The sequence below is a fragment of the Pelophylax lessonae genome (assembly GCF_965119305.1).
Source record: "Pelophylax lessonae genome assembly, chromosome: 4".
NCBI classification, from domain to species: Eukaryota; Metazoa; Chordata; class Amphibia; order Anura; family Ranidae; genus Pelophylax; species Pelophylax lessonae.
In genome coordinates, this window is record NC_138771.1 from 656,828,845 (window position 1) to 656,973,023 (window position 144,179).

General features: G+C 45.2%; 1 protein-coding gene across 1 annotated transcript; it reads left to right on the plus strand.

Moving 5' to 3' along the window:
* Positions 1-1,630: 1,630 nt before the first annotated feature.
* EPO (erythropoietin) lies at positions 1,631-104,358 on the plus strand. The gene is made up of 5 exons (XM_082252806.1): positions 1,631-2,116; positions 65,012-65,133; positions 85,045-85,119; positions 90,170-90,334; positions 104,016-104,358. The coding sequence occupies exons 1-5, from the start codon at positions 2,104-2,106 to the stop codon at positions 104,157-104,159; spliced, it is 519 nt and encodes a 172-aa protein (XP_082108932.1). The 5' UTR covers positions 1,631-2,103; the 3' UTR covers positions 104,160-104,358.
* The last annotated feature ends 39,821 nt before the right edge of the window (positions 104,359-144,179 follow it).

The following is a 144,179-nucleotide window of genomic DNA, read 5'->3' on the forward strand; positions in this document are numbered from 1 at the left end:
TGAAAGGACTGCATGGACCTTGAAGAAGGGGAAATACCCTGAAAGTGCTGCTTGGAGCTTGAAGAAGGGACCATACCCTGAAAGCACTGCTTGGACCTTAAAGCAGGGAATATACCCTGAAGGTACTGATTGGACCTTGAAAAAGGGGACATACCCTGAAAGTACAGCTTTGACCTTGAAGAAGGGAACATACCCTAAAAGTACTGATTGGACATTGAAGAAGGGGACAAACCCTGAAAGTACTGCTTGGACATTGAAGAAGAGGCCAATCCCTGAAATTACTCCATGGACTTTGAAGAAGTGGACATGCCCAGAAAGTATTGCATGGACCTTGAAGAAGGGGACATATCCTTAAAATGCAGCTTGGACCTTGAAGGGGAAATACCCTGAATGTACTGCTTGAACCTTGAAGTAGGAGACATACCTTGAAAGTACAGCTTGGACCTTGAAGAAGGGAACATACCCTGAAAGTACTGCCTGGACCTTCAAGAAGGGGGCATACCCTGAAAGTACTGCCTGGACCTTCAAGAAGGGGGCATACCCTGAAGGTACTGCTTGGAACTCGAAGAAGGTGACATATACTGAAAGTACTGCTTGGACATTGAAGAAGGAGACATATACTGAAAGTACTGCTTGGACCTTGAAGAAGGGGCCTTACCCTCAAAGTACTGTTTGGACCTTGAAGAAGGGGACATATCCTTAAAATGCAGCTTGGACCCTGAAGGGGAAATACCCTGAATGTACTGCTTGAACCTTGAAGTAGGAGACATACCTTGAAAGTACAGCTTGGACCTTAAAGAAGGGAACATACCCTGAAAGTACTGCCTGGACCTTCAAGAAGGGGGCATACCCTGAAGGTACTGCTTGGAACTCGAAGAAGGGGACATATCCCGAAAGTAGTGCTTGGACCTTGAAGAAAGGGACATACCCTAAAAGTATTGATTGGACCTTTAAGAAGGGGACATACCCTGAAACTACTGCTTGGACTTTAAAGAAGGGGACATACCCTGAATATGATGAAAAATTTTAATTTTTGTTTTTTCACATACCCTGAATATACTGCATGGGCCTTATAGAGTGGGACATACTCTGAATGTACTGATTGGACTCTAAAGAAGGGGATATACCTGAAACTTATCCTGAAAAATTGTATACCTTGAAAGTACTGCATGGACCTTAAAGAAGAGGACATACCCTGAAAGTACTGCTTGGACCTTGAAGAAGAGGACATATCTTTCAAAGTAATGCTTGGACTATGAAGAAATGAACTTACCCTGAAAGTACTGCTTGGACCTTGAAGAAGGGGACATACCCTGAAAGTACTGCTTGGACCTTGAAGAAGGGGACATACCTTTGAAAGTAATGCTTGGACTATGAAGAAATGGACTTACCCTGAAAGTATCGCTTGGACCTTGAAGAAGGGGACATGCCCGGAAAACTTATCCTGAAAAATTGTATGTTAGTGCAAATAAAAAAGTATCATGGATAGTACTCAATTATTTCTGAACTGGACCCAACTTTTATTGCAAAACAATGGAAAAATACGATGACTTGGAAAACGTCAATATAAAACTTTTATGGAGTTTATCAATAAGTAGGTTCCGTCTGGCCATACATTGCATCATGTACGTGTTTATATAGAGTCCCGAGTCTCCTGGGGATGCTGACGTGATGTGATCTGCATTGTCTGCTTCCTCCGGTATGGCTAAATCTTCTTTCCTCAGGAAATCCTCCCGTACAGACATATATGAATTGGAAAGGGATCCTAAATCACAGTGCTCTGCACCTTTCTCCCAGTTCCAACTGCTGGTGAAATATTAACTGTGACTGTCTGTCCTCCACGCTGCATTCCCAACTCCAGAGCCAAGGACCTGCACCTTCACTGATCGCCTCCGGCAACCTCGTCCACCGTTCCATAGCCTGTGGCTTGGAATTAAAAAATCTGCACCTTCTGGATTGTGCAATTGCCTTCTTGCTTTGTGGAATACTTTGCTGGATTTAAAGGGATTCTGCTCTTCTCTTCTGGCTTCTTTTCTGGATTGAGAGCAAAGCTCCGACTAATGCAATGGAAAATGCGGGTGCCTCACATTTGAAGATTTGGATATGGGTGTGACTGGTAGGTAATTATTAGTGTGTTTGTACACGGCGCTGACACCTGGACCAATATATATCGGCTGTCATAATCCTCCCAGCCCTGGATCAAGTGATCTGCAGCCTCTTCCAAGTACAGCTCTATATATAGAGGGTTCATTTACTCCTGCATGGGTCTACAGCAAATTTATTTACTTTATTTTTAATGCTGTGATTTAGAGGGGGGTGATGTGAGCACAGCTAATGTGAAGGTGACCCCCCGTAAAACTGTCTGACCCGTAAAACCAATCCTTGCACCCCTATATCAGCTGGAGATCACTGACACTGGTATGAGAGGGAAAGTTGTCTGTGCACGGAGATGTACCGACACCGACCACATTCACTGTCGGTGAACGCTCCCCAGTATCGGTGTGTAGTGTGATGGTGATTGGTGCATACTTGGTTTTATTACACAGTGCAGTGTGATTGTGATTGGTGCAAACCCCGTGGTATACTGTGCAGCGTGATGGTGATCAGCAGAGACTCAATATTATTATACTACGTTGTGATTGGTGTATTATTATCCAAAACCAAGCCTTTTCAGGCACTTTTTGTTTACAAGTAAAAATCTGTATTTTTTTTCTAGAAATTTACTTAGAAACCTTCAAACTTTATTTAGAATTACTTAGAACCTCCAAACACTATATATATATATATATATATATATATATATATATATATATATATATATATAAAAATATATATTTATATGTATGTGTGTGTATATATATATATATATATATATATATATATATATATTTACCAGAGATCATAGAGAATCAAACGCCGATTGTTGCAATTTTTTTTATGTCACACTGTATTTGAGCAGCAGTTTTTTAATACACTTTATTACATTTTAACCAGGTGAAGACCAGGCATTTTCTGCCACTTTTTGTTTAGATGTGAAAATATTTTTATTTTTTTGCTAAAAAGCTAGTTAGAACCTCCAAACACTATATATATATATATTTTTGCTAGAGAAATTACTTAGAAACCCTCAAAAGTTATATATATATATATTTATTTTTTGCTAGAAAAATTACTTAGAAACCCTCAAACATTATTTATTTTTCAATAGAAAATTACTTAGAACCCCCAATCAATCAATCAATCAATCAATCAATCAATATATATATAGAGAGAGAGAGATATCTATATAGATATATATATATTTATATATCTATATCTATATCTATATCTATCTATATATATCTATCTATCTATCTATATATATATATTTTACCAGAGATCATAGAGAATAAAATGGGGATTGTTGCAATTTTTTTTATATCACACGGTATTTGAGCAGCAGCTTTTTAATACACTTTAATGAATTTTAACCAGTTGAAGTCCAGGCATTTTCTGGTACTTTTTGTTTAGATGTGAAAATCTTTTTCTGTTTGCTAGAAAATTAGTTTCTAGCATTATTAGCATTATATATACATATAAAATATATAGATATATATATATATATATCTATATATATATATATATATATAGATATATATATTTTTTTTATCAGAGATCCAAGAGAATAAAATGGCGATTGTTGCAATTTTTTTTTTTTTGTCACACTGTATTTGAGCAGCAGTTTTTTAAAATGCACTTTAATGACTTTTAACCAGTTGAAGTTTAAGCATTTTCTGGCACTTTTTGTTTAGATGTAAAAATCTTTTTATTTTTTGCTAAAAAGCTAGTTAGAACCCCCAAACACTATATATATTTTTGCTAGAGAAATTTCTTAGAAACCCTCAAACGTTATATATTTTTTTTGATATAAAAAATACTTAAAAACCCTCAGGCTGGGTTCACACTGGTGCGAATTGGATGCGGATTTCCCCGCATCCAATTCGCATGTCAGGAGATTGTGAACGGCTCTGAATAAAGCCGGATCACACAACTTTGGGACGGCTGCGGAGCGGTAGAATTATTGCTCTCGCTCTAACGTTGGCGGCGATACCTCACCTGTGTGGTGAAAACACCGTTTACATATGCGTGCATGCATTATGTACGCGTTCGCTTCTGCGCGAGAGCACGGAGGGATGAGGGCGCTTTACTTTTTATTGTTTTTCTTATTTTTTTATTTTATTTTTTTACACTGTCCTTTTAATTATTGTTTTTTAAATCGCTTTTGTTCCTATTACAAGGAATGTAAACATCTTTTGTAATAGAAATAGTCTCATCCATATCCACTTGCAAGCCGCAACGTATATATATATATATATATATATATATGTATTGTGGTCAGCAAGGGGTTATAAAGCAGTGCGATACCGAGCAGTAAGAGGTCCCGGTTTGCAGGTATAGAGTTAAAGCTTTTGCAGAGTCAGGAAACACGCTGTGCAGTGAAAATGGAATTTGCAGCTGGAAGGATCAGCTGGATAGGGGAAATCGCTTCCTCGGCTGCCTTTACCTTGAACTGCCAGCAGAAGATTCACATGTAGAGCTGATAGTAAAGTCAGAGGGAAGCAAGAAATCTGGGTTCGTAACTTGTGAAGTCACTAGCAGGAGGAAGGAGGTCCTGGTTCATCTATATAGATCTTTATATCACTAGAGGGGTCACCAGCAGGAGGAAGGAGGTCCTGATTCCTCTATATAGATCTTTATATCACTAGAGGGGTCACCAGCAGGAGGAAGGAGGTCCTGATTCCTCTATATAGATCTTTATATCACTAGAGGGGTCACCAGCAGAAGGAAGGGGGTCCTGATTCCTCTATATAGATCTTTATATCACTAGAGGGGTCACCAGCTGGAGGAAGGAGGTCCTGATTCATCTATATAGATCTTTATATCACTATAGGGATCATCATCAGGAGGAAGGAGGTCCTGATTCCTCTATATAGATCATTATATCACTAGAGGGGTCACCAGCAGGAGGAAGGAGGTCCTGATTCCTCTATATAGATCTTTATATCACTAGAGGGGTCACCAGCAGGAGGAAGGAGGTCCTGATTCCTCTATATAGATCTTTATATCACTAGAGGGGTCACCAGCAGGAGGAAGGAGGTCCTGATTCCTCTATATAGATCTTTATATCACTAGAGGGGTCACCAGTAGGGGGAAGGAGGTCCTGATTCCTCCATATAGATCTTTATATCACTAGAGGGGTCACCAGCAGGAGGAAGGAGGTCCTGATTCCTCTATATAGATCTTTATATCACTAGAGGGGTCACCAGTAGGGGGAAGGAGGTCCTGATTCCTCTATATAGATCTTTATATCACTAGAGGGATCACCAGCTGGAGGAAGGAGGTCCTGATTCCTCTATATAGATCTTTATATCACTAGAGGGATCACCAGCAGGAGGAAAGAGGTCCTGATTCCTCTATATAGATCTTTATATCACTATAGGGATCACCAGCAGGAGGAAGGAGGTCCTGATTCCTCTATATAGATCTTTATATCACTAGAGGGGTCACCAGTAGGGGGAAGGAGGTCCTGATTCCTCTATATAGATCTTTTATGAGACCACAATTAAAATACTGTATGCAGTTCTGGAAATCTCACTTACAAAAAGATATTGAGAAGATAGAAAAAGTGCAGAAAAGAGTAACAGAAATGATGAAAGGTCTGAGGGATAAAATAGACTCCAGGAATTTTAATATGTACAGTCTGGAGTAAGGAATGGAATAGGGGGACATGACTGAAACCTTCAAATACATGAAGGGGGTTGAATATGGTTCAGGAAAGCAGGATTTTCAATATAATACTAAGATCAAGAACACGGGGACATGACCTCAAATTAGAAGGGAGAAAGTTCAAAATTAACATTAGATAGTATTAATTTACTGAAAGAGTAGTTAATGTCTGGAATAGACTTTCAGAAGAGGTAGTCAATAGTAAGTGGATTCATAGATAGTGGAAACCTAGATCTATACTCAGATAAAAAAGTCATATATAAAATGAATAAGAAATGGGTCAGACTTGATGGACATGGTCTTTTATTGCTGTCATTTTTCTCTGTTTTTATGTTTCTATGCAAAGAGGGTCAATCTCTTAATCAGCCCATACATTAGTCTTTCTTTTTTTTGTTCAACCAATGGGTTTGTAGGCAGGTTGGAAATCTATGTATAGTTAAGCCTAGTACACACGCAACGATTATCGGCCGACCGATCGTCCGTCTTTTGTCCAGAGTTGTGTTTTGTTGGTTGGAATGTGCCTAGACTGCACACGAATTTTCTCGCCAGACAAAATTCTACTTCAGAAGCGATGTCATGTGTTGGGTTGCTTTCTTTGTGTTCTTTCTTCACTGAGCATGCCCAGTCTTGCTCATTAGATTTTTCCCTGTCGAAATCTGTACTGACTGACGGAAAATCGGCCGTGTTTTGACGGCGGACAAAAATTTTATAGCCTGCACACCAGATTTTTTTCGGCCGAAATGTCGGAGTCGGTTGTCGGAAGCATCATACTAACAAGCCGAAAATCGGCAGATCGGTCGTCGGACGAAAATTCCCTGACAATTTTCGACGCGTGTGTACCAGGCTTTAGTTGTCCCACCACCGGTCCAGGCTGGGAACAGGGTTAAACATGCTTGACTTAGTTCCAAGGCCTTTGGTTTTGGTGGGCTCACCTGTTCTATAAAAAAGGGAACAGCTGGAGAATGGGATGTGGGTTTTGGTGGATCGTAGACTCACCTGTGAGAGCAAGTGTGGCGCTTAAGAAATCGGGGATTACAGACAGCATCCAAGTAATGGACTTTGCCATTATGGACTCTCGCCTCACGGAGGTATACCTGGGCCACTACTTTATCTTAGTTAGGTTTAGGGACAAGATGTTATTCGTTTTGTATTGCCAAGCTGCATTTTAACAGTAAAAGTTACATTAACTGCTATGAGCCTGGCCTGAAGTTATTCAAAGGGGTGCATGTTGGTTCTGGCATATTCCAAAGAACCATGGTCTGTAAAGCACAAATGGGGTATGAAGTAACACTACTACAAAAAGGTTAAGGTGAAGCTCAACCCAAAAGGGGAAGCTCTTCTTGTTTGCACCCTCTACTGCCACATTTGGCGCTATTCGAGTTTTGACGGGTACTGGCTCCCAGGGCCGCTGATAGGGGGGGACCACAAGCCCTCTTGTAGGGGGCCCGAGCACACAGGGGGGCCCACACAGAGAGGGGGATTAGTGATGGACAACAGATACAGAAATCTTCCCCCAGCACCTGAATCTGATCTCTGTCCCTCTCCCTGCTATCATCTTGTATCTATTGAGAAAGAGACAGTTGTCCCTCACTATTCCCCCTCCCTTGTGTGGGCCCCTCTCCCAGCCAGCACTTATCTCTGCTCAGGAGTTTATTTGTAACTTTGTTTCTCTCTCTCTGTCTCTCTGATCACTGAGCTCCAACTGCCCAGTCTGTATATTTTTCTCATCTCATCTTTTTTATTTAACATCGTTTTTTTTTAGATTATGAGAGTTATGTTATATTTGTGACTGATAACAGTGATTTTGTTGTAATTTTAGCTAAATATATCTTTAATATTTTCTTGGGGGGGCCCTGCCAGGTAGTCTGTACGGGGCCCCGCGATTTCTAACAGCAGCCCTGCCGGCTCCCACTTCCAGGTAAGATCGCCAATCAGCGATCTACAACAATTCTGACCCCCTCCCCTTGCTGCCTTCTTGGACACACAGAGGTCAATTCCGAAAGCCCAGTTTGAGTCGTGCATGTGCAGTTTTCCTTTCTTACAATGCTGCGCTTGCACCTGAAGCCGATTGACGAATCGGTTTGGAGTGCTGACATCGTGGGATCCCTGGACAGGTAAGTGTCCTTATAATAAAAGTCAGCAGCTACACTACTTGTAGCTGCTAACTTTTAATTTTTTTTGCAGGCTGGAGCTCCTCTTGAATTTGGTAAGAGAAGGAAGAGGAGAGTAGCTGCTACTGGTAACAAAGTGAAGGAATAAGCTACAGGTAACCAGTTGTTAGGTATGGTGCCTGGTAATGGTAAGGTGACAGATCCTCTGGAAGTGAAGGAGTTCTTCTTCTCTAGTGGTTGGTATCCAGTGGCAACCGGAATCAGATCCTGCGTTTACAAGGATCTATGGCCCGGCCTCGAGATACGGGAAAGGAAGAGTTAAGTTAGAGCACACAATGGGGTCCATGCTTGGTGCTCGGCGGGACCCCATTCTGTGAGAGTGGGACTGAGAGTGAGGTGTCGGAGGTGCGCTGGACTAGTGGAGTGGGCGCAGGCTCAGCGCGTCCCTCTTACTGCAAACATGCAAGTTACAGTTTGCAGTGACTGGGGACAAGTCACCTTTCAGAGGAACTCTGCACTTTATTACTGCTCACAGTGAAGGCTCATCCTTAAGTTGGAGGATTGCCTTAATATTTGATTCTTCCCAAGACTGCAGTCTCCGCCTGGTACTGTGCATTGATGGATATGCCCCATGCAAGAGGTACCCCCGCGTGGACAGGAGCAGATGACCCCCGCCCACAGGTTGAAAACAGAAAGTGACCCGATTCCCCCCCATCAACACATCGGGGGTGGATGGGGGAATCGTTCCCTCTGAGCTATTATGTTCTGACAGCAGGGAGCCTGTGGTGCTGGCTATAGCTGGCGGTGCTGATCATAGAGACATCAGGCTGGTTGTACAGAAGTCGATCTACTGAGATCTGCTGCTCAACTGGCCAGGAAAGTGGGAATGAGCATGCATTCCCCCTCTCCTGAACCATACCAGGCCACATGCCCAAAACATAGGAGGGGTACTTTGCTGGGGGGACCCCACTGTCAAAGCACCTTGTTAAAAAGGACAAGGGCCTCTTCCCTACAACCCTGGCCCAGTGGTTGTGGAGGCCTGTGTGTGGTGGGCCTTATTGGAATGTGGAAGCCCCCTTTCCAATAATAAGTTGCCGCCAAACTACTGGTGTTTCCCATGTGAATGAGCAAGGGGTACACGGTACCCATACTCAGTCACAAAAAAAATGTAAATAAGAAATAAAGACAGACATGTTTTTTGCCAATATCTTCAATAAAAAAAATCGAATGATGTAAATCAGGGGTCTCCAAACTTTCTGAACAAAGGGCCAGTTTACGAGAGCGGTTTGGTTGATATTTTGAGACCAGGTTAGTGATGTAGCTGGGGGAAGAGTTGTGGATGACTTTGTAAGCTATTGTTAGTATTTTGAATTTTATTTGTTGGATGAGCGTAAGCCAGTAGAGAGAATAGAAGAGAGGGGTGGCAGACACTGAGAGGTTGATAAGGTGGATGAGTCTGCAGCAGTGTTCACGATGGACTGAAGGGGGATAGCCTATGTAAAGGTAATCCAATGACAACAGAGTTGCAGTAGTTGAGGCAAGATATGACCAGGGAGTGGATTAGAAGCTTTGTGGTGTCACTGATTAAAAAGGGGCATATTCTGGAGATGTTGCGGAGGATGAGGCGGCATGATTTGGACAGGGATTAGATGTGGGTCTGAAAGGACAGTTCGGAGTCCAGGGTTAACCCTTGCACCTAGCCACCTGGCTTGTGGGGACGAACTGATAGTTGTGCCATTGATCTTGACAGAGAAGTCAGGGGAAGAGGCACGTGTAGGAGGAAATACTATGAGCTTGGTTTTGGATAGATTGAGTTTGAGGAAGTGGTGTGTCATCCAGACTGATATGCCTGTTAGTAAATCAGTGATACATGAAGAAACTGAAGGGGTGAGCTGAGGGGTAGAGAGATAGATTTGGGTGTCATCGTCAGCGTAGAAATTATATTGAAAGCCATGGAAAGTTATCAGCTGACCCAGGGAGGAGGTGTAGATCGAGAATAGGAGAGGTCCAAGGACAGAACCTTGGGGGACCCCCAACAGTAAGAGGAATTGGAGTGGAGGAAGTAGAGTTCTAAGCAGGGCCGGATTAAGAGCATCATGGGCTTGGTGCTGAGGATTTTGAAGGGCCTTAAGGGCCGTGCCTTGGCATGCACCCAGAGGAGGAAGGGTGCAGCCATGCATGCCTAATTCCACATGGGATGCTGTCTCTGAAGCCCATAAACACATCCATGCATCGGCAACTGTCCCTCCTTGTCCGGCCTTCGTGCTGTGTGGGGAGGTTCTGAGGGAGCTGCTTGGGGAAGCGAGCATAGAAGCCAGACTTCTGTGTTTACAAGTGACAGAAGAGCGGTAACAGTGAATATGGCCAACCTGGGGCCTATATAAAGGTAGGGGCCTGGAGCTGCAGCTCCAATAGCCCCTACGTTAATCTGGCCCTGGTTCTAAGTGACACTGAAGGTGCAGTGAGAAAGATAAGATTCTAACTAATAGAGAGTACAATAACGGAGACCAAGGGGATAGAGTTTTTTTAGGTGGAGGAGGTGGTCAACTAGATCAAAGGCAGTGGAGTGGTCCAAGAGTAAGAGTACAGTATAGTGACTGTTGGTGAGTAAAAAAAATGGCTTGAAGTCAATGGGAGTAAAGAATGCCCCATTATTGATATTAGTAAAAGGCATATTGCCCTATTGTTGGTATTAGGGGAAGGAATAGTGTCCCTTCATTGAAAAGAATAGTGCTCCATTGTTGGTATCAGTGGGAGAAATAGTACCCCATTATTGGTGTCAGTGGGAGGAATAGTGCCCCATCATTGGTGGTAGTGAGAGGAATAGTGCCCCATTATTGGTATCAGTGGGAAGAATAGTGCCCCATCATTGGTGTTAGTGGGAAGAATAGTGCCCCATTATTGGTGTTAGTGAGAGAAATAGTGCCCCATCATTGGTATCAGTGGGAGGAACAGTGCCCCATCATTGGTGTCAGTGGGAGGAATAGTGCCTCATCATTATTATCAGTGGGAGGAACAGTGCTCCATCATTGGTGTCAGTTGGAGGAATAGTGCCTCATCATTATTATCAGTGGGAGGAATAGTGTCCCATCATTGGTGTCAGTGGGAGAAATAGTGCCCCATCATTGGTATCAGTGGGGGGAATAGTGCCCCATCATTGGTGTCAGTGGGAGGAATAGTGTCCCATCATTGGTATCAGTGGGAGGAATAGTGCCCAATCATTGTTGTCAGTGGGAGGAATAGTGCCCCCCATCATTGGTGTCAGTGACAGTGAGAGGAATAGTGCCCCATCATTGGTGGTAGTGAGAGGAATAGTGCCCCATTATTGGTATCAGTGGGAAGAATAGTGCCCCATCATTGGTGTTAGTAAGAAGAATAGTGCCCCATCATTGGTGTTAGTGAGAGCAATAGTGCCCCATCATTGGTGTTAGTGGGAAGAATAGTACCCCGTCATTGGTATCAGTGGGAAGAATAGTGCCCCATCATTGGTGTTAGTGGGAAGAATAGTGCCCCATCATTGGTGTTAGTGAGAGCAATAGTACCCCATCATTGGTATCAGTGGGAGGAATAGTGCCCCATCATTGGTGTCAGTGGGAGGAATATTACCCCATCATTGGTGCCAGTGGGAGGAATAGTGCCCCATCATTGGTGTCAGTGGGAGGAATAGTGCCCCATCATTGGTGTCAGTTGGAGGAATAGTGCCCCATTATTGGTGTCAGTGGAAGGAATAGTGCCCCATCATTGGTGTCAGTAAAAGGAATAGTGCCCCCTCATTGGTGTCAGTGGAAGGAATAGTTACATAGTTACATAGTTACATAGTTAGTGAGGTTGAAAAAAGACATCAGTCCATCCAGTTCAACCTATGATGTGTGTGTGTGTCTAATAGTTTTTTGAAACTATCAATGCTCCCTGCTGATACGACTACTTGTGGAAGAGAATTCCACATCCTTACCGCCCTTACAGTGAAGAACCCCTTACGCATTTTAAGGTTAAACCGCCTTTCCTCTAGTTTTAGTGAGTGGCCACGTGTCTTGTTGTATTTCCTTACTCTGAATAGTTTGTTCCTTATGCTAGGGTCGCCAGTACAGTATTTGTACATTGATATCATATCCCCCCCTCAAACGTCTCTTCTCTAGAGAGAATAGGTTCAGTGCTTGTAGTCTTTCCTCATAGCTGATGTCCTCCATTCCCCTAATTATTTTTGTTGCCCTTCTCTGGACTCTTTCCAATTCCAGCACATCCTTCCTGAGGACCGGTGCCCAGAACTGGACAGCATACTCCAGATGTGGCCGGACCAGAGTCTTGTAGAGCGGGAGAATACTCTCTTTATTTCTGGAGTGAATCCCCTTTTTTATACATCCCAATATTCTGTTGGCTTTGCTTGCAGCTGCTTGGCATTGCATGCCACTGCCAAGCCTGTTGTCTACCAGTACCCCCAAGTCTTTTTCCATCCTAGACTCCCCCAGAGGTTCCCCCCCTAGTGAGTAGCTTGCTTTCTGGTTTCTGGCCCCCAAGTACATTACTTTACATTTATCAACATTAAACCTCATCTGCCATGTAGTTGCCCACCCCGTTATTTTGTTTAGGTCCGCTTGTAAGGTTTCCACATCCTGTATAGAAGATATTGGCATGCTTAGTTTAGTATCGTCCGCAAATACTGAGATCGTACTCGATATCCCCTCCTCTAGATCATTTATGAATAAATTAAACAGGATTGGCCCCAGGACAGAACCCTGGGGGACCCCACTTTCCACCCCCGCCCAATCCGAGTACTCCCCATTAATCACCACCCTCTGGACTCTCCCCTGGAGCCAGTTCTCTATCCAGGTACTCACCTTATGGTCCATACCTACCTTCCTTAGTTTGTACAGTAAGCGTTTGTGGGGAACGGTGTCAAAGGCCTTTGCAAAGTCCAGATACACCACATCCACTGGCTTACCTTTATCTAGATGGCAGCTCACTTCATCGTAGAAGGTTAATAGATTGGTTTGGCAAGAACGATTTTTCATAAATCCATGCTGATTACTACTAATTATATTGCTTTCATTACTAAAGTCTTGTATGTGGTCCCTTAACATCCCCTCCAAAATCTTGCAGACTACAGATGTTAGGCTGACAGGTCTATAGTTACCCGGGATACACCTCGGCCCCTTTTTAAATATTGGTACTACGTTGGCCTTTTTCCAATCTGCTGGCACCATACCTGTCTGTAAACTATCCTTAAAGATCAAGAATAATGGTCTGGCAATCACCTGGCTGAGCTCTTTAAGAACCCTCGGGTGCAAGCCATCCGGTCCCTGTGATTTATTTATGTTACGTTTCTCAAGTTTAGTTCTAAGTCTGTCTTCTGTTAGCCATGGCGGCACTTCCTGAGGTGTGTTGTTTAGATTGGCCTTACAAGCTGGGTTCGTGTAGCCCCCCGATTCTTTTGTGAAGACTGAAGAGAAGAAATGATTTAACACTTCCGCCTTTTCCCTGTCCTCAGTGGCCATATTTCCTTTGTCATCTTTTATGGGGCCAATGTGTTCTGACCTCGCTTTCTTACTGTTTATATACTTAAAGAACTTCTTGGGGTTCTTTTTACTCTCTTCCGCTATATGTCTCTCGTGTTCTATTTTAGCCGCCCTGATTTCATCTTTACATTTCTTATTACACTCTTTGTAATGCTTAAATGCTGCCAATGACCCCTCAGCCTTGTATGTTTTGAAAGCCTTTCCTTTAGCACTAATATGCATTTTTATGTGGGAGTTTAGCCACCCAGGGTTTAATTTTGCTCTTTTAAATTTATTTCCCTTTGGAATGCACTGGTCAATCCCCTTGTTAAGTATGCTCTTGAAGCACTCACATTTTTCCTCCGTGTTCTTTGTTCCCAGGGTTCTATCCCAATTGATATTTTCTAGCAGCGAGCGCAGTTTTGGGAAATTGGCTCTTTTGAAATTCAGCGTCCTTAAATTCAGCGTCCCTCTGCTTCCTATTACTATAATTAATACTGAAACTTATTGACCTATGGTCACTGTTTCCTAAGTTCTCCCGTATTTCTATATCCGTGAGCAGGTCTGTATTGTTGGTAATCAGTAGGTCAAGTACCGCATTGTTTCTTGTCGGTGCATTCACCATCTGACCCATGAAATTGTCCTGCAAGATATTTAGGAACTGCCTAGCCTTGGCCGAATGCGCGGTTCCATCTGCCCAGTCTATATCTGGATAATTAAAGTCCCCCATTATAATGACATTTCCCATCCTTGCTGCCAATCCTATCTGTAACATGAGGTCCGCCACCCCCTCCTCCCTCAGGTTGGGGGGCCTATAGCATACGCCCAATATTACCTTCCCCACTGTGCCTTCCCTTTGAAGCTCTACCCATAGGGATTCTGCCTCGTCCTTAGCTCCATTATTAATATCATCCCTCATATTTACCTGCACACTGTTCTTAATATACAGACATACCCCTCCCCCTTTTTTACCCTCTCTATCTCTGCGATAAAGGGAATATCCCTGAATGGTCGCCATCCAGTCATGAGAGCTGTCAAACCAAGTCTCAGTTATCCCCACAAAATCTAAGTCCTCCTCCAACAACAGCAGCTCTAACCCTCCCATCTTGTTGGCCAGGCTTCTGGCATTGGTATACAAACCTCTTAATTTTGAGCGGCTACATATATCCTCATTTGATGTTTTTAGGTTGCCCTCCTGATTTTTCCCCATACCCATCCTGGGTATAGGAGCTCCGTACACCCTACCGCTAGTGCCCCCATTTCTGCCCTCTGCAACTTGCTTTCCACTGGCTAATTCTACATCTGTACCCTCCCCCCCATTCCCTAGTTTAAAAGCCCCTCTAGCTTTTTGGCCATCCTCGCACTTAGTACGGCTGCACTCTCCCCATTTAGGTGCAATCCGTCCCTACAAAAGAGCCGGTGACCAGTTCTCCAGGAACCCGAAACCCTCCTTACTACACCAGCTCCTCAGCCACTCGTTAACTTCCCTAATCTCCCGCTGCCTCTCTGGTGTGGCTCGAGGTACAGGTAGTATTTCGGAAAATACTACCTTGGAGGTCCTAGTCCTCAACTTAGCGCCTAAGTCCCTGAAATCGTTTAGGACTCTCCGTCTTCCTCTGCCTATGTCATTGGTACCCACGTGTACCATGACAGCTGGGTCTTCCCCAGCCCCACCCAATAATCTGTCCACCCGATCCGCGTTGTGCCGAACCCGAGCGCCCGGCAAACAACAGACTGTTCGGCACACACGGTCTTTGTCACAGATTACACTGTCTGTCCTTCTAATAATTGAGTCCCCTACCACCAGCACCTGTCTTTCCTTTCCCTTTCTCCCAGCCTCACTGGAGGAGTTCTTCCCCTGGCAGCTAGGGGCGTCACTCTGCTCCAGCAATGCTGGTCCCTGACTGGTTTCCCCAACATCACACAACGGGGCGTATCTATTGGGGTGCTCCAGTCCAGGATCAGCCTCCTTGCCTTTTTGCCCTCTACCCTTCCTAACTGTCACATGTCTACTCTGCTCTGATGCCTGCACCTCCGATACTCCGCCCACCTCTGTGCAGACCCCTGCCTGCACCTGACTGGTACGATCCTGGCTCTCCTCCGTTATGGACATTCGTCTCAGTGTTGCCAGCTGCTGACACCAATAGTGTCCCATCATTGGTGTCAGTGGGAGGAATAGTGTCCCATCATTGGTGTCAGTGGGAGGAATAGTGCCCCATCATTGGTGTCAGTGGGAGGAATAGTGCCCCATCATTGGTGTCAGTAAGAGGAATAGTGCCCCCTCATTGGTGTCAGTGGAAGGAATAGTGTCCCATCATTGGTGTCAGTGGGAGGAATAGTGTCCCATCATTGATATTAGTGGGAGGAATAGTGCCCCATCATTCGTGTCAGTGGGAGGAATAGTGCCCCATCATTGATATTAGTGGGAGGAATAGTGTCCCATCATTGGTGTCAGTGGAAAGAATAGTGCCCTTTCATTGATATGTGGTCAGTGAGGTCTAGGAAATCCAATGGTGTTTGCTATAGAATGTGGGAGGGGGGCATTTCATTTGTGGGATGTTTTTTCTGTTAGGTCCCCCTTTAAATTCATAACAAACTGTTTTTTTTTTAAAAAAAACAAAAAACAGTTTTTGGCTACTATGATGTGGGGCTGAAAGGAGAGGTCAGAGTCTAGGATTACACCGAGCACGCTGGCATGATGGAAGGGAAGGATGTTTGTGCAATCGATTTTAATGAAAATGTTGGAGGATGGAGCACGGGGGGGGGGGGGGGGGGCGTTTACAATATGAACTCAGTTTTTGAAAGAGTGAGTTTTAGGAAGTGGTGTGAGATCCATAGTGATATGTCAGTTAGTAAATTTGTGATATGTAAGGAAACTGAAGAGGGGAGTTGAGGAGTTTAGAGATAGGTTGGGTAGATGGGAAGACATACTCCTATCTCTATATTCTCACTCCGCCATGTGCCTTTGGCTCCTTCCACCTTGTACCTGCCCATCTTTCCTTTTTCATTATTCTCCACTCTCCCTTTGTCTCCCCTGAGCAAATGAGAAGTCTAGAGAGCTTCAAATGAGAATGCTGTGATTTTAGATATCCAAGGATGGCACGTGTGGACCTTTCCGCATTGCTGAGTAATTGTTTCTAAACTTAGGCTCATTTAGCTTCCTTCCCCTGACCCCTGCACCCTGTCCCAGCTGCACTGCACGATTCCACCAGGTCTACACGGTGCTGTGCACATCACACATTCCTAGAACTGGGCTGCCCAGGATGCTGTCACTTCCAAGGGACAGTGAAAAGGAATGAGCGTGACTTCTCACCCAACATGTTACATTTTCTATGCAATCACTTTGTACAGTAGGGCTTTCCATCTGCAATCAGGAAGGTTATCTATTGGTGCTGATAGTTCTAGTACCTGAAAAGGTGGGTGAAATAGCAATAGAAATGGGTGAAATCAGTAAAGTAATCTACTAATTATATCCGGTAAATTCTGCTGCTACACAGAAGTCACACCTTCTGCTCAGTTTACCTTAATCTCATATCTCTGCAATCCATGCATTTACTGCATGGGGGAACTGCATGCTAGATTTATTGTGCTGTTACTCATGTGGGGTTAGCGTCTACGTCACATACAGAAGGATGACATCTTTACACCTGCTAGTGACGTTTGGAAGTCTGTCCCGGCACTGACTTGAGACACTTTGAGAGATACAGCATTGAGCAGGGCTGTCTTAATGCATGGGCACCCCTGGGCACTGGCTAGGGGCATCAGGTGCATGGGGGCCTCATGATAGTCTTGCATTACATCATACTTGCCAACAGTCCTGGAAGTGCTGGGCCAGTCATGTCTTTTTACTAAGCTGTCCCACGGAGGATCCAAGAACCTTTACTGTGCCCTCCTGAGCTCAGTATCGTGCCCTCCTGACCCCCTGTACTGTGCCTTTCTGCCTCCACACCTGTACTGCTCCCTTCTGCCCCCAGCCCTGTACTGTGCCCTTTGCCTCCTCCCTGTACTGTGCCCTTCTGCCTCCACACCTGTACTGTGCCCTTCTGCCTCCACACCTGTGATGTTCCCTTCTGCCCCCAGCCCTGTACTGTGCCCTTCTGCCTCCACACCTGTGATGTTCCCTTCTGAACCCAGCCCTGTACTGTGCCCTTCTGCCTCCACCCTGTACTGTGCCTTTCTGCCTCCACACCTGTGATGTTCCCTTCTGCCCCCAGCCCTGTACTGTGCCCTTTGCCTCCACCCTGTACTGTGCCCTTCTGCCTCCACACCTGTGATGTTCCCTTCTGCCCCCAGCCCTCTACTGTGCCCTTCTGCCTCCACACCTGTACTGTGCCCGCCCTTCTGCCTCCACACCTGTGATGTTCCCTTCTGCCCCCAGCCCTGTACTGTGCCCTTCTGCCTCCACACCTGTGATGTTCCCTTCTGCCCCCAGCCCTGTACTGTGCCCTTCTGCCTCCACCCTGTACTGTGCCCTTATGCCTCCACCTCTGTAGTGTGCCCTCCTGACCCCCCTGTACTATGCCCTTCTGCCTCCACCCCTGTTCTCTGCCCTGTACTGTGCCCTTCTACCTCCACCCTGTACTGTGCCCTTCTGCCTCCACCCCTGTACTGTGCCCTTTTGCCTCCACCCCTGTACTGTGCCCTCCTGACCCCCCTGTACAATGCACGTCTGCCTCCATCACTGCACTTTGCCCTTCTGCCTCCTCCCCTTTATTGTGCCCTTCTGCCTCCACCCCTGTACTGTGCCCTCCTGACCCCCCTGTACTGTGCTCTTCTGCGTCCACCCCTGTACTGCACCCTTCTGCCTCCACCTCTGGACTATGCCCTTTGATTAGTCTTTGATTTATGGAATGTTTTCCTATTGTTTAACCAGTTGAAGACCAGGCATTTTCTGGCACGTTTTGTTTACAAAAAACCTGTTTTGTTTTTTATTTTTGCTAGAAAACTAGTTAGAACCCCCAAACTTTATATATATATATTTTTAAAGCAGAGGCCCTAGAGAATAAAATGACCCCCCTGTACTGTGCCCTTCTGCCTCTACCCCTGTATTGTGCCCTCCTAACCCCCTTGTACCGTGCCCTTCTGCCTCCACCCCTGTACTGTGCCCTTCTGCCTCCACCTCTGTACTGTGCCCTTCTGCCTCCACCCCTGTACTGTGCCCTTCTGCCTCCACCTCTTTACTGTGCCCTTCTGCTTCCACCCCTGTACTGTTCCCTCCTGACCCCCCTTTACTGTGTCCTTCTGCCTCCACCCCTGTACTGTGCCCTTCTGCCTCCACCCCTGTACTGTGCCCTTCTTCCTCCACCCCTGTACCGTGCCCTTCTGCCTCCACTCTGTACTGAGCCCTTCTGCCTCCACCCCTGTACTGCACCCTTCTGCTTCAACCCCTGTACTGTGCCCTTCTGCCTTCAACCCCTGTACTGTGCCCTTCTGCCTCCACTCCTCTACTGTACCCTTCTGACTCCAACCCTGTCCTGCGCTCTTCTGCTTCCACCCCTGTACTGTACCCTTCTGACTCCAACCCTGTCCTGCGCTCTTCTGCTTCCACCCCTGTACTGTGCCCTTCTGCCTCCACTCTTATACTGTGCCCTTTGACTTGTCTTTGATTTATGGAATGCTATCCTATTGTTTAACTAGTTGAAGACCAGGCATTTTTAGGCACTTTTTGTTTACATGTGAACATCGATTGGTTTATTTTGCTAGAAAATTAGTTAGAACCCCAAAACTTGATATATTTCTTTTTAAAGCAGAGGCCCTAGAGAATAATTTAGTGGGTTTTGCAATTTTGTATGTCACGCCATATTTTCACGGCAGGTTTTCAAAAGCAGTTTTGTGGGGAAAAAATACACTTTTTAAATTTTAACGCAAAAAAACACAATGCTTAACCCAATTATTTTGTAAAATAGAAAAAATGATATCATGCCGAGTAAATAGATACCAAACATGTGCACCTCCACAACGGTAACAAACAATGTACATTTTACTATCTATAGGCAAAGCTTTAAAAGCCTTTACAAGTTACCACTTTAGATGTACAGAGGAGAGCTAGTGCTAGAATTACTGCCCACGATCTGGCATTCTCAGTGATACCTCACATGTGTGGGATGATCACGGTTTGCCTGGGTTCGGGAATGACGCACATGTTTGCCGCGCAAGCACCGGGGGGCGGGAGCACTTTCAATTTTTGTGTTAATTATTCATTTATATTATAATTTTTTTTTTTTACACTGTTGCTTTAATTTCTTTTATCACTTTTATTGCTGGCACAATGAATGTAAACATCTCTTGTGACAGTAAGAGGCAGTGACAGCTACTCTATAAGACCCCAAATCCCTCCTTTCAAAGCATTCAAAACACCAAGATCAGCTTTAAGATTCCAGTAATCTGAAGTGACGTTATGACGTTACTTCCGGGTTACTATATCCGAGACCCGATCAAAGCCAATTCCGGCTTTGTTCAGGTTTCTGGCCAGCTGGGGGACGTGCTGGCTGGTTGTTCGGGTCTCTTGTTGCACTTTTCCACTGCAAGTACCGGCTCGGCTCTACTCGGCCCTACTTGGCTCTGCTTGGCCCGGTTTGCTTTTCCACTGCTGGTACCGCATGGTACGGCGTTGGAACGGTTCGGTACAGTACGGTATGGTTTGCTTTTCCACTAAAGTAGTACTAAAGTTAAGTGGGTGGCATAACAACGGGGTGGGTGGGATTCTCTGACCAATCAGTGGCTAGTAGTGACTGCATGCAAAGCATTGTGGGATATGGTACCGGGTATGGTACCTCTTGGAACCACAATCGAGTAGGTACTGTTTTTGAGAGCCATACCGTTCGGTTCCATGCAGTGGAAAATTGCCACTGTACCGTACCGTACCAAACCGAACCTTTCCTACACCATACCATGCGCTACCAGCAGTGGAAAAGCACAAAAGCGAGCCAAACCGTTCGGTTCCATGGAGTGGAAAAGCGCCATTGGTGGGACGTGAGGGCCTGGACAAGCAGCGGAAGGTGGCGGGAGTGGGGGGACATACAGTCCCTGGGCCACAGTTTGAAGACCATTGATCTAAGGGGATGTGGGATATTCTATCATTTTGATGGTGGGGGGCTCTTGACATCTGATGTAAGGGGGTGGGGGTGCTCTGGATGTCTAGTCCTACAGATACAACTGGCCCTTTGAGGGCAACGATAATGCTGATGCGGCCTGCAATTTAATTGAGTTTGATGCCCCTGCTTTACGTGAACTTCATAGCCTGATGTGTGTCCTACTCTTTAATTTGACGTGCAAATTAAAAATACCATCTCAAAATATTTTTGCCCTCTTCACAACCTCAGATCTTGCACCCTTCTTTGTTATTGTTTTTACATTTACCGACTGATACCTAAATTCTAGGGGTCTTTGGCTGGCCACATGACGAGTAGGGTCATCCTTCTCCTCTTCTTTTGTCTTCTTCTCTCCTCTAGCACTTGGCAGACCTGAATACTGCACAGAGTGGCACCAATATTGTCAGGTGAGTGCCATTATCTGCATAATTCTCCCGTGAGTCCAGGCTGAGGTCAATGGGTGTGTTTATGGGAGGAAGTGGGCTAAATGAAACTGGGAATCATGAAACCCCACAAAGGTTGGCACTGACCTTTTTTAAACTGAAACAAAGGGGGGTGTGAGCGTGTATCCTCACGTGAACGCGCCTAGGATTTAAGTGAGATATTAAATTAAATATCAAATATAGTGTAATTATACAAACTGAAAATATATAGGTTTCCTTTGAGAAGCTAGTCAAAACAACAGGGAGTTGTGTACATAGTGAATATAAAGGGAGACAGCGCTCAAAAATGTGAAAGTGTCTAAATTTACACCATCAAAAATACATAATAAATATACATACCATATGAAATTCTAACAGAATTATATTGGGAATTGAATTAAATTTAAAAAAAATGGCCATATGAAAAGCGAACCCCCAACTGGTTCTTCAAAGTACCAAGTGCTGAAGTGTCCGTGCTAAACAAAATTGTGACAGAAAAAATATTACAATAAAAGTGCTAGTGCAATTGTAATTAAATAATTCCAAAGTGCTACGTGCTCAGTGCAAGGGATTGACCACATGCAGGATCAAACACTGGGAGGATCCGTAACCGAGTTGTGCACCCACTTACCAGACGGCCCCTTGGGGTCTAGCTCAGGTAAGTAGTCTTTGGAATGGTATCCAGTCTTCCCACAAGCTGTTCCTTATGCAGATCCTACTTGGATGTATACAAAACTGTCCCACTACTCTGGAGGAGCTGAATAATGTGTCCACTGTCTGACCTCTCGGTGGGTATGGTGGTCTCATAGGGGGCACAAGGAGGTAGGGAGACTCATGGTGTAGTATGCATAAACTTGTTTAATTCAAAAATAGTAGTAACTTACATGTCAGTTTAGAAAAATCAGCTTTCAACCCAGGAAGTGCTGCATTCGCCGGTATGCGTTCCAACGGCCAGAAGTGACGTGTGCGAAGTGGGCGACCTGACCGGTTTCGTCATTAAACGTATGACGTCACGTCATCAGGGATGACATGACAGGGACGGGGATGGACATGACGAGTAGGGTCATCCTTCTCCTCTTCTTTTGTCTTCTTCTCTCCTCTAGCACTAGGCAGACCTGAATACTGCTCAGAGTGGCACCCATATTGTCACGTGAGTGCCATTATCTGCATAATTCTCCCGTGAGTCCAGCCTGAGGTGATGGCGCAACTCCAATGGGTGTGTTTATGGGAGGAAGTGGGCTAAATGAAACTGGAAATCATGAAACCCCACAAAGGTTGGCACTGACCTTTTTTTTTAAATCAACATTTCTGGTGCAACAAAATTTTAAATTAATTTAAAAATGTTTAAAATTATAAAATTTAGAGTTGGGCGCGGGAAGAAATGTTCTGCTTTTGAAGGCACAGAAGAGCTTCAGGCCCAAACTCATCTCAAAGGTATTGTTTGAGAATTCTGTCTTAGATCTTGTTTCGGTGGCTCCAGACCTCCTCCAGTTCGTTTTCCGGCATCAATTTAAGGAGACACCATGTGAAAATGTCAAAGTTCTCAACAGTGTTGCTGAACGAACAATTTCCTGATCTTCGAGTGTATACTGAGTGGTTCAATATCTCGCTCTTACTAGCTGACCTGGTGTTAAGATGATACAATAAATCAGAATGTCCCGTCCATTTTATCTTCTCTCCAGCTTCATCCTTCAGGAATTCCTTAAAAACCATGGCTGCGTTTACTGGCACCCTCACCCAGCCCGCGTCGTGTGTTTACACAGTGGCAGCCCTGAGGCACCGCGCCAGAGGATGTAAAGTCCTTGAGGATTAAAAATAGCAGTCTGGCTATTTATGAGCTACACTTGTTAAGTGCCCTTGGGTGGATGCCATCTGGCCAAAGGCCAACTGCTGATTATACAATACAATTCAAAATATTGGAAGCATAATGAGAAAAAAAAAACACTCTATTAATAACAAGTGCTCTTGCAGTCGTCTTATTGAAGACAATTTGAGAGCCTTTACCCTTGTGTGGTAATTTGGGTTATGATATGATGACTTTCATAGCCTAGATAAGCCTAAGAATAGACGAAAGTAGATGTAAACTCGAACCTAATGACAATTAGTTTGCTCTTTGCACTGAGTAAGATAAATAATCACCATGCATTCTTTTTTATTTCAAATACTTGTGTTCACTTGTTTTTCTCTACAAATCAGGAATCTTCTACCTATATTTATTAACTTTCTTATACCAATGGTCTACTTTAGTGGTCTTCAAACTGTGGCCCGGGGGCCAGATGCAATCCTGTGCTTGCCTTTATCCGACCCTGGGACACTTTTGCTCTCACTGACTCCAACAATGGGGCACTGTTCCTCCCACTGACACCAATGATGGGGCACTGTTCCTCCCACTGACACCAATGATGGGGCACTGTTCCTCCCACTGATACCAATGATGGGGCACTGTTCCTACCACTCATAACAATGATGGGGCACTATTCCTCCCACTGATACCAATGATGGGGCACTATTCTCCCCACTGATACCAATGATGGGGCACTATTCCTCCCACTGATACCAATGATGGGGCACTATTCTCCCCACTGTTACCAATGATGGGGCACTATTCCTCCCACTGACACCAATGATGGGGCACTGTTCCTCCCACTTACACCTCCCACTCATACCAATGATAGGGCACTATTCCTCACAGTTACACCAATGATGGGGCAATATTCCTCCCACTGACACCAATGATGGGGCACTATTCCTCCCACTGACCCCATCAATGGGTCACTATTCCTCTGACTGACACCAATGATGGGTCAATTTCCTTCTCATTGACACCAATGATGGGACACTATTCTTCCCACTGTCACCAATTAAGGGGGCACTATTCCTTGCATTGACATGAAAGATGGGGCACTGTTCCTCCCCCTTATATCAATGATGGTACACTATTCCTTCCACTAACACCAATGATGGGGCACTATTCCTCCCACTGATACCAATGATGGGGCACTATTCCCCCCACTGATACCAATGATGGGGCACTATTCCCCCCACTGATACCAATGATGGGACACTATTCCTCCCACTGATACCAATGATGGGGCACTATTCCCCCCACTGATACCAATGATGGGACACTATTCCTCCCACTGATACCAATGATGGGGCACTATTCCTCCCACTGAAACCAATGATGGTTCCTTATTCCTCCCACTGACACCAATGATAGTCACTATTCCTCCCACTGATACCAATGATGGGGCACTATTCCTCCCACTGATACTAATGATGGGACACTATTCCTCCCACTGATACCAATGATGGGACACTATTCCTCCCACTGATACCAATGATGGGGCACTATTCCTCCCACTGATGCCAATGATGGGACACTATTCCTCCCACTGATACCAGTGATGGGTCACTATTCCTCGCCCTAATGCCAAAGATGCACTGTTTACTCGCACTGATACTAGGACAACTTCTACTTCCAATGGCCACAGTCCGCCCTCCTAAAGTCTGGACAGTAAACTGGCCTGCAGGGACCCAGGAGAAGCAAATCTCCAACTTACAAGCTGATTTTTGTAATACTAGATTTATATTGAGGTACCTCTGTACGCATGGAACAACTGATCTGTTTATGTACTTTTTTCTCACGCTGCCCGCTCTCTTTCTCTGATTTACAAAGTGCAATATCTCTCTGGCGGCTCTTTACACCTAATTAAAGGGGAAGTGGTTACAGCTTTCCCACCTGCTATATATTAAAGCACCTGTGGTTTGCTGATTGATGTGTGGTAGGAGAAATTTTATTTTAAAGAGAAGACATTGTTCCAGTCTTAATTTACGGTAAATAACTCAAGGCGGCAGAACGGAAAAATTAAGTACTGAAAACTGTAATATTAAAGGTTTGATTCAGAGCACAGCATGTCATGCCTAGAGCACCGCTTCATGGATGAGTACCTCTGCAGTAGATGAAAAATCAAATGTTCAAAGAGGGTGACAACCTTGAGAGAAGTCTGGGTATTGAGTAGGGTGTCATTGGGATAGGTGTGGAGGGTAGAAGGAGTAGAAAGGTCCCTATGTGAGAGCATGGACAGATGACAAGTATTTCTTATTGAGATGTCAGATGTCTATTAGACCCCCAATGTCTCCCCTAACCTCTACTGCAGCTAATCAAGCACAGATCATGCTTAATTAGCTACATTCTTGGCGACAATAGCCATGGAATGACAGCTCTGAAACCGGAAGTGCCAAAATTGTCACTTTGGGGACCAATAGTTACAGAGAAGATCTGGGAATGGATCTAACTATTGGAAATGGATCTAACTATTGGGAAGAAATGTTTTTATAGCTCAAGTAGTGTATGGGGTAACCTTCTTATAGCAGAGAAGAAACACTAGGATGCATTACCATGAGTCCAATAAACCAAACTTCATCAGATATGTCAGGGGCTCACTCTGGTAAGCTTCCTTCCTTTCACAAGATGCAGCTCCTCCAGAGAGACGAAAGAAATCTCTTAATCAAGACAAAAAAAAACATCTAAGTTCAGCATTAAAACATTTATTGTATGATAAAAACTAATTAGCAACTCCCATAAAGTAAGCTTGTGAAGGCATATAGAGCCAAAGAACATCCAAGGAACCCTGTAGCAGAAGCTTCCAGTCAAGATACTTGACAAAGAGGCCGTAACACCTTGAAATGCGTAGCCACACCCATGGGCGTCTGCAGAACTTTTCTCAGTGGGGGGCATCATTTTTAGGTCACCCATGCTCCGCCCCTTTTCGCCCCATAGATCCCCCTTTAGAGCAGGCCAGGGTCCCCCATAGATCCCCCTTTAGAGCAGGGTCACCATAGATTACCCTCTTAGAGCAGGCCAGGAAATTTCCAGGCGGGGCACTTGCCCCCCCTTGGGGACACCCATGGCCACACCTCTAGGATGTCTCCCGAAGTCTGACATCATCCATTGGGGTCCTTGGAGTTTCCTCCCAACCAGGAAGTGCTCTACCCGGCCGGCTGCAGTGCTGCACAATCCCTGGACTGCATGCCTCTGCTACAGGGTTCCTTAGATGTCCTGATTTTTTATGCTCTTCATTCCTTCACAAACTTACTTTATGTGAGTTGCCAATTTTTTTTTATCATACAATAAATGTTTTAATGTTGAACTTAGATGGTGCCCTCCTCTGTGTGTGTTTTAATGGCTTACTATTGGGCTAGTTATTCCCGGGCTCCCCAGAGTAACGGGAGATCCTGAGAACCACTGGGGTTTTGGGGGGAAGGTGGGGTTGCGGCCCTCCTCAGTACTGTAAAAGTGATTGGGCGGCTCTGCGGGATAACTTTTACTGAACATGCCATGATCTTGTGTTAACCACTTCTAGCCAAGGACGTTTTAAAACGACTGTTTTGTGAAGTGAAGTGGTGGTGAAGTGGTAATGCATTCCCTAGATGTTTTTTTGTTTACATGGATATCCGAAAAGAAATTCTATGAAACTAGTCTATCCAGTTACTGCTAACTTTTAACGCTTTTTTTGAATATCAAAAGTTGAAAAAATGTGGAAATGTCAATGAGATAGAATGTGTGACCCAAGGAGAACTTGTTTTGAAGATCGTTCAAAATGGGAACCATAATTTTACATGGAGCTCAGTGGCTAAGCGACTAGCACTTCCACCTAGCAGCACTGGTGGTTGTCAATTCGAATCAATACCAGGTTTCCTACTGGTACTCCGGTTTCCTACCACACTCCCAAGACATATCACAATAAAACAACCAATAATTCTCCTGCGCTTAGGTGCTGTGCCTAAGGGAAAGGCTATGTTGATGGCGTCTAGGTTCTTGCTGCCCTCTCAGGACCATGGGCATCCATATAACTAAAAAACAAAAAAAACAAGAGAAGGGCGCACCGACCTTGTGAAATATCATAAAACCATTTATTAACCACTTCCCGCAAACCGACGTAGCCCAATGTCGGCTGCAAGAAGTGGTTGTACCGGGGTAATGCCTGCAGCTAGAGGCATCATCCTGGTACCATTTTTTAGAGTTGGCGGTCGGCTTTCAGTTGGTAATGGCCGATGTGGGAGCCGCTCGGTCGATACCCCAGCGAGCTGGAGGGGATGCCCCCAACCCCCTCCCGCTGCCTTCCGCGGCTCTGCCCGGGTCTCCCATGGCACCGCCACCGGCTGGTTGGAGTCCCGAACAAAGCCAGATGGGGCTTCGATCGGGTTTCTGATGATGTAACCCGGAAGCGGCATTCATGACGTAATGTCCGAGTTACTCGGTGGCTAAAGGCGCCAAATTTAAAAAAGTGAATGTATTCAAAAATGCAGTTTTTGGCATTTTGAATACATGGAAGTGCAGTGGAGAGGGTTGGGGTCTTTTAGACCCCCGATCCCTCCATAAAGAGTACCTGTCACTGCCTATTACTGTCACAAGGGATGTTTACATTGCTTGTGACAGCAATAATACCCCGTTCACACTGGGGCGACGCTACTTGCCGGGGCGACCTCACAGGTCGCAGTGTGCAGCTCGCACCGCGACCTCGGAGCGGCCGGAACGGACTTCATAACACTGAAGTCAATGCAGGTCGCTCCGGCTCGCCCCAAAGAAGCTCCGGACCCTTTTTCTAAGTCGGAGCGACTTGTGTCGCTCCTATTAGAACGGGTCCACAGCTTCTCTATGGCAGGCGACCTACGGCGACCTGTCAGGTGACCAGGTCGCCTGACAGGTCGCCCCAGTGTGAACCGGCTCTAAAAGTGATCGGATTTTTATTTATTTTCTTTAAAAAAAAAAAACCTGTACTGAAATTAAAAAGTTAAATAAAATAAATAGGAAAAACATTTTTTAAAGCGCCCCTGTCGTCGTGAGCTTGCGCGCGAAAGAAAACGCATACGGAAGTCGCGCCCGCAAATGAAAGCACTGTTCAAACCACACATGTGAGGTATCTCCGCGATTGCCAGAGCGAGAGCAATAATTAAAAAAAAAAAAATGAGCTACTCTGTAACTCTATACTGGTAACCGTTAAAAATTCTTAAAGGGTCGCCTATGGAGATTTTTATTGACCGTAATTTGTCATCATTCCATGGGTGTGCGCAATTTTAAACCGTAACATGTTAGGTATCTATTTACTCGGCGTGACATCATCTTTCACAATATACAAAAAAAATGGGCTAACTTTACTGTTTAGTTTTTTTTAAATGCTGTGAAATTTATTTTTTCCAAAAATATGGCGTTGGAAAGACATTGGAAAGACATTGAAAGACAGCTGCGCAAATACCGCGTGACAAAAGATATTGCAACGACTGCCATTTTATTCTCCAGAGTCTTTGCTAAAAAAAAAAAATAATATATATATAATGTTTGGGGGTTCTAAGTAACTTTCTAGCAAAAAAATACTGATTTTAACTTGTAAACAACATGTGTCAGAAATGGGTTTGGTCCAGAAGTGGTTAAAGAGTATAAAAGAGTATCATACATCATACTCACAAGCGCATGTTGTAAAATACATGTAAAAAAATCCTAATGCAGTCAGGTGGCCTCCAGGACAAGAATTGTTTCAGTACTTCGGACGGGCTGGATGGCGTCCGTACTGGTAGGGCTGATGAAGAAGGTTTTACCTTGAAACGCATCAGCCCTACCAGTACAAAAAAAATATAACTCATATATTTTATATAGATGTGTTACACACAGAGTGATATATTTCAAGCATTTCTTTCTTTTATTTTTATGATTATGGCTTACAGCTAGTGACACCCCAACATTCAGTATTTCAGAAAATTTGAACATTACATAAGACCAATAAAAAAAAGGATTTTTAATACAGAAATGTTGTCTTAGTGAAAAGTCTGTCTATGTACAGTATAGGATGCACTCAATACTTGGCCGGGCCTCCTTTTGCATGAATTACTGCATCAATGCTGCTCAGCATGGAGGCGATCAGCCTGTGGCACTGCTGAGGTGTTATGGAAGCCCAGGTTGCTTTGATAGCGGCCTTCAGCTCGTCTGCATTTTTGGGTCTGGTGTCTCTCATCTTCCTCTTGACAATACCCCACAGATTCTCATCTGCTGGTGTTGGTCCACTGTGTTTTATCAAGCCCAAAGTCAGCGCAGACCTCTACCAGGAAATCCTAGAGCACTTCATGCTTCTCTGCTGATCAGCTTTATGGAGATGATGATTTCATTTTCCAGCAGGACTTGGCACCGCCCACACTGCCAAAACTACCAATACCTGGTCACATGATCATGGTATCACTGTGCTTGATTGGCCAGCAAACTCGCCTGACCTAAACCCCATAGAGAATCTGTGGGGTATTGTCAACAGGAAGATGAGAGACACCAGACGAGCTGTAGGCCACTATTAAATATGAGTTTCACTTTTTGAATTGAATTACTGAAATAAATGAACCTTTTGATGATATTCTAATTTTATGAGATGCAGCTGTATACTGTATGTAAAGTGCTACGTAAATATAAGTACCTGCAATAATAATTTAGGGTGCATTTACACCTGCAAATGTACCCATTCTCCATGGATGTGAGAACTCCAGTGGGCTGTCATGTGTGGGGCTCACGCAGCGATCAGCTCTGGACGCAGACTGCCTACGTCTAGGGCCAATCACTGCTTGAGAGATTACAAGTGAGTGGCCGCGATTAGATGTGAGCGCTGCCAGCTTCCCATAGCTTTGTATGGAGCTACCTCCCATAGATTCTTGTGGGAACCACCCTGCCGGGGTTCTCACATCTAATCTGAGGGCAGGTGCATTCGCAGGTGTGAATGCACCACAAAGCTGGCCATAAATGGCTAGTTTTTTTTTCCATTCAGACAGCTGGCCAGATTTCCCTATCCACACATTTGAGGTGGATGGGGAAATCCACCCACTGTACCTTGAATTCTATTCTGACTCTAATTGCTGTAATAGTGACTTATCCCTTGCTGAGACGTATTTCTGGCCTGTATAAGCAGATGCAATCACTGCGGACAATCGTTATCAGATAGCTGAACCCACCAGGCACTGTTTCTTTCCATCCACGTAGGTTTTATTGCAAGCAGTAGGTATAGCAGACAACAAAATGTGGCAGATGATTGAAAGATGGTATCTGCAGGTCAAAACATGGTAATGTGGTCCAGGATGCGAGCAGAGTGTATAAAGGTCTAGGGTCTAGACAAACGTGGCCATCTCTATTCCCATAAGCATAAAGAAGCAGGAACAGGAAATACATCATAAATGGGAGGGGAAAGGAGGGAACACAGAAGAGAAGGGCAGAAAGGCAAGGGCAACAACCGAAATAACCACAAGATGGCAGTATAATGGCCACTTAGACCAGGGGTCCTCAAACTACGGCCCGCGGGCCGCATGCTGCCCGCCAGGGTCCTGAACCCGGCCCGCTGGCTGGGATCGGCATAGGGCTGACTGTCAGTCACTCACTGAAGCTGTAATATGCTTCAAAAAGGGTGGACCTGGGGCGCAGAGAACTGCGCCCTAGCCCACCCATTTGTGTGACAATAGCAAATGAAAATTCGCTATTGTCACATGGATCCTCCTCCTGGCCAATCAGATTGGCCAAAAGGCGAACCCATGCCATTGGCCGAGGAGGAGGCAGGAGGACTCAAGGAGACGCGGGGAGACGCGGGGAGACGCGGGGGACTGAGGAGAAGCCACCCTCCACTGCAGGTAAGTGGACTGGTCTCTCCAGCAGTCTCTGCACGCTGGTCGCTTTGCATTGAAAGGGGACACGCTGTGGTCACTCTGGCATTGAAAGGGGGCACGCTGTGGTTGCTTTGCATTGAAAGGGGGCACGCTGTGGTCACTCTGGCATTGAAAGGGGGCACGCTGTGGTCACTCTGGCATTAAAAGGGGGGCACGCTGTGGTCACTCTGGCATTGAAAGTGGGCACGCTGTGGTAACTCTGGCATTGAAAGGGGGGCACGCTGTGGTAACTCTGGCATTGAAAGGGGGGCACGCTGTGGTAACTCTGGCATTGAAAGGGGGGCACGCTGTGGTCACTCTGGCATTGAAAGGGGGGCAAGCTGCGTCACTCTGGCATTGAAAGGGGGCACGCTGTGGTCACTCTGGCATTGAAAGGGGGCACGCTGTGGTCACTCTGGCATTGAAAGGGGGGCACGCTGTGGTCACTCTGGCATTGAAAGGGGGGCACGCTGCGTCACTCTGGCATTGAAAGGGGGCACGCTGTGGTCACTCTGGCATTGAAAGGGGGCACGCTGTGGTTATATATATATATATATATATATATATATATATATAAAACAATAAATATTGTATTGTTTTTTTGTGCATTACAAATAAAATATGCGCATTGGAATTTGTTCATATTTTTTTTCAATCTATAGTCTGGCCCCCAACAGTGTCTGAGGGACCGTGAACTGGCCCCCTGTTTAAAAAGTTTGAGGACCCCTTACTTAGATACTACTTAGACATTACCATAACTATGCATTATATTATATCTTACAGATTAGTGTAACAGAACATATTCTAACAGTGGGACTCCCCCACCATCGGAATATACTGCAACCTATTAGTGGTATGCTTCGATCGAACGCTGTTTTTCCAACAGGACCATTCGACAGAAGACGACCCCTAATGACCAGCTCCTGTTGAACAAAGAGTGCTACACATGGATTGAAACTTGACCGGTTCCTACTGAACTGGCTGAATTTCGATCAATTTATGGCAAGCTTTAGATTCATTCCAGGCATTCTCTTCTTTACAGTAGGGGACCCGCCAGCAGCAGTCTGGTCACCTCTGGTAATGACGCTGGTCAGCTAACAAACGTGTTCACTGCTCCTATTTCTGTATCCTTTCCTGGCCTGTAAGTGCTGTGTCATGGAGCATTATCCTACTGAAGAAGCTGTCTGCCAGCATTCACACAGCTGCCATGAAACAATGCTTCTTATCAGCATGGATATTTAAATAACCCGTGACATTTAATCATGGGAAAAAACTTTGGTCGAGTAACAGATCCCAGCTTTGTTTCATTTTTTTGGCAACCACCCAACCCTTAGTTGTCCGTGTGAATTTGTGTTACAACGCTCTTGTAAATATATAGGTGGACAACAAAATCATGTAAAGATCTAGCAATATACAGTATCTCACACCCCTCACATTTTTGGATATTTTTTATTCTATCTTTTCATGTGACAACACTGAAGAAATGACACTTTGCTACAATGTAAAGTAGTGAGTGTACAGCTTGTATAACAGTGTAAATTTGCTGTCCCCTCAAAATAACTCAACACACAGCCATTAATGTCTAAACCGCTGGCAACAAAAGTGAGTACACCCCTAAGTGACAATGTCCAACTTGGGCCTAATTTGCCATTTTCCCTCCCTGGTGTCATGTGACTCGTTAGTGTTACAAGTTCTCAGGTGTGAATGGGGAGCAGGTGTGTTAAATTTGGTGTTATCGCTCTCACTCTCTCATTCTGGTCACTGGAAGTTCAACATGGCACCTCATGGCAAAGAACTCTCTGAGGATCTGAAAAAAGTAATGTTGCTCTACATAAAGATGGCCTAGGCTATAAGAAGATTGCCAAGGCCCTGAAACTGAGCTGCAGCATGGTGGCCAAGACCATACAGTGGTTTAACGGGGGACAGTTTCCACTCAGAACAGGCCTCGCCATGGTCGACCAAAGCAGTTGAGTGCACATGCTCAGCGTCATATCCAGAGGTTGTCTTTGGGATATAGATGTATGAGTGCTGCCAGCATTGCTGCAGAGGTTGAAGGGGTGGGGGGGGGTCACCCTGTCAGTGCTCAGACCATACGCCGCACACTGCATCAAATTGGTCTGCATGGCTGTCGTCCCAGAAGGAAGCCTCTTCTAAAGATGATGCACAAGAAAAACAGTTTGCTAAAGACAAGCAGTCTAAGGACATGGATTACTGGAACCATGTCCTGTGGTCTGATGAGACCAAGATAAACTTATTTGGTTCAGCTGGTGTGAAGCCTGTGTGGCGGCAACCAGGTGAGGAGTACAAAGACAAGTGTGTCTTGCCTACAATCAAGCATGGTGGTGGGACTGTCATGGTCTGGGGCTGCATGAGTGCTGCCGGCACTGGGGAGCTACAGCTCATTGAGGGGACCATGAATGCCAACATGTACTGTGACATACTGAAGCAGAGCATGATCCCCTCCCTTCAGAGACTGGGTAGCAGGGCAGTATTCCAACATAACGACCCCAAACACACCTCCAAGATGACCACTGCCTTGCTAAAGAAGCTGAGGGTAAAGGTGATGGACTGGCCAAGCATGTCTCCAGACCTAAACCCTATTGAGCATCTGTGGGGCATCCTCAAATGGAAGGTGGAGGAGCGCAAAGTCTCTAACATTCACCAGCTCTGTGATTTTGTCATGGAGGAGTGGAAGAGGACTCCAGTGGCAACCTGTGAAGCTCTGGTGAACTTCATTCACAAGAGGGTTAAGGCAGTGCTGGAAAATAATGGCGGCCACACAAAATATTGCCACTTTGGGCCCAATTTGGACATTTTCACTCAGGGGTGTACTCACTTTTGTTGCCAGCGGTTTAGACATTAATGGCTGTCTGTTGAGTTATTTTGAGGGGACAGCAAATTTACACTGTTATACAAGCTGTACACTCACTACTTTACATTGTAGCAAAGTGTCATTTCTTCAGTGTTGTCACATGAAAAGATAGAATAAAATATTTACAAAAATGTGAGGGGTGTACTCACTTTTGTGAGATACTGTATAAAAATAATATTTTTTTTCCATAGAGTGGGGGTTGAGTACAAACCCCTCACACTCTGTTTGATCTGACATCGGTCACCTGGACAGAAAATGAGGGAAAGTCTTCCTGGTGATGGGAAAGAGAGCAACATAGCTATTAACTGTCCCTAATTTCAAGGGACTTTTCCTGATTTGGAACAAAGTCCCCCTGTCCCTCCTTTCTGTTCATTAGTCCCTCATTTTGGTCTGATCTATATAGTTTTATTTAAAACACATTTTTATCTTTCAAAAAGTGTTTCCCAGTGCTAAACCTTGCATCCCATTTCTAAATTGCTGTGTTTGTAAATTGCAAATTGCAAAAGCCAGTATAAAGGAATAGTGGTAAAAAAAAGCACTTGTGGGTTTAACTTATCTTTTTTTTTGTATAATTCGCCCTTAACCACTTTACCACCGGAGGATTTTGCTGTCTTACGTCCAGGCCACTTTTTGCGATTCGGCGCTGTGCGACTTTAACTGACAATTGCGCGGTCATGCAACGCCGTACCCAAACAAAATTTACATCCTTTTTTTCCCACAAACAGAGCTTTCGTTTGGTGGTATTTGATCACCTGTGCGATATTCATTTTTTGCGATATTAATAAAAAAATGTGTCAATTTTCAAAAAATAACAATATTTTTCTACTTTGACAGTTAAAAAATATCCAATATATTAAATTTTTGTCATATATTTAGGCCAAAATGTATTTAGCTACATGTCTTTGACAAAAAAATTCTCAATGAGCGTATTTTTAACCGCTTTAAGACCGGAAGATTTTACCCCCTTCCTGACCAGGCTATATTTTGCGATTCGGCACTGCGTTACTTTAACAGAAAATTGCGCGGTCGTGCAATGCTGTACCCAAATTAAATTTATTTCCTTTTTTTCCCCACAAACAGAGATTTCTTTTAGTGGTATTTGATCACCTGTGCGATTTTTAATTTTTGCGCTATAAACAAAAAAAGAGCAACAATTTTGAAAAAATAACAATATTTTTCACATTTTTTTATATGAAATTCCCCCCAAAAAAATGTAAAAATCAAAATCTTTTATCATTTTAGGCCAATTTATTTTCTGCTACATATTTTTGGTAAAAAAAAAATCGCAATAAGCGTATTTTGATTGGTTTGCGCAAAAGTTATTACAGCTACTAACTACGGGAAATTTATGTCATTTTTATTGTTTTTTTAATGAGTAATGGCGGCGATCTTCGATTTTTTTTTTTGCAGGACTGCGACATTGCGGCAGACAGATCGGACCCCTGACTGACATTTTTGACACTTTTGGGGGTACCAGTGACATTACTGCAGTAATCAGTGCTATACATATGCACTGTTACTGTAAAAATGACACTGGCAGGGAAGGGGTTAATTTTTATTGGAGAGGGAGGGGTTAATGTATGCCTGGTGCTTACTGACGTGTGTGGGGGGAGGGGACTGAGTGACACAGGGACAGATCGCATGTTCAGCTATGCTGAATCATGTGATCTGTCCCTGTCTGTCACTTAGGAGATACACAAGTGGGCGGATCTCAACACTCGATCCCCGACGATCGGGGAAGAGCGGCGGTGATCACCGCCTCTCCTCCCCTGGCCCGACTCCCGCTGTGACTGAAAACAGCGGGAGCGAGCCTCCGGTGGCGCGCGCGCGCCGCCCACAAGGGGAGGAGTCCAGCGACGTAGGTCTACGTCGCTGGACGGGAACGAGCCACTTTGCCGCAGTACACTCAATGTGACCGGTCGGCAAGTGGTTAAGAGGGCGTGGCAAGAGGGATGTCCTATGCCTACATACGTTTGCTAATAGGTGTCCCTGATTTTCATTTAAGAACGTTGGGAGGTGTGGAGCAATAAAATTATGGGGAAGAAGTTGGATCTGGGCTGGAAGTCTAGAGCAGCCTTTCTCAACCCTTTCAACACAGAGGAACCCTTGAAATAAATTTCTGGTCTCGGGGAACCCCTGCTAAAAATTAAAAATCTATAACTCATGATACATTAGTGTGACAGTCAGTGGTAAGAATGCTCCTTACTCTTGTCACCATTGGGAATAATTACCCCCTTACAGATAGATAAAAGAAACAATGGTGTCATCGGGAACTTATCTGAGAGGCAGAAATTGCCCATTGCTCAAGGAACCCTTAGCAACCTCAGGAAGAACCTTAAGGTTCTACAGAACCCTGGTTGAGAGTTATCATATTGGTGAGGGAAGGTATTTGGACACAGCGTATGGATTTCTGGGCTGGCACCATCTCAACGCCAGAGGATCTCTGCAGTTCCTTGGTTTTTAAAGCCTCGTACACACGCAACGAATTTCCGCTGACCGGTCGTCCGTTTTTTGTCCAGAGTGGTGTCTGTTGGTTGGAATGTGCTCTAGACTGCACACGAATTTTCCCGTATGGCAGAATTCTACTTCAGAAGTGATGTCATGTGTTGGTTTGCTTTCTATGTGTTCTTTCATCTCTGAGCATGCCCAGTCTTGCTCATAAGATTTTTCCCCTATCGAAATCTGTACTAATGAGACGAAAATCGGACGTGTTTTGAAGGTTGACAAAAATTATATAGCCTGCACACCAGGATTTTTTCGGCCGAAAGGTAGGATTCGGTTGTTGGAAGCACCATACTAACAAGCCGAAAATCGGCAGATCGGTCGTCGGACGAAATTTCCCGGCTGAATTTCTACTCGTGTGTACGGGGCTTAACCAAGCAGACCAAAGATTAATTGTCCAGGTGTAACTTTTTTCCAATTCGCATTAGGTTAAAGGATGGATCCAATGTGTTTTAGGAGCCTCACAATTGACCCCTTTCATTAAGACTATTAAAAAAATATATAAAAAAAACATATATACACTATATTACCAAAAGTATTGGGACGCCTGCCTTTACATGCACATGAACTTTATTGGCATCCCAGTCTTAGTTCGTAGGGTTCAATGTTGACTTGTCCCACTCTTCGCAGCGATAACAGCTTTAAATCTTCTGGGAAGGCTGTCCACAAGGTTTAGGAGTGTGTCTATGGGAATGTTTGACCATCCTTCCAGAAGCGCATTTGTGAGGTCAGGCACTGATGTTGGAGGAGGCCTGGCTCGCATTCTCCGATCTAATTCATCCTAAAGGCATTCTATCGGGTTGAGGTCAGGACCCTGTGCAGGCCAGTCAAGTTCCTCCACCCCAAACATGCTGATTCATGTCTTTATGGACCTTGCTTTGCGCACTGGTGCGCAGTCATGCTGAAACGGGAAGGGGCCATTCCCAATATGTCCCCCCAAAGTTGGGATCATGACATTTTTATAAAGTGTCTTGGTATGTTGACACCTTAAAAGTTCCCATCACTTGAACTATGGGGCCAAGCCCAACTCCTGAAAACAACTCCACACCATACTTCCCCCTCCACAAAATTGTTTGGACCAGTGCACATAGCAAGATTCATAAAGACATGGATGAGTGAGTTTGGGGTGGAGGAACTTGACTGGCCTGCACAGAGTCCTGACCTCAACCCAATAGAACAACTTTGGGATGAATTAGAGCGGAGACTGCAAGCCAGGCCTTCTCTCCAACATCAGTGTCTGACCTCACAAATGCTCTTCTGGAAGAATGGTCAAACATTCCCATAAACACACTCCTAAACCTTGTGGACAGACTTCCCTCCCTCTCCCAGTCATGTCTCCAAATATCACCCAAACCGTTCTCTCTGCTTCGGCCCAAGACCTACTGCTCTTTAGCTCTCTTGTCTCCTATTCCCATGCTTGATTTCAGGACTTCTTCAGAACCTCCCCCATCTACTGGAACTCTCTATCCAAATTCTGCTGGGCTATGTCCTACTCTGTCCACCCTTAACCACTTGCCGACCTCCTCCTGTATATTTACTGCGGCACGCAGCCGCTAACAGGCAAAGTGACGTCGCTTGCTGAAGAGCCTGTAGGGGGCGAGCGCGCGTTGCCGCCGGCGCTCTCCCGCCCCCGCTCGTTCCCTGCCTAGCCAGCGCGTGTGACCGGCGGCTCCGATGTCCGCCGGCCACTCGCAATCTCCCTCAGGAGAGGGAGAAAGACGGACGGCTGATGTAACCACAGCCGTCTGTCATTCTCCCTGAAGTAATGACAGAGGCTATGCGATCCTGCTATATAGGATCACATGTCTCTGTGATTACTTCACTAGCCACGCCCCGTAACAATTTTATAATCAACGTTTATAAACAACGTTATAATCATGCCCCTAGGGACACACTTAACCCCTTGATCACCAATAAAGTTAACCCCTTCCCTGCCAATGTCATTTTTACAGTAACAGAGCATATTTATAGCACTGATTACTGTAGTAATGTCACTGGTACCCCCAAAAGTGTCAAAAATGTCAGTCAAGGGTCCGATCTGTCCACAATGTGGCAGTCCTGCAAAAAAATTGCAAATCGCCGCCATTACTAGTTAAAAAAAAAAAAAACAACAAAAATTACATAAATCTTTCCCGTAGTTAGTAAACGCAATAACTTTTGCGCAAACCTATCAAAATACGCTTATTGTGATGTTTTTTTTACCAAACATAGGTAGCAGAAAACAAATTGGCCTAAAATGATAAAAAATTTTGATTTTTACATTTTTGGGGGGGGGGGGGGATTTCATATAAAAAAATGTGAAAAATATTGTTATTTTTTCAAAATTTACGCTCTTTTTTTGTTTATAGCGCGTGATCAAAAAATCGCACAGGTGATCAAATACCACCATAAGAAAGCTCTGTTTGTGGGAAAAAAAGGACGTAAATTTAGTTTGGGTAGGGCGTCGCACGACCGCGCAATTGTCAGTTAAAGTCGCACAGTGCCGAATCGCAAAAAGTGGCCTGGACGTAAGACAGAAAAATCCTCCGGTGGTAAAGTGGTTAAACCTCATATGCCATGTAGTTGCCCACTCTGTTATTTTGTTCAGGTCATTCAGTAAGATCTCCATATCTTGATGAGAAGTTATTGCCCTGCCTATTTTTGTGTGTGTTTTTGAGCACTGGCCTTGGATATAAGTGGTCCCGCCATAAATTCCAGCTTTGAGAAGCTCATGACGTGTCGTTTTTTTCCTCATACTGAGTGACGGAATTGCTGATTCAGTTCTGTTTTGGAGTTTGTCCCTTCATGGAATTTAGCAGTTATCTCTTGAAGCCTCTGTTCCCGTCAGTGAGAATTTACTTGCAATCACTCTCCCTTTTTGTAGATATAGCTGATGCTGTCATCATTTGTGAGAATCTTGCCCTCCTATAAACTTTCCAACATTCTCGTTTTCTTGCAGGACCAACAATTTATATAGTCAGTATAAGAAGATTTGTGACAGTGAATAGGCTTAGTGCTTCATCACTTGCTCAAGTCTTGGCAAAAACAAGGGAGAAATTACAATTAAAAAAGCCTGGATGATTATCTGTACTGTACCAAGGTATTATAACTTATACTGGCCATATTTGGATCAAAATTTGTTCGGTTCAACAGGAACGGGCCAAATTTTGAACCATGTATGATCCTAAACCACAAGGTTTACGAGTGTGTCTACGGCAGTGATGGCGAACCTTGGCACCCCAGATGTTTTGGAACTACAGTTCTCATGATGCTCATGCACTCTGCAGTGTAGCTGAGCATCATGGGAAATGTAGTTCCAAAACATGTGGGGTGCCAAGGTTCGCCATCACTGGTCTATGAGAATGTTTGACCATTCTTCCATAAGCGCATGTGTGAGGTCAGGCACTGATGTTGAACAAGAAGGCCTGACTTTTAGTCTCCACTCAAATTCATCCCAAAGGTGTTCTATTGGGTTGAGGTCAGAACTCTGTGCAGGACAGTCAAGTCCCCCCCCCCCACCCCCAAACTCACTCATTCATGCCTTTATGGACCTTGCTTTGTGCACTGGTGCGAGGTCATGTTGGAACAGGAAGGGGCCAACCCCAAACTGTTCCAGTTGGGAGCATGAAATTGTCTAAAATGTCTTGGCATGCTGACGCCTTAATAGTTCCATTCACTGGAACTAAGGGGCCAAGCCCAACCCCTGAAAAACAACACCACACCATAATCCTCCCTCTACCAAATAATTTGTACCAGTGCACAAAGCAAGGCCCATAAAGGCACGGATCAGTGAGTTTGGGGTGGAGGAACTTGACTGGCCTGCACAGAGTCCTGACCTCAACCCGATAGAACACCTTTGGGATGAATTAGAGCGGAGACTGCAAGCCAGGCCTTCCCGCCCAACATGCCTCACAAATGGGATTTTTAAAGAATGTTTAAACATTCCCATAGACACACTCCTAAACCTTTTGAAAAGCCTTCCGAGAAGAGTTGTAGCTGGTAAAGCTGCAAAGGGTTGGCCAACTCAATATTGAACCCTACAGACTAAGACTGGGCTGCCATTGAAGTTCATGTGCGTGTTAAAGCAGGCTTCCCAATACTTTTGACAATCTAGTGTATTTTCCAAGTACCCTCAATAAAGTGCAGCAACTCTATTTAGGTGTGGACATTCCTTTCTTTGGTGATATAAAGGTTAATGGCCAGGAATGTCAGGAGGAGGCCTCTGGCATGGAGTGGGCGCAAGATGGTTGAGGGTTACAGCCTCAGCAGAAGGATCTCTGTTACATAGTTACATAGTTAGTGAGGTTGAAAAAAGACATCAGTCCATCCAGTTCAACCTATGATGTGTATGTGTGTGTGTTTGCTTTTAACCGTACATTGTATACCCCTGTATGTTGTGGTCTCTAAGGTGCCCATCTAATAGTTTTTTGAAACTATCAATGCTCCCTGCTGATACCACTGCTTGTGGAAGAGAATTCCACATCCTTACTGCTCTTACAGTGAAGAACCCCTTACGCACTTTAAGGTTAAACCGCCTTTCCTCTAGTTTTAGTGAGTGGCCACGTGTCTTGTTGTATTCCCTTCCTCTGAATAGTTTGTTCCTTATGCTAGGGTCGCCAGTACAGTATTTGTACATTGATATCATATCCCCCCCTCAATCGTCTCTTCTCCAGAGAGAATTGGTTCAGTGCTTGTAGTCTTTCCTCATAGCTGATGTCCTCCATTCCCCTAATTATTTTTGTTGCCCTTCTCTGGACTTTTTCCAGTTCCAGCACATCCTTCCTGAGGACCGGTGCCCAGAACTGGACAGCATACTCCAGATGTGGCCGGACCAGAGTCTTGTAGAGTGGGAGAATAATCTCTTTATTTCTGGAGTGAATCCCCCTTTTTATACATCCCAGTATTCTGTTGGCTTTGCTTGCAGCGGCTTGGCATTGCATGCCACTGCCAAGCCTGTTGTCTACCAGTACCCCCAGGTCCTTTTCCATCCTAGACTCACCCAGAGGTTCCCCCCTAGTGAGTAGCTTGCTTTCTGGTTTCTGGCCCCCAAGTGCATTACTTTACATTTTTCAACATTAAACCTCATCTGCCATGTAGTTGCCCACCCCGTTATTTTGTTCAGGTCCGCTTGTAAGGTTTCCACATCCTGCATAGAAGATATTGGCAAGCCTAGTTTAGTATCATCTGCAAATACTGAGATTGTACTCGATATCCCCTCCTCTAGATCATTTATGAATAAATTAAACAGGATTGGTCCCAGGACAGAACCCTGGGGGACCCCACTTTCCACACCCGCCCAATCCGAGTACTCCCCATTAATCATCACCCTCTGGACTCTCCCCTGGAGCCAGTTCTCTATCCAATTACTCACCTTATGGTCCATACCTACCTTCCTTAGTTTGTACAGTAAGCGTTTGTGGGGAACGGCGTCAAAGGCCTTTGCAAAGTCCAGATACACCACATCCACAGGCTTACCTTTATCTAAGTGGCAGCTCACTTCATCGTAGAAGGTTAATAGATTGGTTTGGCAAGAACGATTTTTCATGAATCCATGCTGATTACTACTAATAATACAGTTTTCATTACTAAAGTCTTGTATGTGGTCCCTTAACATCCCTTCCAAAATCTTGCAGACTACAGATGTTAGGCTGACCGGCCTATAGTTACCCAGGATACATCTCGGCCCCTTTTTAAATATTGGTACCACGTTGGCTTTTTTCCAATCAGCTGGCACCATACCCATTTGTAAACTATCCTTAAAGATCAAGAATAACGGTCTGGCAATCACCTGGCTGAGCTCTTTAAGAACCCTCGGGTGCAAGCCATCCGGTCCCGGTGATTTATTTATGTTAAGTTTCTCTAGTTTAGTTCTAAGTCTATCTTCTGTTAGCCATGGCGGCACTTCCTGAGGTGTGTTGTTTAGTTCGGCCTTACAAGCTAGGTTCGTGTAACCCCCCGATTCTTTTGTGAAGACTGAAGAGAAGAAATTATTTAACACTTCCGCCTTTTCTCTGTCCTCAGTGGCCATATTTCCTTTGTCGTCTTTTATGAGGCCAATGTGTTCTGGCCTCGCTTTCTTACTGTTTATATACTTAAAGAATTTCTTGGGGTTCTTTTTACTCTCCTCCGCTATATGTCTCTCGTGTTCTATTTTAGCCGCCCTGATTTCATCTTTACATTTCTTATTACACTCTTTGTAATGCTTAAATGCTGCCAATGAACCATCAGTCTTGTTTTTTTGAAGGCCTTTTCTTTAGCACTAATATACATTTTTATGTTGGAGTTTAGCCACCCAGGGTTTAGTTTTGCTCTTTTAAATGTATTTCCCTTTGGAATGCACTGGCCAATCCCCTTAAGTATGCTCTTGAAGCACTCCCATTTTTCCTCCGTGTTCTTTGTTCCCAGGGTTCTATCCCATTTGATATTTTCTAGCTGCGTGCGCAGTTTTGGGAAATTGGCTCTTTTGAAATTCAGTGTCCTTATATTACCCTTGTGTTTCCTATTACTGTAATTAATACTGAAACTTATTGACCTATGGTCACTGTTTCCTAAGTTGTCCCGTACTTCTATATCCGTGAGCAGGTCTGTATTGTTGGTAATCAGTAGGTCAAGTACCGCATTGTTTCTTGTCGGTGCATTCACCATCTGACCCATGAAATTGTCCTGCAAAACATTTAGGAACTGCCTAGCCTTGGCTGAGTGTGCCGTTCCTTCTGCCCAGTCTATATCAGGATAATTAAAGTCCCCCATTATAATGACATTTTCCATCCTTGCTGCCAATCCTATCTGTAAAATGAGATCCTCCTCCCCCTCCTCCCTCTGGTTGGGGGGCCTATAGAATACGCCCAATATTACCTTCCCCACCGTGCCTTCCCTTTGTAGCTCTACCCATAGGGATTCTGCCTCGTCCATAGCTCCATTATTAATATCATCCCTCATATTTACCTGTATACTGTTCTTAATATACAGACATACCCCTCTCCCTTTTTTACCTTCTCTATCTCTGCGATAAAGGGAATACTCCTGAATGGTCGCCATCCAGTCATGAGAGCTGTCAAACCAAGTCTCAGTTATCCCCACAAAATCTAAGTCCTCCTCAAACATCAGTAGCTCCAGCTCTCCCATCTTGTTGGCCAGGCTTCTGGCATTGGTATACAAACCTCTTAATTTTGACCAGTTACATATATCCTCATTTGATGTTTTTAGGCTGCTCTCTTGATTTTTCCCTATACCCACCCTGGGTTTAGGAGCTCCGAACACCCTACCGCTAATGCCCCCATTTCTGCCCTCTGAATCTTGCTTTCCACTGGCTAATTCTACATCTGTACCCTCCCCCTGTCACCTAGTTTAAAAGCCCCTCTAACTTTGTGGCCATACTCTCACCCAGTACGGCTGCACCCTCCCCATTTAGGTGCAATCCGTCCCTACCAAAGAGCCGGGGGCCGACTGAGAAGTCGGCCCAGTTCTCCAGGAACCCGAAACCCTCCTTACTACACCAGCTCCTCAGTCACTTGTTAACTTCCCTAATCTCCCGCTGCCTCTCTGGTGTGGCTCGAGGTACAGGTAGTATTTCGGAAAATACTACCTTGGAGGTCCTACTCCTCAACTTAGCTCCTAAGTCCCTGAAATCGTTTAGGACTCTCCATCTTCCTCTGCCTATGTCATTGGTACCCACGTGTACCATGACAGCTGGGTCTTCCCAAGCCCCACCCAATCATCTGTCCACCCGATCCACGATGTGCCGAACCCGAGCCCCCAGCAAACAACAGACTGTTCGGCACACACGGTCTTTGGGACAGATTACACTGTCTGTCCTTCTAATAATTGAGTCCCCTACCACCAGCACCTGTCTTTCCTTTCCCTTTCCCTTTCTCCCGGCCTCACTGAAGGAGTTCTTCCCCTGGCAGCTAGGGGCGTTGCTCTGCTCCAGCAATGCTGGTCCCTGACTGGTTTCCCCCACATCACACAACGGGGCGTATCTATTGGGGTGCTCCAGCCCAGGATCAGCCTCCTTGCCTTGTCCCCTTCTACCCCTCCTAACTGTCACCCCTCTACTCTGCTCTGATGCCTGCACCTCCAATACTCCGCCCACCTCTGTGCAGACCCCTGCCTGCACCTGACTGGTACGATCCTGGCTCTCCTCCGGTATGGACATTCGTCTCAGTGTTGCCAGCCGCTTCCCTAGATTCAGGACCTGAGCTTCCAGGGAAACAACTTGCTTACATTTTGCGCATTTGTATTCGCCCTCGATCACATGACCGAGGAACGCATACATATCACAAGATGTACACCGAGTCGCATCTCCACACCCGCCGGGCATTGTACCTACTAATCTAATCTAATGGGGGTTCAGTAATTTAAGTCTATCCTATGTGGCTATTTCCTGGCTTCCTAACTCTACCTTCTCACCCTCTGGTACTCCGCTACCCTCACTTGACACTCAGTTGCACAACACTCACAATCTCACAGCCCGGTCAGTCGCACAACACTCCCAGTCGCACCACCCGGTCAGTCGCACAACACTCACAGTCGCACCACACTCACAGTCGCACAGCCCGGTCAGTCGCACCACACTGCCAGTCCTGCCTGTTCTAACAGGAGAGGAGTGGGGCAGGGACTTGTGCTTTAGACACCAATTTCCAGCCGTTTGCAAGCCCCTCTTACATTCTAATTAGTGTTTTCTGATGACAGGGAGGCCGGGGAGTTTCCTCTCTGTCAGAATACAATGACACAATGGGGAAGTTTCCTCTCACCGTATGTGTGGATGGGGAAATCGGTTCATTTATGTATTTTGCCTATGCAGAGCAGAGCTACAGGTTCTTTTTAATGAGGCAGACACATAGCTCACAGAGGGCTATAGACTCCCCCCGTGATAACACTGATTGGCCTAGTTCTGTCAAATGAGTTAGTCACATGTTCTTCTATATGTAGTACTGGGTATTCCCTGGGAGGCATTGGTGTGAATTACGTAGATCATTTATACTTCTGGAGATAAGGAGGTTTGGGCAAACCTGTTACTCTGTTCTGCACTGGCAAACTTTGATCCAGGTAATCAATCTTTTTTTTTTTTCGTTTTTCAATATAGCTTAATGTTATTTTTTTATTGTAAATTCATTGTGGGGATTTGTTTTTTTTTCTTTTGAACACTGGTCTTCTTTAATGTTGATGTCTTTTCACTTGGGTGTAGTTTCGTGGTTATCTTCTATTGTTCATTCTATTCTATTTCACTTAGTATAGACTTTTTTTTTTTTTTTTAAAGGATTTGTCTATATAGTTTAGAATGTAGATATCACGTGGAAATTTGAGATTTTCTTTTATTTTTGCAGTAGTTTTTCTTGGTCCTTGGCTTCTTGCATGCATCCTTGCCCTCCTTGTTTGGTCTGACTGTTACTTGAGTCCACTGGCTGGTTTGTTTTTAGATCGTATAGGCTGACAAACATGCATCTCTCATTGACTTTGTAAGTGTTTAGGTCAACCTTTCTCAACCTTTTCAACACGTAAGAACCCTTGAAATAACTTTCCAGTCTCAGGGAACTCCTGCTAACAGTTACTCTATTTACAACTCATGAAACATCAGTGTGATGGTCATTGGGAAAATGTTCCTCACACTTGTGGTCATTGAGAAGAATTACCCCGCTAGAGATAGCTAAAAAGATCAATGATGTCAGAGGGAACTTATCTGAGAGGCAGAAATTGCTCACTGCTCAAGGAATCCCTAGAAACCTCTGGAGGAACCCTGGTTGACACACTCTGGTTTAGGCTATAATATCCATTTGGATTTTGTGTCCTTTACGTAAAAACTGTTGGCTTTTGATACACATGGTGCATCATCATATATGTTCTGTTTCTTTTGCCCATGAAGAAGAGACACTAGAAACATACACTCGAAACAGAATACATACACTATATTACAAAAAGTTTTGGGACGCCTGCCTTTACACGCACATGAACATTTAATGGCATCCCAGTCTTAGTCCGTAGGGTTCAATATTGAGTTGGCCCACCCTTTGCAGCTATAACAGCTTCAACTCTTCTATAGACAAGGTTTAGAAGTGTGTCTATAGGAATGTACCCCCTTGCCCCTAAGTACACCACTGATGTAGACAATGAACCTCACGAATAAAGACATCACTACTCCACTCTACTCTGCTTGGGCTCCTACTCAGGTAGGGAAGCAGGGTGGTACAGTAACGCATTAAGGGGTGAGATAAGAAGCACGGAGGAGCGCAGCTATGAGGAAAGATTAGAGGAACTGAATTTATTCTCTCTTGAGAAGAGGAGATTAGGGGGGATATGATCACCATGTATAAATATATAAGGGGTCCATATAGTGAACTTGATCTTGAGTTATTCACTTTAAGGTCATCACAGAGGACAAAAGGGCACTCTTTACGATTGCCCCCTTGCCCCCTGGCCTAGTCCTCCCCTGGGAACCGGCCTCTGCTCAGACACAGTTTACACCATCCATGCTGGGGAGGGAGGCCTGCGCTCTGTCCTTGTCTTCATCCTGCACTCAGTAGGTCAGCAGCGGGGACTTTTTACTTCTCTTCACCGGGAATCCTTTAGGCATGTCTGTGGCAGAAGTGGTCCAGCCTTTTTACAGGACATCAGAGCGGCCAAGGGGGCAATTGCCCCCCTGCCCCCTGGCCCAGTCCTCCCCTGTTTACTCTCCACCTCAAGTTCAATGGCAGGAAAAAGAAAGGCAGTCACACTCCAAACTGATAAGTAATGATTGAAGATTGAATGAATGGTTCAGGGCAAGACAGTCCATCTGAGTTCTGTTCTTTGACATGTTTCACTCACAAGGAGCTTATTTGTGCAGTCAACGACTCTACCAATAAGCTCACTGTCCTAAACTAAAACTGGTAGTCAGTTTGATGAGGTTCAGGACAAAATGGGGACAGATCTGCCACGGTTGTCTCCATCCCTGAATCTGTATTGCGAAAAAGAAGGGGGTATGGGACTTTAATTGAGTCCAACCAGACATATAGATTTATGTAAATTGTCATAAAAAATCCTCAAAAAAAAGGGGAACCTATAGAGAGCTGACATATAATCAGATGTACACTTATATAATATACCATATTTATTACCAATTCATAAATCACATATACATTTAATAAAGATAAGAATAAATACACTTGCAACATATCCAATAAAAATGCATAAAAATATAGTGGATTACATATGACACCATATTCTCTATAGGTACATAGTCTAGAAATAAACAGGACTTAAATAAAATATCTGAGTAGATGTAGGCTCGACGCGTTTCATGGACCCCCATCCATTCATCAGGAGCTTAGAATTGGATAAGGTGTCTGAATTAGTGTCATGTATCCAAACATATTCCAGCTTCTGATGAGGTTCACCTTGGCAAGCTTGTATTTGTGATTTAGTTAATTCAATGTTATAATCTTTTTTTTATGGGATTTTTCCATTATTTCGTCCACCTCCTGTAGATACCATTTGAAGTGGTTGCTTGTTGAGTTTTATTTGTCTGCATGAACTATTACACAGCAGTATTCCCCGCGTTGGATAGCTGAGGCTATAATTATCCCAAAAGAGGATATGGCAGCAGTCTCATTATACATTCTTTACTAAATATGTTAGTGTAAATATGTGAGGCGGATGCTGTGATCTTCCTTACTTGCGCCCGCATGAAAGATCAGAAGTTGTCACATGGATTGTCATAAATCTTTTTTCACATTTGTCTGTTGAGCATGATACTGCATTTCTTAAAGTGAAACCATAATATATTTTCACAACTTGAGTCATCATTTTACTATTTTACATTTAATGTAATATTTGAATATGAATTTAATATTTTTACCTGCTTTTTGTTTCATAGTTTCTTAATTTAATTTCATGTACAAATAAAAATACACTCCCTCTAGTGCCCTGGTGCCCAACCTGTGGCCCAGGGGCCGCATGTGGCCCTTTACCATTTATTGTGTGGCTGTCAGGGTCAGGGGTGAGACTTAGAGACCAGTAGGTTTGGCAGTAGAGAGGCAACCAGCAGGATAAGGACACAAGCAGGTCACTCTGGCCAATGACGCGGTCTCATCCGAGCTGCAGGGGTCTAAGCACCAACTGGGCTTTACCAGAGCTCCTGATAATGGAGATGGGTTTTACTGCATGTTAGTATCAGGTCACGGTCTTCAGGATCGCCCCACCAGGAGGTGAGCAAGCTGGGGTCCAGTAACAGATATAGCAGGTAGGCAGGGGCTGACTGGCAACTTTCGGCCCAGGGGGCAAGCACAATCAAGAGGCCCCCTCCTACTCTCCTTCTTTCTGGCCTCCTTGTGACCTCCATTCCAGGCTGAAGCTCTGCTCCAGGTACTCTCTACCCACCGGCCGAATCTGGGTTTCCAACCTGGCCAGCAGGGGGTAGCTGGGGGAAGCTGGGACAACTCAGTTGGGGCTGGCTAGGGGAGAGTTTCCAGTGGGGCATGGACTTGGCTTCTGCTCAGACACAGTTTACACCATCCGTGCCTTGGGCTGCGCTCTGTTTTTGTCTTCATCCTGCACTCAATAGGTCAGCAGTGGGGACTTTTTACTTCTCTTCACCAGGAATCATTTAGGCATGTCTGTGGCAGAAGCAGTGCAGCGCCTTTTTACAGGGCATCAGAGTGGCCCAGGGGGCAATTGCCCCCCTGGCCCAGTCCTCCACTGCAGGTATGGATCAAGCAGAAGTGTAGTCAGTAAACAGCAAGTGGTTGCAGGTTGCTATACAATACCTAAACTCACCAGCAACTTTATTAGGCACACCTTGCTAATACTAGGTTGGACCCCCTTTTGCCTTCATTCTTCGTGGCATAGATTCAACAAGGTATAGTAAACATTCCTCAGAGATTTTGGTTCATAGTGACATGATAGCATTACACAATTGCTGCAGATTTGTCGGCTGCACATCCATGATGACAATCTCCTGTTCCACCATAACCCAAAGGTGCTCTATTGGATGAGATGTGGTGAGTGTGGAGGCCATTGGAGGACAGTGACCGGATCTGGTGAGTGTGGAGGCCATTGGAGGACAGTGACCGGATCTGGTGAGTGTGGAGGCCATTGGAGGACAGTGACCTCATTGTCATGTTGAAGAAACCAGTGGTGAGATGATTGGAGCTTTGTGACATGGTGCATTATCCTGCTGGAAGGAACCATCAGAAGATGGGGACACTGTAGTCATAAAGGGATAGACATGGCCAGCCACAATACTCAGGTAGGCCGTGGCTTTTAAACGGTGCTCAATTGGTACTAAGGGGCCCAAAACCTGCCAAGAAAGTATCCCCCACACCATTACACCACCAGCCTGAACCTTTGATACAAAGCAGATAGGATCCATGCTTTCATTTTATTTACACCAAATTCTGACCCTACCATCTGAATGTAGCAGTTGAAAATCGAGACTCATCAGACCAGGCCAAAGTTTTTCCAAACTTCTATTGTCCAATTTTGGTGATCCTGTGTGAATTGTAGCCTCGGTTTCCTGTTCTTAGCTGACAGGAGTGGCACCTGGAGTGGTCCTCTGCTGCTGTAGTCCATCTCCATTCAGAGATGAAATTCTGCATAACTTGCTTGTACCGAATAGGTATTTGAGTTACTGTTGCCTTTCTATCATCTGGAACCAGTCTGCCCATTCTGCTCTGACCTCAACAAGGCATTTTCCTCCACACAACTGCCCCTCACTGGATATTTTCTCTTTTTCCCACCATTCTCTGTAAACCCGACAGATGGTTGTGTGTGAAAATCCCAGTAGTTCAGCAGTTTTTTAAATACCCAGACCAGCCCGTCTGGCACCAACAACCATGCCACGTTCAAAGTCACTTAAATCCCCTTTCTTCCCCATTCTGATGCTCGGTCTAAACTTCAGCAAGTCGTCTACACCACATCTAGATGTCTAAATGCATGGAGTTGCTGCCATTGGCTATTTAGCAATTTGTGTTACCAAGCAATTGAACAGGTGTACCCAATAAAGTGACCGGTGAGTGTATAGCTACAGGGGTGAGCAAGGGTTTGTTTAAAAAGGAGTTGTACTGGGGGGGGGGGGGTCGGGGGTTAGGTCTGCTTTTGGTTAGTAAAAATGTTACTTAACAAAACTGGCGTGAATTTTTTATGACTTTGTCAAATTAAATAAATATTGATGGGTTATGTTGACCTGAAGATCAGCTTTACAAACATGCAGAACTGCAAGCAAAATTTTGTAGCAAAATTGTGTAAAATACAACAAAAACGCCATTATTAATGGATCTCATAAATATAAATGAATATGAAAGCTACATTGTGTAGAGGGATTCCGGGAAACGCTCTGAGGACTATTGCCATGGATTTTGCTTCGTCCTTTCCTATAGGTACCATGTTTAACCATTAATAGCCCCACGCTGCATCCCAATAATTCCTAGAAAGCCTTACAGTTCAGAGGTTCCTGAAGGAAGATAAGACAAGCCGGAATGAACTCTGGTGTCTATGAACTGAGATGCTCTTTATTGATGATGAAATCTAAAGGTTCAATGATCTTCTTTTTTTTACTGACGGTGATCAGTGCACCCTGTGTATATTAATTAAAGGTCACACCATGAAGGCAAAGTACAACCATAGGTGACCTGAAGTACAGCTCAGACTCTACCGGTAGCAAAACTCTGCTTGCTTTGCATTGTCTTAAAGTTAGGAAGAGAGGTAAAGAAATGATAGTTTTTCTCCTATTTCTTTATATTTCCGCAGAATCTTGGCAGCCTGCCAGCCTTCTAATGTAAACGCACAGCATGTGTTTTTGAGCCAAGTATATGCAATAAGGCATGCTTGTCATGGAGGACACTGGACATCATTTTCAGTGGCACCCAAGAGATAGTCACATTTCTTTCACGCATACTCGGACTGGCACAACAGAGAACTTTGTGTTTTTGATGGTGCATGAATTGGAGCTGATCTGGGGTGTGAAGGTGAAGGAATTGGGGTGATCTGGGGTGTGAAGGTGAAGGAATTGGGGTGATCTGGGGTGTGAAGGCGAAGGAATTGGGGTGATCTGGGGTGTGAAGGTGAAGGAATTGGGGTGATCTGGGGTGTGAAGGTGCAGGAATTGAGGCTGATATGAGCTGTGAAAGTGCACAAAGTGGAGTTGTTCTAAGGTGTGGAGGTTTAGCAATTGAAACTGATCTTTGGTGCCAATGTGCAGAAATTGAGGTTGATCGGAGGTGTGAAAATGAAGGAATTGGGGTAATCAGAGTTGTGAAGATAAATTAATTGGGGTGATCTGAGCTATGAAGATGAAGGAATCAGGGTGATCTGAGATGTGATGGTGCAGGAACTCAGGGGATCTAAGGTGTAAAGATGCAGGAATTGGGGTGATCTGAGGTGTGAAGATGAAAGAATTGGGGTGATCTGAGGTGTGAAGATGAAAGAATTGGGGTGATCTGAGGTGTGAAGATGAAAGAATTGGGGTGATCTGAGGTGTGAAGATGAAAGAATTGGGATGGTCTGAGGTGTGAAGGTGCACAGAGTGGAGTTGCTTAAAGGTGTGCAGATGAAGGAATTAGGGTGATCTGGGGTGTGAAGGTGCATAAATTGGGACTGATCTTTGGTGTCAATGTGCAGAAATTGAGGTTGATCTGAGGTGTGAAGATGAAGGATTTGGGGTGATCTAGGATGGAAGATGCAGAAACTGGGACTAATCTTTGGCGTCAATGTGCAGAAATTGAGGTTGATCTGAGGTGTAAAGATGAAGGAATTGGGGTGATCTGAGGTGTGAAGATGAAATAATTGGGGTGATCTGATGTGCAAAGGTGCCGGAATTGGGGTAACCTGAGGTGTGAAGGTGCAGAAATTGAGGCTGATCTGAGGTGTAAAGGTGCAGGAATTATTATTATTATTATTATATAGTATTTATATAGTGCCAACAGTTTACGCAGGGCTTTACAACTTGAGGGTAGACAGTACAAATACAATACACTTTAATACAGGAGGAAAAGAGATGTGTTTTCAGAGATCGTCTGAAAGTAGACAAAGTAGGAGATAGTCGGATCAGATTGGGGCAGAGGATGGGAGAAGCTCGGGAGAAGTTCTGGAGGCGAGCATGGGAAGTGGTTACAAGGGAGCTAGAGAGCAGGAGGTCCTGGGGGGAACGAAGAGAACGAGTTGGTTGGTATTTTGAGACCAGATTAGTGATGTAGCTGGGCGCCAAGTTATGGATGACTTTGTAAGTTATGGTTAGTAACTTGAATTGAATTTGTTGGTTGAGTGGCAGCCAATGGAGGGATTTGCAAAGAAGGGTAGCAGACACGGAGCGGTGGATGAGCCTGGCAGCAGCATTTATGATGGACTGAAGGGGGGAGGAGCCTTTTTAAAGGTAGGCCAATGAGAAGGGAGTTGCAGTAATCGAGACGAGAGATGACCAGGGAGTGGATTAGAAGCTTTGTGGTATCATTGGTTAGAAAGGGACGTATCTTGGAGTTGTTGCGGAGTTTGAGGCGGCAAGCTTTGAACAGTGAATGGATGTGTGACCGAAAGGATAGTTCAGAGTCCAGGATTATACCTAGGACCTTGGCATGGGGGGACGGGTTGATAGTTATGCCGTTGACGTTGACAGAGAAATCAGGAGAAGAGGAACGTGGGGGAGGAAATATCATGAGCTCAGGTTTGGATAGGTTGAGTTTGAGGAAGTGATGTGACATCCAGGCTGATATGTCTGTTAGTAAGCTGGTGATGCGTGAGGAGACTGATGGAATGAGCTGAGGAGTGCAGAGATAGATTTGGGTGTCATCAGCGTAGAGATGATATTGAAAGTCATGGGAGGCAATCAGCTGACCCAGGGAGGGGGTGTAGACTGAGAAAGGACAGAACCTTGGGGGACCCCGACAGAGAAAGGAAGAGGAGAGGAGGAAGTAGAGTTGTAGTAGAGTTTTTTTATTATTAAACTTTATTTTGAAAAGTGTTAACCTCGTCCCTAAGCTCTTAATGCAAGCTAACAAAGAACCTGTCTCTTGAAGAGTGCTACTGTACAGAATAAATCCTCTGAACATTCCTGTCTGGGGTGACAGTGCGTGTTACAGATGATTATTCTAAAGTCATAATAGGTATTTCTAAAATTAAGAGTTTCCTCCCGCTCTGGAAATAAATAAATAAATAACGTGGAGGTGGTGGCAGTAAAAGGGTTAATTGCTTAATTAGCCCGGTGACAATCGCTCTCAGCCTGCTGGCATTTAGATTGTGGTCCCACAAGCTGGAAAATCTTTGTGCCGGGTGCAGCTGAGAGTGGCATTGTTACGCAAGTGACAGCAGGGTGTGAGATTGGCTGGTCCTTTGTCACGAGTTAGTGAGAAGGGCAGGGATCTGATACCCACTATCATAACATATTGTGAGGCTAATCTGAGGTATGAAGATGCAGGAAATGGGGTGATCTGAGAGGTGAAGGAATTGGAATTGGAGTAGGAATTGGAGCTCATCTGAGGTGTGAAGCTGCAGGAATTGGGGTGATTTGTGGTAAAAAAAAGTGCAGGAATTGGGGTGATCTGACAGGTGAAGTTGAAGGAATTGGAACTGATCACAAGGTGTAAAGGTGCAGGAATTGGGGTAATCTAATGTGTAAAGGTGCAGGAATTGGGGTAGCCTGAGATGTAGAGGTGCAGAAATTGAGGCTGATCGGAGGTGTAAAGGTGCAGGAATTGAGGCTAATGTAAGGTATAGTGGGGTGATCTGAGAGGTGAAGGTGACAAATTGGGGTTGATCTGAGGTATAAGTATGCAGGAATTGGAGCTGATCTGAGGTGTGAAAGTGCAGGCATTGGGGTGATCTGAGGGGAGAAGGTGCATGAATTGGGGGGATCTGAGGTGTGAAGGTGCAGGAATTGGGGTGATCTGAGGTGTGAAAGTGCAGGCATTGGGGTGATCTGAGGGGAGAAGGTGCATGAATTGGGGGGATCTGAGGTGTGAAGGTGCAGGAATTGGGGTGATCTGAGGTGTGAAAGTGCAGGCATTGGGGTGATCTGAGGGGAGAAGGTGCATGAATTGGGGTGATCTGAGGGGAGAAGGTGCATGAATTGGGGTGATCTGAGGTGAAAAGGAGTAGGAATTGGAGCTCATCTGAGGTGTGAAGCTCTAGGAATTGGGGTGATTTGTGGTGTAAAAGTGCAGCAATTAGGGTGATCTGACAGGTGAAGGTGAAGGAACTGAAGCTGATCTAAGGTGTGAAGATACAGGAATTGGGGTGATCTGAGATGCGAAGGTAAAGGAATTTGGGTGATCTGAGTTGTGAAGGTACAGGAATTGGGGTGATCTGAGGTGTGAAGGTAAAGGAATTGGGGTGATCTGAGGTGAGAAGGTATAGGAATTGGGGTGATCTGACATGTAAAGATGATGGAATTGGGGTGATCTGGGGTGAGAAGGTAAAGGAATTGGGGTGATCTGAGGTGAGAAGGTATAGGAATTGGGGTGATCTGACATGTAAAGATGATGGAATTGGGGTGATCTGAGGTGAGAAGGTGCAGGAATTGGGGTGATCTGAGGTGTGAAGGTGCAGGAATTGGGGTGATCTGAGGTGAGAAGGTGCATGAATTGGGGTGATCTGAGGTGAGAAGGTGCATGAATTGGGGTGATCTGAGGTGAGAAGGTGCAGGAATTGGAGCTCATCTGAGGTGTGAAGCTCTAGGAATTGGGGTGATTTGTGGTGTAAAAGTGCAGCAATTAGGGTGATCTGACAGGTGAAGGTGAAGGAACTGAAGCTGATCTAAGGTGTGAAGATACAGGAATTGGGGTGATCTGAGATGCGAAGGTAAAGGAATTAGGGTGATCTGAGGTGTGAAGGTACAGGAATTGGGGTGATCTGAGGTGTGATGGTGCAGGAATCGGGGTGATCTGAGGTGTGAAGGTACAGGAATTGGGGTGATCTGAGGTGTGAAGGTACAGGAATTGGGGTGATCTGAGGTGTGAAGGTACAGGAATTGGGGTGATCTGAGGTGTGAAGGTACAGGAATTGGGGTGATCTGAGGTGTGAAGGTAAAGGAATTGGGGTGATCTGAGGTGTGAAGGTACATGATTTGGGGAGATCTGAGGTTTGAAGGTACAGGAATTGGGGTGATCTGAGGTATAAAGGTGTAGGAATTGGGGTGATCTGAGGTGTGAAGGTACAGGAATTGGGGTGATCTGAGGTGAGAAGGTATAGGAATTGGGGTGATCTGAGGTGTGAAGGTACAGGAATTGGGGTGATCTGAGGTGAGAAGGTATAGGAATTGGGGTGATCTGACATGTAAAGATGATGGAATTGGGGTGATCTGGGGTGAAAAGGTAAAGGAATTGGGGTGATCTGAGGTCTACAACATGGTGGTCACTGGTATGCTGGTTGTTCAATCTTTGTAAATTGTGGGAAAGGTTACTGATCCCCAATTCTAAGCTGTCAGGAAATCAGCTGAAACCAATCTTTAAAATCTTTAAGAATGAATTAGTTCACATTACAAGCAGCCAGATAGGTCAGAAAAATGCACATATTTCTACCCCAATCAGCGCTAGTTTAAAAAGAAGTAGTGTTACTGTTGAATAAAATTTTATTTTCCCGTTTGTCCCATTTAAAATGGCACTAAGGCCGCGTAGCGGGAACTTGTGTTTCCACTTGCATGTCCCGCATAGGGCAGCTGATTTACTTTAATGGGCTGCCCTATGCATGATTGTCGCCCAGCCAGGGACCAAATTTTGGCCTTGAGCCAGAAGCGATTTTACAGTCGTGGTTTTCTGTGATTTTCTTGCATTTGTCACGCGACAATCGCAGCAAGTTCGTGCCTCATTCCAAATCACCCATACAGTATGTAAACCGGGCCTAGAATTTGATTCTGGTGTAAAGCATTAAAAAGGTTTTTTTTTATAAATTAAATATATAGACTTTTTTATTAGTTATTGAACAAAATGAATAAAAAAGGAAACAATTTAAATATTAATGGTTAGATAAACAGACTAAATAAAAAATAAAAAAAAATCAACAGGAAGATAATAGTTAAGGTGAGAAGGGGAAGAAGGACATAATTAGGGCTGATTAGGGTCAACTAAGGGTTAATAAGGAGCTACATAGAAGCAGATTTTAGTCAGGTCACTTTACCATCAAACGCAGAAGGAAGCTCATTCCTTTGATCTGCAGATAAATGAAACAATGTGACTTTGTATCTCTATTGTCTGAGCAGTGTTTATAAACAATGTTACTTTATCTCTATTTCTATTTGTGCGAAAAAATGATATAAATTTAGTTTGGGTACAGCGTTGCATGACTGCACATCGCCAGTTAAAGCAGTACAGTGTCGCATAGCAAAAAAATGGCCAGGTCATGAAGTGGGTAAAACCTTCCTGAGATGAAGTGGTTAATGTTACTTTGTATCTCTCTATCTCCCGTCTGATCAATGTTTACAAACAATGTTACTTTGTATCTCTCTATTTCCCGTCTGATCAATGTTTATAAACAATGTTACTTTGTATCTCTCTATTTCCCGTCTGATCAATGTTTATAAACAATGTTACTTTGTATCTCTCTATCTCCTGTCTGTTTAATGTTTATAAACAATGTTACTTTGTATCTCTCTATCTCCTGTCTGTTTAATGTTTATAAACAATGTTACTTTGTATCTCTCTATTTCCCGTCTGATCAATGTTTATAAACAATGTTACTTTGTATCTCTCTATTTCCCGTCTGATCAATGTTTATAAACAATATTACTTTGTATCTCTCTATCTCCCGTCTGTTTAATGTTTATAAACAATGTTACTTTGTATCTCTCTATCTCCTGTCTGATCAATGTTTATAAACAATGTTACTTTGTATCTCTCTGTCTCCTCTCTGATCAATGTTTATACACAATGTTACTTTGTATCTCTCTATCTCCCGTCTGATCAATCTTTATAAACAATGTTACTTTGTATCTCTCTATCTCCCGTCTGATCAATGTTTATAAACAATGTTACTTTGTATCCTTCTATCTCCTGTCTGATCAATGTTTATAAACAATGTTACTTTGTATCTCTCTACCTCCCGTCTGATCAATGTTTATAAACAATGTTACTTTGTATCTCTCTATCTCCCATCTGATCAATGTTTATAAACAATGTTACTTTGTATCTCTCTATCTCCCGTCTGATCAATGTTTATAAACAATGTTACTTTGTATCTCTCTGTCTCCCGTCTGATCAATGTTTATAAACAATGTTGCTTTGTATATCTCTATCTCCCGTCTGATCAATGTTTATAAACAACGTTACTTTGTATCTCTCTATATCTATAGCATATCTGCTTGAAGCATGTTGACAGCTTTGGAAATACTGAGAGATAAAGCTAGTTTGTGAACTGCTAATACAGCCCAGGAAACACTGTAAGGGCCCGTGCTGACTGGTTTTTTTTTCATAAAAGGGATTTGCATTCCTATACAAGTCTATGAGAGTACAAAACCATGACAAATGTAGGCCAGAAGGAGTTTAACTGCACGCCACAAGAAGGTCAAAAGTAGGTGAGAAGAAGGTCAGCTTTACATCAGAAGGTCAGCTGCATGTCAGATGGTGGTCAATTGCATGTCAGAAGGAGGTCAACTGCACATCAGAAGGTAACCTGTAGATCAGAATCTGGTCACTTGCATGTCAGAGAGAGGTCAACTGGACATCAGAAGGTCACTTGCATGTCAGAAGCAGGTCAACTGCATGTCAGAAGAAGGTTAACTTCACATTGGAAGGTCACCAGCAGGTCAGAATGTGATCCATTGCATGTCAGAAGGAACTGCTGGTCAGCAGAAGATCAAAAGTCGGTCAGAAGAATGTCTATTGCACATCAAAAGGAGGTCAACCACAGGTCAGATGGTTGTCAACTGCAAGTCAAATAAAGGTCAACTGTACATCAGAAGAAGGTCAACTGCATGTCAAATATGCATGTCAATGACTTCTGAATGATCTCAGAAGCACCTCAAACTAATGACATGAACACAAACCTAAAGCCCATCCACACAGGCCCTTACACTACAGATGTCAGAAAGTCCATTTATTGTTCTCTAATTCTAAATCATAATTCTGGCGTTCATGGCAGGAGTGAGTATTGCCTTATGGTTTTGAGAAGTGGGATTATCTTCTCTATGAATAGTGTAGGACCCACTGAAAATGGGGTACTTTGATGTAGTGGTGGGCTTAAGCACAATATGGCCATATGGTGGGACTAAGGCTCCGTTCACATGTCAGCGTTTGGATCGCGGGCAGAACCGCCGCGGTTCCGCCCGCGATCCAGAGATTTATTGCAAATCGCGGGACGCCTAGCGTTGCCCGCTGATTTGCAATAGCCCCCCAAACGCCGAGCGATGTTGCCGCGATTTCCGCCTACCGAATCGCGGCAACATCGCGCAAACAAAATCGCGGGACGCAATACGCTCCAAAGAAGCTCTTGTACTTCTTTGGAGCGTATTGCATCCCGCGATTTTGTTTGCGCGATGTTGCCGCGATTCGGCAGGTGGAAATCGCGGCAACATCGCTCGGCGTTTGGGGGGCTATTGCAAATCAACGGGCAACGCTAGGCGTCCCGCGATTTGCAATAATCTCAGGGATCGCGGGCGGAACCGCGGCGGTTCTGCCCGCGATCCAAACGCTGACATGTGAATGCAGCCTAAATCCCCATATTTACTTCATAAGAACAGGTGTTTTTAAATAGCCTTGCAAGATTTGAAAACAACTTTTTTCTGTGTTTGTGTTTATATTGTTCAATTTGTATATATATATATTGGTCTTTTAGCAGCACCAACCTGAGAATTGTGCATTTTAGGGTGTGCCCCCAATATCTTTTTTCGTTTTGAGACAAAGATAAATCTGACTCTCACAATCTCCGGTACTTTTCCGGTACTCATCTACCATTGATACGTTTACTTCCACCGCAATTTTGTCTGGTAGGTTGTTCCAGGATCATCTCATCAGCTTATGTTGCCTTCTGTTGTCTTTGTAGACACACGTGGCCGTTTTCCCCTTCCCTCCCATTATTATTACTATTAATAACCCCCCCCCCCTTTTTTTTTTTTTTTTTTTTTTTTTAGGGTTTCTTGTTTTTTTCTTCTCTCTTTCGCTCCCCTCCACTTTTGCTGATCCTGATTCTACTCTTTCTGCTGATCTGTTATGATACTAAGTTTTAGAAGTGCTCTTTTTATTGAATTATTTGTGTTGGCATCACGTCCCTCATACATAGCTAATTGCTTTGTTTTTTAACCTACTTTTAAGATCCATGTTTTTGTACATTGTATGATCTTGACTGTATTACAGGATTGAGGGCTGTTTCCTATTTCGTATGTATATGGACTTATTGTTCTTGATACTTGCATTTTTACCATGCATTACCCACATATTCTGGCACTGATATGATAAGACCTCTCTGACCCGTTCTTCTTTACTGACATGTTATTGCATTAGTTGATATGTCTTATTGTGCATGCAACTTCAATAACAAGATTAAACTTAAAACTCCTTAAAAATGCCACCTTTTGTGGCAAAAGAACTTTAAAAAATTTGCTGATCCAATTTTTATGTGCAATAAGGTGAAATGTGTTTTCTTGCTCACTGAATTCTCCCAACACACTGACCGAGCTGTCACCAACAGCTCTCTGTCAAGCCTTTCAATCGGGGACCAGGGGGATGGCACCCGATCATCTGACCATCAATGATGGTTGTTATTCAGACACTAAATGCAGCATCAAAATATTTATTGTATGAGAAAAACAAAAAGATAACTCACATGAAGTAAGTTTGTGAAGGCATGAAGAGCATAAGAAACCAGGACATCCGGGGAACTCTGTAGCTGGGGCATGCAGCCCAGGGATTGTGCAGCACTGCTGGCATCTAGGGCAGACACTAGGGGATGTCCTCAGGGCATGTCCCTTTAAGGCTAGTACATTCGGCCCGCGTGCACGGCAACTGGTCCAACAGAAGGCTCATGACCAAAAAAGGTCTGCCGACCGGCTCCCTATAGGTGCTCTCAGCCAATAGCTGAAAGTGCTGACCAGAGTGTTCTGGCGGGGGGGGGGGGGGGGGGGGGCAACCCTTCTGTCATAACACAATAGCTCAGCAGGGGAGATCACTGTACTAACATTGCATAGTCAGTACAGCAGCTCTGACCTGAGCTGTCAGTTTTTTTTTTCATTCAGCCTAAAATAAAACTAGTAGTGTGTACCAGGCTAAACATCAAAAGTAATGGATAATTCAGAGTTTCGCCTTTAACCACTTTCCGCTTGCCATATTGTAAAATGACGGCTGGCAGGATGTACTTTCGTTCTGGGACAATGTCATATGATGGTGACCCAGAACCAACGTTCTTGCGCACCACAGGGGCACGTAGCACGGTGCTCGCGCCCGTGCAGTGTTCCTAGGACACGACGCGACCCTGATCTCAGTACAGAGCCGATGACGCGGCTCTTTACCCGTGTGAGCGGCTGTGTCCAATAACAGCCGGTCACATATAAACAAGGAAGTGCCGTTTATCGTCTCTCCTTGGCCCACACTGACAGAGTGTGTTGCGAAGAGAGCCAATCAGTGGCATCTTCTCACAGGCGAGACCTGTAAAAATAATCAGTGCCCTGATTACAGTACAGCATTAGCAGTGCCCATCAGTGACACCAATAAGTGCCCATCAGTGACACCAGTCAGTGCCCATCAGTGACACCAATCAGTGCCCATTAGTGATGCCAGTCAGTGCTGCCTTTCAGTGCCCATCCGTACCTTCTAACCAGTGCTGCCCATCTGTGCCCATCAGTGCCACCTATATGTGTTGCCTATCATTGCCCACCAGTGCTGCCTATTAATGCCCATCAGTGCCACCTATCAGTGCCCATCAGCGCGGCCTATCAGTGCTCATCATTGCTGCATATCAGTGCCACCTATCAGTGCCCATTAGTGTGGCATATTAGTGCCGCCTCATCAGTGCCACCTAATCAGTGCCCTCAGTGCCACCTATCAGTGCCCATCAGCACGGCCTATCAGTGCTCATCATTGCTGCATATCAGTGCCACCTATCAGTGCCCATCAGTGTGGCATATTAATGCCGCCTCATCAGTGCCACCTAATCAGTGCCCAACAGTGCCGCCTCATCAGCGCACATCAATGAAGGAGAAAAATTACTTATTTACAAAATTTACTGACAGAAATTAAGAAACTTTTTTTCCCAAAATCTTCAGGTTTTTTTTTTTGTTTTTTAAGCAAAAAATAAAAAACCCAGCAGTGATTTAATACCACTAAAAGAAAAGCTCTATTTGTGTGATAAAATTATAAAAATGTAATTTGGATACAGTGTTGCATGACCGCGCAATTTTCATTCAAAGTGTGACAGTGCTGAAAGCTGAAAATTAGGCTGGGCAAGAAAGGGGTAAAAGTCCCCAGTAGGCAAGTGGTTAAAAATTATGCTGCCTTGGGGGAAGTTAATTTTCGATCCCCCTCCCTCTACTGAAAGTAATGAATGATTCCTGGTTTGATCCTTATAAATGATGCCACCTTTAGAAAATTCCTTTCTTCAGGCGCTCCCTCTGTTGAAAGTAATAGGTCATTCTGTGTTTTATCTGAATATATATAATGCTACCATAAGAAAAGTGCTTTTTCCAGCCCCTCCCTCCATTAAAGTAGACAAACTTTTTTTTTTTTCATTTTTGATAGAGTAAGGGAGGGTTATAACCCGATGAGATTTTTTTTCACAATCTGTGTCCTATTGGGGAGATTTCCCTTCACTTCCTGTCCCATAGCCAAACCCTCAGGTCTCCAGAACTAGTGTCCCCATTGGAATATTTTCCTTCTAATACTTTTCTGGGGACAACTCAAAATGCGAGATTTCCTTTTACTTTCACTTTCAATGATATTGGTAAACAGGACAACTAGAGAGGGGGAATCTTTCTAACGAAGACAGCAATAAAATTTGACAGATGTTCTAATCCGTCTCCACTCTATCCAAAAAAAAGTTTTGCCTTTAGTTATACTTTAAAAGTAATTGATAATTCATGGTTTGATCTATATGAATTATGACAACTTTGGGGAAGCCCTTTCTCCAGCACCTCCTTCCATTAAAAGTAGTGGATAATTCCTGGTTTGGTCTTTATGAATTATGCTTCCTTGGGGGAAGATCTTTCTCCATCCCCTCCCTCTATTAAAAAGTGATGGATAATTCCTGGTATGATCTTCGTAAATGATGTCACCTTTGGTGAAGTCCTTTCTTCAGGCCTTTCCTCCATTAAAAGTAATGGACCATTCTGTGTTTGATCTTTATAATTATGTTACCACAAGGGAAGTGCTTTCTCCAGCCCCTCCCTGTACGTAACAGATGATTCCTGGTTTGAGCTTTATAAATGATGCTTCCTTGGGGATAGTCCTTTCTCAAGCCTCTCCCTCCATTAAAAGTAAAACATGATTCCTGGTTGGATCTATATGAATTATGACAACTTTGGGGAAGTCCTTTCTACAGCACCTCCCTCCATTAAAAGTAGTGGATGATTCCTGGTTTGGTCTTTATGAATTATGCTTCCTTGGGGGAAGATCTTTCTCCATCCCCTCCCTTTATTGAAAGTGATGGATGATTCCTGGTATGATCTTTGGAGATTATACCACCTTTGGCGAAGTCCTTTCTTCAGGCCCTCCCTCCATTGAAAGCAATGGATCATTCCATGTTTGATCTGTATAAATTATGTTACCATAAGCAAAGTGCTTCCGCATGCCCCTCTCTGCATGTAACACATGATTCCTGGTTTGAGCTTTATAAATGATGCTTCCTTGGGGATAGTCCTTTCTCCAGCCTCTCCCTCCATTAAAAATAAAACATGATTCCTGGTTAGATGTATATGAATGACAACTTTGGGGAAGTCCTTTCTCCAGCACCTCCCTTCATTAAAAGTACTGGATGATTCCTGGTTTGGTCTTTATGAATTATGCTTCCTTGGGGGAAGATCTTTCTCCATCCCCTCCCTCTATTAAAAGTGATGGATGATTCCTGGTATGATCTTCGTAAATGATGTCACCTTTGACTAAGTCCTTTCTTCAGGCCTTTTCTCCATTGAAAGCAATGGATCATTCCATGTTTGATCTGTATAAATTATGTTACCATAAGGGAAGTGTTTTCTCCAGCCCCTCCCTGTACGTAACACATGATTCCTGGTTTGATCTTTATAAATTATGCTTCCTTGGGAATAGTCCTTTATCAAGCCTCTCCCTCCATGAAAACTAAAACATGATTCCTGGTTAGATCTATATGAATTATGACAACTTTGGGGAAGTCCTTTCTCCAGCACCTCCCTCTATTAAAAATAAGGGACGGTTCATGGTTTGGCCTTTAAAAATAATGCTCCCTTGGAGGAAGTTCCTTCCTCAGCCCTTTCCCTATTTGAAAGTAACTGATGATTCCTGGTTTGGTCTTTACAGTATGAATTATGACGCCTAAGGGGACGTTATTTCTCTAGCACCTCCCTCCATTTAAGGTAATAAATGATTCCTGGTTTGATCTTTAAAAATTATGCTTCCTTGGGGGAAGTCCTTTCTCCAGCCAGCCTAACTCTCCATTTAAAGTACCGGATGATCCCTGGTTTGGTCTTTACTGTATGAACCATGATGCCTTGGGGGAAATTCTTCCTTGGGGGAAGTCCTTGCTTTAGCCAGCCTCAATCTCCATTTAAAGTACCAGATGATCCCTGGTTTGGTCTTTACTGTATGAACCATGATGCCTTGGGGGAAATTCTTCCTTGGGGGAAGTCCTTTCTTCAGCCAGCCTCACTCTCCATTTAAAGTACCAGATGATCCCTGGTTTGGTCTTTACTGTACGAACTATAATACCTTGGGGAAAGTTCTTCCTTCAGCCCACTATCTATGGATAATATATAAAGGTATTATTGCTGGAGAGTAAGTTAATCACAAGCACCACATCCCTAAATAGTATTCAAGAACAGACAGATAGGATAATGGGACTTTTAAGGTGCTGATAATTGTTCAAAGATGGAGAAAAAGTAATTTTTTGTATAAAAAATATCAAACATAATTTTATTAAAGACAGTGATACAAACATGAATTCTTTTAAAACATATAAAAGAAAGGAGAAAGCACTTGGTTATGTCTGCTCAACATGTTTCACCATCTTGAAATGGCTTCTTCAGGATACTGATGAACATCTTTCACAAGTGAACATTCTCAAGAAACTGAACATTGGCCCATATATGAAGGAAGCCGTAGATGGATAGTGCCCCTGGGTGGAAGGGGAAATAGAGTCGCCCGCTAAGCATGCGTCACACCATAGAGGAGGAACGAGCCAAGCCACAGGGGAAAGAATCCTTTCTACAATCTCCCTTCCCTGGACGGTTTGGCGATATAGAAGGGAGATTGTGGAAAGGATTCTTTGCCTGGGACCTGGTGCCTTTGGATGAGTTCCTTCCTAGGAGTTTAACCCTATCTTGACCATAATATACACATTTGGCTTGCAAAAGATAGCTAAGGACAAGTAGAATCTCATTTGAGCTGATCTCCAGTCCAATTGGGATGACATCCAGAAAATAATACATTACTTGCACGTCCTTTGGGCATCTAATGCTGTCCCTCTAATTTATATTTCTGAATTTAAGGTATAATCTTTCCCCTGTGGCTTGGCTCGTTCCTCCTCCATGGTGTGACGCATGCTTAGCGGGCGACTCTATTTCCCCTTCCATCCAGGGGCACTATCCATCTACGGCATCCTCCATATATGGGCCAAAGTTCAGTTTCTTGAGAATGTTCACTTGTGAAAGATGTTCGTCAGTCTCCTGAAGAAGCCATTTCAAGATGGTGAAACATGTTGAGCAGACATAACCAAGTGCTTTCTCCTATCTTTTATATGTTTTAAAAGAATTCATGTTTGTATCACCGTCTTTAATAAAATTATGTTTGATATTTTTTATACAAAAAATGACTTTTTCTCCATCTTTGAACAATTATCAGCACCTTAAAAGTCCCATTATCCTATCTGTCTGTTCTTGAATATCTATGGATAATAAATTTTTACATCATGTTTGGTGTTTATCAACTGATAAAAAGGTCTTTCAACTTAATTGACTGGATATTAGGATGTAATTGTAACTGTTATACACGGGACATCTCCAGGGTAACTCCCATGCTGTCTATGTTCTGTCTTCCAGGTTTACTTATCCTGCTACAAATGTTGCTGGTTAATGTGAAGCTTGTTACTCCTCAACCGGTCTGCGACAGAAAAGTTCTGGACAGTTATATCAGAACTGCTGTGGATGAGGATAAAGTGATGGTGAGTTACCGGCAAGGTAATGTGAAAATGACAGCATTAGAACGTTTTAGCTTTCTTTTCAGATACATTTTAAAGTAGATCGAAACCAATCAGCAAATTGCATGTAAGCGTTAAAGAGACACCTTGCCCGTACAGCGTTCCCCTGCCGTCACAAGCTGGTGTGAAGGAGCATGTGACCTTCTCCCTGTGACAGTGCTTGAGCCTAGCAGCCAATCCCTAGGCCCGAGCATGGTCACATGATGGAGAGAGTGACGTCACCGCTCCCCCTGGTCACTGACATTGGTGATTTCAGTGCCCTTTGTGATGGAGGAGCAAGGAGAGGAATATAAGGTGGGCAAGGTGACAATTGGGTTGATTTACTAAAGGCAAACAGATTGTGCACTTCTCCAAAACTTAGTAAATGAGGTAAAGCTTCACTTTGCAAACAGTACCCAATCACATGCAGGGAAATAAAAACATCTTGCACATGATTGGATGATGGAAGTCAGTAGAGCTTCTGCTCATCTACTAAACTCTGGACCAACTGCTCATGCCTTTAGTAAGTCATCTCTATGTCTCTTTAACATGCTAAAGTGTATCTAAAGCCAAAGCTTTTTTTTTTTGTTCTGGATGAAATGGGAAAGGAATAGAACCTCTGTCAGGTTTTCATTGCAAATTTCTGAAATTGATATGCAAGACTGAAATGTTAGAAATAGAATTTTATTCTAAAGACAATTGGTTACAAAACCCAAATCATTTAGTGGCTTAGCTCAACCTCCTTCATCAGGGCTGGAATGTAACATGGAAGATAACAAATAACAAAAAGAGATATTTTTGTGCACATTGAAAGCTATGATACTAAAGAGGAAAACAAGTAACTCTTGTCGACCCCGTAATGCAAATGTGCAGCAGCCTTAAAGGGGCTGTAAACCAAGGGCATGAAATATGAACAAAGCATATCTCTCTATAGCGGGGGTCAACAAGCCACGGTTCTGCCTCCCCTAACCTCCGCCGCTCTTTTATTAACTGCAGAGGGGAGAGTGGGAGGTAGGAGCTGGATGGAGGGCGGGAGCTGCTCAGTGATTGCTTGCTAGGTGGTCCTAGCAACCAATCACTAGCTTGCTAATATGAACTCTGGCAGCTCCCACTCCCGCCTTCCACCCAGCACTAAGCTGTCTCCTGATCTCTGCTCTGATGAACACATGCTGGCAGGTAAGTGCTACCTACACAGCGTTGTGTGTATGTGGAGGGGGGGGGAGTGTGGGAGTACACTGTTAGGGGGCAGAGGACACTACACAGGGGGAGTGATGTGAAGGGGCAGTGGACACTGAGTTTTGGGAGTACAAAACTCTACTTTGGGGGGAGGGGGGCAGAGGACACTGCTATGGGGGGCAGAGGACACTACAGTGGGGGTGATGTGAAGTGGTCAGAGGACAAGAGGACACAGCATTGGGGACATAGGACACTACTGTGGGGGGAGGAGGGCAGAGGACACTTATAGTTACATAGTTACATAGTTAGTGAGGTTGAAAAAAGACATCAGTCCATCCAGTTCAACCTATGATGCGTGTGTGTGTGTTTGCTTTTAACCGTACATTGTATACCCCTGTATGTTGTGGTCTTTAAGGTGTCCATCTAATAGTTTTTTGAAACTATCAATGCTCCCTGCTGATACGACTGCTTGTGGAAGAGAATTCCACATCCTTACCGCTCTTACAGTGAAGAACCCCTTACGCACTTTAAGGTTAAACCGCCTTTCCTCTAGTTTTAGTGAGTGGCCACGTGTCTTGTTGTATTTCCTTACTCTGAATAGTTTGTTCCTTATGCTAGGGTCACCAGTACAGTATTTGTACATTGATATCATATCCCCCCTCAATCGTCTTTTCTCCAGAGAGAAAAGGTTCAGTGCTTGTAGTCTTTCCTCATAGCTGATGTCCTCCATTCCCCTAATTATTTTTGTTGCCCTTCTCTGGACTTTCTCCAGTTCCAGCACATCCTTCCTGAGGACCGGTGCCCAGAACTGGACAGCATACTCCAGATGTGGCCGGACCAGAGTCTTGTAGAGTGGAAGAATAATCTCTTTATTTCTGGAGTGAATCCCCTTTTTTATACATCCCAGTATTCTGTTGGCTTTGCTTGCGGCGGCTTGGCATTGCATGCCACTGCCAAGCCTGTTGTCTACCAGTACCCCCAGATCCTTTTCCATCCTAGACTCACCCAGAGGTTCCCCCCCTAGTGAGTAGCTTGCTTTCTGGTTTCTGGCCCCCAAGTGCATTACTTTACATTTATCAACATTAAACCTCATCTGCCATGTAGTTGCCCACCCCGTTATTTTGTTCAGGTCCGCTTGCAAGGTTTCCACATCCTGCATAGAAGATATTGGCATGCCTAGTTTAGTATCATCTGCAAATACTGAGATTGTACTAGATATCCCCTCCTCTAGATCATTTATGAACAAATTAAACAGGATTGGTCCCAGGACCGAACCCTGGGGGACCCCACTTTCCACACCCGCCCAATCCGAGTACTCCCCATTAATCATCACCCTCTGGACTCTCCCCTGGAGCCAGTTCTCTATCCAGGTACTCACCTTATGGTCCATACCTACCTTCCTTAGTTTGTACAGTAATCGTTTGTGGGGAACAGTGTCAAAGGCCTTTGCAAAGTCCAGATACACCACATCCACTGGCTTACCTTTATCTAGGTGGCTGCTCACTTCATCGTAGAAGGTTAATAGATTGGTTTGGCAAGAACGATTTTTCATAAATCCATGCTGATTACTACTTATAATACCGTTTTCATTACTAAAGTCTTGTATGTGGTCCCTTAACATCCCCTCCAAAATTTTGCAGCCTACAGATGTTAGGCTGACCGGCCTATAGTTACCCGGGATATATCTCGGCCCCTTTTTAAATATTGGTACCACGTTGGCTTTTTTCCAATCAGCTGGCACCATACCCGTCTGTAAACTATCTTTAAAGATCAAGAATAATGGTCTGGCAATCACCTGGCTGAGCTCATTAAGAACCCTCGGGTGCAAGCCATCCGGTCCCGGGGATTTATTTATGTTAAGTTTCTCTAGTTTAGCTCTAAGTCTATCCTCTGTTAGCCATGGCGGCACTTCCTGAGGTGTGTTGTTTAGTTCGGCCTTACAAGCTGGGTTCGTGTAGCCCCCCGATTCTTTTGTGAAGACTGAAGAGAAGAAATGATTTTTTTTTTTTTCAAGAAAAATAGCTTTTATTTAAGAAAAAAAGGTGCATACAAAGTACAAACGGTATTGATTGCAACTCAATCGAGAGACAAAGAACAAGGCAAAAATTTCCGTCAAATGATGGTACAGTGAATGCAAAATTACCACAGAGCATAAAACAATACTTCCTAGTCCAAGACACCTCATCAGTACTACAGCAAGGAGCTAAGTGGTAAACCCGAGAACAGGAGTAGGTCAAAAGCCAGGGTACAAAGAAGGAAGAGAAAACGGGAGAAAAGACTACAGGGGGAGAGGGGGGAGGGGGCAGGAAAGGGAGGGGGGGGGGAAGAGGAAAGGAAAGAGAGGGGGGAGCTTCACCAAGGACAGTAACCTGCCATCATACAGTCACATACAGTTATACTTCAAACAACCTCTGCATAACCAATTGCGGGGGGGCCAAGGCCGGATCATCCAGCCAAGGCTGCCAGATTGAATAAAACTTTTTCAGCGCTTTTCTATGTTGATAAGTCAACTTTTCTCGAATTAAGGTAACCTGGGCAATCCATTGTGCCACCGAAGGGACCCTGGAGGAAATCCAGTGTCTGGCTATCAGCTTGCGTGCAATATAGAGAAGCCTTAGAACTGCCACATGAGCGCTGGGAGTCAGGGTCTCCACCTCCACAGCCCCCAACAGACAAATCAGCGGGTCACGAAGCAGCTGAAAGGCATACACTCTGGATATCGTGGCTATTATTGTAGACCAGTATCTAAGAAGTTTTGGGCATCGCCACAGCATGTGTATCAACGTTCCTTGGTCATGGCCACATTTTGGACACAGAGGGGAGGGTCTACAACCCCAACGGTGAAGTTGAACTGGCGTTCTATATGCCCTGTGAAAAAGCATAAGGTGGGAAACCTTGTGAGAGGCTGAGACCGAAACCATAGGGATGGAGGAGAGGCAGAGCTCCCACCGCTCACCATCAATTGGGCCCAGGTCCTCCTCCCAAGCCGCTCGGGCGGGAAGAGTGGCCGGATCCTGGAGCGAACTCAGCAGGGCAACATATACATCAGAGATCATACCCTTCCTATCGCTAGCCTGAAATACCTCCGTCAGAAGTCTATTGGGTGTGAGCCGCAAAGGTACCAGCCGGGCCTGAGCAGCAATGGCATGTCTAAGTTGAAGAAATCTATAGAAGTATTGACGGGGCACCCCAAATTCCTCCTGTAAATCCTGAAAGGATTTCAAAACATCACCTCGAAACAGTTGGGTCATATAACAAACCCCCGCTCCCTTCCACGCCTCCGCCCCCTCCAGGGGCAGAAGTTCTCTGTAATTCCGATTATCCCAGATGGGGGTCTCAGGTAGGAAGCCCCCAACCCGGAGCATCGTCTTGACACTGCGCCACACCAATCGAAGCAGAGCCACCGTAGGCAGTCCCGCCGGAAGGTGCGAAAATCCAGCCTCCAGGTGGACCAGAACAGGAGCAGGGGACCCCTCCGGAGTCAACATAGCCCCAATGGGATCAAGCGGGTCCGGTTCCCCCCAGCCCCCCATGTGCTGAACCTGGGAGGCTAGGAAATACACCCGGGGGTTCGGCACCGCCAACCCGCCCCCATCCTTTGCCATCTGGAGAGTGGACAGGCGGATTCTGGCCACCTTCCTGCACCAGATCAACTCCCGAAATTGAGATTCTATCCTGTGGAACCACCGCTTGGGGATCCACACAGGGGTATTGTGAAAAACATATAGAAGTTGGGGCGCCCAAACCATTTTGATAAGATTAATGTGGCCAGCAACAGAGAGCGGCAGTTTACACCAGCTAGTGCATTTAGTACGAAGCTTCCGCAGCCGAGGCACTAGATTCAGAGTCAAATAATCTGATGGTATCGGATTCACCACTATGCCCAGATATTTGAACCTATCCACTACGCGCACAGAGGATGCACACGGAGGAAGCGGGGCGGGCAGGGGGTCTAAGGGCATCAGCACGGATTTGTCCCAATTAATGGAGAATCCCGAAAGCGAGCCAAAGTAATCGATAAGGGCCATAACCGAGCGCAGGGAACCCTGAGTATCGCCTAAGTAGAGAAGGGTGTCATCAGCATATAGGGAGATTACATCCGCACGCGACGCCCGCCGAAATCCCACAATCTCCGGGGATGCACGTACCCGCGCAGCAAGAGGTTCCAGTGCCATTGCGAAAAGCAGCGGAGACAGCGGGCACCCTTGGCGGGTGCCCCGGTAGAGACTAAAAGGTTCCGACAATTCCCCATTAAACCGCAATCTAGCCGTGGGGCCCGAATATAATAATTGTACCCATTTAAGGAAAGATTCTCCCACCCCAAAGCGACGCAACACCGCCCATAAGTACGGCCACTCCACGCTATCGAATGCCTTAGCGGCATCAAGTGAGAAAATCGCTCTATTTCCTGGATTATCGACTGGCAACTAGAGATTTAGAAAAAGACGACGAAGATTCAAAGCTGTCGATCGTGCCGGAATAAATCCCGATTGGTCTCGGTGTATCACCTTATGGATAAGCAACGAGAGCCGGGACGCCAAGACCTTAGCCAAGATCTTGACGTCGGACGTGAGAAGCGAGATAGGTCGGTAGGAGTCAGGCGAGGTCGGATCCTTGTCCGGCTTCAGGATGAGCACCACAACGGCCTCTGTCATAGACGTCGGCAACCTACCTTCCCGGAGGGCAGAGTTATACACCAGGAGTAATTTAGGCACTAGCTGCTCCGCATATCTACTGTATACCTCCGACGGGATCCCATCGGCGCCCGGAGATTTACCTTTGGGAACAGTACCCAAAGCTGTGTATATCTCGCCCTCCGTCAATGGAGCACACAAGGAGGCTGCGTCCGCTGCTGAAAATGACGGAAGGGCACAGCTATCCAGAAAAGTTTCTATTTCCTGTGAGCCTGCCGTGACCTTAGAGGAATAGAGGTTTCTGTAAAACTCGCTCAGTACTCTCCCAATATCAGTGTTAGCATGCCACTGCCGTCCCTGAGGATCAGTGAGCACAGGGATGAAGGTGGTAGGCTGCTGAGCTCTAACCATCATCGCTAACATGTGGCCAGTAGTTTCACCCTCGTCAAAGTACCGCTGCTGTAAGAAGAACCTTTTATTTTCCGCTCTCTGGAGCGAAACCGTGCCCGCAAGGGATTGGGCTGCCAACCAGGACCTTTGAGAGGCCTCGGTGGGATCAGCTATATAGGCAGCCTCCGCTCTCACAACCTCAACCGCAACCGCCTCTTCCCAGGCTTTAGTCCTAGTTTTAATCCCATTAATGACTTCAATAATATATCCCCTCATATATGCTTTGGCAGCATCCCACACAATTCTAATGTCAATTGAATGGAGGTTTTGGCTAAAGAAGGAGGTCAGTAAGGCCGGAAAGGGGTCAGGACTGGGGAAGAGCGTCAACCAAAAAGCGTTTAGCTTCCACAATGGTCTACCCCGACTCTCAGGAAGAGAGAGCCGGACCCACAGTGGTGAGTGGTCAGAGACCAACCTCGGCCCATAGCCAGCCGAGGACACCAAAGGGAGGAGACGACTGTTCCCCAGACCCATATCAATCCGCGAAAGGCCCACATAAGCAGCCGAGAAACATGAAAACTGTCTCTCTGTTGGATTAGACATCCTCCAGACGTCCGCCAGTCCGAGTTCCCCCACCAGCCGGGCAAACGGGTAGGCCCCCCAGGCGGTGAGGGACCCCCGGAGCGTGGAGCAAATCTATCAAGAGCAACATCAAGAACAGTGTTAAAATCACCAAGGAGCAAAATAGGTACATCTGGAAATTTTAGCACCTGGTCAAGCACCAGCCTGATCACTCTAGCCGAATAGGGCGGCGGGACATAGACCGCGGCAATCACACAGGTCAGACTCGCCACCCGACTCAGCAGAATAACAAAGCGGCCCTCCGGGTCCAGGATGGACTGTAGACAAGTAAATTGCAAACCCTTCCTAACCAATATGCTAACACCTCTAGAGTAGGTAAAAAAAACAGAGTGGTATTGAAGACTAAACATGCTGGGTGCCAAGTTGAACCTGTCCGCAGGTCCAGCATGAGTCTCCTGCAGGCACACAATATCGGCTTGTAGCCTTTTAACATTCCTAAGAACAGCCGTACGTTTAACAGGGTTGTGAAGGCCCCTGACATTCCAGGAGAGTATACAGAATGTATCAGCCATAGGGGATCAGAGGCAAGAAGGCGATAGGAGTGAGGGCAGTGGGGGGTGCCCGCCACAGTCCAAACGTCCAGCCAACAGTAGGGTGAGCACACAGCATCAGAGGAGGAATCAGAGTCCACAGGGAGGATGCAGCGCAGGCAGGCAGCACAAAAAAAAAGAGAAGTTCCAATAAATTCCAGGTCCAGCTCGGAGCAAAGGGAAATAGAGCTGAGGTTGCAACGTAGATGGGCAGGTGTCCTTGTCCGGTAAGTCTGGTGAAGACTAGAGTAAGGAGCAAGCATAGGGATCCAAGGGGGGAAACACAGTAACCATGGGGTAAGGCAAGAGAAACAGACCTGGGGGCGTCCAACATGGACAAATAGGGGGAGTCCAGTGAGGGATCACAGCTGACAATGCAATCTCCTCTAGAACCTCGAACATTCCCAAAAACATTAGAGAACAAAACCGTAGTCATGGGATAGGCGCATCCGCCTGTTCAGGAGAGTGAAGAAAATCTGTCGCTCACTCAGACCATCCGGCAACAGTCCCCCACCGGCACATATGGGGAGGGGGGCGATAGGCAGCACCGTGCATAAAGACTCACAATCACGGAGCCCCCTGCCTAGGAGAGGGGGGGGGCGCCCTTAATGCCCTGCCGTTTGCATCCAGCCATTGGGCCGCAGCTGCTGGTTTAGCAAAGAACAGAACTTCGCCACCCGCCACCACCCTGAGCCTAGAAGGGTACAACATGGCATATTGTAGATTGAGATCTCTGAGCCTTCTCTTGACATCCTGGAACTTGGCCCGTTGTTTCTGCACCTTCGCAGAATAATCCGGGAACAGGGAGATTTTTGCGTTGTCCATGGCCAGTTTCATGGTCCTGGCCTTTGACAGGATAGTGTCTCTGTCCTTGTAGTTAAGTAGTTTGAAAATGAAGGTGCGCGGCGGGGCCCCAGGCGGGAGCGGACGCATGGGAACCCTGTGAGCCCTCTCCACGGAAAACATCGGGGTAAAAGCATCCTGTCCAAAGGTGGAAAGGAGCCAGTCCTCAATGAAGGCGACCGGATTCTTCCCTTCTGCCCGCTCCGGAATACCTATTGCCCGCACATTACTCCGCCGCATTCTGTTCTCCAGGTCGTCTAGCCTGGCAGCCTGCTGAGCAGATAATACAGCCGTTTGTTTCACTTCTCTTTGCAGGGGAGTAATTTCATCCTCCAGGGAGCTGACCCGACCCTCCACCGCCGAAGTCCTCTCCCTCAGCTTTTGCATATCGTGGCGCACAAAAGAGAGTTCCGCCTTCACCCCCTTCAGCTCAGCCGTCAGTGCAGTAATAGAAGAGCTGCAAGTATTCCCCGCCGCCATGATATCCCGGAGCGTGGGTTCAGGATCAGGGGAGGAAGAGGATGCCAAACGGGCCGGGTCTGAGCAGGCCTGATCCCACTCATGCAGCTGGTCCGAGATAGCACCCAGGGGTACTGTGTCATCCGCCTCCGTGGGTGAAGCAGGGGAGACTCCCGGTAATGCAGCAGGGGTGGAGGAGCGATCCCTGGAAGCCGGTCTATTAAAGAGCTTCTGGGCGGCTTCCAGGTAGGTATCCTTATGCTGCGCTCTCTGACCAGCGGCGCCATCTTTGGTCTGGCCGGCCGCGGGGCCCTTCCCCTCCTTATTCCGCTTCTGCATGCCGGATGGACAGCGGAGCAACTCACCGGAGACACACCGCCGGTCTGCGAAGGCACCGGTACCGTCCGGGGAGGAAGCAGCCGAAGATCCGAGCGAGGGCAGGAAAAGATAGCAGGATTCTCGGCGGAGCTAGCGAGGCACACGTCCGCTCACATGCAAGGTCCGGCCACGCCCCCTCGAGAAGAAATTATTTAACACTTCCGCCTTTTCTTTATCCTCAGTGGCCATATTTCCTTTATCATCTTTTATGGGGCCAATGTGTTCTGGCCTCGCTTTCTTACTGTTTATATACTTAAAGAACTTCTTGGGGTTCTTTTTACTCTCCTCCGCTATATGTCTCTCGTGTTCTATTTTAGCCGCCCTGATTTCATCTTTACATTTCTTATTACACTCTTTGTAATGCTTAAATGCTGCCAATGACCCCTCAGTCTTGTATTTTTTGAAGGCCTTCTCTTTAGCACTAATATACATTTTTATGTTGGAGTTTAGCCACCCAGGGTTTAGTTTTGCTCTTTTAAATTTATTTCCCTTTGGAATGCACTGGCCAATCCCCTAATGTTTAGTATGCTCTTGAAGCACTCCCATTTTTCCTCCGTGTTCTTTGTTCCCAGGGTTCTATCCCATTTGATATTTTCTAGCAGCAAGCGCAGTTTAGGGAAATTGGCTCTTTTGAAATTCAGTGTTCTTATATTACCCCTCTGCTTCCTATTACTGTAATTAATACTGAAACTTATTGACCTATGGTCACTGTTTCCTAAGTTGTCCCGTATTTCTATATCCGTGATCAGGTCTGTATTGTTGGTAATCAGTAGGTCAAGTACCGCATTGTTTCTTGTCGGTGCATTCACCATCTGACCCATAAAATTGTCCTGCAAAACATTTAGGAACTGCCTAGCCTTGGCTGAATGCGCGGTTCCTTCTGCCCAGTCTATATCTGGATAATTAAAGTCCCCCATTATAATGACATTTCCCATCCTTGCTGCCAATCCTATCTGTAAAAGGAGGTCCGCCTCACCCTCCTCCCTCTGGTTGGGGGGCCTATAGCATACGCCCAATATTACCTTCCCCGCCGTGCCATCCCTTTGAAGTTCTACCCATAGGGATTCTGCCTCATCCATAGCTCCATTATTAATATCATCCCTCATATTTACCTGTATGCTGTTCTTAATATACAGACATACCCCTCCCCCCTTTTTACCTTCTCTATCTCTGCGATAAAGGGAATACCCCTGAATGGTCGCCATCCAGTCATGAGAGCTGTCAAACCAAGTCTCAGTTATCCCCACAAAATCTAAGTCCTCCTCCAACAACAGCAGCTCCAGATCTCCCATCTTGTTGGCCAGGCTTCTGGCATTGGTATACAAACCTCGTAATTTTGATCGGTTACATTTATCCTCATTTGATGTTTTTAGGCTGCTTGATTTTTCCCCATACCCACCCTGGGTTTAGGAGCTCCGAACACCCTACCGCTAATGCCCCCATTTCTGCCCTCTGAAACTTGCTTTCCACTGTCTAATTCTACATCTGTACCCTCCCCCCCATTCCCTAGTTTAAAAGCCCCTCTAACTTTTTGGCCATCCTTGCACCCAGTACGGCTGCACCCACCGTACTGCTATGGGGGGCAGAGAACACTACAGTGGGAGTGATGTAAAGAAGTCAGAGGACACGAGGACACATCATTGGGGGGTACAGGACGCTACTGTGGGGAGAGGGGGGCAGAGGACATTGCTATGGGGGGCAGAGGACCCCACAGTGGGGGTGATGTGAAGGGGTCATAGGACAAGAGGACTCAGCATTGGGGGGGGGGTACAGGACACTACTGTGGGGTACGGGGCAGAGAACACTGCTATGGGGGGCAAAGGATACTACAGTGGAAGTGATATGAAGGGGCAGAGGAAAATAGGACACAGCATTGGGGGGTACAGGACACTACTGTGGGGGGAGGGGGGCAGAGGACACTGCAGTGGAAGTGATATGAAGGGGCAGAGGAAAATAGGACACAGCATTGGGGGGTACAGGACACTACTGTGGGGGGAGGGGGGCAGAGGACACTGCAGTGGAAGTGATATGAAGGGGCAGAGGAAAATAGGACACAGAATAGGGGGGTACAGGACACTACTGTGGGGGAGGAGGGCAGAGGACACTGCTATGTTGGGCAGAGGACAATGCAGTGGGGGTGATGTGAAGGGGGTCAGAGGACAAGAGGACACAGCATTAGGGGGTACAGGACACTACTGTGGGGGGAGGGGGGCAGAGGACACTGCTATGGGGGGCAGAGGACACTACAGTGGGGGTGATGTGAAGGGGTCAGAGAACAAGAGGACACAGCATTGGGGGGTACAGGACACTACTGTGGGTGGAGGGGGGTAGAGGACACTACAGTGGGGGTAATGTGAAGGGGTCAGAGGAAAAGAGGACACAGCATTTGGGGGTACAGGACACTTCTATGGGGGGCATAGGACACTACAGTGGGGGTGATGTGAAGGGACCAGGGGACACAGCATTGGGGTGTACAGAAAAATACTATGGAGGGAGAGGGGCAGAGGACACTGTTATGGGGGGGGGGGGGGGGCAGAGGACACTACAGTAGGGGTGATGTGAAAGGGAAGATAACAAGGGCAAGAAGAATGTGTGTGTATGTGGGGGGGGGGGAGGGGGGTACACTGTTGGGGGGGGGGGCAGAGGACTCTACAAAAGGGGGGGTGATCTGAAAGGGGCAGTGGACACTGTGTTTTGGGGGGTGCAGAACACTACTGTGGGGGGGGGGCAGAGGACACCACAGTGGGGGTGATGTGAAGAGATCAGAGGACTAGAGGACACAGCATTGGGGGGTACAGGACACTACTGTGTGGGGAGGGGGGCAGAGGACACTGCTATGGGGTAGCAGGGAACACTACAGTGGGGGGTGATGTGAAGGGGCAGAGAACAAGGGGACACAGCATTGGGGGATACAGAACACTACTGCGGGACGAGGGGGGCAGAGGACACTAAAGCGGGGGGAGGGTGATGTGAAGGGGGCAGAGGACACTAGTTTGATGCTGTCTTTTTTTTGGAAGCTTTTTTTTTTTTTTTTTAGGGTGCATTGTACTAGTGTGCAGTCTGTAATTTCATCTCTCCGCCCCCTTTTTCCTGACGGCTCAGACATGTGTTATAAATTCTGCACTTTGATTGGATGTAGAGAGGGCCGCAGATAGACAGGTACAACTTATTCAGGAAGATTGGTTTCATCTCTGTATCACCTGAGGCCAGTCACTTCACTGGGTATATGGAAGGGTTTACAACCACTTTAAGACTCACGTGCCGCACATATGCGCCCGGCAGGCAGCAGGAGACATTACAGATCCTGAATGAAGTTATGATAATTGTACTTTTATTATTATAGAGATAAAGCTATTATAATGAAATTGTCAATGAAAGTAATGGGGTTCATAACAAGAATATAATACATAATATATGAAATGGAATAAAAGTAACAATAGAAGAGTAGATAATATACACTATATTGTCAAAAGTATTGGGACGCCTGCCTTTACACACACATGAACATTTAATGGCATCCCAGTCTTAGTCCGTAGGGTTCAATATTGAGTTGGCCCACCCTTTGCAGCTATAACAGCTTCAACTCTTCTGGTAAAGGCAGGCGTCCCAATACTTTTGACAATATAGTGTATATGACATCAGATACAGGATGGAGTAGAGTGGGTGTGGCTATGCATTTTGAGGTGACAGGCTTGAGAAAGAAGTTTTGCAACCTCGAAATGTACAGCCACACCCACTCCAAACCCTCTGGCATCTGTCATTGGTCAAATTTGCATGCTGTCATTCTGGCTGCTGAGCCGATGTATCCTCCGGTTTTGAGCTCATGCATCGCCTATCCAGTGCTGGGAAAAGGTCATCTAGAGCCCAGGGCAAACATTCCGAACTGACCCCCCCCCCCCCCCAAGAAGTATGAGCATTATATGTCAGTAAAAAATCCCTCCCCCCAAAAAAAAAAAAATATTGAGCACTAATTTGCATGCTTACCCCTAAAGATAAATTCCCCCAATAGAAATCCACCTCCCTGCCGAAATCCCTCCTCCCAGCACAAATCTTTGCCCCCATCCCCCAAATCCCCCTAGAACAAATGCCCCTCCCCAAAAAAGTCATCCCTCCTAGCACAAATCCTCTACCCCTCAAATTGCCCCTCCAAGTACGCATCCCCCCTCCCATTCCAAATCCCCCCTCTTTGCACAAATCCACCTCCTAAATTTCCCTTCCTAGCACAAATCCCCCCACCAATCAAAAACCTTCCCCTCCGAGCACAATTTCCCCCCCCCCCCTTCACCATGTCACCTCTTCTAGCACAAATCCTCTACCCTCAAATTTCCCCTCCAAGTACCCATCCTCACCCTCCCATTCCAAATCCCCCCTCCTTGCACAAATCTACCTCCTAAATTTCTCCTCCTAGCACAAATCCCCCCACCAAACAAAACCTTCCCCTCCGAGCACAATCCCCCCCCCCCCCCCTTCACCATGTCACCTCTTCTAGCACAAATCCTCTATCAAGTACCCATCCTCACCCTCCCATTCCAAATCCTCCCTCCTTGCAGAAATCCTCCTCCTAAATTTCCCCTCCTAGCACAAATCCCCCCTACTAAACAAAATCTTTCCCTCCGAGAACAATTCTCCCCCCCTTCACCATGTCACCTCTTCTAGCACAAATCCTCTACCCCTCAAATTTCCCCTCCAAGTACCCATCCTCACCCTCCCATTCCATATCCCCCCTCCTTGCACAAATCCACCTCCTCAATTTCTCCTCCTAGCACAGATCCCCCCACCAAACAAAACCTTCCCCTCCGAGCACAATTCTCCCCCCCCCCCCCCCCACCATGTCACCTCTTCTAGCACAAACCCCCTAAATCCCTGTCCTAGCACAAATCCACTTTCCCCATCCCCCCAATGCAAATCCCTCCCACCTCACATGAAGCCAAATTGCCCAGGGCAGCTGTCCCTCCTGCCCACCCCTTGTCCTGGCCCTGCTCCTATCACTGGCGGTGTCGCTACCACCTGCTTCAGGTGACCAGGTCCTCATGGATGACGGCTTTTTAAGCTTGATATGCGCTTTTATATCTACTTTATGTGAAAGGCTAATTTTGCATTTTTTTTTTACTAATAAATGATTTAATCTGCTGCACTTAGAAGCGCCCTCTTCTGTCTCCTTTACATTACTACAGATATTCCTTCTTTCTGCTGGGGGAGCTGCACTAAGTCCTTTGAAGCCAGCTGCTATACCTTATTTGGCATCTATTTATTGCACTTTTATTTTTATATATTTATTGCACTTAGTCACTTTTTGTTTCTGTATGCACTAACCCATTACTTTGTCTGGCTACAGCTCTGCTCAGTAGAATTTATTTGTTTGTTTTCTATTGTGTTGAGCCTCAAGTTCGAGTGGAACGTAAATTCAACTCGAACATTGGGCGTTTGTGTGTTGGCTGAACACACGAACAAATGGGGCGCTCAGTGGGAAGTTTGCTCGCCGATGAGCGCCCATAATGCACTGCGCTGGTGCAGTGAATAAATTACTGATTGTCTGATGATTTGCCAAAGCATGCACATGACCTGTATGCTTTGGCCAATCACAGCGGTGCAATGTCGGTGATTGGCCATAGGAAGGGTTCCTTTAGCCAATCTTGGTTCAGGGGCTAAGTCCACGCCCCACACTATATAAAGCTGTTGCTTACATGGCAGCCGTGTATAGTGTGTTAGGCGAGATTGGAGTGAGATTAGGGAGGTAGTGCATTGTATCCAGTAATAGACCAGGCAGTGTAGTGTGTATATATATATATATATATACATATATATATATATATATATATATATATATATATATATATATGTATATATGTATCAGTTATTGCAGGATATATATCAAGCAGTGCAGTGTAGTGTAGGGCTGATTCTTATGTCATTTATACTTGCTTGTGGCTGTAATGTATTGTTGGCTCCCAGCAATACAGATAAAAAAACCTGAAAAAAACGGCTTGTACAAAAGTGTAAAAAAGTGTACAAAAAAAAAAGAAATACAAAAGCCAGTTTTTGACAAGTCCTTTATTAAAAAATAAAAAAATAGTGTCCCCCAATGTAAATCCATCGTCAATCCCGTCGCCTGCCGCCTGCCGCACCCTAAAAATAGAAAAAAAAGAAATCGCTCCCGCCTCTTCAGATGCCTTCCGGCATAATGAGCTGCTGGAGCTGTGACAGACCTTTTATAGGACGTCAGTAATTTATTCACTGCACCTGAGCAGTGCATTATGGGGCGCTCGTGACGTCAGATTCCTATAAAAGAGCTGTCACAACTCAATTACACGGGTGGCATCTGAAGAGGCAGGAGCTTCTTTTTTTTTTCTATTTTTCGAGTGCGGCGGGCGACGTGATTGATGATGGATTTACATCGGGGGGACACTATTTTTTTATTTTTTAAAAAAGGACTTGTCAAAAACTGGCTTTTGTCTTTATTTTTTGTACACTTTTTTGGTGAATGGGTAGGGGTACGATGTACCCGATATCCATTCACATAGGGAGGGGGACCGGGATCTGGGGGCCCCCTGCTTAAACAGTCCACAGATTATGCGACTTTATTGCTTTCTAGCAGGGGTGGAAGGGAAGAAAATCGCTTGATCGCTCAACTGTGTTGATGGGGGAATCCCTCCCGCAGCGCTATTGTGTTCTGCTGGTGGGGAGCCTTTCCGGCCGGCATAACATGTTGATTACGGCTAGCGGCTATAGAATCCGGCAAGTTGGTTGTACCCGGTATTGATCGACTGATATTGTTTTTTTAACGCCGATACCGATATTTTGGTCATCGGATATCAGTATCGGCCGATATTGACCTATATTTTCCGACATTAAAATTATTTTTTTTTTTTAATGTCTACAAGTACTGTGGTGGAGGGATCTGGGGGTCTAAAAGTTTGGCTGTTTTGAATGCTGTACGTTTTTTGAATTCAGCGCTGAGTACCCGGAAGTTATGTCATGTCATGACATCACTTCCAGGTACTCGGCGCCGAATTTAAAAAAATGGAGACTCGGTCAGAGCCGAACGCGGTTATGATCATGTTTTCTCTTCGGCGGCCCTGCAGGTAGGATGCCTGGGTCTCCCTGTGGGACGGGAGACCCGGGAGAGGCTGCAGGAGGGGGGGAAACGTCCCCTCCTGCTCCTTGGAAATGACAGCCAAGCGACTTCTCAGCCGCATCTGTTGTCATTACAAGACAGCCGACCGTCGGCTATGGACACCGGTACCGGGGTGATGCCTCTAGCTGCAGGCATCACCCCGGTACAAGCACTTTCCCGAAATATCGGCAATATCGGTAAATCCAAAGGCTGATTCCGATATATCGGGGAAAGTGCATATCGGCCCCGATATATCGGTGTTGCTGATAATTGGTCGATCACACTAGTAATCGGGTTGATATGGAGCGACTGGGGTACGGCCAGCCTGCCCATAGTTGGATCTCATTTCGGCCGGTCCCTGATGAACCAGCAAAGATTCGATCCATCTACGGCTGGCTTTAATAGTCATAGTTAAAACCTCTGTGACAGCAGGAGCGGCGGCTGCCAGTATGCAGCTGTTCCTGTGTAAAATGACACTTGCAGTTAGTCTGCAAGTGCCGCTGAGTATTACAATGTAACAATGTATTGTTTCATTGTATTTACTAGTTCACTCAGATGTAGACCATAGGTGTGACCTTTGATCTGTTAATCATATCTTTTCAAATCAAATGTACTCCTATTTAACTCCTTATTAATCTTTATTTAATCTGAACAACCCTAATTACCTCCTTCCTCCTTAGCTTTTATTTTTCTGTTGACTGTTGCTTTATTTCTATTTTTTTTTTTTTTTACCATTAATATTTAATTTTTTTATTTTTATTTTTTTGTTATGTTTAAAAATGTGCAAAATTGAAACAAATGCCTTTTTTTTTTCCCGCAAATTGCTTTGCCATGCTTTGTAACTTACCGGCAATTTGTTCATTTCTCTCTCCTAATTTTTTTGTAAAATGTTTCCTTTATTTTATTAGATTTTTTTTTTTAGGTCTAACTAAAGGCAAAAAATTTTTGTTTAATTTTTGGATAGAACACCTACAAATAAATTCCCCAATTTTTGGGGACTTTTAAATCACTTAAAACACAAAAAATATATGTGAGAAGTGAAATTCATAAAATCGAAATTTATTAACCACTTCCGGACCGGAAGGATTTTCCCCCTTAATGACCAGGCCATTTTTTGCTTTTGGGTACTGCGTTAATTTAATGGACAATTGCGCGGTCGTGCACTGCTTTACCTGAATAAAATTGATGTCCTTTTTTTTTCCCCACCAATAGAGCTTTCTTTTAGTGGTATTTGATCACCTGTGCGATTTTATATTAAAAAAACAATATTTTTCACTTTCTGTTATATAACATCCCCCCCCCCCCCCCCCCGATAAATAAATATATCTTTTTCATCATTTTAGGCGAATTTATATTCTGCTACAAATTTTTGGTAAAAAAAAAATCCCAATAAGCGTATTTTGATTGGTGTGCGCAAAGGTTATCACATCTTTAAACTAGAGGAAAGATTAATGTTAATTTATTATTTTCTTTTTACTAGTAATGGCGGTGATCTGCGATTTTTAGCGGGACTGCGACATTGCGGCGGACAGATCGGGCCCCTAACTGACACTTTTGGGGGTACCAGTGACATTACTACAGTAATCAGTGCTAAACATATGCACTGTCACCGTTCTAATGACACTGGCAGGGAAGGAGTTAATTCAGGGACAGCAGACCATCGTTCTCTCTCGGGGGGGGGGGGGGAGCGATCACGGGTGCCCAGCGGAAATCAAGGCTGCCATCCCCATGGAAGGGCATGCCCTCTGCCTAATGGGAGCGCTTCCGCGACTGGTGGTCGGCAAGTGGTTAATATTGAAACATGGACAGCTAGGCTACTTTGTCAAAAAATCTATCAATATGACTTATGTACCTATATTATATTATAGATATGATACTCCTTATACCCTTGATGAAGGAGATGTGAGCTCTCCGAAACGCGTTGGGCAGAGGAAGATTCATCATATTTTCACATCCTTTACAGTTGGTGTATTAGCAGCCAAGTTGGCCATGTTTAAAAATTGTTTATGCGTTGATGTATTAATAAATTCAAATTTTTTGCATTTCGGTTCTCATAAAGTATCTCACACCCGTAAGATTTTTGTAAATATTTTATTCTATCTTTTCATGTGACAACACTGAAGAAATGACACTTTGCTACAATGTAAAGTAGTGAGTGTACAGCTTGTATAACAGTGTAAATTTGCTTTGTAGCAAAGTGTAATTTCTTCAGTGTTGTCACATGAAAAGATATAATAAAATATTTACAAAAATGTGAGGGGTGTACTCATTTTTGTGGGATACTGTATATCATTTTTGTGATCTAAGTGCCTCAAAAGTCCCAAAAAATTGGGGAATTTTTCTGTCTTTATGTATTGAATTTCAGGGATGTGGCACCTTGCTGAGTGTTGTCACCTCGAGTCTATGTAGGGATTAGAACACCTGTCAGGTTTTTATTGCTGTCTGCGGCCCTGTTAACCCACTTGCTGTCCCCCCTATAGCAGATTTAACTCTTCCGGGTGACGTGAGTGAATGCACGCTGCCGGTGGTTGGCTCCTGCTGTAATTATACATAGCGGGTACTGCAGACTCGATGTCCACCAGCACATGCCGATCACCCTGCAGACACAGATGGCAGAAGAAGGCAGGCAGATCGCTGTTTTGACAGGAGGGAAGGCATGGATCTTCTGTCTCTGCAAAGCAGGAACATGGATCTTTGCTGTCCCTTAGTAAAAGCACCTCCCACACAGTTAGAAAACACTGGCTAGGCACATAGTTAACCTTTTGATCGCGCTTGATGTTTAACCCTTTCCCAGCCAGTGGCATTAGTACAGTGACAGTGCATATTTTTCAGCACTGATCACTTTATTAGGGTCCCCAAAAAGTGCCAAATGTGTCAGTTAGTGTCGCTGATCGCCGCCATTACTAGTAAGAAAAAAATAAAACAATGAAAACCAAATATCCCATGGTTTGTAGACACTAAAACCTTTGTGCAAAAAAATCAATATACACTTATTGGTATTTTTTATTTTTTTTAACCAAAAATATGTAGCAGAGTACATATTGGCCTAAATTCATTAAGAAATTCAATTTTTTTTTATTATTTTATTTTTGCATTGGGTATGTTTTATAGCAGAAAGTAAATAAAATTGTTCTAGTACATACGTTCAAGTGACCTGGGGGGTCCCCAAGGAATTCTCTTAATTTACAAGGATTTCCTCTCACTTCCTGTTTGGCTTTGGGACAGGAAGTGAAGGGAAATCTCCCCAACGGGACACAAATGGTGTAAAATAAACCCTACAGGGGTTATAACCCTCCCTTACTCTATCCAAAATGAAAATAAAAGTTTTGCCTAAAGTTCTGCTTTAAGAAAATGTTACTTGTGTTTTCTTTTGTTCATTTGTAACATTATTAAAAAAAAAAAAAAAAAAAAAAATCTGAAACACTAAAAAAATCTATTAATTGATTTGTAAATAATGTTACCACAAATTGTGCGAAAAAAATAAAAAAAATATTGTCAGTGTTGTGAAAAATGGGAGATATTACCGAATTAAAATGACAGATTTATACTAATGGCGACACCAATTGTTTTTGCAAAAAAGCGAAACGTTAGGACAGGAGCGGAGGGGGGGGGGGGGGGGGGTGAGAAGAGCAATGTACAATGATTAAACAATTAGTGTGATCAAGACAAAATATCAAACTGCACCGCTTTCAATTCACTGTTATAGGCTCATCCTTGTTCTCCTATATAGAATGTTCCGTGTCAGTTCCCCGAGGATGTCATCTTACCAGAGCCGAGTATGAACGCAGAATGGCGAAAGCTGCAGGTAGGAAGCCCCGGCCCCCCGATTGTTAGGTTCCCTTTTTTTATAATATGTGTGTAAAATCCATAGCATTCTTATTTTTATATCTTTTTAAGTTTGCAATTTATAGTGTTTTGTGTATATTTTAAATAAGTTTTTTTATATCAGTATATATCCAATATTCTAATAGATATTTCATATTTTATGTTAGTATATGTGAAGCCCTAGTTTACTTTTCACAGGTTTACTGGGCTAATCTTAACTGCTTTACTGATAAAAGCCTGTTGTTTGCTTTAGTGACTGAAACTCATAATCCTGCAAATTCCACCATGGGGAAGGGGCAAAGACACAATTGTTGTGGAAGGGACATGGAAATCTCACTATTGGGGGGGGGGGGGGGGGTCACCAGCTACTGCAGGTAAATTATATCATTGTGGGAGAACAACATATAAAAACTGCTTCAGGGAGATCTTACCATTGTGGTAAGGGGGGGGGGGGGGGTAGACACGAAGTACTGCAGGAAATCCCACTATTGTGGGAGGGGCACACACAAAAACTACTACAAGGAAGTCTCAACATTATGGCAGTGGCAAAGACAGTGCTGGGACAAGGACATCCAGTGCCCAAGGGGAAAATGGCAAAATGTGCTCCCCCCCCCCCATGTTCATTACAAATGAGTCAGTGTCTTTTCAAGACAAGAACATTTTAAAAATCAAAACTAAAATGTTCCGGCACTGATAGTAACCCCCAACATAGATGCCAGTGGACAGAATAATAACCCCCAGCATTGGTGCCAGTTTCTGCAATAACAACCCCCAGCATTGGTGCCAGTTTCTACAGCAATAAATCTTAGTATTGGTGCCAGTTTCCACAATAACAACGCAGCATTGGTGCCAGTTTCCACAATAACAACCCCCATCATTGCTGTCAGTTTCTGCAATGATAACCCCCATCATTGGTGCCAGATTCCACAATACCAGCTCTCAGCATTCGTGCCAGTTTCTGCAATATTAACCCCCCAGTATTGGTGCCACTTTTCACATTAACAACCCCCAGCATTAGTGTCAGTTTCCACAATCACAAACCCCCGCATTTGTGCCAGTTTCTTCAATATTACCCCCTAGCACAGACACCGGTTTCCACAAAAATAATCCCCAGCACTGGAGCCAGTTTCTGCAATAACAACCCCCAGCATTGCTGTCAGTTTCTGCAATATTAACCCCCAGTATTGGAGCCAGTTTCCACAATAACAACCCCCAGCATTACTGACAGTTTCCACAATAACAACCCCCAGCATTGTTGCCAGTTTCCACAATAACAACCCCCAGCATTACTGACAGTTTCCACAATAACAACCCCCAGCATTGTTGCCAGTTTCCACAATAACAACCCCCAGCATTACTGACAGTTTCTGCAATAACAACTCCCAGCACTGGTGTCAGTTTCTGCAATAATAACTTTCAGCATTGGTGCCAGATTCCACAATAACAGCTCTCAGCATTGGTGCCAATTTCTGCAATATTAACCCCCCAGTATTGGAGCCAGTTTCTACAATAACAACCCCCAGCATTAGTGCCATTTTCCACAATCACAACCCCCAGCATTGGTGCCAGTTTCTGCCATATCAACCCCTAGCATAGACACCGGTTTCCACAATAATAATCCTCAGCATTGGAGCCAGTTTCCACAATAATAACTCCCAGCATTGATGCCAGTTTCTGCAATAATAACCCCCAGCATTGATGCCAGTTTCTGCAATAATAACCCCCAGCATTGATGCCAGTTTCTGCAATAATAACCCCCAGCATTGATGCCAGTTTCTGCAATAATAACCCCCAGCATTGATGCCAGTTTCTGCAATAATAACCCCCAGCATTGGTGCCAGTTTCTGCAATACTAAGCCCCAGCATATGTGCCAGTTTCTGCAATAGTAACCCCCAGGAGTGGATCCAGATTCCACATTAACAACTCCCAGCTTTGGTGCCAATTTCCACAATAATAACCCCCAGCATTTCTGCCACTTTCTGCAATAATAAATCCAAGTATTGGAGCCAGTTTCTGCAATAATAACCCCCAGCATCGGTGCCAGTTTCTGCAATAATAACCCCCAGTATTGGTGCCAGTTTCTGCAATAATAACCCCCAGCATTGCTTCCAGTTTCTGCAATAATAACCCCCAGTATTGGTGCCAGTTTCTGCAATAATAACCCCCAGCATTGCTTCCAGTTTCTGCAATAATAACCCCGAGTATTGGTGCTTGTTTCCGCAATAACAACTCAACCTTTGGTACCAGTTTCCTTAATAATAACCTCCAGCATTCTGGGCAGTTTCAGAAATAATGCCCAGCATTGGTGCCAGTTTGTGCGATGAGAGCACCTTAATTGGTGGTCAGTAGTGTTTTGCATTTTAACCCCCCCCCCCCCCCTCCCTCTTCATTGGTAGTTGCCTGCATTGATGGTCACTGGCAATGCTAATTAAAATATTCCTCCCGTTGGTGGCCAGTGGTGGTGTTTAGTAACCCCTTTGTAATGCAGCATGAAGCAGTTATTTTACACTGCCACTGACCACCAATGTGTTAGTGACCAGTGGCAGTTAATTAACCCCTTTGCGCTGCATTACTGGCCAATTATAGAGTTAGTTATTTAACCCTTTACCTTAAAGTGTAAGGTACTTTGTTCTAGCACTAAGCGGGAGTACTCTCAGACTCATTTCACCTGCGCCCCTCTCCCCTTTGAATTATTGTGCCTGGAGGCCCCTTCTATTCCGCCTCCTTGTTCCAGCCCTGGGCAGAGACAAGAAAATACTGCAGGGAAATCTCCCAGAGACAAGGTTATTGAGTGCCCAGGGAAAAAATCCCCTCCTCCCTGACACCCCCCCCCCCCCCAGCCTCTTTTAAAGACAATAAAATATTAAAAATATAAATCATATTGTCCCAGCACTAATAGTAACCCCCAAGCCCTTTAATGCCTTACCAAATCTAAATTCCTTAATAGGGAACAGTTGATCTTTAAACTTATATACAGTATCTCACAAAAGTAAGTACACCCCTCACATTTTTGTAAATATTTTATGATATCTTTTCATGTGACAACACTGAAGAAATGACACTTTGCTACAATGTAAAGTAGTGAGTGTACAGCTTGTATAACAGTGTAAATTTGCTGTCCCCTCAAAATAACTCAACTCACAGCCATTAATGTCTAAACCACTGGCAACAAAAGTGTGAAAAAGTCCAAATTGGGGCCAATTAGCCATTTTCCCTCCCCGGTGTCATGTGACTCGTTAGTGTTACAAGGTCTCAGGAATGAATGGGGAGCAGGTGTGTTAAATTTGGTGTTATCACTCTCACTCTCTCATACTGGTCACTGGAAGTTCAACATGGCACCTCATGGCAAAGAACTCTCTGAGGATCTGAAAAAAAGAATTGTTGCTCTACATAAAGATGGCCTAGGCTATACGAAGATTGCCAAGACCCTGAAACTGAGCTGCAGAACGGTGGCCAAGACCATACAGTGGTTTACCAGGACAGGTTGCACTCAGAACAGGCCTCGCCATGGTCAACCAAAGAAGTTGAGTGCACGTGCTCAGCGTCATATCCAGAGGTTGTCTTTGGGAAATAGACGTATGAGTGCTGCCAGCATTGCTGCAGAGGTTGAAGGGGTGGGGGGGTCAGCCTGTCAGTGCTCAGACCATACGCCGCACACTGCATCAAATTGGTCTGCATGGCTGTCGTCCCAGAAGGAAGCCTCTTCTAAAGATGATGCACAAGAAAGCCACAAACAGTTTGCTGAAAACAAGCAGACTAAGGACATGGACTACTGGAACCGTGTCCTGTGGTCTGATGAGACCAAGATAAACTTATTTGGTTCAGATGGTGTCAAGCGTGTGTGGCTGCAACCAGGCGAGGAGTACAAAGACAAGTGTGTCTTGCCTACAGTCAAGCATGGTGGTGGGAGTGCCATGGTCTGGGGCTGCATGAGTGCTGCCGGCACTGGGGAGCTACAGATCATTGAGGGAACCATGAATGCCAACATGTACTGTGACATACTGAAGCAGAGTATGATCCCCTCCCTTCGAAGACTGGGCCGCAGGGCAGTATTCCAAAATGATAACGACCCCAAACACACCTCCAAGACGACCACTGCCTTGGTAAAGAAGCTGAGGGTAAAGGTGATGGACTGCCCAAGCATGTCTCCAGACCTAAACCCTATTGGGCATCTCTGGGGCATCCTCAAACGGAAGATGGAGGAGCGCAAGGTCTCTAACATCCACCAGCTCTGTGATGTCATCATGGAGGAGAAGAAGAAGACTTCGTTGGCAACCTGTGAAGCTTTGGTGAACTCCATGTCCAAGAGGGTTAAGGCAGTGCTGGAAAATAATGATGGCCACACAAAATATTGACACTTTGGGCCCAGTTTGAACATTTTAACTTAGGGGTGTACTCACTTTTGTTGCCACAAATTAATGGCTGTGTGTTGAGTTATTTTGAGGGGACAGCAAATTTACACTGTTATACAAGCTGTACACTCACTACTTTACATTGTAGCAAAGTGTAATTTCTTCAGTGTTGTCACATGAAAAGATAGAATAAAATATTTCCAAAAATGTGAGGGGTGTACTCACTTTTGTGAGATACTGTATATTTATATTGGCTAGTAAAAATTTAGTACAGTAATGACTGTAAAATGATAAATAACACAGAAGAAATTCCTGAATACACCACAGCAGCCAGACACGATTGCTATTTGGAAGAGTGACGCATATTAGGACGCGGACCTCATAAGACCGTTGCTAAAAATGCTTGGTGTTATTGGGTTAATCAGCATTTCCTTTGATGACAATGACACGGTGACAGGAAGGCATCTGACGCAACCACTTCAAAGTCAATCGGATAGTCGCAAACAGCTTTCAGTTTGAACTTTCATGAAAACAGGCCTTCCAACCCCCGTAATAACGTAATAACTAATTTGGGCGCTTATTAAAGCAACTAAGCGTGTATCAAAGGAAAACTGTAATAGTGTTTTTGGATTTCTTTTTCTTTTCTTTTGTAAACTGGTATCATTTTATTCCTGTAGATATCTCAGCAGAGGGATGAAGTTCAGGAAGGACTTTCCTTACTTATCAGTGCTGCCCCGAAGATTACAAAGTTCATCTCCGAATGTAAATTGGAGATCTCGCTACAGAAATTCTCCAGCAAAGTGCGGACCATGAAGAACATCCTGGACAGAACCAACGTGAAGGTCAGATATGTTTCTTTTTTGTTCAATAATTTTTATTGAAAGAGTTTGGTTAAAAGAAAATAACACAATAAGGTACAATATTAGAGTAGAAAGCCATGCAAGGTACATACAAACCAGAGGCACATGGTGCAGGGACTTGGCCACCCTCCCACTCTCCCTCTACCTGGCCTCCTCCTGAACCCCATTCCAGACTGAAGCTCCGCTCCAGGTACTATTTACTGATCAAATTTAGGTTCCCCACCTGGCCAGCAGGGGGCAGTTTGCCTGGCCAGCAGGGGGCAGTTTGGGGGGATCTGCGACAACTCGGCCAGGGCTGGCTGGGGGAGGAGAGTCTCCAGTGGGGCATGGAACCGGCCTCTGCTCAGACACAATTTTTATTGAAAGAGTTTGGTGAAAAGAACATAACACAATAAAGTAAAATACTAGAGTAGAAAGCCATGCAAGGTGCATACATCTAGTCAGGAGCTGACTGGCAACTTTTGGCCCAGGGGGCAAGTACAAACCAGAGGCCCATGGTGCAGGGACTTGGCCACCCTCCCACTATCCCTCTTCCTGGCCTCCTCCTGAACCCCATTCCAGGCCGAAGCTCCGCTCCAGGTACTCTCTACTGATCTAATTTAGGTTCCCCACCTGGCCAGCAGGGGGCAGTTTGGAGGGAACTGGGACAACTCGGCCAGGGCTGGCTGGGGGAGGAAAGTCTCCAGCGGGGCATGGAACCGACCCCTGCTCAGACACAATTTTTATTGAAAGAGTTTGGTGAAAAGCAAATAACACAAAGTAAAATACTAGAGTAGAAAACCATGCAAGGTGCATACATCTAGTCAGGGGCTGACTGGCAACTTTTGGCCCAGGGGGCAAGTACAAACCAGAGGCCCATGGTGCAGGGACTTGGCCACCCTCCAACTCTCCCTCTTTCTAGTCTTCTCCTGAACCCCATTCCAGGCTGAAGCTCCACTCCAGGTACTCTCTACTGATCTAATTTAGGTTCCCCACCTGGCCAGCAGGGGGCAGTTTGGGGGGAGCTGGCACAATTTGGTCAGGGCTAGCTGGGGGAGGAGAGTCTCCAGCGGGGCATGGAACCGACCTCTACTCAGACACAATTTTTATTGAAAGAGTTTGGTGAAACGAAAATAACACAATGAAGTAAAATACTAGAGTAGAAAGCGGTGCAAGGTGCATACATCTAGTCAGGGGCTGACTGGCAACTTTTGGCCCAAGGGGCATATACAAACCAGAGGCCCGTGGTGCAGGGACTTGGCCACCCTCCCACTCTCCCTCTACCTGGCCTCCTCCTGAACCCCATTCCAGGCTGAAGCTCCGCTCCAGGTACTCTTTACTGATCTAATTTAGATTCCCCACCTGGCCAGCAGGGGGCAGTTTGGGGGGAGCTGGGACAACTCGGTCAGGGCTAGCTAGAGGAGGAGAATCTCCAGTGGGGCATGGAACTGGCCTCTGCTCAGACACATTTTACACCAACCATGCTGGGGGGGGGGGGGGGCTGGTCTGCGCTTTTTCCTTGTCTTCATCTCGCACTCACCAGGAATCCTTTAGGCATGTCTGTGGCAAAAGTGGTGCAGCCTTTTTACGGGGCATCAGAGTGGCCTGGGGGGGCGATTGCCCCTAACACGTACCTGGAGATGAGCCTGACACTGTGAGGAAGGCCTCCCTTGCGCCTCCGACTCGGGACCCCTGACAGAGGACACCTGAGTGTAGAGTAGCACGAGCGCCTGGAGACTTGCTTGTAGCAGACGATGGCTACTGGTGAAGGTTGCCAGAGAAGTCCGATGAGCAGGGTGTTGAGCAGGCAGCAGGCGCTGGAAGCAGGGGTTCCTGGGTAACAGGAGGAGCTTCCTATGCAGGATGGATGGATCTGGAAATGACAGAAGCGTGGTAAGACAAGCCGGATCAGGAGCCAATCAGTAACGTAGAAGCCAGTAGGAGTAGACAGGAAGAGAGGTCACGGGACAAGCCAAGGTCGGTGCAGGTGGAGATCAGAGAATCTTCAGGACAAGCCGGGTCTGGAACTTAGGAGCAAGATGCAGGTAAACAGGTAACAGGTATCCAAGGCTGAAGACAAAGCAGCACTAGAGCAGTGCAATGGCTGGGTTTAAATAGTCCCTTTGGAGCCAATGTCTAACGTACATTCGCGTACTCGCGAACGTGTGTGCGCGGTTGCGCGAGTTCGCGCATGCGCATTGGCCATTGTCCGGTTTCTGACAGGAACATGTCTTCGTACAGCAACCGTTCTCTTACAGCCCCCTGCCCCCTGGGCCAGTCCTCCCCTGGATCTAGTGTGCATCAACTATTTTGTGTTGTCAGGAACCAAATATTTGAGAAGTAACCAAACCAGTCTGTAATCACAGATTAATACATAATATCCAACAGAAAAGCCCACATAAATAAGTAGAAAGGGAGAACAAAAGTAAAGGGAGGTGAAAAGAAGAAAACTGTGGAAGAAAAAAAAAGGGGGGGGGGGGTAGAGTAGGAAAGATCCTGCCCCATGGATCGATAGAGGGGAGGGTTACTGGTAAACACTAAAATATATACTGTGTATATATAGTAGATTAACCAGGACATAATATCCATATAATCAGTAGAGTAAAGTAAAGAATAACCAGTGGCCCATATCTTATACGTCAACACTGAAGAAATGAGACTTTGCTACAATGTAAAGTAGTGAGTGTACAGCTTGTATAACAGTGTAAATTTGCTGTCCCCTCAAAATAACTCAACACACAGCCATTAATGTCTAAACTGCTGGCAACAAAAGTGAGTACACCCCTAAGTGACAATGTCCAAATTGGGCCCAATTAGCCATTTTCCCTCCCCGGTGTCATGTGACTCGTTAGTGTTACAAGGTCTCAGGTGTGAATGGGGATCAGGAGTGTTAAATTTGGTGTTATCGCTCTCACTCTCTCATACTGGTCACTGGAAGTTCAACATGGCACCTCATGGCAAAGAACTTTAACATGTGACATGTTAGGCATCTATTTACTCGGCCCAACATCATCTTTTTTATTTTGTAAAAAAAATTGGTATTGTGATTGCGTGCACTAAAATTCATAAAAGGGCATTCCTGTGCGATTCCTGGTGTGAATCAGCCCCAACAGAGCCTAAAACAGCAATAATAACAACATTGAATGCAAAAGCAGAGGGCTAGGGGTTATTATTTTTATTTATGTGCCCCCCTTGGGGATAATATTCCAGTTGTAGTGCCATCAGACCAGCTATCAACGCCCTACAGAGCTTCTAAGCTTTTGCCACTCCATCCAAATGTTAAAAATGACATTTTAGCTTTTATTCAGAAAAGAAATAATTGAGTCATAGGCAGCTAGCCTTGCCGTCAGTTTTGAAAATGTTTTATTTTTCACCTGACTGGCCGAAGGAGAAAGGAGCTCCAACCTGCAGGGAAACGGCAAGTCCAGTGTCTTTCCATGTATGCTGGATATCCTGTGACCTGAAGAGCTGACCCTTCATAGACATATGGAAAACTCATCATTGTCTTACATCCCTAGAGGACTTCTGATGGTTCCAACACATGGGATGTGATGGTATAATACTGCACATAGAAATGTATAATAAGAATATAGGAAGAGATCATGGAGGAGAGTGATAGAATTATTAGAAGATCCCCAATGGGACACAGAGGGCAAACAAAAGGGATTTTATCCATTCTCTATTCCCCCCGAAAACTGAAGAGGTTTTGACTTTAGATATACTTTAAAAGTAAAGAATAATGGGTAGTGTGGTTTCTCTCTCTCTCTCTTTCTATCCCTCATTCTTTCTTTCTTTCTTTCTTTCTTTCTTACTTTCTCTCTTTCTTTCTTTCTTTCTTTCTTTTTTCCTTCCTTCTCTCGCTCTCTTTTTTCTTTCTTTCTCTCTTTTTTTCTGCTTCTTTCTTTCTTTCTCTCTCTTTCTATTTTTAATTCTTTTTCTCTCTCTTTCTTCCTTTCTTTCACTTTTCCTTTCTTTCTCTCTCTCTCTCTTTCTTTTTTCCTTCTTTCTATCTCTTTTTATTTTCCTTCTTTCTCACACTCTCTTTTTTTTTTCTTTTTTATTTCTCTCTTTCTTTTTTCCACTTCTTTCTTTCTTTTACCCCCTTCTTTCTTTCAATTTCTCTCTTTCTTTTTTTGTTCCTTCCCTCTCTTTCTCACATTCCTTCTTGCTTTTTTTCCCTCTTTCTTCCGCTCTCTTTTTTTTCTTCTTTCTCTCTTTTTTTTCACACTTTTCTTTCTTTCTCTTTCTTTTTTCCCCTTTTTTCCCTTTCTTTCTTTCTTTCTTTCTTTCTTTCTTTCTTTCTTTCTTTCTTTCTTTCTTTCTTTCTTTCTCTTTCTTTTTGTCATTCTTTCTTTTTTCCTTCTCTCTCTCTCTTTCTGACCTTCCTTCTTTCTTTCTTTTTTCCTTCTTTCTCTCGCTCTCTTTTTTCTTCTTTCTTTCTCTCTTTTTTCCACTTCTTTCTTTCTCTCTTTCTTTTTTTCCTACTTTTCTCTCTCTTTCTTTCTTCCTTTCTTTCTTTTTTCCTTCTTTCTATCTCTTTCTATTTTCCTTCTTTCTCCCACTCTTTTTTTTCTTTTCTTCTTTCTTTCTCTCTTTCTTTTTTCCACTTCTTTTCTTTCTTTCCCTTTCTCTCTTTCTTATTTGTTCCTTCCCTCTCTTTCTCACATTCCTTCTTGCTTTTTTTCCTTCTTTCTTCCGCTCTTTTTTTTCTTCTTCTTTCTCTCTCCCCCCCCTTTTTTCTTTTCCTTTCTTTTTTTTCTTTTTTTACACTTCTTGCTCTTTCTTTCTTTCTCTTTCTTTTTGTCATTCTTTCTTTTTTCCTTCTCTCTCTCTCTCTCTTTCTGTCATTCCTTCTTTCTTTCTTTTTTCCTTCTTTCTCTTGCTGTCTTTTTTCTTTCTCTCTTTTTTACGCTTCTTTCTTTCTCTCTCTTTCTTTTTTCCTTCTTTCTCCCACTCTTTTTTTTTTCTTCTTACTTTCTCTCTTTCTTTTTTTACACTTTTTTCTCTCTTTCTTTCTTTCTTTTTTCCTTCCTTCTCTCGCTCTCTTTTTTCTTCTTTCTTTCTCTCTTTTTTTCTGCTTCTTTCTTTCTTTCTTTCTTTCTTTCTTTCTTTCTTTCTTTCTTTCTTTCTTTCTTTCTCTCTCTCTTTCTATTTTTAATTATTTTTCTCTCTCTTTCTTCCTTTCTTTCACTTTTCCTTTCTTTCTCTCTCTCTCTCTTTCTTTTTTCCTTCTTTCTATCTCTTTTTATTTTCCACTTCTTTCTTTCTTTTACCCCCTTCTTTCTTTCCATTTCTCTCTTTCTTTTTTTGTTCCTTCCCTCTCTTTCTCACATTCCTTCTTGCTTTTTTTCCCTCTTTCTTCCGCTCTCTTTTTTTTCTTCTTTCTCTCTTTTTTTTCACACTTTTCTTTCTTTCTCTTTCTTTTTTTCCCCTTTTTTTCCTTTCTTTCTTTCTTTCTTTCTTTCTTTCTTTCTTTCTTTCTTTCTTTCTTTCTTTCTTTCTTTCTTTCTTTCTTTCTTTCTTTCTTTCTCTTTCTTTTTGTCATTCTTTCTTTTTTCCTTCTCTCTCTCTCTTTCTGTCCTTCCTTCTTTCTTTCTTTTTTCCTTCTTTCTCTCGCTCTCTTTTTTCTTCTTTCTTTCTCTCTTTTTTTCCACTTCTTTCTTTCTCTCTTTCTTTTTTTCCTTCTTTTCTCTCTCTTTTTTTCTTCCTTTCTTTTCTTTTTCATTTCTTTCTCTCTCTCTTTCTTTTTTCCTTCTTTCTCCCACTCTTTTTTTTTCTTCTTTCTTTCTCTCTTTCTTTTTTCCACTTCTTTCTTTTACCTCCCTTCTTTCTTTCCATTTCTCTCTTTCTTTCTTTGTTCCTTCCATTTCTTTCTTTCTTTCTTTCTTTCTTTCTTTCTTTCTTTCTTTCTTTCTTTCTTTCTTTCTTTCTTTCTTTCTTTCTCTCTATTTCCTCCTTCTTTCTCTTGTTCTCTCACTCTTTTTTTCTTTTTTCTTTCTCTTCCTTTTTTCAACTTCTTTCTTTCTCTCTCTCTTCCTCGCTTTCCCTTTTTCCTTATTTTTCTTTCTTTTTTCCCATTCTTTTTCTCTCTTTCAATCTCTCTCTCTCTTTATCTCCCCCCCCCCCCATTTCTCTCTCTCTCTTCCTTTCTTTCCTTCTTTCTTTCTTTTTCCCTTTTTTCTCTCTCTCTAATCTTTCCTTCTTTCTCCCACTCTCTTTTTTCTTTTTTTCTTTCTTCTTGCTCTTCTTTCTTTCCCTACAATTTACACAGCACTATATTGTACATTCATATTGGTCCCTGCCCCCAAGGAGCTTACAATCTAAGGTCCCTAACTCACATTCATACATACACATACTAGGGCCAATTTAGACAGGAGCCAATGAACCTCCCAGCATGTATTTGGAGTGTGGGAGGAAACCCACGCAGGCACGGGAAGAACATGGAAACTCCAGGCATTTTCTTTATGTATTATGTTCATAATAAAAGATTAAACATTCAACATATGTAGTTCTGCTAACCGCCCCCCCACCCCCTGCAGTCTTCTGGGACATGTCACTGGTCCCAAAAGATTGCCCGGCCACTAAGAAAGCGCAGCGCGACTCGCGCATGCACAGTGTGCCCCCGGCTGTAAAGCTGCAAGCTGTCACAGCTGGGTGCCCACACTTGTGATGCTGCGGTGCCGCGGGGAGAAGAGGGAGAGAGCCGAGGCTCCCGCAGGCCGCATCGCTGGATCCTGGGACGGGTGAGTGTGTGTTTAGTAAAAGTCAGCAGATACAATACTGAACCTGTTTCTGGTTCATACATCTTTAAAGCCAGCCTTAGATGGATCGAAAATCCTACTGAATCGGACACATTTTGATGCATCTATGAGCAGGCTGGTTGAACTGAAGTCGATCAATCGATCCACTAACCTGTAGGGTTTTTTTTTTTATACAATCACTGATGGCGGCTATAACCGCTCAGAGTGGGGAAACCTCCCATTGTTAGAAACAGCAGGAGGGATTCTCCCATCAATATTGTGTTGATGGGGAATTAGGAATTTTCTTTCCTTCAACCTGTGGCTGAAGGAAAGAAAAATTACATAATCTATGGCCAGCCTTATGAAGGATCAGTTACAAGTAGACAGTCTTCAAATGAGCAGCTACTTAAAGCCTACAGTATCTCACCAAAGTAAGTACACCCCTCACATTGTTGTAAATATTTTATTCTATCTTTTCATGTGACAACACTGAAGAAATGACACTTTGCTACAATGTAAAGTAGTGAGTGTACAGCTTGTATAACAGTGTAAATTTGCTGTCCCCTCAAAATAACTCAACACACAGCCATTAATGTCTAAACCGCTGGCAACAAAAGTGAGTACACCCCTAAGTGATAATGTACAAATTAGGCCCAATTAGCAATTTTCCCTCCCCGGTGTCATGTGACTCGTTAGTGTTGAGTGGGGTGTGAATGGGGAGCAGGTGTGTTAAATTTGGTGTCATCGCTCTCACTCTCTCATACTGGTCACTGGAAGCTCAACATGGCACCTCATGGCAAAGAACTCTTTGAGGATCTAAAAAAAGAATTGTTCCTCTACATAAAGATGGCCTAGGCCAGGGATTCCCAAACTATGGCCCTCCAGTTGTTCAGGAACTACAATTCCCATCATGCCTAGCCATGTATGTGAATGTCAGAGTTTTATAATGCATCATGGGATGTGTAGTTCTGCAAGAATTGCAGGGCTGTAGTTTGGGAATCCCTGGCCTAGGCTATAAGAAGATTGCCAAGACCCTGAAACTGAGCTTCAGCACAGTGGCCAAGACCATAGAGTGGTTTAACAGGACAGGTTCCACTCAGAACAGGCCTCATCATGGTTGACCAAAGAAGTTGAGTGAACGTGCTCAGCATCATATCCAGAGGTTGTCTTTGGGAAATAGACGTATGAGTGCTGCCGGCATTGCTGCAGAGGTTGAAGGGGTGGGGGGGTCAGCCTGTCAGTGCTCCGACCATACGCCACACATTGCATCAAATTGGTCTGCATGGCTGTCATCCCAGAAGGAAGCCTCTTCTAAAGATGATGGACAAGAAAGCCTGCAAACAGTTTGCTGAAGACAAGCAGATTAAGGACATGGATTACTGGAACCATGTCCTGTGGTCTGATGAGACCAGGATAAACTTATTTGGTTCAGATGGTGTCAAGCGTGTGTGGCGGCAACCAGGTGATGAATGCAAAGACAAGTGTGTCTTGCCTACTACAGTCAAGCATGGTAGTTGGAGTGTCATGGTCTGGGTGTTTATGAGTGCTGCTGGCACTGGGGAGCTACAGTTCATTGAGGGAACCATGAATGCCAAATGTACTATGACATATTAAAACAGAGCATGATCCCTTCCTTTGGAGACTGGGCCGCAGGACAGTATTCCAACATGATAACGACCTCAAACACACCTCCAAGACAACCACTGCCTTGCTAAAGAAGCTGAGGGTAAAGGTGATGGACTGGCCAAGCATGTCTCCAGACCTAAACCCTATTGAGCATCTGTGGGGCATCCTCAAACGGAAGGTGGAGGAGGGGAAGGTCTCTAACATCCACCAGCTCTGTGATGTCATCATGGAGGAGTGGAAGAGGACTCCAGTGACAACCTGTGAAGCTCTGGTGAACTCCATGCCCAAGAGGGTTAAGGCAGTGCTGGAAAATAATGGTGGCCACACAAAATATTGTCACTTTGGGCCCAAGTGTGACATTGTCACTTAGGGGTGTACTCACTTTTGTTGCCAGCGGTTTAGACATTAATGGCTGTGTGTTGAGTTATTTTGAGGGGACAGCAAATTTACACTGTTATACAAGCTGTACACTCACTACTTTACATTGTAGCAAAGTGTCATTTCTCCAGTGTTGTCACATGAAAAGATAGAATAAAATATTTACAAAAATGTCAGGGGTGTACTCACTTTGTAAGATACTGTAAGTTAAAGCTTAAGTTTAGTTAAATCCTTTTTTTTTTTTTTTTTTTTAATCAGCACCAGGAACTGAGAAGAGAAAGGGTTTAGTAGCAGAGATGTATAGTAACGAAGTAGAACTACTTAAGTACTGTACTTAAGTACCGAAATGCGGTATCTGTACTTTCCTAGAGTAGAATTTTTTTCTCCTACTTCTACTTTTACTTCACTACATTTTTTCGATGATTTCGATACTTCTACTCAAGTATTTTTTTTTTGTGCTGCATAGTTACTCGTTACTTTTAAAAAAATTACCACTGCCAGAACAATAGATGGCAGGTTGCATAAAGCTCAAAAAAATGTGTATAATGTCATTTGTAAATCAGCGCATACGGAAATAAAGGCTGTGTATAATAAAAGCTGCTATACCAAATCTTTCCAATAAAAAGAAAATATGAAACAAACAAATAAATGGTGCTACAGCACTTAAAGTGCATCAAGAAACTACTAACAAACACAGGTTAATCGTTTGAAATAATAAAAAACAATATGATGTTCAAACGTTTGACTTCTTTCTTTAATAACTACATAACACAGTACTTGTACTTCTACTTTCAGTACTTGAGTAAAATTTTTTTTTTAAAACTACTGGTACTTTTTACTTTTAGTACTTAAGTAGCAAATTTTTTTAAAAAACTACTTGCAATACTTAAGTAAAAAAAATGTTGAATACTTTAGTACTTCTACTTAAGTAACTTTTTCTGCGAGCACTTCCACTTCTACTCAAGTCACTTTTTGATCGAGCACTTGTACTTTTACTCAAGTAGAACTTTCGAGTACTTTATACAAGTCTGTTTAGTAGTCATTATAAATGGGCCCCTATAAGGTACATGCTATGCATGCTTGTCAAGACTGAACAATAGGTCACTATAATAAGATTTCCTGGTAAGAATTGCAGAGTCACACTAAGCCTTGCTTGCCATTCATGAAGTCCCATCCTGTCTTCTATCCTTTTGTAACATTTTTTTAGGAATTGTGTACAGAATAGAACATCCCTTTCACCTCTATTATTAGCAGAGAGCTGCAGTATTATCTATGTCACAGTATACAAGGGTCACGCTTCTTTCTTCTATTATATACAGTATATACAACTATGATTATATTCTTTCTAATGCTTAAAGTAACCCCCATTTGCTATACAAAGTAAGTGAAGCAAGCCAAAGAGGACAGTAAATACTCACTTTTTTTTGTTGCATGTCCTGTAACAAGCAGAAGCTTTTTTATTTCAAGCCGATTGCTAATTGCAGAATGGCTTTAGGTGCCTGGCTGTTGGAACGCAGAACGCTTCTGCACCTGGCAGTTTAATTTAAGGACTATCAGGCCTCCTGCCCGATGATGCCAGTATAGTCCTGGTAGTGATATCACCATGAGAAGCAGAACTAACTTTGGAATATGCTAGGTATATACTACTGACCACCAATGCTGAGGTTACATTCCTTCCACTAACCACCAATGATGGGGTCATATTCCTCCCAATGACCACCAATAATAGGGCTACATTCCTTCCACTGATCACCAATGATGGGGCTACATTCCTCTCGTTGACCACCAATGATGGGGTCATTTTCCTCCCAATGACCACCAATGTTTGGGCTGAACTCCTCTCACTAACCACCAATAATAGGCCTACATTCCTTCCACTGATCACCAATGATGGGGCTACATTCCTCTCGTTGACCACCAATGATGGGGTCATATTCCTCCCAATGACCACCAATGTTTGGGCTGCATTCCTCTCACTAACCACTAATAATAGGCCTACATTCCTTCCACTGATCACCAATGATGGGGCTACATTCCTCTCGTTGACCACCAATGATGGGGCTATATTTCTTCCACTGACCACCAGTAACTGGGTTGGATCCCAACCACTTGGCACCATCGATGGGACTACATTCCGTCGCTGAACACCAATGATGAGGCTACATTCCTTCGAATGACGACCAGTGAGGAGGCTACATTCTTTCCACTGACCACCAATGATGGGGGCTAGATTCCTTTCACTGACCACCAATGCTAGGGCTTTATTTCTCCCTTTCCCACCAGTGATGGGGCTACATTCTCCAATGGGCCACAATGGAGCTACATTTGTACCTGTGACCACCAATGATGGGGTTACATTTACATCACTGACCCCCAGTGATGGGGTTACATTGCTCTTGTTTACCACCAATGATGAGACTACAGTCCTTCCACTGAACACTAATGATTGGGCTACTTTCCAACTACTTGCGACCATTAATTGGGTACATTCCTTCCACTGACCACCAATGATGGAGCTACATTCCTCTTGTTGACCACCAATTATTGATCTACATTCCTTTCACTTATCACTAATGATGGAGGCTACATTCCTTTCACTGACCACCAATGATGGGACTTTATTCCTTCCTTTCCCACCAGTGATGGGGCTACATTCTCCCATGCCACAAATGATGGAGCTACATTTGAACCTGTGACTACCAATGATGGGCTACATGCACACCTCTGACCACCAATTATGGGGATATTTTCCTTCCATTGACCATTAGCGATGGGGTTAAATTCCTCTTGTTGACCACCAATGATGGGGCCACATTCCTCTTGTTGACCACCAATTATTTAGCTACATTCCTTTCACTGACCACTAATGATGGGGGCTACATTCCTTTCACTGACCACCAATGATGACGCTGTATTCCTTCCTTTTCCACCAGGGATGGGGCTACATTCTCCCATGCCACAAATGATGGAGCTACATTTGTACCTGTGACCACCAATGATGGGCTACATGCACACCTTTGACCACCAATTATGGGGCTATTTTCCTTCCATTGACCATTAGCAATATTGTTAAATTCCTCTTGTTGACCACTAATGATGGGGCCACATTCCTTCCACTGACCAGCAATGATTGGACTAGATTCCATCCACTTGTCACCATTGATTGGGGGACATTCCTTTCACTGACCACCAGTGATGGGGCTACATTCCTCTCATTGACCACCAATGAGGGAGCTACATTCCTTTCACTGACCAGCAATGATTGTGCTAGATTCCAACCACTTGCCACAATTAGGGGGATACATTGCTTACCCTGAACACCAATGATGGGGCTACATTCCCTTCAATGACCACCAATGAGGAGGTTAGATTCCTTTCACTGTCCATCAATGACTAGGCTACAATCCTTCCACTGACCAGCAATGATGGAGCTACATTCCTCTTGTTGACCACCAATGATGTGGCTACATTCCTTCCAATCACCACCAATGATTAGGCTAGATTCCTTTAACGTGCCACCAATGATGAGGCTGCAATTCTTCCACTGACCACTAATGATTGGGATAGATTCCAACCACTTGCAACATTCGTTCCACTAAACATGAAAGATGGGGCTTCATTACTTCCAGTTACCATCAATGATAAGGCTACATTCCTTCTACTGACCACCAATGATGGGGCCACATGGCCCTTATGGAAACACCAATGATGGGACTACATTCCCCTTATGGAAACACCAATGATGGGGCTACATTCCATCCAGTGACTAAAGCCTAGTACACACGCAACGATTATCGGCCGACCGATCGTCCGTCTTTTGTCCAGAGTGGTGTTTTGTTGGTTGGAATGTGCCTAGACTGCACACAAATTTTCTCGCCCGACAAAATTCTACTTCAGAAGTGATGTCATGTGTTGGATTGCTTTGTATGTGTTCTTTCATCTCTGAGCATGCCCAGTCTTGCTCATAAGATGTTTTCCTGTTGAAATATGTACTGACTGCACGAAAATCGGCCGTGTTTTGACGGCAGACAAAAATTTTATAGCCTGCACACCAGATTTTTTTCGGCCGAAAAGTCGGAGTCGGTTGTCAGAAGCATCATACTAACAAGCCGAAAATCGGCAGATGGGTCGTCGGACGAAAATTCCCTGCCGATTTTCGACGTGTGTGTACGAGGCTTTACAGATGAGTTGGCTAACTTACATCTACTTGTCACCAATGATGGGGCTACATTTCTCCAATGGGCCAAACACAATGGAGCTACAATCATACCTGTGCCCCCCAATGATGGAGCTAAACATTCATATTTCCAATCACCAATGATGGGACTACATTAATCCCATCTACCACAGATGCCATAGCATGCATTAGTCCTAATGACCACTGGCTCTGGGGCTTTTTTTTAAACTCCTACTGACCACTGGGTGTCAGGGCATTTTTACTCTTACTGACCACTGGGTATCAGGGCATTTTTACTCTTACTGACCACTGGGTATCAGGGCATTTTTACTCTTACTGACCACTGGGTATCAGGGTATTCTTACTCCCATTGACCACTTATGCCTGGGGATTTTTTTAATACACTGACTGACCACAGCCTGGTCCCCCAACAGTCTGACAGACAGTGAACTGGCCCTTTGTTGAGAAAGTGCGGGGACCCCGGTTTTTATCTTTACATGTCCTGAGTCAGCAAAATTAAAACAAAATCCTCAAAATGAAAACCAGAATACAAGTATTCTAAAAGATCATCACTGGCAACCTCCATATGTCCTTCATAATATGTTTTAGGGGAACGTTCCCTAATGAGGATACAGAAATAAAAACCTGGCAGGGGTTCTTACCCTTTTCTTTTACAGATGTAGAATGGTGACTTTAAAAAGATGATCGAAAACTTGGCTTTGAGTGAGAAATAATATATATTCTTTTTTGTTTTTACCATTAGGCCGAAACAGAAAATCCGGATAGAGAATCAAAGACTTTTGCCGCAAGGACTTTAAATCAATTCTACAGTGTTTACAAGAACTTTTTACAAGGAAAATATAGGACTGTTGTTATTTCCATTTGCAGCAATGTTAAGCTCAGATGATGGGCTACATGGACAAACAGCCGCATCGTCTCTCACCATTACTCCACTCCACCCCGCCAGGACAAGGACTCTATGGACATGACTTGTGTTTTTTAGTGTTTGCTTATTCACAGCTGAAAACAAGGTAAAAAAGGTATGAAGATAGTTTATATTTGATATTAAGTTAAGAAGAACGTAAATATTTCTATATATTTATCTTTTCTGGGTCAAATAAATATATTTTTCTCGTGCCTCTTTATGTGTATTTTAAAGACAAAATGCAAACATGGTAAATACTTGGAGACTGGTGGGTTCATCTTTAGGAATGAAAACAAGTGGACATCCTAAAGTTCTTGTAGATGTCTCCAACTACAAAATGTTATAGGGGAATCTAGAAATGTTATTTTGTCCCTAAGCCGTATCCATAAAAATCCACCTTTTGGCTGGAACTCTTCTGGAAAAAGAGCAGTGCACTTCCTGTGCCTAGGCGCCCCTCTTCTATAGACTAATATTGGATATCTGCAGTGTGAGATCATCTAAGTCACTGCTGCTTCTGACTGCTAGTCTTAGGAGATTTGGAGAGAGATTTGGTGATGTCACTAGTGTACTTCTCATTGTTCTTGCTGGAGAGAAAGCTGTACCTGAGGACCTACAGTGCAAGGAACGCCCTGCTTCTGTTTCATCCATTCCATGGATCTGTGCTTCCTCCACCTCTTCTACTGTTTCTTCATGGTTACCCCACCATTTATCAATTCACTAGTAGGGGGTAGCTCTGACTTGACATAGTAAAGCCCTGTCTTTACCATGATGGCCACCGCTAAACGGAGACACACTGCTGCACAAAGCATGCTTCCTCCAGCATCTCCTATGGTTTCTTCATCATTACCCCACCAGTTATCAATTCACCTGTCATCAGATTATCAGTAATCAAGGGGTTACCTCTGACATAAGGAAGCAAGGCCCTGCCTTTTCCAAAATGGCCGCCGCTGAATAGAGATACACTGTGAAACAAAGCATGCTTCCTCCAACCTCTCCTACTGTTTCTTCATTATTACCCCATCAGTTACCAATTCATCAGTCATCAGATAGAGGTAGGTAGCTCTGATATGAGGAACCAAAGCCCTGCCTTTACCATGATGGTCACCTCTAAATGGAGGCACACTGCTGCACAAAGTATGCTTCCTCCAACCTCTCCAATGGTTTCTTCATCATTACCCCACCAGTTATCAATTCACCTGTCATCAGGTCATCGGTCATCAAGGGGTTACCTCTGACATGAGGAAGCAAGGCCCTGCCTTTTCCAAAATGGCCACCGCTAAATGGAGACACACTGCATAACAAACCATGAAATGGTTGGAAATGGGGAAAATATTGGCTTTTGGGAGACCACAGGCAATACTGGTAAATAGTCTTTGTCATCTGTTTTCCCTCTTTTCCTTTTTTGATCACAGCTTCCACAATACTGATCCTCCTAACTCCTGTACAACCGACCAACACATATAGGGACAGCAATAGGTTGGGCTTTAAAGCCCACATTCTGCAAAAATGCGTTGCTGGGTGGCCATTGTGTATGTGCTGGGAGCGCACTCACTGCATGCTCGCAGCACAAAGACTAAGCTGTCATAGACAGCTCTTGGTTTGGGCTACAGATTGGTAGCCTGGTGGGACTTCTGCTGATCATGTGAGCACTGTGCCCACCCAGTTGTGTGACAATAGCCCTGAGCCCACCCAGTTGTGTGACAATAGGGAATGAATATTCGCTATTGTCACATGGATCCTCCTCCTAGCCAATCAGGAAGCGGATCCTGAGACCCGTTTCCCAATTGGCCGAAAGGAGAAGCCATGTCATTGGCCATGGAGGAGGAGGGAGGAGATGTAGGAGACTGAGGGGGAAGAAGCCGCCACTGCCACTGCTGCTGCTGCCTGCCCTCCCTCCACATGTCCAGGCAAAGTGAGTGAGCCTGCGACCAGGGAGGGGGGTATGTTGTGCGGGCTGTTGTGGTCCGGGGGGGGGGGGTATGGTGTAGTGCGTCTGCTGCCCCCCCGGCCCCTGGAGCACCAGCCGCCATTGGTCGCTTCTGCTGTGATGATGTGGTCGCTGAATAAAGCTTTGGATCCATGTAGGAGATTTGTGGTGTGCTGTTGACATTCTTTCAATCCACACACATGGTCACATGATCTCTGTTCAAAGGACTAGCCTAGACTGATTAACGGGTTTGTTTGATAGCAGCCAGCAAATAGAATTTTGCTAACCTCTCCATGCTCCATGCTTCCTAACTGCTCCAGTCCAGTACTGGAGCTCATTTAATTCCCAGTACTTCTAGGTATGGGGGAAATATGTGACATCTGTTACTCTGAGCTCCAGTCTAGTTACTTTGTCTAGCCTGAGTTGATGTCATCAGTCTGCTGCAGGCAGGAGGGAGCCTGTCCTCAGTCTCCTCTTCCCCTGCAATCAGATAGTAGAATGTAACTTCGTAGCACGTCAAAAGATGACCGAAAAGCCTTCCCAGACAACTGGAGGCTGTTAAAGACACAATGGCAGCTCCTAGAGGTGTGATAGTCTGGTGCCTACAAACCTATGGTCATATCAGCCAGTAGGTCCATTTTAATTTGACTCTAACATTTAACACTCACAAAATCCTAACACTCAACCTAACCTCCAAAGTGAGCTTTAACCCCCTGGTGCCCAACCTGTGGCCTTTTGGTATATGATGTGTGGCCCTCGGACCCCAGAAGTCTGTAGTAGGAACAATAATTAGGGTAAGTCTCCATTCACACTGGTACGACTTGTCAGGCAACTTGGTCAGCCTGACAAGTCACGCACCGTCGCGGTCCATTGACTGCTACAGGAACCGTTCTAATAGGAGCGACACAATTCGTTCCGACTTAGAAAAAGGGTCCTGTACTACTTCGGGGCGACCTCGGAGCGACTTGCATAGACATTCATTTTATGAAGCCCGTGCAAGTCGTGCCGAAGTCGCGGTGCACGCAACTTCACAGGTCGCCCCCGAAGTCGTGCCGCTTCAGTGTGAACCGGCACTAATAGCATTGATCTCTGCTAGCCTCATGTAACATATTTCCAGTTTCGTATTGTCGTCTGCATATCCCCAGCCAACAAAGTATCCTGTCCTCACTCTCTGACCCTCATTTCCTCTATTAGGTCTGCAGTTTCTAACAGTCCTCTAAAGCATTACATACAGGTATATCTCATAAAATTAGAATATCATCAAAAAGTTCATTTATCTCCGTAAATAAATTCAAAAAGTGAAACTCATATATATTATATACTGTAGATGCATTACACACAAAGTGATACATTTCAAGCATTTCTTTCTTTTGGGAAAAAGTTTGAGTGTGTTGAGGTAGATAAAGGACATATTCAAGGTACCTACATCCCAATAGAATTGACAATGTCAAACAGGACTAAAAAGTCCAAAAAGTGGGGAAAGAAAAAGAGAATATATAAAGAGAAAAAGAAAGAGAGTAAAGGAAAACAAAAGGGGTAAAGAGAAACCAAAAAGAAGAAAAAAAAAAGGAACGAGAAAAAGAGAGGGCTTGGGGGATTTTAATGGTACCGTACAAAAAATTGTGCAAATGGAGTTAGAAACATTGATTAAAATTTATTTAAACAGGTCAATAAAAAAAAGCAAACATAACAAAACAGTGGATAGTACACATACATAGATTTTAACCACTTGGCAACCGCTCACATGGAGCGTACTGCGGCAAAGTGGCTCGTTATCATCCAGCGACGTAGACCTACGTCGCTGGACTCCTCCCCTTGTGGGCAGCGTGCGTGCGCCACCGGAGGCTCGCTCCTGCTGTATTGAGTCACAGCGGGAGTCGGGCCAGGGGAGGAGAGGCGGTGATCACCGCCGCTCTTCCCCGATCATCGGGGAATCGAGTTTGGAGATCCGCCCGCTTGTGTAAACAAAGCGGGCGGATCTCCTAAGTGACAGGCAGTGACAGATTACAGGATTCAGCATAGCTGAACCTGCGATCTGTGTCTGTGTCACACAGTCCCCTCCCCCCACACACACATCAGTAAGCACCAGGCATACAATTAACCCCTAGATCACCAAAGTTAACCCCTTCCCTGCCAGTGTCATTATTACTGTAACAGTGCATATTTATAGCACTGATTACTGTAGTAATGTCACTGGTACCCCCAAAAGTGTCAAAAATGTCAGTTAGGGATCCGACCTGTCTGCCGCAATGTCGCAGTCCTGCAAAAAAAAATTGCAGATCGCCGCCATTACTAGTTAAAAAAAAAAAACAATAAAAATGACATAAATTTCCCGTAGTTAGTAAATGCAATAACTTTTGCTCAAACCAATAAAAATACGCTTATTGGGATTTTTTTTACCAAAAATATGTAGCAGAAAACAAATTGGCCTAAAATGTTAAAAAATTTTGATTTTTACATTTTTTTTTGGGGGGGGGGGGGGGAATTTCATATAAAAAAATGTGAAAAATATAGTGATTTTTAAAAAAATGGCCCTCTTTTTTTGTTTATAGCGCAAAAAGTAAAAATCGCACAGGTGATCAAATACCACCAAAAGAAAGTTCTATTAGTGGGAAAAAAAGTACATAAATTTAATTTGGGTACAGCGTCGTATGTCCGCGCATTTGTCCATTAAATTAACGTAGTGCCGAATCGCAAAATATGGCCTGGTCAGGAATGGGATAAAATTTTCCGGTCTTAAAGCGGAATTGAAATCTCTCATTGAGAATTTTTTTGTCAAAGACAGGTAGCTAAATACATTTTGGCCTAAATATATGACAAAAATTGAATATATTGGATATTTGTTAACTGTCAAAGTAGAAAAATATTGTTATTTTTTCAAAATTGTCGCTTTTTTTTATTAATATCGCAAAAAATGAAAAGCGCAGAGGTGATCAAATACCACCAAAAGGAAGCTCTGTTTGTGAGAAAAAAAGGACGTAAATTTCGTTTGGGTACGGCGTTGCATGACCGCGCAATTGTCAGTTAAAGTCGCACAGTGCCAAGTTGCAAAAAGTGGCCTGGACGTAAAGCAGGAAAATCCTCCAGTGGAAAAGTGGTTTAAAATAGATCTCTCTATATCAATAGGCCTAAAAAGCCTTAAAGCTGTGCAGAGGCCTTGCCCAACATGTTTCGTGGTACAAACACCTCTTCCTTTAGGAGCATATATATTTTGAAGAGAAGATCAGATCATGAATTGTCCACTACAGCAAAAAATCAGATATGGCTGACTAGGGAGTTTAATGAAGGAGATATTGACACTGGATATAAAGAAATTCAAATCAGCAGCCTAAAAATATTCCCATTGCCAGTTCACTGGTAGAGTGTACTGGGGGCAGAGAAATATACAACTTCATACTTGATACAAAAGATAGACATTTGATGGCAAGGTTCTAATCTAAGATGTTCATCTAGCATTCAGCGCCGTAATGACCATAAGGAAGTTATAACGGTCCGTGCCCAGTTTGAATATGCGGCCTCAAAGTAGAGAATCCTTCATGTCTCCCTGGAGCAGCCATATCTGCTTTTTTGCTGTAGCCGGCAATTCATGATCTGATCTTCTCTTCAAAAGATATATGCTCCTGAGGAAGCGGTGGGTGTACCGCGAAACATGTTGGGCAAGGCCTTTGCACAGCTTTCTGGCTTTTTAGGCCTATTCATATAGAGAGATCTATTTTAAAATCTTTGTTTGTGTACTATCCACTGTTTTATTATGTTTGTTTGTTTTTTTATATGGGTCCTTTCACACGGCCGCTCCGTGTGTCCGCAAATCATCCTATTTTTTTGCGGATGATTTGCGGACTTTAATGTAAGTGAATGGCATTGCGGATGTCAGCGGAATACCATCCACTGACATCCGATTTTCCTCCTTTCAGTTCTGTTCCTTCAAATGGAACAGAACCCCATTTTTTCATCCGTGTAAAAAACGGAAAGGAAGGAAAATCGGATGTCAGCTGTGCTGACATCCGCAATGCCATAGACTTACATTATGTCCGCATATCATACGCAAATGGATGGGATGATATGCGGGCACACGGAGCGGATGACAGAAATGTCATCCGCTCCGTGAAAAAAAAAAAAAGTCCCGCAGCGGACTAAAGCAGCGGAGCGGCCGTGTGAAAGAAGCCTATATCTGTTTAAATAAAAATTGAATCAATGTTTCAACTCCATTTGCACAATTTTTTGTACGGATCCATTAAAATCCCCAAAGCCCTCTTTCTCTCGTTCCTTTTTTTTCTTTTTTCTTTTCTTGGTTTCTCTTTAACCCTTTTGTTTTCCTTTACTCTCTTTCTTTTTCTCTTTATATATTCTCTTTTTCTTTCCCCACTTTTTGGACTTTTTTGTCCTGTTTGATATTGTCATTTCTTTCTTTTAATTTTGATGATTATGGCTTACAGGGAGTGACACCCCAAAATTCAGTATCTCAGAAAATTAGAATATTACATAAGACCAAAAAAAAAAGGATTGTTAATACAGAAATGTTGGCTGAGTGAAAAGTCTGTCCATGTACAGTATAGAATGCACTCAATACTTGGCCGGGCCTCCTTTTGCATGAATTACTGCATCAATGCTGCTCAGCATGGAGGCGATCAGCCTGTGGCACTGCTGAGGTGTTATGGAAACCAAGGTTGCTTTGATAGCGGCCTTCAGCTCGTCTGCATTGTTGGGTCTGGTGTCTCTCATCTTTCTCTTGACAATACCCCACAGATTATCTATGGGGTTTAGGTCAGGTGAGTTTGCTGGCCAATCAAGCACAGTGATACCATGATCATGTGACCAGGTATTGGTAGTTTTGGCAGTGTGGGCGGTGCCAAGTCCTGCTGGAAAATTAAACCAGCATCTCCATAAAGCTGGTCAGCAGAGGGAAGCATGAAGAGCTCTAGAATTTCCTGCTAGAGGGCTGTGCTAACTTTGGACTTGATAAAACACAGTGGACCAACACCAGAACATGACGAGGCTCCCCAAATCATCACTGACTGTGGAAAATGTTGCATTTTATCTGGAAATCAAGGTCCCAGAATCTGGAGGAAGAGTGGAGATGCACAGAATCCAAGTTGCATGAGGTTCAGTTTCCACAGTCAGTGATGATTTGGGGAGCCTCGTCATCTGCTGGTGTTGGTCCACTGTGTTTTATCAACTCCAAAGTCAGCGCAGCCCTCTACCAGGAAATTCTAGAACTCTTCATGCTTCCCTCTGCTGACCAGCTTTATGGAGATGCTGATTTCATTTTCCAGCAGGACTTGGCACCGCCCACACTGCCAAAACTACCAATACCTGGTCACATGATCATGGTATCACTGTGCTTGATTGGCCAGCAAACTCACCTGACCTAAACCCCATAGAGAATCTGTGATGTATTGTCAAGAGTAAGACGAGACACCAGACCCAACAATGCAGAAGAACTAAAGGTCACTATCAAAGAAACTTGGGCTTCCATTACACCTCAGCAGTGCCACAGGCTGATCGCCTCCATGCCACGCCGCATTGATGCAGCAATTCATGCAAAAGGAGCCCCAACCAAGTATTGAGTGCATCCTATACTGTACATGGACAGACTTTTCACTAAGCCAACATTTCTGTATTAAAAAATCCTTATTTTATTGGTCTAATGTAATATTCAAATTTTCTGAGATACTGAATTTTGTGGTGTCACTAGCTGTAAGCCATAATCATCAAAATTAAAAGAAAGACATTTTTTAACCACTTGCCATCCGCCGCACGACTATTTACTGCAGCAGTCAGCTGCTCCTGGGCAAAGCGACGTAGACCTACGTCACTTGCCCAGGAGCCTGTAGGGGGCGAGCGCACGTCGGGGGCGGCGCGCTCCCGCCCCCACTCGTTCCCTGCCTTCCCCGCGCGTGTGACCAGCGACTACGATGTCCGCCGGCCACTCGCGATCTTCCACAGGAGAGGGAGAAGGACGGACGGCTGATGTAAACACAGCCGCCTGTCATTCTCCCTGATGTAAGCACAGAGGCTATGCGATCCTGCTATGTAGGATCGTATGTCTCTGTAGTTACATCACAAGCCACGCCCCCCCACAGTTAGAATCACGCCCCTAGGGACACACTTAACCCCTTGATCACCAATAAAGTTAACCCCTTCCCTGCCAGTGTCCTTTTGACAGTAACAGTGCATATTTTTAGCACTGATTATTGTAGTAATGTCACTGGTACTCCAAAAGTGTCAAAAATGTCAATCAGGCATCTGATCTGTCCGCCGCAATGTCGCAGTCCCGCAAAAAAAAAAAATGCAGATCGCCGCCATTACTAGTTAAAAAAATAAACAATAAAAACGACATAAATCTTTCTCCTAGTTAGTAAACGCAATAACTTTTGCGCAAACCAATCAAAATACGCTTATTGCAATTTTTTTTTACCAAAAATATGTAGCAGAAAACAAATTGGCCTAAAATGTTTAAAAAATTAGATTTTTACATTTTTTTTTGAGAATTTCATATAAAAAAATGTGAAAAACATTGTTATTTTTTTCAAAATTGATGCTCTTTTTTTTGTTTATAGCGCAAAAAATAAAAATCGCACAGGTGATCAAATACCACCAAAAGAAATCTCTGTTTGTGGGGAAAAAAGGACGTCAATTTTATTTGGGTACAGCGTCGCAGGACCGCGCAATTGTCCGTTAAACTCATGCAGTGCCGAATCACAAAATAGGGCTTGGTCTTTGATCAGCCAAATCCTCCGGGGCTTAAGTGGTTAAAAATATCACTCTGTGTGTAACACATCTATTTAAAATATAGGAGTTTCACTTTTTGAATTGAATTTCTGAAATAAATGACCTTTTTGATGATATTCTAATTTTATGAGATGCATTTTATGAGATGCGACCCTTTGGTGATGTCAGGGGTTGCCTATGAGGCCCCCTTAGCTGATTGAAAGCCTCCGGTGTGGTTTAGCCCTGAGTCATTCATCTTGTTTACAACGCTTTCAGTTTAAAGTAAATACAAGGAAACGCAGAAAATGTACGACCTCTCAAAACAAAAGACCGAGCAGATCCCTGGCTCCTAAGAAGCCAAGCGAGATGACGCCAAGTGTTTGCCGAGGAACTTCCCATTGTGCCAGCTAGTTTTTTCCTGCCTTCAAGACGACCCGCTGTCTCCCCTTTCCATGGTGCCACTGCCCATCAGATGAACAGCAACAGTTACGTAGGAGCCAAGAGTTGAAAAAACAGCTGCCTGGTTGGCCTTGCAACCTAAGGCAAGATATTGTCTTTAACCTTTTGATTTTGCTAAACCAATAAATGTAAATGTGATCGGCTTGAAGTAGACCTGAATTAATTAACTAAAACCTGTCTTTATTTTCCAAGTACAATTTCCTTTACATCAGAAATCAGGCTGAAAGTGGGAGGTTCTAAATGAAAGTCCAACGAGATCTCTGGACCTGGGCAAAATGTGACTTCCAACCGCCCCAGTCAGGGAAACTGTACTTCATTTCCCATTATGTCTCCAGAACTGAAAGTGAGGAGAAATCTCCCTAACAAGAATAAAAATTCCCTTTAAATGCTTCTCGCTTCCATCAAAACCTTTGAAAAAAATCAATAATCCAAATCTTGACCATTTAGGCTGCAATCTAATTGTACACTTACAAAAAAAAAAACTGAGGGCCTACCTTAAAAATTTCCTCTTTCATTTGTAAACAGATCAAGCAGGCCCTCGCATTACAAAATTGATGGTGGATCCAAAGGAGATGGAACAATTAGATTGTGATGTTTGCATTTAGCCTTAAGCCCCGTACACACGTACCGATCGTCGGCCGAAAAGCTTCGGCCGACGACCGATCTGCCGATTGTAGGCTTGTTAGTATGATGCCTCCGACAGCCGACAGCGCACATTCGGCCGAAAAGAATCTGTCGTGCAAGCATTAAATTTTTTGTATGCCGACACCAGGGCGGCCGATTGTTCGCCAGTCAGTACAGATTTCGGCCGACAGACCGCAGATTTGCAAGACTGGGCATGCTCAGAAAAGGAAAAACACAGGGAAAGTTAACCATTACATGACATCACTTCTGCAGTCGGCTGTAGTCGGCGGACAAAATTCTTGTGCAGTCTTTTGCACTTTTCAACAGACACCGACAGCCCTGGACAAAAGACGGCCGATCGTTCGTCGGCGATCGGTACGTGTGTACGGGGCTTTATCCCAAAAATGAATGATAACCCCTCTTCTGCCCAAACTACTTTCCCAACATTGTGCATCTAAGCTAACTTTGGGGTTGATTTGTCGCACATTTTGCTACATTTTTCTCTTTTCTTCATGAAGCTTCTTCACAATAAGCAGAACTAAGAAAGTCTTGGTGGGATTTCTTCTTCAAACCCTGCAGTCATCTGAGAGTGGGAGGAAGCAAATTACAGAAGCGAAGGAGGAGGAATACAGGGACCCAAGGTTTATAGAGTCCCTCCTTTCATCAGGGTCCTCATCAGAGTTTCCCCTTACATTGTACATTCTAGGAGGAGAACAGCTGGGGGAATCAATGGTGGAGAAGGATCTGGGTGTTCTGGTAGATCATAGACTTAATAATAGCATGCAATGCCAAGCTTCGGTTTCTAAAGTGAACATAACCTTTTCTTGTATAAAAGAGGAGAGAGGAGAGAGAGGGGAGGAGAGAGGAGAGAGAGGAGAGAGGAGAGGAGAGATGAGAGAGAGGAGAGAGAGGAGAGGAGAGGAGAGGAGAGAGGAGAGAGAGGAGAGAGAGAGAGTAAAGGAGAGAGAGTAAAGGAGAGAGGAGAGAGAGGAGAGAGAGAGGAGAGAGGAGAGAGAAGAGAGGAGAGAGAGGAGAGAGAGGAGAGGAGAGAGAGAGAGAGAGAGAGAGAGAGGGAGGGGGGAAAGAGAGATAGAGAGGGGAGAGAGAGAGAGGGGAGAGAGAGAGAGAGGAGAGAGAGAGGGGAGAGAGAGGGGGAGAGAGAGGGGAGAGAGAGAGAGAGAGGAGAGAGAGGAGAGAGGGGAGAGAGAGGGGGAGAGAGAGAGAGAGAGAGAGGAGAGAGAGAGAGAGAGAGAGGAGAGAGGAGAGAGAGAGGAGAGAGGAGAGAGAGAGAGAGAGAGAGGAGAGAGAGAGAGAGGAGAGAGGGGAAAGATAGAGAGAGGAGAGAGAGAGCGAGAGAGAGAGAGAGAGATCATTTTGCCCCTGTACAAATCATTAGTAAGACCTCATCTGGAATATGCAGTTCAGTTTTGGGCACCAGTTCACAAAAAGGATATCGGGGAACTGGAGAAAGTGCATAGAAGAGCAACCAAACCGATAAGAGGCATGGAGGGGCTCAGCTTTGAGGAAAGATTAGATTAGATATGATCAACATGTATAAATACATAAGTGGTCCATATAGTGAACTTGGTGTAGAGTTAGTCCCATCATGCCTCTGCCTATGGGAGTAATGCTTGTAACTGTCAGCCTTGCAATGCCTCATGGGCCTTGAAGTTACACAACAGCTGGAGGGCCATAATTTGAGCACCTATGCTAGACTTGCCATAACAGAGGATATGGGGGGCACTTTTTACATCTAGAGGAAAAGAGATATAACCTCCACATACAGAAAGGCTTCGCAGTAAGAACTCTGAAGATGTGGAGTAGCCTAGATAGGAAGCAATTGTGCTGCAAGTTTGAAAATGACTTGGTAAGCTAATACTAGACTTGCCAGGCTTCACAAGTCCACATTGCATGATTCCAGATCAATTTTCTTTGCGCACATTCTGCAAGTCTGCTGCAAGTTCTGGTTCAGTTATGTCGTGCAATAGTCATCCCACCACAGGGGGCACTGTTGGTGAATTTTAATGCTGTAGACTCGCAGAGCTCTTGCCAAAGACTCACCACTGCAACTTTGACCTTGCTAGATACTTGCCACGCAAATTTGCTACAAATTGGAAAAGTGACAACTAGAAGTTGTGCTTCAAGAGCTCTGCAAGTGTACAACCTGCCAGTAAAAATGTGGAGCAAGGTAAAGTAGAACTGTGGGTACATTTATTTTTTCATTTTGGATAGAGTAAGGGAAGGGTTATAACTCCTGTCAGATTTTTTTTCTTTGCCATTTGTGTCCCGTTGTGAAAATTTCGTTCACTTCCTGTCCCATAGCCAAACAGGAAGTGAGAGGAAATCCCTGTAAATTAATGGAATTTTTGGGGACCCCCCCAGGTCACTGGAACTAGTGTCCCCATCAGAAGATTTCCCATATATTACTTTTCTGGGGACAACCCAAAATTTGGTATTTTCTTTTACTTTCACTTTTAAAGATAATAGTAAACAGGACGAATAGAGAGGGTGAATCTCCTTAATGGGGACACAGACAGCAATAACTCCTCTTCACTCCATCCAAAACTAAAAAGAAGGTTTTGTCTTTAGTTATACTTTAACCACTTGCCGACTGCCGCATGACTATTTACGTCGGCAGTCAGCCCCTCACAGGCAGAGCGACGTAGGGCTACGTCGCTAGCCTGTGAGGGTCTAGGGAGCGAGCGCGCGCAGCGTGGTCACGGACCCCCCCGCGCGTGTGCCTCTTGTGCCCCCCCCGCGCGTGTGCCTCTCAAAATTGCGCACGCTTGTGGAATGGCGACAAACTGTGGTACTTAAAAAATCTTCGTAGGTGACGCTTTACAAATTTCTACAGGTTACCAGCTTAGAGTTACAGAGGAGGTCTAGAGCTAGAATCATTTTTAGCGATCACGGCAATATCTCACATGTGTGGTTTGAACACCGTTTACATATGTGGGCGTGACTTGCTTATGCTTTCGTTTCTGCACGCAAACTCGGAGGGTAAGGGCACTTTAAATTTGTTTTTTTTTTATTTATTTTACTTTTTTTTTGTTTTCACACTGCCCCTTTAAAAAATATATATATATTTTTAATCACTTTTATTCCTATTACACAGAATGTAAACATCCCTTGTAATAGAAATAAGCAGGACAGGTCCTCTTTAATGTGAGATCTGAGGGTCAAAAAGACCTCAACTCTCACATCTACACTAAAAAGCAAAAAAAAAAAAGGGTATTTTTTTTAATTATGGAAAAAAAATGGGTCCTTTAAGGCTGTTGGGAGGAAGCGACATATGAAGTCGCTCTGGTCCTCCAAGACCATAGAGTGGAGTGGGGGCCAGCTTGCCCTCTCTCAACTTCCTGCCTAGGAGGGGAAGGACCGGACCGTTTTCCCTGCTACCGATGGCTCCGGTAAGAGGGGCAAACGACCAGGAGGCAGCGGGGGGGGGGGGGGGGGAGGGTGCACCTCTCCCACCGCCAGAGGCGTACCTAGGGTCTCCAGCGCCCTTGGCGAGGAACTGTATTGGCGCCCTCCCCCCCTGAGAGAGAGAGAGAGGGGGGTTTTACAGAGAGAGAGAGAGAGAGAGAGGGGGTGACAGAGAGAGAGAGAGGGGGTGACAGAGAGAGAGAAGGGGGGTGACAGAGAGAGAGAGAGGGGGGTGACAGAGAGAGAGGGGGTGACCTAGAGAGGGGGTGACGAGAGAGAGAGAGGGGTGTGACCAAGAGAGAGGGGGGTGACAGAGAGAGGGGGTAACAGAGAGAGAGAGAGGGGGGTGACAGAGAGAGAAGGGGGGTGACAGCGAGAGAGAGTGGGGGTGACAGAGAGAGAGTGGGGGGTGACAGAGAGAGGGGGCGCCGAGGGTGCAGGCTGAGCAAAGGGCACAAAAATCACTGCTAACTGCCAATTTTTTTGCGCCCCTGGAGGGCGCCAATCTAGCCAACCCCTTGGTACGCCCCTGCCCACCGCCCATAAAAGTGATCCCGTGGCGAATCCGCTGTTAGAACCACTTTTATGAGAAAGAGGACCGCCCACTGCCATAACCACGGTATTTAACGTCAAAGTAGTGATGTAAAACTGCAGCGGGGGCGGCCCGGAAGTGAAAGAACCATATGCATTCCTAAATGCGTAATATATATATATTGATATTAATTTTTAGGGGTAATAATGCCAGGGGTAGTTGATCCAGGGAATAACTAATTGCCTCCTGGGGAATCATAGGAATTTTTTTTCTCCCACCTGAGCGAATTGGATCATGCTTTGGGTTGGGTATAGGATTGTGTATATGGAGGATTTCTATTCGTGTGACTTTTTCCTAATTGGTTGATCTAGAGCCGGGGTCTTCAAACTATGACCCTCCAGTTGTTCAGGAACTACAGTTCCCATTATGCCTAGTCATGTCTGTGAATGTCAGAGTTTTACAATGCCTCATGGGATGTGTAGTTGCACAACAGCTGGAGGACCGTAGTTTAAGGATCCCTGATCTAGATGGACTTGCATCTGTTTTTAACCTGAATAACTATGTAACTATTTAGGCAGGGACCAAAGGCAGTTTCCGCTGACCTTTAGACCTCACTCGTTACACGTTGAGGATACACCACTGGTACTAGCCGTGGCCCGGATCTTGTAGCAGGCCAGAGGTGGCCCATGGGTTGTACAAACCCAATTCCAAAAAAGTTGGGACACTGTGCAAATTGTGAAATAAAAGCAGAATGGAACTTTCAAATTTCAATATTTTATTCAGAATACAACATACTGTAGATGACAAATCAAATGTTTAAACTGAGAAAATGTATCATTTTAAGGGAAAAATACGTTGATTTTAAATTTCATGGCATCTACACATCTCAAAAAAGTTGGGACAAGGCCATGTTTACCACTGTGTGGCCTCCCCTCTTCTTTTTATAACAGTCTGCAAACGTCTGGGGACTGAGGAGACAAGTTGCTCAGTTTAGGAATAGGAATGTTGTCCCATTCTTGTCTAATGCAGGCTTCTAGTTGCTCAACTGTCTTAGGTCATGTTTGTTGCATCTTCCTCTTTATGATGGGCCAAATGTTTTCTATGGGTGAAAGGTCTGGACTGCAGGCTGGCCATTTCAGTACCCGGATCCTTCTTCTACGCAGCCATGATGTTGTAATTGATGCAGTATGTGGTCTGGCATTGTCATGTTGGAAAAGAGACGACATCTGGATGGGAGCATATGTTGTTCTAGAACTTGGATATACCTTTCAGCATTGATGGTGCCTTTCCAGATGTGTAAGCTACCCATGCCACACGCACTCATGCAACCCCCATACCATAAGAGATGCAGGCTTCTGAACTGAGCGCTAATAACAACTTGGGTTGTCCTTGTCCTCTTTAGTCCGGATGACATGGCGTCCCAGTTTTCCAAAAAGAACTTCAAATTTTGATTCGTCTGACCACAGAACAGTTTTCCACTTTGCCACAGACCATTTTAAATGATCCTTGGCCCAGAGAAAATGCCTGAGCTTCCGGATCATGTTTAGATATGGCTTCTTTTTTGGCCTATAGAGTTTTAGCCGGCAACGGCGAATGGCACGGTGGATTGTGTTCACCGACAATGTTTTCTGGAAGTATTCCTGAGCCCATGTTGTGATTTCCATTACAGTAGCATTCCTGTATGTGATGCAGTGCCTTCTAAGGGCCCGAAGATCACCGCCATCCAGTATGGTTTTCCGGCCTTGACCCTTACGCACAGAGATTGTTCCAGATTCTCTGAATCTTTGGATGATATTATGCACTGTAGATGATGATAACTTCAAACTCTTTGCAATTTTCCTCTGAGAAACTCCTTTCTGATATTGTTCCACTATTTTTCGCCACAGCATTGGAGGAATTGGAGGTCCTCTGTCCATCCTGATTTCTGAGAGACACAGCCACTCTGAGAGGCTCTTTTTATACCCAATCATGTTGCCAATTGACCTAATAAATTTTAAATTGGTCTTCCAGCTGTTCCTTATATGTACATTAAACTTTTCCGGCCTCTTATTGCTAAATGTCCCAACTTTTTTGGAATGTGTAGCTCTCATGAAATCCAAAATGAGCCAATATTTGGCATGACATTTCAAAATGTCTCACTTTCAATATTTGATATGTTATCTATATTATATTGTGAATAAAATATAAGTTTATGAGATTTGTAAATGAGTCCATTCCTTTTTTACTCACAATTTGTACAGTGTCCCAACTTTTTTGGAATTGGGTTCGTAGATTGGAGACCCCTGACCTAGGGCATTGTTTACTTCAGCCTCCTCCCGGGGGAATGTTCTCCACTAGATAGTGCAAGAAGATACAATGTTATGGGTTATGAATATTTATTTCACACTGGCAAATCGCTAGGAGATTAAGACCCTGTTCACACTGGGGCGAGCCGACATTGCCGGGCGACCTGTGAAGTCGCGGTGCGCAGCTCGCACCGCGACCACGGAGCGGCCGGCACGGACTTCATATAATTGAAGTCAATGCAGGTCGCTCCGGGTCGCCCCAAAGAAGCTCCGGACCCTTTTTCTAAGTCGGAGCGACTTGTGTCGCTCCTATTAGAATGGGTCCACAGCTTTGTTGGATAGGGTGTCAGGGCTTCCAGATGTGCCTACTGAGGGGAGAATTATCCCCACTGGCTCCTGTTAGAGGCTTCTCATAGGGCAGTGTGGGAAGCCCATTTAGGGGACACATCACAGCTTGTAACTACCCCAGAAGGCAGATTATGCTGCAAAGGATTCTGGGAGTGGGTATAAGTTTGGGGGAAAGTGCATGGCACGGTGTCTTTGGCGGGAGCAGAGTCCCAGGAGGGAGAGTGCGGCTGTCTCTCCTCCTGTCTGAGGAAGGTGGATGTCTCGGGGTGTCGCCTGAGTGTCCAGAAAGTGCTGAGCTGAGGGAATCCGGTGTGCCGAGAGCCTGCGAAGAGAGAGAGAGAGGGGTTCAGTCCCAGGAAAGCCTACACAGGTCGTGAGTACTGAGGAGTACTGGGGGTCTGCCTGAAGTTAGTGGGGACCACTCCGGAAGAGGTTCTGGGATCCAGTTTCAGCTAGCTGCAAAGGGGGTACCTAGGTAGAGGACCCTGAAATTACAGAGGGGGTACATAGTCAGTGGACCCTGAAGTGTTCGAGGTTAACCACTTTACTGCAGCAATGTGGCTCGTTATCGTCCAGCGATGTAGACCTACGTCGCTGGCCTCCTCCCCTTGTGGGCGGCGCGCTCGCGCCGCTGGAGGCTCGCTCCTGCTGTTTTCAGTCACAGCGGGAGTCGGGCCAGGGGAGGAGAGGCGGTGATCGCCGCTGCTCTTCCACGATTGTCGGGGAATCGCCTAAGTGACAGGCAGGGTCAGATTGCAGCATAGCTGAACCTGCAATCTGTCCCTGTGTCACTCAGTCACCTCCCCCCACACACGTCAGTAAGCACCAGGCATACATTAACCCCTCCCTCTCCAACAAAATTAACCCCTTCCCTGCCAGTGTCATTTTTACAGTAACAGTGCATATTTATAGCACTGATTACTGTAGTAATGTCACTGGTACCCACAAAAGTGTCAAAAATGTCAGTCAAGGGTCCGATCTGTCCGCCGCAATGTCGCAGTCCCACAAAAAAAAAATCGCAGATCGCCGCCATTACTCGTTAAAAAAAAAAACACCAAAAATGACAAAAATCTTTCCCTTACTTAGTAAACGCAATAACTTTTGCGCAAACCAATCAAAATACGCTTATTGGGATTTTTTTTACCAAAAATATGTATCAGAAAACAAATTGGCCAAAAATGATAAAAAATTTTGATTTTTACATTTTTTTGGGGGGAATTTCATATAAAAAAAATGTGAAAATATTGTTATTTTTTCAAAATTTTCACTCTTTTTTTGTTTATAGCGCAAAAAGTAAAAATCGCACAGGTCATCAAATACTGCCAAAAGAAAGCTCTGTTTGTGGGGAAAAAAGGACGTAAATTTCGTTTGGGTAACGCGTTGCATGACCGTGCAATTGTCAGTTAAATTCGCACAGTGCTGAATCGTAAAAAGTGTCCTGGACGTAAGACAGCAAAATCCTGGGGTGGTAAAGTGGTTAAAGGGGGCACCTGCAGTCTGGGCCCTGAATTGTACAGAGCGTGCCAGTTACAGTGACAGCTATACAGAGTTCTACTATATACTACCTCAAGCTGTGCCAGGCGGGGGAAAGTATTCAGTGACTTTCACAGTACAACAGTGTCAGGAGTTCTACAGTTCTCAGGCTTGGATCTTCTGGACTATAAGTCGAGGATTCAGCACTTCTTCTGTTTTACAGAATATTCTCAGGGTCAGTGAGCGTTGGCTGGCGCCAGCTGGTGTCAAGAAAGCGCCAATGGACATTTCAGAAGTAAAAGTCCAAATTGTAATTAGTTTAACCACTTAAGCCCCAGAAGATTTTACCCCCTTCCTGACCAGTGCCTATTTTGCGATTCGGCACTGCGTGACTTTAACTGACAATTACGCAGTCGTGCGACGCTGTACCTAAACGAATTCGATGTCCCTTTGTTCCCACAAACAGAGCTTTCTTTTGGTGCTATTTGATCACCTGTGCGATTTTTTGATCATGTGCTATAAACAAAAAAAAGCGTAAATTTTGCAAAAATAACAATATTTTTCACATTTTTTTATATGAAATTCCACCTCAAAAAAATGTAAAAATCAAAATTTTTTAACATTTTTGGCCAATTTGTTTTATGCTACATATGTTTGGTAAAAAAAAATCGCAAAAAGCGTATTTTGATTGGTTTGCGCAAAAGTTATTGCGTTTACTAAGTAAGGGAAAGATTTTTGTTGTTTTTTTTTTTTAACGAGTAATGCGATTTTTTTGCGGTACTGCGACATTGCGGCGGACAGATCGGACCCTTGACTGACATTTTTGACACTTTTGGGGTTACCAGTGACATTTCTACAGTAATCAGTGCTATACATATGCACTGTTACTGTAAAATTACACTGGCAGTGAAGGGGTTAACTTTTTTTTTAGAGGGAGGGGTTATGTGTGTCCCTAGGGGCGTGATTCTAACTGTGATTGGCTGTGGCTTGAGGTGTAGGAACAGTGATCAACGGTCCTACATAGTAGAACCGTATGATCACTGTTCTTACACAGGGGAGAATGACAGGCGGCTTGTTTACATTAGCCGCCTGCCTTTCTCCCTCTGCACCAACGATCGCCGAGTGACCGGCGGACATCGGGTCTGCCGGTCACATGCGCGGGGGGGTCTGTGACCACGCAGGGGCGCGCTCTCGCTCCCCAGACCCTCACAGGCTAGCAATGTAGTACTACGTCGCTCTACCTGTGAGGGGCTGACTGCCGACGTAAATAGTCATGCGGCAGTCGGCAAGTGGTTAAGCCTCAAGGAGTATCCCACTCATTCCCTTCTCCCATCCCCTAATTCCAATAAAAACTACAAACAAAGATGCCGGAGTTGTCGTTGCTTCAGTTGTCACACCCAGGGTCACAGCTCACATGGGCTGGAGAGATTACCGGTACTAATGGCAGACCCACATCAGGCCACAGGCCTGGAAACCTTGCTACATTTAAAAAAATGGAGAAACTGTTATTTGCAAAGTACAATTAGTAGGCGATTGGAAAAATACAAAGACAGAGCAACTGGCTTTGAGTCGGCATATTGCCGGCTTTCTTTAGAACTTATTATGAATGGCTGTCCCTCCACTTCCTGGAGCCATGGGCGCTTTAATCAGGACATTGTAAACAGACATCTGCCATCGTATGCAAAACACATGACTGTCCTGCTAAAGACAAATCTGGACAGTCTCGATGGCGTTCATAACAATGATCCTGTTTACTTTAGAGACGCGGAAATACAGACTAGCTTGTTACACAACAAAATATTCCTAGACTCCGATGGAGATCATGGAGCCTGATGACGCCTTCGTATGCCATGCTGTTTCCCGTTGTCTTGGCCATCTCTTTCCTGCTTGGAGACGAGGGATTCCTGTCTGTCCTACCATTTGTGCTTATTAATGAGCTGTGACTGAACATCACAATGTTGTGCGGTGCCATGCTAATCTGCCCATCAGATCCAATCTAAAGATTACGCAGTTACAAAGTTTACTACAAGGCTAAAACAACTACTCAAGAACTTCATCAGTCAGACAAATAAAAAAAACCTTGGGTAATGGGCAAATGTACATTGGGAGGGCATTCCTTCTTGGCTCCACAAGGGCAATTTGATTAATTTTCTGAATCAAAATATTACTTAAAGTTGCATTAACTGGTACCTCCCTCTCCCCTCTTCAATGTGGAGTCTGGAGTCGGGAAGTCTCGGGACAGTGAGTGTACAGTGCAGTGTACAGTGCATACAGTGTGGTTAACACAGCCGCCATACATACACCCACCCAGAGCTGCCCGGTGCCAGCCAGCCAGCCACCCATACACCCAAAGGCCTGTACCAGCCAGGCCCTGCCTGTACCAGCCAGCCACCCACCACACAGGGTGCCAGCCAGCCACCCACCAAAGGGTGCCAGCCAGCCACCCACCACAGGGTGCCAGCCAGTCAGCCATCCACCACAGGGTGCCAGCCAGCCACCCACCAAAGGGTGCTAGCCAGCCAGCCGTCCACCACAGGGTGCCAGCCAGCCACTCACCACAGGGTGCCAGCCAGCCAGCCAACCCACCACCAAAGCGTGCCAGCCAGACACACACCAAAGGATGCCAGCCAGCTACCCACCACGGGGTGCCAGACAGCCAGCCACCCACCACAGGGTGCCAGCTAGCCACCCACCCACCAAAGGGTGCGAGCCAGCCAGCCACCCACCAAAGGACAGAGCACTGTGCAGCATAACAGGCCTCCTCAGACCTCCGTCCAGAGCACTGTGTGCATTACAGGCCTCCTCAGACCTCCGTCCAGAGCACTGTGTGCATTACAGGCCTCCTCAGACCTCTGTCCAGAGCACTGTGTGCATTACAGGCCTCCTCAGACCTCCGTCCAGAGCACTGTGTGCATTACAGGCCTCCTCAGACCTCCGTCCAGAGCACTGTGTGCATTACAGGCCTCCTCAGACCTCCGTCCAGAGCACTGTGTGCATTACAGGCCTCCTCAGACCTCCGTCCAGAGCACTGTGTGCATTACAGGCCTCCTCAGACCTCCGTCCAGAGCACTGTGTGCATTACAGGCCTCCTCAGACCTCCATCCAGAGCACTGTGTGCATTACAGGCCTCCTCAGACCTCCGTCCAGAGCACTGTGTGCATTACAGGCCTCCTCAGACCTCCGTCCAGAGCACTGTGTGCATTACAGGCCTCCTCAGACCACCGTCCAGAGCACTGGATTATCTAAATTGGTACTTGGGTACGTGAACCCATAAGTTTAGAAAAATCATAAAATCCAATCGTTTCGTTATGGATTTTCAACAAGGGTTTGAAATTAATATTATTTGGGCACTGTTTTTTTTTTTTTTTTTTACATTTTTAAAAATCATTATTGATTATAATTGAATATTTTCTTTGGATCGGAAGATGTTATTTTGGTTTTTGATTTTAGTTAGAGCTTTTAAATTAAATATTTAAAATATTTTTGTATATCTATGAGGTAATGTACCCGAGTACCAATTTAAATAATACGAGTTTTTATATGCTTTTACATCTGGCTTGTATGCCTGAAAGGGAAGATCTATTCACCCCCAAAACGCATTGTATGTTTATTGTGCTTTCATAGTCATTTATTGAATTATTAATAATAATAATAATAAATTGTTGGACTCTTGGTTAATATTTCTGACACTCTTTCTGGTGCAACTAATCAAAATGTCAATTTGGAGAAGTGGCTGTTCCTAGGCAGTTTATATTTGCATGCAGACTGTCCTGGGTCAGTGGTTCTGAGCCATTGGGCCTTGCCCTTCCTCCTCCTAGGCCTCCAGGTAGCTGCAGATCCCTTAACCATTTACAATGCCCCCCCAGCTCCCATAGTGCCACCCACAGTGGCTCATGGTGCTCCTCACCTACTGCAGTGCCACTCAGCCCCCTGCAGTGCTACCTAGGGTTACCACCTCATTCCTTTAAACCTGAACACATATGAATTACACAGGTTTTTGAGGCAAATTTAATGCAGAAAAGGCACCAAGTGATTTTTTTTTCACCACCTTAATCAACCACAGAACCTGTGTAATTAATATGTGTTCGGGGTTTAAAGCGATGAGGTGGCAACCCTAGTCCCACCTAGCTTGCTACAGAGCCTCCAGCCCCCACAGTGCCCCCAACAGTGTCTCCCAGGCCTTGCAGTGCCCTCCAGTCTCCTGAAAAAGCCAGACCCCTCTAGAGACCCCACGCCCCACCGTTGCCACCAGTTCACTCCAGAAACCCCATCCCATATAGGACAACCAAGTCTGCTGCAGAGTCCCCTACCTCCTCCAAAAGGTTAATCCCCCCAGGGGCGGCTCTAGACAAATTTCTTTGGGGATGCTATGGTGGTGCTTGAGGTACAAGTGGGGGAACTAATAGCTCACAGTAGTACACAAAAATTAACCCTTAGCACAGCACAGTAATTACCCAGGACATGGTTTAATACATGGGTGTCCAACCTTTTGGCTTCTCTGGGCCACATTGAGTGTAGAGAAATGTTCTTGGGCCGCATTTAAAAATATATGCTATAGTTAAAGCGGAGTTCCACCCTGGATTTTTTTTTTTTTTTTAATACCCCCGGGACAGTCAGGGCTAGTACATTCCACAATGGCTAGCCTCTTATCTGTCCCGGGTTGCACTTACCTGTTAGGACAAATACTTACCTTGCAAACGTCTTGTCCAGCGCTGCCATCTCAGATGTGGGCAGCTTGAAGCCAGCGAGATCCCCTTCGGCGTCTTCTTCCGCCTTCTTTGGTCCCACGATGCTCTGCGCCGGCCCCGACGTCACTTCCGGGTCGCGCGCGTCATCCCTCTACAGCTTCTGGGCATGCCCAGAAGCTGTTTAGAAGGGGATGACGCGCGCGGCCCGGAACGGACGTCGGGGCCAGTGCAGGCGCAATGATTCCTGGGAGCGATGACGTTCAGCTCCCAGGAATCATTGCAGAGCCCGGAAGTGACGACGGGCCGCGGCCGAGGAAGGAGGAAGAAGGAAGTAAGGTAAGTATTTTTTCTTCGCTACGAGGTAAGTAAAAAAAAAAAAAATATGCGATTATCCATTTCTTTTTCAGGTGACCCGGAGCGAGAAGATGGAGGTAAGTATAAAAATAGGGTGGAACTCCAATTTAAGGTATATAAGTAATAAAACACCGCCGCGCCCTTCCCGTGCTAAAGCCCCCTCCCCCAGCACTAATTTAACACAACTAGTGGATGATCCCCTCCGAGGCTGCCTCTGTGGCCGTCCCCCCGACTCGACTTCCTTCCTCCCCAGCAAAAAAAATAAAAAATTGTCAGGGGGCAGTGGGCCGCAGGTTGGACATACCTGGTTTAATACTTGGCACAGTAATTAACCCTCAACATTGTACAACAATTAGCCTCTCAAAAATACACAACAATTAGCCAACAATAATAAACCCACAGCAGGTCACATAAATTAACCCCCAGCACAACACAGTAATAAACCCCCAGCACAACACAATAATAAACCCTGAGCATAGCACAGTAATGAACTAGCAATAGACGTTAATTAATCCCCAACATTAAACAATTAAAAAAAAAACCCTGTAGTAGGGCAAACAGTTGGCCCTCTTCATTGTGCAACATAGCATACAGAGTGAAGAGGTTAACACTATAAGGCATATAAAGCAGGGATACTCAAACTACAGCCCTCCAGCTGTTTCGGAACTACACACCCATGAGGTACACGTGGGGGTGCTAATAGCTCACAGTAGGACACGGAAATGAACCCCTAGCACAGTAATTAGCCAGGGCATGGTTTAATACTCAAACCTCAGGATGGCACAATAATTAACCCTCAACATTGTACAACAATTAGCCTCCCAAAATTACACAACAATTAGCCAACAACAATGCACAATAATAAACCCACAGAACGTCACAATAATTAACCCCTAGCACAACATAGTAATAAACCCCCAGCACAACATAATAATAAATCCTGAGCATGGCACAGTAAGGAACCAGCAATAAACATTAATTAACTCCCAACATTGCACAATAATAAACACCCAGTAGTAGAGCAAACAGTTGGCCCTCTTCATTGTCCAACATAGCATACAGAGTGAAGAAGTTAGCACTATAAAGCGCATAGACCAGGGATCCTCAAACTACAGCCCTCCAACTGTTGCGGAACTACACACCCATGAGGCATTGTAAAACTCTGACATTCACAGACATGACTAGGCATGATGGGAATTGTAGTTCCTGAACAACTGGAGGGCCATAGTTTGAAGACCCCTGGTATAGAGTGTAGGCAGGGCCGCTGATAGAGGGGGGGCCACCAGCCCTCTTGTAGGGGGCCTGAGCACACAGGGGGGCCCACACAGAGAGGGGGGATTAGTGATAGACAACAAATACAGAAATCTTCCTCCAGCACCTGAATCTGATCTGTCCCTCTCCCTGCTATCAGCTTTTATCTGTTGAGAAAGAGACAGTCGTCCCTCACTAATCCCCCTCCGTTGTGTGGGCCCCCCTCCCGGCACTGGCTCTAATGTTATCTCTGCTCAGGAGTTTATTTGTAACTTTGTTTCTCTCTCTCTGTCTCTCTGATCACTGAGCTCCAACTGCCCAGCCTGTATATTTTTCTTATCTCATCTTCTTTTTTATTTAACATTCGTTTTTTTCTAGATTTAGCAGGAATTATGCGAGTTATGTTATATTTGTGTCTGATAATAGTGATTTTGTTATAATTTTAGCGAAATATATCTTTAATATGTTCTTGGGGGGGGGGGCCCTGCCAGGTAGTTTGTAAGGGGCCCCACGATTTCTAACAGCAGCCCTGAGTGTAGGGGTCAGGACTACATACAACATTAGTTCCTTGGTCGGTGTGCCCTTTTACATATGGGGTACAGGGGAGGACTGGGCCAGCGGGCAGGAGGGCAATTGCCCCCTGGGCCGTTCTGATGTCCTGTAAAAAGGCTGCACTGCTTCTGCCACAGACATGCCTAAAGGATTCCTGGTGAAGAGAAGTAAAAAGTCCCCACCACTGACCTACTGAGTGCGGGATGAAGACAAGGACAGAGCGCAGGCCTCCCTCCCCAGCATGGATGCTGTAAACTGTATCTAAGCAGAGGCCGGTTGCATGCCCCACACGAGACTCTTCCCCCCTGGCCAGCCTCAATGAGCTGTCCCAGCTCCCCCCAACCACCCCCCATTGAGTGAGTACCTGGAGCAGGGCTTCAGCCTGGAATGGGGGTCAGGAGGAAGACGGGAAGAGGGAGAGTGGGGGCCGATTCACTGCACCATGGGCCTCTGGTTTGTGCTTGTCCCCTGGGCTGGAAGTTGCCAGTCTGCCCCTGATGGGGTAAATACTCAGAGTGCCCCCTTACATTAGCTGTCAGTGTACATCTGCACAATGGTGGTTGGTGTATCCCTTGTACAATGGTGATCAGTATGTCCTGACTCCTGACCTCTGAAAATAAATGCAGCTCAACCCTACACTTTCTTTGTAAAATATTACAAATGGACTTATAAACAGGCGCGGGCTGGGCCGGGGGGCAAGGTGGCAATTTCCCCCTGGGCCGATCTGATACCCCTCAGAAAAGGCCGCTCAGTATCTTGTGTCAGTCGGTAGTCTCGGTACTGGATTGAAAATGGGAGGCGCTCAGGCACTTACACAGTCACACGCAGCGCTGACACTGTCTGTCACTTCCTGGAAGTTTCGGCGACTGCCCTGCCCTGGAGACCTGGTTGCTAGATCACCGCTTAGCGTCTAGCAACCAGTGACGTCACGGTCTCCAGAGCAGAGAAGAGGACCCATCCAAAGCGCCGCGGTCAGCCGTCCTCCGCGTCGATTACTGGCCCCAGCCGCTCGGCCCCACTCACCTCCGGCTCCTCCCTCCATCCATCAACGAGGGGCCGATGCAGAAGAGAGGGCTGGCCTGGCCTGGTAAACTTACGGCGGCAAATCGGCAATCCAGATTTAAAGTGAAGTTACCTGCTGGCTGCTGCGGTGGACAGTGTCTGTGAGGACGTGGTCGGGACTCGGAGAAGAATTTCCAGTGAGTGACAAAAAAAAAAAAAAGTGTCAAGTGATGTGTGGACAACATGTGGAGCATTTTTTCCCTGTACTTACCCCCTGGCACTGTATACAGCCTGTATATTGGATGTCTAGCTGTTCCTGGCACTATATACCTGTCTCATACCTGTATTATACAGGTATGAGACAAGTATTTAGAGCCAGGAGCAGCTAGACATCAATATACAGGCTGTATACAGGCCAGTTAAAAAGGTTGTAAACCCTTTTTTTTTTTTTTTCTTTTTGACCCTGCAAGAGAAAGACATAATGAGCTAGTATGCATCGCATACTAGCTCATTATGAAATACTTACCTTAGAACGAGCCCCGGCCGTGCCGCCCGCTTAGCTGGATGACGGGCGACATGTCCAGTCGCCCGTCTTCCGGGATCGCGGGATCCGGCCATCTGATTGGCCGGAGCCGCGGTGACGTCGCGCGGGAGCCGACGGTCACGGCACCGGACTCTGAAGGAACAGCACCGATGTCCACCGGGCACCTGCGATCGCTCCCCGTGGAGTTAGAATGGTGGTCTGCCGTTGTAAACACGACAGACCGCTGGGGACAACCCCACACCATAATCCCACCTCCACCAAATGATTTGGACCAGTGCACAAAGCAAGGTCCATAAAGACAGGGATGATCGAGTTTGGGGTGGAGGAACTTGACTGTCCTGCACAAAGTTCTGACCTCAACCCGATAGAGCCCCTTTGGAATGAATTCGAGCAGAGACTGGGAGCCAAGCCTTCTCGTCCAACATCAGTGCCTGACAAATGCCCTTCTGGAAGAATGGTCAAACATTCCCATAGACACTCCTAAACCTTGTGGACAGCCTTCCCAGAAGAGTTGAAGCTGTTATAGCTGCAAAGGGTGGGCCAACTCAATATTGAACCCTACGGACTTAGACTGGGATGCCATTAAAATTCATGTGTGTGTAATGGCAGGCGCCCCAGCACAAATTCCCCCCATCCCCCTCCCAACACATATCCCCCTAAATCACCACTCTTAGCACCCCCCCCCCCAAATTTCCCCTGCTAGAACAAACATACCCCCTGATGCCCCTCAAATTCCCCTTTCCGACAAACCCTCTCCCCTCCAATCTCCTTGTGGCCCCCCCACCTCACATGATACCACAGTGCCCAGAGCAGCTGCCCCCCCTGCCCACCCCTTGTCCAGGCCCTGGTCAGGAGTATGGTTTGTACACCCACGCTAAAAGCTATTCCCTGCTGAATTTACAAAGGTTATGCTAAGGAATCTCTGCATGACACGGTGTGAGTATAAGTTGGTGATTGACATAAATTCCCTGAAGTTCTGGGACCCAGGGATGACACGGGTTATCAGGGCAGCCTTCAGAAATCATGGGGTCCCTTGCATGTTTTTAGGCCTGGCCCCCCCCCCCCCCGGCCTTACCACCAACATTTCCCAGGGCCCGTCCCACTCAATCTGTCCACTGGCCATCCCACCATGTTGTCCTCTTCCCCCAGTTCCATGTCCTCCTACATCCCATGTCCTCTGCCTCCTCCTCCAGTCCCATGCCGTCCTACATTCCATGTCCTCTGCCTCCTCTTCCAGTCCCATGTCGTCCTACATCCCATGTCATCTGCCTCCTCCTCCAGTCCCATGTCGTCCTACATCCCATGTCCTCTGCCTCCTCCTCCAGTCCCATGTCGTCCTACATCCCATGTCATCTGCCTCCTCCTCCAGTCCCATGTCGTCCTACATCCCATGTCCTCTGCCTCCTCCTCCTCCAGTCCCAAGTCGTCCTACATCCCATGTCATCTGCCTCCTCCTCCAGTCCCATGTCCTTCTACATCCCATGTCCTCTGCCTCCTCTTCCAGTCCCATGTCGTCCTACATCCCATGTCCTCTGCCTCCTCTTCCAGTCCCATGTCGTCCTACATCCCATGTCCTCTGCCTCCTCCTCCAGTCCCATGTCGTCCTACATCCCATGTCCTCTGCCTCCTCTTCCAGTCCCATGTCGTCCTACAGCCCATGTCCTCTGCCTCCTCCTCCAGTCCCATGTCGTCCTACATCCCATGTCATCTGCCTCCTCCTCCAGTCCCATGTTGTCCTACATCCCATGTCCTCTGCCTCCTCCTCCAGTCCCATGTCGTCCTACATCCCATGTCCTCTGCCTCCTCCAGTCCCATGTCGTCCTACATCTCATGTCCTCTGCCTCCTCCAGTCCCATGTCGTCCTACATCCCATGTCCTCTGCCTCCTCCTCAAGTCCCATGTCGTCCTACATCCCATGTCCTCTGCCTCCTCCTCCAGTCCCATGTCGTCGTACATCCCATGTCCTCTGCCTCCTCCTCCAGTCCCATGTCGTCGTACATCCCATGTTCTCTGCCTCCTCCTCCAGTCCTATGTCGTCGTACATCCCATGTTCTCTGCCTCCTCCTCCAGTCCCATGTCGTCCTACATCCCATGTCCTCTGCCTCCTCCTCCAGTCCCATGTTGTCCTACATCCCATGTCCTCTGCCTCCTCCTCCAGTCCCATGTCGTCGTACATCCCATGTTCTCTGCCTCCTCCTCCAGTCCCATGTCATCCTACATCCCATGTCCTCTGCCTCCTCCTCCAGTCCCATGTCATCCTACATCCCATGTCCTCTGCCTCCTCCTCCAGTCCCATGTCATCCTACATCCCATGTCCTCTGCCTCCTCCTCCAGTCCCATGTCCTCCTACATCCCATGTCCTCTGCCTCCTCCTCCAGTCCCATGTCATCCTACATCCCCTGTCCTCTGCCTCCTCCTCCAGTCCAATGTCATCCTACATCCCATGTCATCTGCCTCCTCCTCCAGTCCAATGTCGTCCTACATCCCATGTCCTCTGCCTCCTCCTCCAGTCCCATGTCGTCCAACATCCCATGTCCTCTGCCTCCTCCTCCAGTCCTATGTCATCCTACATCCCCTGTCCTCTGCCTCCTCCTCCAGTCCAATGTCGTCCTACATCCCATGTCCTCTGCCTCCTCCTCCAGTCCTATGTCATTCTACATCCCATGTCCTCTGCCTTCTCCTCCAGTCCCATGTCATCCTACATCCCCTGTCCTCTGGCTCCTCCTCCAGTCCCATGTCGTCCTACATCCCATGTCCTCTGCCTCCTCCAGTCCCATGTCATCCTACATCCCCTGTCCTCTGCCTTCTCCTCCAGTGCCATGTCGTCCTACATCCCATGTTCTCTGCCTCCTCCTACAGTCCCATGTCGTCCTACATCCCATGTCCTCTGCCTCCTCCTCCAGTCCTATGTCATCCTACATCCCCTGTCCTCTGCCTTCTCCTCCAGTCCCACGTCGTCCTACAACCCATGTCCTCTGCCTCCTCCTCCAGTCCCATGTTGTCCTACATCCCATGTCCTCTGCCTCCTCCTCCAGTCCTATGTCATCCTACATCCCCTGTCCTCTGCCTTCTCCTCCAGTCCCATGTCGTCCTACATCCCATGTCCTCTGCCTCCTCCTCCAGTCCCATGTCGTCCTACATCCCATGTCCTCTGCCTCCTCCTACAGTCCCATGTCGTCCTACATCCCATGTCCTCTGCCTCCTCCTCCAGTCCCATGTCGTCCTACATCCCATGTCCTCTGCCTCCTCCTCCAGTCCCATGTCGTCCTACATCCCATGTCCTCTGCCTCCTCCTCCTCCAGTCCTATGTCATCCTACATCCCCTGTCCTCTGCCTCCTCCTACAGTCCCATGTCGTCCTACATCCCATGTCCTCTGCTTCCTCCTCCAGTCCTATTTCGTCCTACATCCCATGTCATCTGCCACCTCCTCCAGTCCCATGTTGTCCTACATCCCATGTCCTTTGCCTCCTCCTCCAGTCCTATGTCATCCTACATCCCCTGTCCTCTGCCTTCTCCTCCAGTCCCATGTCGTCCTACATCCCATGTCCTCTGCCTCCTCCTCCAGTCCCATGTCGTCCTACATCCCATGTCCTCTGCCTCCTCCTCCAGTTCCATGTCGTCCTACATCCCATGTCCTCTGCCTCCTCCTCCAGTCCCATGTCGTCCTACATCCCATGTCCTCTGCCTCCTCCTCCAGTCCCATGTCGTCCTACATCCCATGTCCTCTGCCTCCTCCAGTCCCATGTCCTCCTACATCCCATGTCCTCTGCCTCCTCCTCCAGTCCCATGTCGTCCTACATCCCATGTCCTCTGCCTCCTCCTCCAGTCCCATGTCATCCTACATCCCCTGTCCTCTGCCTCCTCCTACAGTCCCATGTCGTCCTACATCCCATGTCCTCTGCCTCCTCCTCCAGTCCCATGTCATCCTACATCCCCTGTCCTCTGCCTCCTCCTCCAGTCCCATGTCATCCTACATCCCATGTCCTCTGCCTCCTCCCATCTCCTCCATCCCAGGAAAATATAGATGAACAGTTCTAGTGAATGCCACCCCTCCTGACCAGGTGTGACAGGAATGCCACACAGGCCCTCTGAAGCTACGCCCACAGTCTGGTCTAAATAATGTGTCTGTGTTTCAGGTTGACTGAAACCTGGACACATGATTTAAAACCCAGATTGTATAGGTGAATTCTGGACAGGTGGCAACCCTAGTGTCACCCCATATATTGATGGCAGCCAGTGTAGCCCCCAGACAATGGAGAGAAGAGCAGCATAGTGGTGGGCCCCAAAACACAATACATTAGAGCAGCAGAATGTGGCCCCGCAGTGCCACAGTATAAATTGTAGGAAAGCAAGAGAGTGTGGCCCCCAGGGGCCCAGAATACAGAATACAAGTGCAGCAGTGTGGTCCCTGGGACCCCAGCATACTATATAAGGGGGGCAGCAGAATGTCCCCCCCTCCCTACACAATATAAAAGAGCAGAACGGTGGGGGCCCCATAAGCTGCCTAAACCAGAACACATGCAGCCCATTCCTGTGTGGCCTCCAGGTTCCCTCCTCACACATTCCAGCACAGCCCCATGTCAGTCTCAACTGGATGAACTGCATGGTGAGAGCGGACTTCCAACCCTGTTTCCCCCCACCACCACCATCCGCTACTTCTCCTGCATGGCAACCAACGTCCATCCTGCCATCTACATTGAAACCTCACCGACAGCAGTGTGGGGCCTTGGCTGCAAGCTGTAGAACAGGGGAGGGTGTACAGCTGTGTGTGAGGGCTAGTAAGGGTCAGGACTGCCCATCTAGTGCCAGTCTGCAAGGGTAGTGCGGAGCTTACAATTGAATGGGAGTGCGAGGACAAGTGGCAACCCTACCCTGGCTGGGGCCCCTTGGGATGCCCCCTACATGTGTATGGGCTTTACCCCTCTGATGGCGGCCCTGCGGGTTATGCTTTGCAATGTTGGGTTGCTAGGGTAATGTTTGATGGTCTGCAGTAAGGGGACACAAAGATGGCATTTAGCACTGCTTTGCAGATAGGGGTGGCGAGTGGTAACTAGTGCCAGTAGATGCATGGGCCAGACTATTCCTCACCAGTCCCCACAAATGATTCATTCAATTTCTCTCTCTCTATAGGCCAACTTCATTCAAAAAATGCCCCTGCCTCTACTACCTGACAACTTCTGTCTGAAGCTCTGGTCCTTAGTATTGTGCTAATTAAACTGACAGCTCTCCTGCTACCTGTTCTTGATTTAGACATACATTTAGGTCAGTGATACTAGGCAGGTCATTGGGGGGGCCCAGTGATCTATAGTAGTGATGAGCTGCACATACCTTCTTTCAGTTCTGTTTGAGGCGGGATCAACAAACATTACTAACATTCGAGTGCAGAATCCAAACTCCATTGAATTCAACGGGGGGGGGGGGGGGGGTCAAATGTTAAAAAGCAGAAATGGTCATTTTGTAGGCTAATGGGCAAGAGATTGTCAAACAGATAGCATTTACATTGATTTTAAGGGGGGGACACCCCACAAACAAAAAACTAATGAAGTTCCCCCCTAATTCATAGTATACCCTTCATTTCTGGTATGATTTTAGGGAGAACTCCATTCAAAACTTAAAAAAGCATGAGGTCCCCCCAAAAAATCCATACCAGTTCCTTATCCGGGCATGCAGCCTGGCAGATCAAGAATATGAAATAGGTGATCATGAGCCCCCCCCCCCCCCCCCCTCCTGAACCATAACAGTCTAGGTGCCCTCAACATGGGTTGGGTTTCTTGCCGGGAAAGAGGGGGGAACCCCCGGCAAAGAATCTTGTCTCCATGCTAATAAGGACAAGGGCCTTTTCTTCTCAACCCTGGCCCAGTGGTTGTGGGGGAAGGGGCTTCATGGAATCTGGAAGCCCCCTTTAATAATAAGGGGATCCCAGATACTGCCCCCCCCCATGTGAATGAATAAGGGGTACATAGTAGAGATCGACCGATTATCGGCAACAGCGATATATCGGGGGCCGATATATCGGAATCAGCCCCTGAGGTTACCGATATTGCCGATATTTAGGGAAAGTGCATGTCCTGGGGTGATGCCTGCAGCTAGAGGCATCACCCTGGTACCGGTGTCCATAGCCGACAGTCGGCTGACTTGTAATGACAACCGATGCGGCTGAGAAGCTGCTCGGCTGTCATTACAAGGAGCGGGAGGGGATGTCCCCCCCTCCTGCCGCCTTCCACGACTCCCCCTGGTCTCCCGTCCCACCGGGAGACCCGGGCATCCTACCTCCACCGCCGCCGGCGAAGAGAAGACCTGGTGTAGCATGAAGATGTGTCCCCGTGAAAGCCGGTATCCCTGCCACAAGTGCGCATGCGCTGGTCTCCATGTAAAAAACCCGGAAGTGATGTCATGACATCACTTCTGGGTACTCGGCACTGAATTATAAAAACTGACAGCATTCAAAACAGCCAAACTTGCCGTTTTGAATGCTTTTAAGTGCCGAGGAGGGGTTTGGGGTCTTTTACATCCCCAGATCCCTCCACAAGGAGTACCTTTAAAAAAAAAAAAATTTTTTTACATGTCCGAAAATATCGGCCGATACCGATATTTTCGGACCAACCTTGTTCAATTTATTCATAAACAGCATTGAGGACGGGATCAGTAGTTAAATATCAGTTTTTGCAGATGACACAAAATTAGGCAGGGCAATAACAGCACAGCATGAAGCAGATATCCTACAGTATGACCTGGACAAAATAACGGAGTGGGCAACGACTTGGCAAATGAGGTTTAACGTGGAGAAGTGTAAGGTTTTGCACTTGGGGACTAGCAACATAAAAGCACAATACACGTTAGGAGGGGAACCCCTGGGAGAATCAAAAATGGAGAAGGATCTGGGAGTATTGGTGGATGATAGATTAGGCAACAGCATGCAATGTCAAGCGGCAGCTGCCAAAGCCAGCAGAATATTAGCATGCATAAAGAAAGGGATGTATTCCAGAGATAAGACTATAATCCTTCCACTTTATAAAACTCTGGTCCGACCGCATCTGGAGTATGCTGTCCAGTTCTGGTCACCAGTCCTCAGAAGGGATGTGTTGGAGCTGGAGAGAGTCCAGAGAAGGGCAACTAAACTAATTAGGGGATTGGAGGACCTTGATTATGAGGAGCGTCTGCAATCGCTTGATTTATTCTCCCTGGAGAAGAGACGCCTGAGGGGGGACATGATAGCAATTTTTAAATATCTCAATGGGGATCTAGGCTTAGAAGAAAAGCTGTTCAGTTGCAGGGATTGCATGAGGACTCGGGGGCATACAATGCGATTAGAGGAGAAGCGTTTTAACCTCAGGCAACGTGGGGGGTTCTTTACTGTTAGGGCTACAAGATTGTGGAATTCTCTACCACAAGAGGTGGTTTCTGCGGGTAGTATGGTGGCTTTCAAAAGACTTCTAGACGTACATCTCAAGGATCAGAACATTCAGGGGTATGCAAGATGATTACAGCCACACACACCTACACAGGTTGAACTGGATGGACTATTGTCTTTATTCAACCTCACCTACTATGTAACTATGTAACTATGATATCTGATGACCAAAATATCGGTAACGGCAAAACTATATTGGTCAATCACTAGTACATAGTACCCCTAATCATCATAAAATGTGAACTGTAAAATAAAGACAAGTTTCTGTAACAAAAAGAAAAACATCCACCACAATGTACATTCATTGGTAATAACATTCTCAAGTGATCCATATCCATGTCAATCATAATGCGTGATGCCCACCGACCCTCTAAAATAAAAATCCTCCTGCCCTTAGACCCCCCACAAACACCAGACCAGGGTTGTGGGGAAGAGGCCCTTGTCCTCATCAACATGGGGACAAGGTGCTTTGCTGGGCAGTCCCCTGGCACAGCACCCCCCCCCCCCACCCCACATTGTGAGCATGCGGTCTGGTAGGGTTCAGGAGTGGGGGTACACGCTTGATCCCCCCTTTCTAGGCTGCATGCTTGGATAAGGTATCAAGTACCTGGTGAAGACTGGAACATTGTGGGGGCCTCTCTTGCACCTCCCGCCCAACACTTCTTGAAGGTGGAGACAGAGAGTGTAAGATAAGGAGTGACATGAGTGCTGTAGTAGCTGGCAGGTGATGTCAACTGTGTAGGTGGGAAGAGCTGGTAGTGGCAGTCCTCAGAACAGGATGCAGGAGCTGCTTGGCACCAGAGCAGGTGACAGAAACAGGACAAGGAGGCAAGCAGCAGTCAGCAACAACCAGGCACCAGTCGGCAACAATGGGCACCGAGGAACCGAATCAGCGGGCAAAGCAAGCCCTGAAGGCAGGCCTAGGTCAGCAACAGTCGGGCAAAGCAGTACACAGTCGGCAGGCCGGACAAGTCCAGTAAACAGGCCAGGGTCGGAGTAGTTAGGTAACAGAGATGGAGCAAAAACACAAGGGAAGTCCAAAGGTAAGCCGGGTCATACACGGGTAAGCAGGTACAGCGGATCAGGTATCAGGAACACAGGAACAAGCTGAAGACCATTCAGCAATTGCTCACAGTGATAGACCAGTTTAAATAGAGCACTGGGCGCTAAGTGCTAATTGGTATGTGCACGTGCTCATGCATGAATATGTGCACGACGTACTGGAAGAGTATATCTAGAACTGCACTTCATTCCAAAAAATGAGCACATGTGCACGAGTATGAGCAAAAGCACAAATCCACACTGGCTTTCTGATGCTAGGAATCTGCTTTACCTGACATAAGTGTCTGGTAAAGATTTAGTGAGACCTCATGTTTTTTTTTCCCTTTATTTGTGCTTGGGGTCCCTCTTAAAATTCTTATGAGACCTAAAGGGCCTAGTATGAATTATGAGGGAACCACCACACCTTTTTTTTTAACTAAACTATCGCAGGCTTCTTTCCTTACATTGCCAGAGATTCCTGGCCATGTAAATGAATAGGTCTGGTAACATCACTGGTTGCCAAGGACACAGTGGTGCCGGCACCCGCCGGTGTCCTTATTGACAGTACGAAGCTATCATGTATAACTGCAGTAGTCATACTGCAATATACATAATGTTAACAGGTAAATATTCCAAAGTTCATCTGAATGCCCAAGCTGTCAAGATCAGGTCCTAGCACATATCGTAAACATTAAGCTCATTCCTATTCTGTAGTTATGCCCCTTGAGATACAGACTGATATATCCATTAGGGATGATCGAACTTTTGAAAAGTTTGGTTCGACCAGAACACCCGAATTTCCCGAAAGTTCGGTTCGGATTCCAGAACCCCATTGAAATCAATGGGACCCGAACTTCGGGAATTTTAAAGCCCTACAACCAAATAAATGTCCCTAAAAAGTGCCTAAGGTTCTGGGTCATGCACCAGGGACTATGAATCAGGCAAAAAAAAGTTCTTAAAAATTGTAATTTTTGATAGAAAGCCAATAATTGAAAAAATTATTTAAAAAAAAAAAAAAATGAGATTTCTTTGGATTTAGTGTCTGGGGGGTCTAAAAAGTGTACCTGTGAAGTTTCAGTTCTGTAGCATGTCCAAAACCAGAAAAAAAAAAAGATTATTTTCTTAGAATTTCAGTAGCGCAGGGATGGTGTTACCCTCCTTTCACACCTGGGCGTTTTTGTTTCAGGCGTTTTTCAGGCGTTTTTTGGGCGTTTTTTGAAGGCGTTTGGAGGCAGGCATGACATCTGAACTTCTGTATAGGGGTATATATATATATATATATATGTGTGTGTGTGTGTGTGTGTGTGTGTATATATATATATATATATATATATGTGTATGTATATATATATATATATATATATATATATATATATATATATTTAAATATATGTGTATACATACATATATATATATATATATATATATACATACATATACATACATATATGTGTATATATGTATACCCCTAACCCAGAATCTGCATAGTGGGGTCGCCCTGACATGGCAGAGTTCGGTCACCCTGACATGGCAGAGTCAGGTCACCTAAACTACACTACGGTCACCCTGACATGGCAGAGTCAGGTCACCTAAACTACACTACGGTCACCCTGACACTTAAAAGTATCCCTACAAAAACTAGATTATTGAATCTAACTATAGTGGTATATAGTACCCTAACTACACTGCATATCCCTTTCCTCACACTAAAAGAACAGCTCCATACAGCAGAAGATAATTGCAAAATGACACTGGAGCTTTACAAGCAGCAGGAGAAACACAAATGCTTCCACTCTCTTCCACAGCTTCTGTGTTACAGTGCTAGAGGTTTGGCGGGGCTATGTTATATACTGGGGGGCGTATTCGCTCCTGATTGGCCTCTGGACCCTGTAGTCACTCCAATCACATTCCTAGCAGACTCCTGCCCCCTCAATTGGTTTTTACTGACGTTTCTGGGCCAATCACGGGCTTTTAAAGCCCAGTTCCTGTCCCATTGCGTTTTGGGCGGTTCTGGTGACCGAATTCCGAACTTTTACCGTAAAAAGTTCGGAATTCGGCCGAATTTCAAACACCCAATGTTCGGCTCGAACCGATGGTCGATCCGAACCGTTCGATCATCCCTAATATCCATAACTAGGGAAACTGTTTCTGGATGAAGTCCACTTTAAGGTCACCTAACTTTCCTTCCATTGGTGATCTCTGCACTTACCTCTACCTTATGTGGTTACAGTCTACCATATGTCTATCACCCATGCAATTTTTCTGCCCTCTCTCCTATAACACCATACAGCCAATGAAGACTTGTTGCAGTCAGGTCAGGGGTACAGAAGACAGATTTTCTGGTAACAGTCCCATACTGTCCATAGGCAGAAATATAGAATTCCAGCCAAGAACTGAGGTCTTCTCAGATTATCACAAGGGAAATTCCAATATTTCTATGGAATGTTTCTCTTTCCTTTGGATGAGGTCTTCTTTAGATATGTTTCTGAAGAACCCTAGCTCATACATTATGTCATTGAGCCAAGTGTGTAACAGCAAATCCCCAGAAATCTCTGGAAGTGGCCAGGAAGCCTCTGCGTGACCCGAATGTCTATCTGTTCCACTTTCACACAAAGACAGGGAAGACTTGAAAAAAAAAAGATTAGATATGGACACGTTGACTAATAAACCATTGACCTTTCACTGAAACGGATACTACGCCGCACACAAGGAAGAAATAACATCGCCTTAAGTTTATCTGTTTTGTGCAGAGGCTGTTTTATAGGAGAAAGTTCTTTGGAAGGGAGTCTAGAACATCCGGGAATGGTGATTCCCAGCGTGTGGCACGTCAATCATTGGTGGCATTCTGGAAAATGAGTAGCTGTGGTGTACAGGACTTACAGAAGTCTACACTCAGGTTAGAGCTGTTCCACACAGATGATTTCAACATTTAAAGAAGAACTCAAGCCAAAGCTTTTATTTTCTAGTTTGGATAGATTATAGTAGTGTTAGAAACTCTGTCAGATTATGGTTGGTAAATGGGGAATCTGGGATTGAAGCGCCACGCCACGCCACAGGTTAATAGTCTGAATACAGATTTAGTCCAATGTAAGATCACAAACTATATGAAATGGGATCAGAACCTACTCCTTCATCAGGGCCGGAGGATAAGGTATAGAATGAAGTGGGTGGGTGCTGGCCTCTGAAACATGGTGGCCTTTCATAGTCTTCTATCTGACCTTACATTGAAATAAATCTGGACTATTATCGTGCGGTACTTGGAGATCCATTTAGTTGTCAACTAACCAAGACTCAAGGAAACTCTGGAGGTCCTTCGTTATGTAGATGCCACCAACTCTAGTCGTAGGGTCTATCTAGCACTAGTTATTCTTTCTTCCAAGGTTATTATTGCTGTCCCTGCTGATGCAATACATTCTTTCTATTTGTCCTGGTGGTCATTGTCCCTGGGGTAGATAGTAATGGTATAGGTAAATTCATCACTGGAACAAGAAGTGAAAAAATGAAGGAGTACATGTCTAAAACGATTTTCCCTCACTTTTGATGGCCTTCATCTCATCTCCCACAGTGCCAACTGGGAAATGGCAAATGCCTCATGTTTTGTTTGCTTTGTGCAAAGCCCTTCTATATGCATCTTTCTTTATAAACTAGTTATGAATTGGGCTATTTGCCATTTTGTTTAGCTTGTTGTGGGGACACATTAGAAGCTTTTGAGCTGCTGGGCTTTTGGTGTGTCCCTGCACCTTTATTGAGGAAGGGTGCCACAGTCAGGGGTCAGGCTCTGAGACCAGTAGCTATAGCAGGAGAGAAGCTCCCACTGACCAGCTGGATAAGTGTACAAGCAGGTCACCCTAGCAGATGATGTAGTCTTACCTAGGTGTGGGGTCTAAGTACTAACCAGCAATCACCAGAGCTCCTGATGGTGGAAATGGGTTTTGCTATGTGTTAGTACTAGGTCACAGTCCTCAGGATTCCCCCACCAGGAGGTGAGCAAGCCGATATAACAGGTAGGGATCAAGCAGAAGCATAGTCAGTAAACAAGCCAAAGGTCAGTAACAAGTGGTTGTAGGTTGGGAAAGCATAGCCGAGGAACAAGTCAATGGTTGGTAATGAGTGGTAGTGGATAAAAGGACAAGGGCATGTACACAAAGATGCAAGATATATGCTGAAGAGAGCACAATAAACAAGCTCACAGGAAGTGCAAAGGCATGGCTTAAAGAAGAAGCTCATGGGAGGAGCAAAGAGTTCAAGGTTCACAAGTAACAAGGTACAAATCAAGATTATCCAAAGATTCAGACAGGGTGCTATCCAGCATCTCAGGGGACTCAACAAGCAGAGCGAAGGTTGTGGGTTCAAATCCTGGTCCTGACAAAGGAGCTGCTTCCAGTCATTCCTGCCCTCAACGTATCCATGCTATTGTAGGGATCTGGTGTCCTGTACTGTATGTGTTTGTAAAAAGCTTTTGATTATTAATTACCACAGAGTTTGTTGTTTACAGACAGGTACTTCCTGTCCCTGCTAGCTGGGTCATAAAACCCAGAATGGAGGACTGTGATGTAATATAAAAGAGAGTTTCAAGGAAAAAGACTCAGAGAACTGAGCCACATGACCTTGTACACACAGGAGCTGCTGTATTTCACCCAGGCCAGAAGCAAAGACTATTAGGTCTTTGACACAAAAGTGGATGCCGCATCACGATCATCCCCAGGTGCCCCTGCAACTGAGGTTTGCTGCAACATTCATCTGGAGGTATTATAATAATAACTAGGTAAGTATATGTATGAGCACAATTCCACCAGGACTCTTATGTGACCCTTTGCTGCTAATGCGTGTTTGTACATTGGATGTATGGACTGGTATTAATCTCTTCTTATATAAAGCTTGTATTATTTCTATACTGGTGTACATCTAGATTATATGCTGGTTGCTGTAGTTCCTCTGCTGCCCATTACTTTGATTAGATTACTGGTTATTTTCCAAGGAAGGGAGTCCCCTCTGTTCACAGAGGACCCATCCTGGGTGGAGGCACCGCCAACTTTATTACCAAACCCACTCTTCCACTTAGCGAAGGTTCTGATTATCTTAGAGGATCATCCTAATATCCTGCTTGGGGGGGGGGGGCATTTGTTATTACTAACCTCCTCCTATAGAAACATTAAATATGCTCCAATTTGGAGGCTCACATTAGCCTAAAGCGGAGCTCTACCTAAAAGGGGAAGCTCCACTCGTTCGCAACCCCCCCCCCCCCTGGTTTTGACAGGTACCGACTCCCTCTTCCTGGAAAGATTGCCGCGTGGCAATCTACGCCATTTAATTTCATTTTTCAGACTGGAGCTCCTCTTAAAGGCACCACCTTCACAAAGGGGCCCTGACTAG

Bases quoted from the DNA above. Each gene is read 5' to 3' on its own strand.
- EPO (XM_082252806.1), top strand. The intron at 85,120-90,169 runs GTAGGAAGCCCC...TTATTCCTGTAG, and splicing joins CAGAATGGCGAAAGCTGCAG to ATATCTCAGCAGAGGGATGA. The intron at 90,335-104,015 runs GTCAGATATGTT...TTTTACCATTAG, and splicing joins TGGACAGAACCAACGTGAAG to GCCGAAACAGAAAATCCGGA.